Raw genomic sequence first — 144,179 nt, forward strand, 5'->3', positions numbered from 1 at the left:
TGACCTACTATATTCTCCAATCCCCATGCAGACAATTCATTTCCTGGTCAACCCCTCCAGTTCCAAGTGTTGCGAACACTGACCAGGACTTTATTGAATTAAGACCACACATTTCATTCCAGTCAAATAGCATTAGAAGGGTTGCTTCTGGCCACAGGCCTCTGTTGAATGGCTCTAAATCCAATTACTTCTACAGCACTATAGGAAGATAAGAGATCTTACTGACACACTAGATACTAAAAAAAAAGATTTAATAAAAAGTCATGACAATTTACAGAAAATTAGAAATATTTTAATACATATAAATGCATTATCAACAATACTTTGATATACATAGTTAACATTTATGGATGTTCTTTTCTGAAACTTGTTTGAATGCAAGCTGTACAGTTTCACTACATTATCCTTTAAGCCTTTATCTGACATTTTAATTATAGGTTTAATTTCTGTTTTCAAATCTTGTGACATTATCCTCTATGGAAGGGTCACTTTTCTTCTATGATGGATAGACTTGCACCACTGAGTTCAGGAAAAAGTTATCTTAGCGGTACAGGAGTCAACCTGCAGCATCCACAGTAGAAAAAGAATCATTCAGATACATTAGAAAGTTAGCATACCCCAGACTGTCTTGGTATCACTATGTTCAAGCATATTTTTAAAATACAAGCTTTGATAAATGGGATCAGATTGATATTTAAAGGAATACTCCAGTGAAGTAACTAAATGTTATTTTATTCGCTGTACAAAGTGTCTTAAACACATAGCAAAAGACAGTAAGACAAGGCATTATGACATTCTGATGCAGGGAAGGACTACAACTTTTCCCTCCACCCATTAAAATACTGGAAACCAGACTGATTTCCAAAGTTTCTAGTGGCAAACCAAATTTCAGTCTCACTCTGCATCAAACTGGGCCCGCTGGGAAACAGGACAGTCCACACACAGAATGGAGGTGGCATTTTGTCCTGTTTCCCAACGGGCCCAGTTTGATGCAGTCTCTCTCTCTGTGTGTGTAAGTTGCAATGTAGAAACAAATGCCTGGTAACTATTTATCCTTGATAGCAAGGACCGCAAATTAAGATGGATCCTCTATTATAATCTGATTTTATCTAGCACATTTCATACTCTTGGTATCCTAAAGTACTTTACAAAGCAACCAATTAGAAACTTGTTCACAAGCATGGCAGCTACTGCTAGTTCAGCAACTGCACCAAATAAATTTGGGATCCACTTCAGATACTGGAACCAGTTTGGAGAAAGGAAAGTGTTGTCCATGAAAACAGGACAATCCTCACTCTTAAAAGTGCCTGTGTAAATATTACCTGGAAATTCACATATTCTGCTATACCATCTGTCCAACTGTTCTTTAAAGTAAATAGTTCATCTCCTTGTCTGATGAAACTAAAACATAAGCAATTGGAAGACAGTAAGCAGAAGTAAATTAATTCAATATTTTACATAAGCATACTGGGAAGCTAATTTCAGAAGCTTGGATATCCAAGCTTTACACTTAAAATGTTAAGAAAATCTCCAAAGCACATAAATCTACAGAAAAGACTGATGTTTTGTAGCTATTTTCTGGAGTCATCGTAAGTATCACCAATATATCAATCTATATATCTTACAACTGAACTAAATACTTTCCAGGAACTGTATACCTAGATACCCCGTATGTTCTTAGCACTTGAAGATGCTATGGGCAGGCTGCAGCAAAAAAATCAATGATCTAATCTAGAAAGTGACCCATTGTTGATGATGTGCATTCAGAAGAGGTTCCTCTTAGCCAGGGTTGGGAAGGTTACAGCAGGCAGGCACAAGCAATTTTCAATCTCTGGCTAAGAAAGCATGCTAGTCACCAAATGCAACAAGGGTATCTAGTACTCTATGAATGGTATAGAGAACCTTCTGCCTCAGTGCAAAACTACCTTTTCAACCTTGGCTCAACCTAGAGTGGGGGGAAATAACTAACTGTCATTCATTTAATTTGTAAAAATGCACTAAGTGAGATTTTCATGGTGTTTATAAACATGCCATCTAAAATAACTCTGTAGAAAAATCTCTAATCAGACTTATCACATGAGACATTGAAAACTAAATAAAATTAAGAATGACTCACACCAGTTTTCAAAGGCTGGATCTTTAGGTGTTCACAGGGAGATGTTGACAGGATTCAACTGGTGGGATTCTAGCATTAATCAAAATCCATATATTAACACTTAACAGCTGAAACTGTTTAAGTGAAATGTATTCATTTGAATTTTTCATTTTAGTGTAATTTAAGCAGACAGTACTGGCTGAGTTGTACTTGAAGACTACTTTCAGTGAACAGTAATAGTTCCAAGTAAAAATATCTACTAGTTCTTATTTTATCTGACTGAGGTTTTATTTAAAATAGGTACTAGACTCCAGTGTAAAAAAGGGCTACAATGGAAATATTCCCCACCATGACAACTTCAGGCCTAGAGAGATGAACACAGAAAAACAGCAAATATCCTAGACAGTCAAGGACTTGTGCAAAATAGAACAAGTTATTTTATTGTCTCCACATAAATAAAAGCGTTGTTTTGAGCTAAAATCCACTTTGAGTGATCCCTATTTGTTATAGGACATCCTAAGGAAAAAACTGCCTGGACAAGAAAAATTAGACTGGACCTACATATCCTGATGTGTCATTTCCTTTGCTAATTACTAATGCCATTAGAGAGCCTAAACTTTTGCAAAGGAATAGATCATTGTTCTCGTTAATAGGAGGAATGCTTTCATCTGCAATACTCTAGTGTCACCATGTTAAAAACAATTTTGAATGGTGGTCAAAAGGTTTTGTAGAAGCTCTCTTAACAGTGGGAAGACTATAGTCCACTGCTCAAATCACTGATCCACATATTATTGCAAGATACAAACAGTTGAGAAATGAATTATATAGAACTGCTTTCACACCCACAAAAAATATCTAATTCTGAGCAGCGAATGCTGTGATTTGCTAATGCACTTTTCTCCTAGCTAAGAAAAAGCTCAATACAAGTTAATAAAAAGGAGGGGGCAGGGAAATCTAGAAGGGAGTGAGTTGAAGGGTCATGATCAGATGCTTGTTGTACAGGACAAGTCTTACCTAGTCAGAAACCTCTGAACTGAAGAGAGATGCAAGACATCTCATTTTGTCAAGTTGCAGCTTCTCATTCAACCTGCAATGTAAATAAATTACTCTTACCTTGTTTAAAAAAAACACTACTATTCTAATTCATGAAAAATTTTTAAAGGCAAACCTTACCTATCTCATTGCCCTTCCTTTCAGGTCTAAATGCTAGACCTATTGATTTTGTGTCAACTCAAGTGGCTATCACTCAAGGAGGTTCCAAAAGGTGAAGAACTCTTGCTAGACTTTCTTCGATATTTCAGCAGATTTAACTAGCCTTTGGAAAGCTGCTCACTATCAGCATAGTATCTTATGCCTTCACTTCTCTGGAAGTTGAAGCTGCTGTTGCTGCTGCTGCCTTGTCATTCTTTAATTATGCTGACTTGTCCATACTCAATAGGCTGCTGAAGTCCTGTCTTATGAGTCCTTTGATCCATACTTTGCTAAGAAGTACATCCTAGGTTCTTAAAGCTGGTTAAACACTGTCTCACAGCTTACACTTTTCCATATTGCATACCACAACTAAGCTACCCCACCCACTTAGGAACAAGTCACTTGCAGACTTCAACCTGTTTCAAGTTGCAAACAAGTCTTGAAACTAATGTAAGTGTTACAGGGCAGCTACAGAGGCCTTGTTAAAAAGAACACTGTCAAGACTTTACCTCAGCCCATCCTAATTCTTTCCCTACAATCAGATGCAGATCCAGATCCAGGTTTACCCAACTCCTTGTTAACAAGCATTTGCACATGCAGGTCAAAGAGTGATCTAAATGTTGTGTGACTGCAGAACTCATCCACAATTTTGCAAGTATCCAGATCAGATGCCAGATTTGATGTACCTTTTAAAGTTTGGCCATTCTCTACACCTCCAAGGAACTCTATTTAAGTATCTCATTTAAGTGCTACTTTTTCAAACTCCCATCTCAATGCATGCCATTCTACTATAGTCTGGATTCATGCAGATACTGGACAATTGGGTTTTTTTAAAACTAGAGATAAAAAAATCATTTTAGAATATTCCCACAAGAAAAACCTGAGCAGATGAGAAAAAAAATCCAGTTTGGTGCCTACCAACCTTGACAGTGTTCCTTGTTTCTTTAGTATTCTGAAATTTGAAAACACTCCCATAACAATGTTTGGCAACATTGCTTAATGATTTTATTGATTTTTATTTCTTCTACAGCCTCTTAAATAGTAACTTATTGTAGTTTGACTGTTCGTAACTTAAGCCATTTCATAACATCTTTGAAGATGGATTCCTGTGCTGGAATTGCATTTACCTTATACTGCACATTGACTGAGAGGTGAAACAGGTGAGAGCAATTTGAGCATCACATACTGTCAAAAGTCTGGGGTTTTTCCTTCTACTGACTGTATCCCTACTCTTCTGAGCCTGTATGACAGAAAGCACTGCTCTGGCAAGAGTTGAGAGAAAAGTCAAATCAAGTTGAGGAAAGGGGTCATCAACTTCATCCCCCCATGCTGAGGTAGGACCAAGTAAACCTTGATAGGTTTTTGACCATCCTCTTTCTTAAAAGGATTTTCCAGAGCCTATTTTGGAAACCTATTCCAGAACTCAACTATTGTTATTGTTAAACAGGATTTCCTAAATATCCAGCCTAGATCTCCCTTGCTGCAGATTAAGCCCATTACTGCTTGTCCTACCTTCAGTACATACTGAAAACAAATTGATTACCATCCTTTTTGTAAAAACCCTTAACATTGCTGAAGACTTATTAGGTCCTCCCCTCCATGTTCTTTTCCCAAGACTAAACATGCCCAGTTTTTTTAGCCTTTCCTCATGTCAGGTTTTCTAAGCCTTTTATTTATTGCTCTCCTCTTAACTCTCCAATTTATTCACATCTTTCTTGAAGTGTGGCACCCAGAACTAGACAAAATGCTCTAGCTGAAGCTTATCAGTGCCAAGCAAAGAAGGACAATTAACACCATCTCTCCCCCCACCCCAAAATGTCCTACATGGAGACACTCCTGTTAATACACCCCAGAATATTAGCCCTTTTTGCAAATGCATCATTGTTGACTCATTTGTGATCCACTATAACCCCCAGATCCTTTTCAGTATTACTGTCACCTACCCAGTTACTCTGCTTGTATTCCACTTTGATACACCACCATCATCCAGTGTATCATATCTGAATTGATTATGGGCGTCTCTTAAGCAAACTGACACTGGTATCAAATCTAACCCAAACAATGGAACTAAAAAGACTTCCTGCCACTAAAATATGACCAAGTTTATTTTTAAATAACTCTAGATCCCTTACTTGAACGCATATCTTCAGAAGTAAAATACTTTAACTATGACAGTTTGCCCATCATCATGAGGCTTTTTAATGCATTACCTGAGACTGTCAGGGATTATACCTGTGCTACTCTTTGTTCCAAGTCAGAAGGATGTGTCCAGAAAAAATGCCTAGGGTGTGTACAAGGAAGCATATAGCCATTAAATTGTTTTACAACATATACCTATTCTCTCACTACAACAGCACATTCAAATGAAAGTTAATTCAAGAGAAAGACATCATGGCTGCTCTCTTCAAAGCACAATTTCATCCAAAAAATATCTAACTTCATACCCTAAGGTAACAGGCACTTGAGTTTCACCCTTTTGAGCTTTACAAGAATTTGAAAAAAGGTAAACGCAAGTCCATCTCCTCTTCACCCAGAACTGGAACAAGAGACTGCAGGTATCCCCTACATATCTCAAAATGAGACTGTAGGCAGTTTTAATGTAGCTAAAGAGAGTCTTGTTAAAATATTTATCATGCCTTATTTTCTTGCAGAGCCAGCACTAAGTAATACAGAACTACAAATTAAAAAATATGCACAAACCAAGAAGTAATTTGAAATTTTCATTTGAAAGTAAGCTTAATTCTAATCATTCACAAACACTAGTTTAAATAACTCAATCCTAATAATACAAAACTATAATGCAACATATGTTTCTCTATTTGCATATATATAAAGCTCATGTCAATGGGAGTTACATATATGCATTGAGACTATACCTCTTAGACTACAAATTAGCAGATGTTTCTACAGTTAAAGTTAACACAAAATGGTAATTGAGAAATTCATCAATCTTCTCCATTAACAAGAAACACCCTAAACTACATTTCTTTATTTTTGTTAAAGTCTGAACTAAATGTGGAAAAACTGAACTACACAAATATTGAAAAGTTAAAAATTCCTTAATTGGTTTTTATTCCTGGTACCACTACCACAATTTACAGGGCAATATACCTGATGTAATGAGGAAAAAAAAAAAAAAAAAAAAAGAGACAAAGCTACAACAGATAGAAGACCTCAGGAATGTACATCTAATTGACACTACATTGCATTAATCAATAGCTGCACTTTTTGCAAACTGTGGCTATGGCAGTCCTGAACAAGAAGGGTTCTCTGTTTAAGCTGCAGTAACTTTTCTGACTATGGATCATCGTTCCTTCTGTGGCAGATTTTACAGTTCCTCTAATGCATTTGGGACGACTGTCTCAAAGTAACCTGCAGCTTTCCTGACAACTCCTCGCTCTCTCTCTCCTGCTAAGAACTGTAGCCTGTTGAATACAGGATAAGAAAATTATTACTCAGTGAACAGCTGTATATTCTTCATCATCATCGTCATCTGTGTGTATGTGTAATATACCCACCCTTTTTCTGGTTCTGTTTAGAATCTTCGGCCACCATAGCCACCACTGCCACCTCCAGATCCGTAACCACCTACGAGTAACATATATATTTACGTAAAATTTCTTTGCAAGTGTTTAAAATTTTTTGCTCAAAAAAGAGAGTTATATTTACCACCATAGGGACTTCCTGAGCTTCTGCCACCAAAACTGCCACCTCCTTTCATGGGTCCATAGTTTGACTGCTGTTGCCCACTATAATTGCCAAAATCGTTATAGTTTCCACTGCCACCATAGTTACCTGAAACAAATTATTTATTTTTAATCATCCCAAATTTACCAAAGACAGCTTCAAACATAAAAACCTGAAGAACCCCACTGACTGGCCTCAGGTTGTATAGTTAAGCCACAAAAGTGAAAGGCAAACTCTAAACTGATAGTTAATGTAGCCCTCAACATAGAAGTTCTCTCTTCACCCCAAAAAGAAAAACATGAAACATCACTTCTGATTCAGGGGGAAGAAAGAAATGGGTCTTAAACTTTCTCATGAGGGAGAGGAATGTGGACAAGTTAGTGTTTATAATCAAGTCTTACAAAATTCTGGTCATATGGCTTGCCACAGCCTCATGCTAACCCATGCTAGTCCAACTTTCAATACCATCTTGGGAAAGAGAACATGTACTACCTTGTCTTTGACCAAGCATCCACACCATTATGTCACTCCTATTTCTACCTCCATTAACACAGAAAGTCAGTTTTTCTACTGAGGTACCTTAACCATAATTACCCAAAATTAACAGTTTTCCACCTGTAATTCAGTATCTCTTTAAGGCAAAACTAATAGTACGAACACAAAAATACTGCTTTATTAGTTGCTGAAAAGCATAGCTAGATGAAGGTTCTACAGTTAGAGATAACAGTTAAACAAGATGAACCCCTTTCAAGTCCTTGATAGCCGCTAACTAGCTACCAACCAGTCTCAGAAGAGAAGTTATCCAAGAAAACTGAAGAGAGCATCTCTCCTCCCCCTCCCCCACTATAGGAAAAACAAACTCTACCAACTCAGGCCCCACTCCTCATTCTATATCCAAAAAGGCCAGTTAAGTACAGGGCTAATCAAGCCATTAATGGTTAAGAATGTGCTTAACTGGGGCCTTTGGCCAGGTCTATATATAGAAAGTGCACTGATTTAACTAATGTTTCTTTAACCTAGCTGGTTTAAGTACTGCAATGCCGTTGTGGGGCTCTTAAGTCAGTGGAGGAGTGGCTTAACTAATATCACCAAGTTTAGCTAAATTTGTATTGAACTTAGTGGAAAGACATTTTGGTTATGTTGACAGGGCCTTCCTTATCTTTTGAAGCACTCATCCTTTGGCCATGTCTACACAGACCCCAGGGCTACAGGAGTGAGTTGTGGCATACATTGCCAGAAGTATATTAATGTGAACTAGGTAGCTTTATGCTCATGCTAGCAGAGTCTACACAAGGTATTTTACAGTACAATGGTTTAGTGCATACTGCAACTCAACCCCCATAGACAAGCCCTAGCTGGGCTTTGTGGGTATAGCTATAGGGGTATAGTACAATGGCAGAGTGCTCCTAGAATGAGTTCAGCTTCACAACTGCTTTTGCTGGCATATCTTATTCCAGACACCAAGGAATGTATGTTACATTTGGCAAAAAGCGCAGTTTTGTCAGTGTACCTGCATCCTACAGTAAGGATTTTTACCAGCACAGCTATATTGATCAGGGATCACTCTCCTGACCAATACAGCTATACTAGCAAGAACCTGTAGTGTACATCTGCTCTTCATTTCAATACACTATTATACAACCAAGAACACTGAGTGTCCTCATTGAAAGCTGCATGTATAGACACTGAAAAGTTGAAATATCGCCGAAGACACCCCTCTCTTCTTTACCCATTTATAACACACAGGGTCTTATTAGGAAAGCAACCTTTTGCTAATAGTTAACCTACATGTAATCCCTTTATTAATACTTAGCCTCAAACCATCAATATAATAAGCTTAATTCTCAAATATAGCTTACATATCAAGACAGTGGTAGCAACTAATTTCCTGACTTTTGCAATGTAATTAGTAATTTTGCATCCATTTTCTAATTAAAGAAAATGCAACAAACTGAAATACTTAGTGTTAATATTTAAATGTCTTATACAGACTCTGATGTTCAAACCTTGCTGAGGTCACAGAATGGAGGAAGGGAAGTTTCGTATCTTAAACTTTCTGGCTAAAATAGCAGTAGTGGAGGTTATGAAAGATTAAACTAAATACCTTCATGCCATGTTATACAGGATTTTGATATATTAAGTTGAGCATAGTCCTGGGAATTCTCTACTCCTCCTTGCTCAAGACCTCAGAAGAAAGTCTCTCCTCTATTTGCTACTCCCCCCTGCACCCCAAAAATTATGGTCATTGCTCTTATATAAAATTCCTGAGCAATGGAAGATTGTACAATTAAGTATAAACAAAAGAGTTTGCTTACCCCCATTGCAATACCCTTATGTTGATTAAAACCCTAACGTCTGTCATTTCTAGAATCATTACTATATCCCATAATTTTAGGTTCTATATAGTTTAGATTTGTGAGCTATAGGCTATATTTTAAAGATCTGCTTACCGCCACCAAAATTTCCTCCTTCGTTGTAACCATCGTATCCACCTCCTCCTCCACCACCACCACCACCATATCCACCACCTGGGTTTCCGTATCCTGGTCCTCCTCCACCACCACCATAACCCCCTCTACTACTGTAACCAGGGCCACCTCCATAGTTCCCACCTAAAAAAGAAAAATTAGTCAGTGTACCAAAAAAAACTGGGTACAGATTTAAGTAGAAAGATTACGTATGCTGCAACTGAAATGCTAAAGCTGCTTCAGCTACAAGAATATTCTTTGATAAATTAATAGCTAGGTAAGTCACAACACATTAGTCTATATGTCTGTACTAAAAGCAATAAAGTAGCTTTAATTATATTTGCATCGCTGCCAGGTTTTCTTGCTTTTATATGAGGCATACTGAAAAAGGTACAAATCAACATACCGTGCAAGGGACAAATCCTGCAAACATTTCTTTGGGAAGTAACTTTACACACAAGAGTAGACCAGTGAACTCAATGTGACTACTTTACATGTGTTTGGAAGATCAGGTCTAAAATGGTCTACTGTTCTATTTCCTCTATTGTTTTCAGAGGCAGAAGTCCCACTTACACATCTTGCTGATGGACAACTTCCAGAAGTTCTGTCCCGCCATGGGTTTGGATGCCTATCTAAACCCAAGTCTGCTAAGATTACAAGTTTATGAAATCTTTTACATATGAACCTCAGATATTGAGTCAACTTTCATGTAATATTGTCGTATCAGACCCTTGAGGTTTCAGCCAATAGCAGGCATAGGGACTAGAAAAAGTTAACTTTCATTTAACTGTTTTCACTCAATGAATATTTGACTATCATTTACTTAAATGTTGACAGTTTAAGGCTCAGTTTACACTCGGATCAGTTTCATTTTAACTAGCTTGCTCATCTTTAGGGAAGATGTAATTGCACTGGAAAAAAAATATCAAAGGATGTCATTCAACTCATATTGCACAATATCCAAGTAAACAATCCCTGCCAAAATAACCTCACTTTCCAAAGTCCAAAGCCAGTTCTGATCAAACGGTATTAGGATATGCTTACCATCGCCAAATCCATTATATCCATCACCACTCCCAAAGCTTCCACTTCTCCCACCACCACCACCGCTGCCGCCACCATAGCCTCCTGGACCAAAAAAAGAGGTTTTCATGAACAAATACAAGTCTGGTTGAGCCAACGTCTTATTTTGATGAAATATGAAAGTCTCAATCATATACCTCTGCCACCAAAGTTTCCTCCTCGGCTGAAGTTTCCACCACCACCACCTCCTCCTCCTCCTCCAAAACTTCCACGACCCATGAAGTTGCCTGAGCCACCCCCACGACCTACAAGATATTTTACATATATTAAATGAAATGCAAACTAATCTATGTAAAAATATCCCATTATGCACCACCCCAAACTCACCTCTCTGTGAGCTAGCAGTCTGCATCTCTTGCTTGGAAAGTGCTTTTTTCACTTCACAATTATGTCCATTTATAGTATGATATTTTTGAACTAGAAAACAAACAATTTTGAAATAGTTTCTCGTTTTCACTGTTCACCAGAACATGAGCTACACAAAGCTTTAGTAAAAACATAAGCATAGGTTAAAAGCAAAGATTACACTTTATCTTAGCTCATACAATATATTTCTTGCAGCTTGCTTTCAGTCAAGTATTTGCTTACTAATACATTCCATGCATGGTTCAGATCTGTGTAAAATCAGTTACACTATTTCAAGTAATTTCACATTCTATAATAGTCACATACCAACAATTTTATCAACTGTATCATGATCATCAAAAGTTACAAAAGCAAATCCTCTTTTCTTTCCACTCTGCCTGTCTTCCATGACTTCTATGGTTTCAATCTTGCCATATTTTTCAAAGTAGTCTCTCAAATTATACTCTTCTGTATCTTCTTTAATTCCACCAACAAATATTTTCTTTACTGTTAAGTGTGCTCCAGGCTTTACAGAATCCTAGAAGGTCAGAAACTATATTTAGTACTTAAGAAGTCATCAGAAATATAAATATATACTCAGTACAAATTAAGTTATGACTTACTTCTCTAGAAACTGCTCTCTTGGGCTCGACCACACGCCCATCAACCTTATGTGGTCGAGCACTCATTGCAGCATCTACCTCTTCCACACAAGAGTAAGTCACAAAGCCAAAGCCTCTGGAACGTTTTGTTTGTGGGTCTCTCATCACCTACAAGAGCATAAGAGACACAGTATCACCTTACTACATGTAGATATTTACATTGTTTCACAAACATTTTTTGATTTATGACAACTTACCACACAGTCTGTGAGCGTGCCCCATTTTTCAAAATGTTCTCTTAAGCTATCATCTGTTGTTTCAAAGCTCAGGCCTCCAATGAACAGTTTTCTCAACTGTTCTGGCTCCTTTGGGTCATGGCCCTGCAAAAACAAGACATCTTCTCAGCAAGCTACAACAAACACTTGTGTCCTGTAAAGTTAACAAGTTTGGTAGCATTATTAACAATTCTGAGTTTTTTTCATAACATATTTAAATAAAAAGCTTTCTGTTCACGTTTAACATTTGGTGAAGAATAGGTGTACGTAATTCCACTGGTTAGCTTCTTTAGTGATGTGTGGTTTTGTGTAGCAGGCTAGAACTTTGTTTTGAATTTTAGTATTACAAGTTTGGTCCTACCGATAGCTAGATACAAGAGTATCAAAAGTTTATTTTTAAAGTGTATCCAAATATCTATGGCATATTAATACTATTTGACCTGCAAGTCTCAGGAACTATATCCTATGGATTTCATTATAAGTGAGTCACCACTATACACTGGCAAATAACTTCTACAGGGTTAAAAATAAAGCAAGACATCAAGCCAAAAGGCACTGTCAAGGAACTGAAGATCAGAGTCTCAGTGGTCTGAGAACATGCTGTTTTGCTAGATTTAAGTGACCAGTGACTTGGGAGCCCACACTATAAAGGGGCCCAATTTTCAGACAATGGGGTCTTTCAAGATAAACAACCAAAAACTAAGATTTTTTTTAAAAAAAGAAGTCCAACACACACACACAAAAACAGTCACTTTTTGAGCATCTCTGCCCCTGTACAGAGGCAAACAAAGTTGTAAAGGCTTTCTTATAGGAAGCTTCAATTGTCTCTTTTGCCAGCCTGACTAGACAGCAACAATTCCATCCATCAACAGCCATTAGCTATGTTAGGCTGAAAGTACACCTCTACCCTGATATAATGCAACCCAATATAACATGAATTTGGATAGAACATGGTAAAGCAGAGCTCGGGGCGTGGGGGTGGGGCTGTGCACTTGGCAGATCAAAGCAAGTTCGATATAACGTGGTTTCACCTATAACGCAGTAAGATATTTTTGGCTCCCGAGAACAGTGTTGTATCAGGGTAGAGGTGTATAACAAAAAGCACTGTAGCCCCACACCTTATCCAAGAGTAAAACAAGGTCTTGTCTATATGGCAGAGTTGATCTGCTTTACCTGAAGGTGTAAGTTTAAGAACAGATTTTGTTCAATTGCTTCAAAAAGCTGCATGGACATGTGAAGACAGCTCTTAAAATGTGAATCTTATACAAATTAGTGAAGCAATTACAAGTATTTTTAAAGAACATTTAGGTAATGTTAGAACATGTTTCTAGGACTTATTTTTATAGATCAAATTTAAGACATTTTTGGAAATTTGAATTAAGTGTAAGCTTACTTTAGGTCTTCGTTCAAACATATTTCTAAAAGGCCACATTGTCAAGTATCTTGAAACACAGTCTAACAGTGCTGTGAAAAATTGGCCCCAAAATGCTTTCTTGAGCTGGGCCCATGAAACAAGGTTAAAGCTGGAGGAACAACTACTGTATTAGAAAGCAAAAGTAAGGAAAAGCTTGTTTCTACTTTAGTTGAGCTGAATTTTAAATGTGAGCTATTAAAATTAAATGCAGAGTTTAGTTTTCCACAGTGCAGCTTCTCAGGGCATTCTTTAACCCAGAGGTTCTCAAACTAGGGATTGGGACCCCTCAGGGAGTCACCAGGTTATTACACGGGGGAGGTTCGTGAGCTATCCGCCTCCACCGCTTTGCCTCCAGCATTTAAAAAAAAGTGTTAAATATAAAAAAAAAAAAAAAAGTGTTTTTAATTTATAAGGGAGGGTCACACTCAGGTTTGCTGTGTGAAAGGGGTCACCAGTACAAAAGTTTGAGAACCACTGCTTTAACAATACATTTTGAATTTTGATTAAGTTTAAAGACATAAGGGGTTTTCTCCTTCCTATCAGTTTCAAGCGATTTAAGCAATGAAGGAGATAACTGACTAAGTGCTGACAATGTACAACTTTTTTTTTTTTTTGCAAACTTACCAAATATTGTAACCACAGGTTTTACTAAAATTACACAGCAGGTTAAAAATTAAAGAGTGTTTTTCAAGTTGATTACATCTCTAAGCCTACTGGGCAACTCATACAACAGCTCATGTAGGAAAAGCAGAAGATGAATATTTTAATGTTTATGAAAGCACAGTCACAAAATAGGAAACACTCCAGAGTGGAGTGCTGGACAAGGCCCTGTGCACAATTAAAGCCCTACAGTGGGGATGTGCATGAGGGATCACTGCATCTGCAGGCTAATGTGGAACAGACACAGGGCAAGCTGAAGGATGGCTGATTGTACGTACAACTATATGGATCTATAGCTCACGAAAGCTCATGCTGAAATAAATTTGTTAGTCTCTAAGGTGCCACAAGTACTCCTGTTCTTTATATGGATCAAGTAACCCTGGCCTCAGATAGATGTGATCTGCCACTCCAATCTGCAAGTGGAGCATTCCAGTCCTGCTCTCAGGTTAGGGAAGGTCATTTGGCTTTTCAGAAAAAAAAACGTATTTCCCTTTGAATGAATGCAATATGGCTGCCTTGAAGGACAACATATTTATAAGTTATTTATTCAAGACTGCTTAGCAAACAAAGGCTTAAGACTGAATTTTGTACCACTTCTGGGAAATACTCAGTTAAGTGAGTTCCAAACTATAGTGCAAAGACAAATGGCTGGTGGTTCATGAAGAGCTGGCTCATTTTCAGATGAGAAAACTCTATAGATAGCCAAAAGCATCCCCTCCGTCCCCCCAGAATTAGTTTTATATTTTAAACAACTAAGTTACCATAAAAATACTATGTAATGGTTAAGTAGAAGGTGGAGGGAGGGTTTCAGAGGTCCTGTGACTACAAGAGGGAGACATGGTTCATGAAATACTTTAAATGGTCCAGACTGAAAATATTTTAGTACCTTTACGCCAAATACTTTAATTACATTTGTATTTAAAAATTGTAAAGGTTCAAGTTTAATCATGGTGTAATTACTGCTTCATAGTAACTGCAATATAATGTAATCAGCAGCATTCATAATTTTACATGACATATGCTGAAGAGTCAGTATTTAACCTACAACATGTTTTTTACATTTACATTAGCCAGCTTTGTTTGTGATTGTATATGTACACACACTCCTTTCCCTGCTGTGCCTGTCTGTTTTCAGTCTTAGCAGGCACTGAATTTACAGAAATAATAAGTAAAGGTCTTGAGTATTTCAAAAGTGCCTGCTCACAGTATTGGAGCAAAAGAAGTGTGAAGAAAAGCTCTCTCAACATGTATTTTGTTTGGCAGTTCAGCCTGCCAACAGAGAAACTGAGCTGGGTTCCTTTGTTAAAAGGGACCTACAAAAAGAAAAAGTAGACCTGATCCCTTTTGTTGTTCAACATGTATCAGACTTGCCATTTTAATACAAATAAGAGAAAATCAGGTCTTATCTATGCTCCAGGAATTTGACTGGAGAACAACCGAAAAGAGTCATTCCTGGTGGAAGGGAAATATTGCTATGTCATTTTCTCTTCCCTCCCTTCGCCCCCCCCCCCCCCCCCGTTCCTGCAGGAACTGCAGTCTTTCCTTGGGATTTCTTATGTATTGGCAAGAAGGAATAGATCTTGGTGTATTAGTTTCTCCTTGAGGCAGGAAATATTTTGCTGGGTACTGCACTCTCCTTCTGGTCATTCTCTCTCTTTTTTTAATGCAAGAGAGTTCTGAAAGGGGGCTGTTTCTATTTTAGAGAAAGCTCTCCAGGAAGATTTTTTTTCCTGGGAGTTCGTCGCTTGGGAAACAGTGCTACCTTGTTAAAGAATTTCATTCTCTGGGGACAGATGGCTGGGGTTTTCTAGAGGTTAGTTTCCTGGAGATGGGATCAGGATTGTCCCTCACGCGTGTGTGGGATGGACTGTGGTGTTAGTCTCCAAGATTGAGGATTATGCTGAATATTATACTCCTGTCAGCTACGTTCAGCCTGTTCTCCCCTGCCCCCCACGAGCAGATGGTTGCAATGGAGAGGAAACACAGCACCGGCGCTCGCAGCTCCTTGCATAGAGGAAGGGTAGCCTCCCCCGAGACCACACTGCGGGCCTGCGCGCCATTTCGCCGCGCCGAGACGCCTATTCAGGGGGCGCATTCCGGAACGGGAGCGGCCAGTCTCCGCTGCGACCCGCCCCAGGGGGCACGCTCCGCCGCCAGTCGCCTCCCCCACCCTTCCTGCAGTCTAGGCCAGCTGCCACGCTCTCTCGGCGCAGCGCTAACACGGCGGCGGTTACCTCCATTTTGTGACCGGACACGAGCCGCCGCGTTCACCCTCGCCTCAATATGGAGCAGAGAGGAAAGCGGGATCACGTGATAGGAGGAAGGCGGGCTAGAAACCAGCGCGCGCACCAAGCTGCCGCTTACTGGCAAGGGGAGGAGGAAGAGAGCCTGTTGCTCTTTCTCCTGTGGGAGCAGCATCTCTGGCCCCGTATGCGAGACCAACATTTTCTGTCTGGAGCCCCCTGGCTAGTTGTATTAAGCAGCCACAACAGGAGCGCTTGAGGGAGGGGCGAAATACAAGACATGGCCGAGTGCGAACAAGCCGCTTCCTTAAGTCTCTGTCTTTGCTTTGTACAGGCACCCCCAGATCCTAGCATTTCCACCTACATGTGGAAACCACCGCCCCGCAAGCCCGCACAGCACTCCATGACAATCCTACGCTTTGTCTGGAGACACCGAAAGTTAGCCACTGGAGATTAAAAAGCACTTAAATGCTTCCCAAAACGTAATTTGCTATTGCAGCTCCAACACCAGTTCACTTGTTTCATATTTAGAGCACAACAGCTTCCAAGAAACACTTAGATTTTAGAGTTTTCCCAGATTACTTACAGGTGCTGTTTTCACAGCCCCAGATATCAATATTCTTTATCAACAGGGGAAAAAACAAACAAAAAAAGAGACATGCAGATCAGAACGGTGGAGAAGCTTGTGTTGCCACCGACAGCATATACCAACTGATCTGCAGGGACCAACCCTAGCTAAGAATAAAATACTGCAGCTCAATCTCCAAGCCAATTCAATCCCTAAGTATTTCCAGAGACCAAAAATAAGACTGACAGTGACAGACTGGTGGAGAGACTTGTCCTCTGTAAAACTGGCTGCAGATGTTATGGCATTTTTAATCAAGAAAATCAGCCCATTCATGATAAATTTAGTAAAAGCCACAGGTTGTGATTTTTATACAATACTTTAACACAGTATCTTTTAAATTATAGGCAAGCATCTCCGGCCTTTCCTCTGTCATGTTCTTCTCCTCGCCCTGCTGAGGGGCCACCGACATCCACAACAGAATCATTATCTTCTGCACAGCAACTCTAATCTTGGCCCAATGAGGAAGGGGATGGAGGCTGAAGAGCAAGCCTGCCTTACATTCATCCCAATAGCAGCTCCTACATCCTGTAGGACTTAGCCCGGCTCCCTGCTCTGGATAGTGCAATCTATTACATGGAATCACATCAGCACTCAGGTTTGGCCTGGTCACTCCTCAGTCATGATGGCACTGTGACCCTGTGCCCATGTTGCAAAGCCCTGAATGGAGAACCAGGCCATAGGAGCCACCAATAAAGGACGAACGTGGGACAGACTTGCTCTGACATGCCCCATCCTCAGGGCCTCCCCTCTTCACCAGGCTGGCAGACCAACTCACCTAAAGCCTTCCTGCATGGAAGTCAGAGAAACCACATCCATAACATTTTCACCACCATGAAATCTGCAGCCCTAAAATGACCATTAAACTCGTTTTTCGCTTGTGGGTTCAGAGACTGAGCAATTGATGTTACTTTTTTGCATCTTTGGATAGAATGTAATAGTTATGGTATTGTTTTAAAAAGGTTTAAGGACCATTTTTGGTACAAAATAGCCTTATGCACAACTACAAAATGGGGAAGAAATGGCAAGAGGGTAGTACTGCTGAAAAGGATCGGGGGGAGGGGGATAATAGATCAACTTGAATGAGACAAGATGAAGAAGTTTAAAAAGGCTAATATTCTTGGGTGTATTAACAGGAGTGTTGTACATAAGACACAGAAAGTAATATTTCAACTCTACTTGGCATTGATGAGGCTTCAGCTGGAGTACTGGATCCAGTTCTGGGTGCCACATTTTAGGAAAGATGCAGGTAAATTGGAGCAAGTCCAAAAGAGAGGAACAGAAGTGATAAAAGGTTTAGAAAACCTGACCTATAAGGAAAGGTTACAAAAACTAAGTCTTTTCTCAGGACTAAAAATGCCAAGGGACCTGGATAGGGAAGTTGTCACTTTTACAAGGTATAGTCTCACTTCCATTCTCAGAGGTTGTAAGGAATTGTTCATTTTAGTTACAGATAGCTTGTCTTCCCTCTGACTGAGAGCAATGGAAGGAATTCTGAATAAGATCAAGAATTCATTAATTTACTGCTGATGCTCCTGAAACCATAAGCAGTAAAGCAGAAAACATCTCAATCAATAGTGAAAATTAGCATCTTTGAGGACATTTGTAAGATAAATTTTGTTATAGTAACAGAATAGAAGTACAGATTTTATCTCATTCTACAGGATAGACTCTGAGAAGTAATAAACTATAAATAACATTTTAGCAAACAAGTTTGTTGCTTGGACCCTGTTTTGTTTCGGTATTTGTAATGCAAGGGATGGGAGTGTCTAAACAAGTTAACAGAGCAGAGCAGGCATGAATGCTGAAGAAGTGTTGTTAAATAACTCGCATTGAAACATTCAGACAGACAAGACTCTTTCATCTACCTGTATAGGAGAACCAGAATGAACTTAAGAAATAAAGGAAACACTCTACCTGTGAAGATCTTCTTCCTTTCCTCTTGTAGTCTTCAATATCTCTCTCCTCTTTGATCCCAGACATTTTCGAAGGATGCACTAACTCAGTTGCTCCTTTTAACCTAGGAAAGGAGCAGTATGAGTCAGTATTTACCTCTGTGGGTCTTTTTCTTCCCCATACGTAAAGAAAAAGCCTTTCCATGGGCTGGAACAAACAAGTGGCTTTACTAAGAGGGGCAGGGTATGGCAGTGGAGTAAAGCTCTATTAAAAAATAATAGAAGAACATGTTATGAGACAGAAGATGGAAGTGTAGAGGAAGAGTGATGCAACAGGATTTATTTTTTGTCTTTAACCTTTAGATTATTTTTAAGATAGTTACTCTAACTGCTAGTTGGGGAAGTGAGGTCTGAAAAAAGTTTCAGTTGATTTTTAAAGCACCATGAAATCTGACTGCTGTTGCATAGCTATCACAGTCAACATATGATATTCATCTTACTACATAAAATTTCATTTCTGGTCTTAGATTCTGTTTCTGATATCCTTTAAAGGAGTGGTGGGCAACCTGCAGCCCATCAGGGTAAATTGTTGTCCAGCCGCAGGTTGCCTGCCACTGCTTTAAAGCCTCCAATATTTAACAAATATTGTTTATTAACAGGATTATTGAGTAGGTTTCCCTTGTGTTCTACTCACTGAGTAAGTAGCCTACAAGACTGGAGCACTATAATGCGGGAAAAACCATTGCCATAACAGCAAATATTGCTCTAATGCTTTACTTTAGACATTAATGCAAGTATCCTCAATGCCACTGTGGGTTTCTGCTAGTTCAGAAAAGTCCAAAACTGTGGACAGCTGACCACTAGTGATCTGTATGTGGAATACAACTGGTCACATGGTTTTGCCTCATCTTTGTTTCCCGTTGCAAGTTTAATTAAAGCTAAAAACCTGTAACATTTTTAATATCCGTCTTGTAAGCAATTGCTTACAGTTACCAAGGGCACATACAGTCACAAATAAGGGAAGTAGTCAACAAGACAATCTTCAAGATTGAAAAGTGACTGAACTCATGTGCTAGATCAGCGGTTCTCAGACTGTGGGTCGGGACCCCAAAGGGGGTCAGGACCCTTAATGGAGTCCCCTGGGTTGCCATTAGATTTGATGGGGCCCAGGGCTGAAGCTGAAGCCAAAGCCCAAGGGCTTCAGCCTTGGGTAGTGGGGCTCAGGTTATAGCCCTCCCCCACCCCCCTGTGGGGCTAAAACCCTTGGACTTTGCTTCCCCCATTTTCCCCCAGCCCAGGCAGTGGGGCTTGGGCAGGCTCAGGCTTCTGTCCCTCCTTGTGAGGTTATGTAGTAATTTTTGTTGTTAGAAAGGGGTCATGGTGCAATGAAGTTTGAGAACCCCTGTACTAGATTATTGTCCTTTAACAAGTGAAAGGCAGCATGTCTCCTCTGCTCCTTGGCTATTTCAGTTAACACTGAAGTTTAGGCCCCCAATTTCCTCTACACTTTTAAATGAATAGCTGGAAACAACTGCACACAGATTTAGTCAACATCTTTCTAGTCACCAGACGAAATTTACAGTATAATCTATTCAACAGTGAAATATTCTAGTAAATGTATTCCAAAGTGAGAGTAAAGTATAAGCTGAAAACACAAGGCCAGTTTCTCTCTGCCCTGGTGATAATTCAGTCAGTTTACTAAACCTAGCTTTTATATATTGTCTTTTACAGGATATATATAGATCAGTGATTTCCATGTACTTTTTTTTTTTTATTTCAGCCACTGAAGAATATCCTGGGAAAGGCAGAGATGCCAGTTAGTAAGAGTCAGATGTACAGTTCTTCATGGGGCAAGAAGTAACAATAATCTAAAATTAGCCCATATCCCATTTTGTTACTAATATAGGAATCCCCAATAAAGGGAAAAATAGTTTTAATATTGTATGTTGGTTTAAGATTTAATTCTAACATTCGGCAAAATATAGCAATGTAGAATCTAGTAAATCAGGAGCAATTCTACGTTTATTCCAACAATGGTATTTGAAAAATGTGATTAGTAAACCAAGTAACTGCTTGACCATCACATATGCAAGTTACCAAACTGAACTATTAGCTTTTTAGATAGACAGTCAAAACGTTTAATGTATGCATTATAAAAGCTGATTCTACATTGAGAATGAACTTTTATTCTGTAAACTAAGAAGAGACAAGATTTAAACCAAACTTTAATTTGATCAGATTTTAATCAATATTTAAACATTGTGATTTAAAACAACCTATCCTGTTTAGAAACAAAAGCTTTTATAGGAGCATTTAGAAAGTACCATCAGAGCTTCTCTATTGTCCTCAAATGCTGTCTACCTCAATGCTAAGTTTTGTGCAGCTCCATGTATGCCATTTCAGAGGTGAAAGTCAATTTCTCTCTCAAGATTCCTCAGAGCAGGTGTTAGAAAAAATATGAGTCTATTCCTTGCTTCTGAAGAACATAGGAAATTATGGGTAACTGGAGGAGGTGGGTGGTGAGACCAGGAATTGGAGGCAGTCAGGGACTGCCAAAGGGGAGGATGGGTAGGTTTTGATGCACTCAAGCACATGCCTGGAGGAGTTGTTAGAGGTGTGGGAGATTCCCCAATCTATTCCCACTTTTAGACCTCTACTGTGCCTTTTTAAGGTTCTAAATCCCCTCACTTTCCTATCAGCAGCTGTTGTCACCACTAGCTAGGCTCTATGCAGGCCAGCACTAGCAGGAGGGGTGGAGAAGGCTGCCTGAAATCTGGTACCACAATGAACACAGGAGACCAGGAGGAACTACTACTGTCTGCTTAGAGCAGAGGTGGGCAAACTACAGCATGCGCGCTGGACTGTCCTGCCTGGCCCTTGAGCTCCCGGCCAGTGAGACCAGCCCCTGGCCCCTCCCCCGCTGTCCTCCCTTCCTAGCAGTTATGCCACCCCACGGACAGCGCTCTGGGCGCAGGGTTGTGCGCACCTGCCAGCAGTGCGTCTAGTTCTGGCCAGGCAGTGCAGCTGCCAGACATGCTATTCTGAGTGGCATAGTAAGGGGGTCGGGGGGGTTGGATAAAGGGTGGAGGGTCCCAGGGGGCAGTCAGGGGACAGGGGGGAGGGGGGCTGTTAGAGTGCAGGGGTGTGGATAGAGGTATGGGGATAGGGGGGTTGGATAGGTGTGGGGTCCCAGGGGACCTGTCAAGGGGCGGGGGTGTGGACAGGGGTCAGAGCAGTCAGGGGACTGGGAGCAGGGGGGGTTGGATAGGGGATGGGGTCCTGGGGGCAGTTAGGGTCAGGGGTTCTGAGGGGGGAAGTTGGGGGCAGGGACCAGGCCGTTTGGGGAGGCACAGCCTTCCCTACTCGGCCCTCCATACAGTTTTGCAACCTCCAACGTGGCAAAAAGTTTGCCCACTCCTGGCTTAGAGGCCAGTTGAATGCATGAGGTATCAACTGGGATGCAGGCAGGCCTGATAGGCTTGCAATAAGCAGAAGTGCCAACATGCATGACACTGGGCAGTACTATGTCTACAGTGCGTTTCACAGAAACTTATGGCACTGCATTTAAACACAGCTGTAGTTAAGACAGTTCTGACAAGGATAATATATTGCAAATGTATCTGAAGAAGATTCCTTTAAAACATTGTTTCTAGCTCGGTTTTAGTTCTGTTCATGACACTATGTAAACGGTTTACACTGTTGCAGACAACCCATTCCCAATGTAAGCAGCATTATCACTTGTGAAGAGCAGGAAAATATTTGATACGGTACACCATGGATTTTCAAGCTATATTAATCATGATCCACACTGTTCAACGTCAGCAGGACAGCTCCCCTACCATTTGCAAACTGTTCAACATCCTTAAGGCAATTAAAACAATCGCTTACACAGAAAGTTATTCTGACCTGTTATGCTACTGTCTGGATTTTCTTCTCTGCCTCTTATGCAGTAGCAGTTACTAATGGAGGCAGCCAGGTTCTCCCTTTCTTCTAGTTGCTTTTACATGCTTCAGGCCTGGATACCTGAGAAACGGAGTGGTGGAATCTTGCTGTGAGTTTTTACTGAGCAGGGATACCCACATCCCTCCCCAATGGATTGAGAAAGGAACGGTTGTGCAATAGTTCTCTCCAACAGCTGGGGCATTACAGGATCTTCCATGGGTAGCAGTAGGATCTGCTTTGTATCTTATTCTCAGAGTAGGCCGGATCCAAAAATCTACTGAAGTCAATGGGAGTCTGACTGACTTCAACGGGCTTTGGATCAGATTCCGTAGGAGAGACTCTTCCTTTGTGTCTATTCCCAGACTCGTGGCAGCTGCATGTTGTTTGTTTCTGGTGGCTGGGCCAGACTTCGGCTTTAGACGTTTGTCTCTCCCTGGGGACAGTGGGGATTGTGTTGCTGTAGGTGCAACTGCCAGCCTATTCTGGAGGCGTCACGTATACCAGTCTCTCCCCCAGTGAGAAGGATGGCATTTTGCGGTTGTCTCTACCGGGGGGAGGATGGGAGACCGCAGGGTGGCATTTTGCAGCTGTGGGTTGGGGGTTGTTTATCGCTCCCCATCCCCGGGCTTAGGCTGGAACAGCCGCTTTCCCGGGTGCCGACTGGAGAGTGTTTGTCGATGCCGGGAGAGGGAGCACTGCTGGAAATTACGCCCCTCCCTTGGCTGCGAGCGGGGGGGATTTTACTGGGGGGCCCGGGTCTCACTCTCCACCCCCACCCTCCCTGCGGGGGAGATATTACGAGCATTGCTCTTTCCTGGCCGGGCCCATAGTGTGAAGCTCCCTCCCTCCCCCCCCCATCCCCGGAGAGTAGAGTGCTCACGAGGCGGCAAAATGGCGGCCGCAGCCCTGTTGCTTGAGGGGCTGGAGTATGAAGCGCAGCCCTCCCCCCACCCTCGGTCAGTGCGCTATTTCGCAGAACCGAGGCGGCTGGCTCGGGGGAGGGGGGAACCGTTCGGAGGAACTGGGGGGAAGTAGGGCCGTTTTGCCGCCAGCCTGCCCGACACACCCAGCTGCCTACGCTCCCGTCCCAAATCCACCCGCCTGGAGCCCGGCCGGGCACGAAAACAGCGCGCGGGGAGGCGACTTCACTACCCCTCCTTCGTGTCTGGCCAGACAGCAGCCCCGCTCCCTCCACGCGGCACCGATTACCTCCATTTTGTGACCAGGCTCGTTTCCTTCAGTTTCAAATTCAATATGGAGCCGAGAGGGAGAGGAGAGGAGGGGTCACGTGAAAAGAGAAGGCGGGCCCGAGACAGCGCGTGCGCTCAGTAACAGAAATCGGCAGTTTTCGCGCGCGCGGGGGGGGGAACACACCTCGTTCTGTCAACCCCTTCCCGGTCGGAAGCTGGGGAGGGCGGCTCAGGGGGATCCCGACCCGTGAGGGGGGAAGGGAAGCTGCTGTATGAAGTGACCACAGCTGGGGGAGGGGGAGGCTATACATACAAGACAGAGCGTGGGAAGGGGCTGGGAGACGAATGTTCCCTGTCCAGAAGGCGCAGAACGCGGGGCCCGCCATGCCCCAGCTCCTGACTCTGATATCTACGTAGGGCTGCAACACACAAATCCAAGCCCCCTGCCTCAGGGACTATCCCTGCAAGAGCCTGGGAAGCAGCCTAGGGCGCTTGAGTTGCGGATGCAGTGCGGTATCAACAGTCACCCTTAAGTACATATACGTAAAAATGAGAGCCTCCCCAAACCTGATGGAAGGGCTCTACCACCTCTGCCTGGGAGCTCTGGGCCACGTCAGTTCTACGCCCAGCGAGCCCCCTCCTTCCCGCCCTCTCCACGTTTCCTAGTCTCTCTTCCCTGCCTTTCCAGCTTCCAAGGACCTCCCTTCCAATAGTGCTCACCCCAGCCTTTCTTCCTGCTATATCAGGCAGCCCAAAGCAGCAGCCATCTTCCCTGACAGTCAATTGCCTTCATTCGCCGTTGGAACGAATGGAGGTGAGCCATCTTCTCTAAGTATCAGAGGGGTAGCCGTGTTAGTCTGGATCTGCATCTTCTCTAAGGGCAGCCCTACTGTCACCTGCAAACATCCTACGCAATTCACAGGAGGGTAACGTGGGTTCACTTCCATCAAGCAAAATGGAAAATAGCAGTATTTTTGAGGAAGGGCAAAAATACACAACACTGTAGACAGTAAACAACATTAGTTAAAGAGAACAATCGACCCTTCAAACGCTGAATATTATGAAAGTTAGTAACTGAGATAAGTGTTCTAGAGTTTAACAAACACACAGGATTGCCACCCTCAAGAGATCACAAGTCACGAGACAAACCTCTAATCAGAAAAATCCGGTTTTTAATCAGTTTTTTAAAAGATTCTATTTCTTAACTCCCCCTTTATTCCTCTGCCAGTGTGTGATACTGTCAGGTTGAAAAGTCAACCAGTAATGCACACAAGATGCAACCCTCTCCCTGGATGCTCAGATGGAGACTTCACTTACTCTTTACAGCCCGAGATAAGGGTCTTCACCCACAGAAACACCTCCCTGTCTCCTGCTGCCCTGGGACTTTTCCACCTGTGCCCCACCAACACCAGATCTCTGAATCCCCCTGCTTTCCCAGGACTTCTCTGCCCAGTCTGAGGGCTTGTCTACATCAGAAAGTTGCAGCGCTGGTGAGGGAGTTACAGCGCTGCAACTTTGAAGGTGTACACATCTGCAGGGCATCACCAGCTCTGCAACTCCCTGTTTGCAGCGCTGGCCGTACTCCCGTTTTGTCTCGGGTGTAGAGGATCCAGCGCTGGTGATCCAGCGCTGGTAATCCAATGTAGACAGTTACCAGCGCTTTTCTTGACCTCCGTGGAAGGAGGAAGCCTCTGGTAATCAAGCTGGTTTCCTTTCCCGGTTTGCTCTCTCGGTCCCGGAGCCAGCCAGCAAACCGCAGGGAAGGAGACCTGCTTGCTCGGGGTTCCGGGACCGAGAGAGCAAACCGGGAACGCCGCGGTTTGCTCTCTCGGTCCCGGAGCCAGCCAGCAAACCGCAGGGAAGGAGACCTGCTTGCTCGGGGTTCCGGGACCGAGAGAGCAAACCGGGAAAGGAAACCAGCTTCGCCGCGGTTTGCTCTCTCGGTCCCGGAACCCCGAGCAAGCAGGTCTCCTTCCCTGCGGTTTGCTGGCTGGCTCCGGGACCGAGAGAGCAAACCGCGGCGTTCCCGGTTTGCTCTCTCGGTCCCGGAACCCCGAGCAAGCAGGTCTCCTTCCCTGCGGTTTGCTGGCTGGCTCCGGGACCGAGAGAGCAAACCGCGGCGAAGCTGGTTTCGTTTCCCGGTTTGCTCTCTCGTCCCGGAACCCCCCTTGAAGCCGCCCAACAGCGCTGCAGTGTGGCCACATCTAACACCACTTGCAGCGCTGGTTGCTGTAAGTGTGGCCAGTCTGCAGCGCTGGCCCTATACAGCTGTACTAATACAGCTGTAACAACCAGCGCTGCAAAATTTTAGATGTAGACATGGCCTGAGTAACATCACATCACTGCTTCCCCACACCCCAGGTCCCTCTCCCTGGGATAGGACCATACATTTAGGCAGGGCAAGTCTGTAGTATCCTCAGTCCCAAGGCACTCACACAGAACTTTGCCAATATGCCATTGCCCAGCCCTGAAAAAAGTCACAGGCTCACAGGAACTTCTCACATCACAGCCGAGCTTGTCCTGCAGGTGCCAAAAAAAAAAAAAAAAAGCCCTAACTCATAATCAGTTTGCAAAAGTTGGCATGACTCCAGGTTGCTCAGAAGGGCCCTCTATTCCCAACCTCTACCCAGGCTAGGAGTATTGCTGCCATTCTTTCCCACATCACTTTACTCCACACCCCTTCAGCCCCACATCCCCATGCAACCTGCAGATCCACTTGCTGCTCAACCTTATTCTCCCCATTCACCTTCCACAGTGTTTTTGCTGCTCCTCATAGTCCCCATGTCCTGTGTAGTCCCCTAAACCATAGAATAGTAGCCATTTTGCCTGCAGGGATGGCTTCAATCTCACTGAAAACAGTAGGAGATGGCAACCAACTTTATAAAGTGCAGCTTTGCTACCACATGCGGAGGAATTGTAGAGAAACAGTAGCCATCTTCGTGGCTTCAGCTCCATTGAGAGTAGAAGTAGTTGGTGGCTATGTTGAATAAGGAAATTGATGCATGGGCATATTCAGTATGTTTTCATAGGACACATTAAAATAAAAATACCACAAAATCACTGCAACCATGATAAAAATCATGTGACATTACAATATTGGAAAAGCCTTGTCTCCTGTCTCAATATAGTAATTTTTCAGAAGTCCACACTGCAAAAGAAATCTTAGATGAAAACTAAATTGTGCACAAATGTGGTCAAGATTTTTCAGGAGTGATTTTGCATACCTTAGTTTTCGAATATTCTACTGGATATATTGTAAACAGCTTTACTTGCAGGAATTATTGAGCACCTACATTTTCAAAATCAGGTATCTCAGATTTAGCACTAAAAATAAAGGCAATAGTCTCAATCTGCAGCTACCTCTGAAAGTTTTAGTTTCAGTATTGTAACAAGCAAGCTCATCACCAATTAGGCCTGGTTTCTCTTGATTTTGTTATCACAATCTTGTGTAGGGGACTGGAAGAAGGGGACTAACAAACTGTCAAGTAACCCAGGAATTGGGACTGGGAAGTATTCAATTTGTTTGTTACATAGCATAGAAGAAGGACACAAACTGAATAATTATAAGTATAGGTAAACAATTCTTTGTGTCTCTTTGGAGAAGGACACCAGAATAAGTATAAAACCCCCCAAAACTATTCAACCTGTAAAAGTCTTCATCCTTTCTTCGTACATAGTCTTGAATATCTTTGTCTTCTTTGATTGTAGCAATAGCCATTTCAGGATAATATACACCTTTTAGCCAAAATAATAAGTAGAACAAGTCAGTATTTATCCCTTTTGTGGGCTTCCCCCCTCCCCTCCCACTATATATGGTCACAAGACCAGTTTATTGGGTGGAGTAAATCAACAGGAGTGGTTTTACTGAAGGGGTGCAGGTGGGGGGAAGGCTTTATAAAATTTGAGCAGAAACAGTATACAGAAAGTTATGAGTAAATAAGCAGAAACCTAGAGGAAAACAGCTACAAGTATGTTAGCTATTATTATAGTAAGGCTTGTATTTAACTATTATTTTGTATTTAAACTTTCTTTTTGATAAACAGAGCATGATTGTTATAGTTATACAAACAAAGTTGGGGGGGGGAGAGAGGAAGGTCTCTGTAATGTCCAGCATAGTATCTAATGACTCTTCTTTCTATAGATCAAGTATCTTAAATCTATAGTACTCACAAGATTGCTGCTCTTTTAGATTCAGGCCAGATGCTCAAGTTCACTCCAGCTGATGCAAAGGGGTTAGAAAATTACTGGATTTCATCAACCAAGCATTCCACCAAGTTCGGGCAGAGATGGTATATTCTCTGGACCTGGTGTATAGAGTGTATTGGAGGTGGGCAGGGATGTGATCAGATTGCTATTGTGCTCTAGCTATTCTCAGTTGGTGGGGAGATGGCTTCTTAGGGGCCATTACCAAAAATCTCAAACTGGCCCTTAATATCTGATATTTAAACAAACTTCTCTGAATTTAGCTTTGTTTTCAAATAAAATAGTTTCCCTAAATTTGGCTTTTGTTTTATTCATGCCCTGTTTCCTAGAATTAGGTATTATGGGCAACAAAGATATCTAATGATCACTGTAGAAAGTGTTGACCAATTTTTTTTTTAAATAACAAATATAGCAAGAAGTCTGCTGTTGGTTTTTGCTAGGATTGCCTTACAGCAGTCAAAGAGTGTTATGGTTTAACCTTTTAGTATTCCTTCAGCTGCAAAGGCCAAGAAGTTATTGAGATCTCAGATGTACTCTTTTTATTTATATTTAAACTTAAGCACTGGAAATAGTAGTGCTCTGACTTAGGCTATATCTGTGGAATTTAACTTTGTAGTCATGCAGTAAATAAAATACAATTGATAACAGTGTAATATACAGTAAATATTGGAAAGAAGTAATAATACTGTAAGGAGAGAACGTAAAGGCAAAATAATAAACTATGATCCATCTGTAACAATGTGTGAGAAAGCTGATGGTTTCTCAGGGACTAATGTGGTTCAAGTAATATCAATATGGTTTAACAAAATTATTAAACAGGAGTAATCACAGTTACATAGAAATTCTGTTAATTAACACAAAACATAGTAGACAGGGTAATCTTCCTATTAGTTCCTTTAAAGATTTTTTTCTATAACCATCCTTTTGTGTAACGATGTTTTTCAGATATATTGTAAAAATCTCAACCCTAAGAAAGTAGGTTGAATTTGCATGTATCGCCTGCAGTTATCACAATCATGTTAGAAGCGTAAATGGTTTCAAATAGTGTTCAGCAGTGTTGGAACTCTCTTTTCCTCTGATTTGGTATTGTTAGCAAGCCACAGGCAGATCAAGTTTGAGTTCAACAGTCCTGATTCACAGTCAACAAGCACTTCATGAAGTCCTTTGCACAAATGTAAAGTGGTAGTAAAATGCCACTAACTGAGAATGGTAGCATTTTACACACATTTTACACTCACTTTGCATTGTTCAAGGACTACATAAAATGCAGGGCAATGGTGAATTGTGGCTGATGATTTCACGTTACACAGGTTCACATTAGTCTATCAGAACTGGATGCAGGACAAGGCATCAGCTTAGATGAAATAACAGAGATTCAAGACAATCTTCCTCTTGTAAAACTGGGATAGAATGATATAAACAAAAAATGATAATGGGACCATTCTGAATAACTAAGGAACTACAGAATATAATTTACTAATTTTTCCAGTGAGTTACAGGTGTTTTATAGAATTTTTGTTAGCTAGATAGCATGCCCCAGGGATCCTCAAACTGATAAATCAGACCTCCTGGACACATCCCTTTCCATTTGTGATTCACAACATTTGTTTACATGGAAATGTTAATATAGTTATTTTTTCCATTCTACTGGTGGCTCTAGTTTCCTCTTTCCTTATTATGTGTCATATTAAGTAGCAGCTGCTACCAGTGGAGGCAACTAAGATGTCACCTCCTTTTTTCCCAGCTGCTTTTGCAAATATTCAGGCTTCCTTTCACAATGACAAATCTGATGGACAGTAGTTTGTACTTTTTATAATCTCTCTTTAGCTGTCCTGAGTGCTGTATAGTTCAAGAAAGTCCAGATGAGTTTGCAAGGCAGTAGGCTGCTCAGTATGCAGTACTTTCCCTGGATTTATAGGAATATTGTATATTTAAATATGGATGCTACTACAGAAGCTTGAACTATTTATTATATAATCTGCAATTTCTTCTTTATTTAGGACCCATCATTTTGACCTCTATATTTGATTTTATTACCCAACTTTTTCTGAGCAAACACAGGAACATACACAGTATGTAAATGTGTTTAAATTTTTGCAGTCATAGTTATATTAATTTTTATCCAATGTAGACTGCAAACATTCACTTCACTCAATTAACGTTACAATGCCCAGAGCCAAAAAGACTATAGGTGTCAGGATGAAAAATCTGAACAAGCTATAAATTTATTTTGTTTTAAACATTGTTTGGTTCAAATAACTTTTTATCTATTCTGTTACAAAGTCTCGCTCTGTGTGTATATAATATATATACATGCACACAATAACCAAAGGAACACAACAAATAAATCCAAACACCTTCTCCCCCTGAAATTATGACTGCTCTATTCTGTCTGCTGTTTTAGACTTACATTGTATGACTTTTGTCCCCCAAAGAGGCACATCTGGTTGCTGTGATTCTCATGTGGCTATAACAGTGAACAAAGAATATTAAATAGTCAGCAGCTAGCTCAACTAAAAGCACTTTTAAACGGCTTTTTCCCCTTGGAGATGCTATATATTTTGTTTTCATTCAGGGTCAGGAGAGAGATTTTTTTTTTTCTACAAGCAGCATACTGTACACAAGTGTTTATATTTTGTAAAGAATTTGCATGCACATGCTCTACAAATAGCCTCTACCATATGGGAAAATAATCTACATCTTCAATTACTGAGTTGGACACAATTTTGTAGACAATTCAAATCTCTTTAACGTGCTAAACACTAATCAAATCTGAACATATTTATGGTTTAGGTTTTGTGGTTTTAGCTCAATCTTATTCCCTTTTTTTCTTTTCAGACTGTTTTGGTGGCATTTTTCTCTTTTTAAATTGTATCATTGAACAAACAGTTTTCTTGAATAAAAGAGATCTCATCTGACAAAAAATAAGGTAGAAATTGCTTACCAGTTAACCCATTTCCTAGGCTAGGATTTAAAGAGATAATGTTAGAATGTGTTAGCAAACACATTTTAAATATCTAATGTAGACAAGGCAGTGTATATGTTTAAAAATGCTAAACTGGTTGAGTTACCCTAGGCTTTAATTTGATCAGCTTAGTGATGCAGTGTGCTTTTCAAATGTGTTAATAATGTTAGCTAACACATCACCTTTAAATCTGAGGGCAAGGCTACAGTACAAAATTAAGTATGTCAATGTACAGTCACCACATTAATTACATTGCTTTTACATGTCCACACTATGCTCCTGTTGTTGCTGGTATGTGAGCTCACCAGGAGTGCTTGCACCAATTTAACTGTCAGTGTGGGGCACTGTGGGATGGCTTCTGGAATGCAGCAACAGTCAATGTAAGCAATGTAGTGTCAACCTACATCGACCTAAGCGCTATGCCTCTCGCAGAGATGGAGTTAAGTCAGTGTAGTGGTCGATTTACATTGGTGGGAGCTACATTAGTGTAGACACTTACAGAGTTAGGTCGACATAAGCTGCCTTACGTCAACCTAACTGTCGTATAGACCAGACCTTAGCCTGAAGAAGGACAAAGAGGTTGGGTGTGCTTGTCAAGAGAAAATGATATGTTTTTTAATCAAGGTAGCTCAATTGAGCTAGTTTACCACTATTGAAAACCCAGTTAAGATGCAGGCTAACGTGTTGAAGGTAATGCTAATTAATGCACTTAAATCCAGCCCTGCTAAAATATATATATAAAGAAATCATCACAATATGGAAAGAGGCAAAAAATAAATATAAGATTTTTTGAAACTGATCTAACTAATGTTGATGTCCTCTTCACAGGAAATAAAAGATCCTAAGATACCAAACAAAAGATCTATGAATGGGAAAGAGAAATTCACAGAAGTAATATTACCAAAGGAGAAAACAAACCCAGGACACGAGCTTTATGGCAATTCAGGTAAGATATTTTCTGCTCCTTAAATCAAAGTGTTAAGAGTAATATTTTATTTTAAGAATTCCCCGTGAATGATTAGCAGCTTGGAAGACATTAATAAGAAATAATTGTATTATTAGGTAAATACTAAACATTACAGGCTATAGTGTATTACTGGGGGCGATCTGCAAGTGAATTTCTTGATTGTCTACATATCTATGCATGTGAAGAGGGTAGAGGAAATAAATCTTGTTTCTTCACTGACTGCAATGCAGATCTGGCTTGGGAGGGGTTTTCAGATCTGTATAGCTCAAACACATGGTCAGCATTCAACCAATAGTTAGCCTTCCATCTGGGAATGGATTACATGTGTGAGATTGATTCAAGATGCTTTTTTCCTTGCTGCTAAACATGGAAAATTCTCACTTTTATTTTCTAATCTGAATTTACACACTCTCCTGACTCTGACTACAATATATAAAGCACAGTTGTGACTACTCTTTCAGCATAAACAATAGCTACCCTCAAAAATTGTTTCATGAAGGATTATCCCAGAGTTTTTTTTTAAATATCATATTACGTTCAGATAAGCAATTCCTACTCTTCAGTTACTCTCCCAGTTATGTTTACTGTTCCCAGTGACTGGGATCCTGCTTTTTGATTGTAGCATGCCTTGTCTTTTTGTTTTCCATGTTCTGTTCATAAATTGTGCTTCATTTAAAAATATTTCCTTGTCTGTTCTTGCTGAGAGAAACTTCTTGTCTTTTGAGACTTTCAGAGTATGTATCTGAGGAACATGGGTACAGTTTCTTTTATATATAGCATAAAGCATAGGTAAATAGAGCTGTGTCTATCACAAGGTGCCAGAATGAATTTGTTGATTCCTCCAGGGGAGTGTCTCTCATCCACACTTTATACTAATGTTTGCAATGGGACTTTCACCTTAAAACATATCTTAGAAAAACACATGTATCTAGACATCTGTCTAATGATTCCCACTTTTGAATAAGGAACTGTAAATCATTCATTTCTCTCTATAAACAGGAAGAACATTTTTATTTAGGAATAAATGGTCGTAAATAAAAACACATTTTCCCCTTTTGTATGAACTGGTCTTAATTTATTATTGTGTCAGGACCATAGGTGACTTCTACGTGTTTTCTGCTAAGTACCCTTCTCCTTAATTTTTTTTCTGGACTACACCTGCAGCTCCAAAGTGAAAGCTGTGCATCTAGCATAAAGCCACAGAGAATGATAGAGCCCATTAATGCATTGTGTCTATTTTAATCGCTTATTTGAGCTGTATGCATAGAATCAACTAGGAGAATTTAACATAAAACAAGATGTCTGTGTAGGTGTTAGTGAACAACAGCAGCAGCTAATTTCTAGAGCCAAATTTATTTTTAAATGCGTGAAATACATGGACATATTTTCTGAGACAGCAAATCATGTTAAAAGATAAAACCATTTGTGTGGCACTAATATGTTCAGATTTCACCACAATAATGACAGTGTACACCTGTTTACCAAATACTGTAGGTCACATTGCAACAGGCACAGTCAGAAACTGCTGAATATACTAGAAATATTTATGGCAATATATAATCCAATGACATTTCCTGCCTTCAGGACACACACGATTTGAGTTCTCATGGTTTCTTTGACCATATAATTAATCATTTTCCATATATTAATAAGCAGGATAGTAATGTAAGCAGTTTATACAAACAAAAATCTAAGATAAGGTTAACTGTATAATACATAAAAATGAAATAATATTTTGAGACAGTAATTTTTAAACAAGTGATTTCACATAACTGAAACAGCATTCACATTGGAAATGTCTTTTGTGATAAAACTATTCAAATAAACAGTACTTAGCAGGATTAGATAGAAGAAGCAGACAAATGTGGGTTTTTGTGAAATATCCATTTGATCTCCTCTGGGTCCTGTTGAGAACTATCCAGAAGTTTTCATAATGTAAGGCTCTGCCCACACCAGAGCTTGTATCAATGTTTGCAATAACACTGTTATGCTCAAATGCAGCTGAAATGTGGTTTGCAACCTGTGACCACGGTCCCAGTGGGGGCCAGCTGTGGTCACTCAATTAGAGTGAACTGCAAAGAATGGAGCAGACAATCCCCAAAAAGCTGGTGGATATTCCAATATTTAGATTTACCAAGCCAGCATAAAACAGCTTCTTTTATACCTTACTCAGGTATAAAAGTTATTCAGAAGTTCAAACAACACAGTTTCCTTAAAGTGATCCAGACTAAGTCCTCCATCCAGGTACCCACGTCAAATATGATGAAGATTTCTGAAAATCTTATTTCATCATATAAAAGAAAAGGTTCTACCAATCCCAAAAGATCGGACACATTACCTCCCAGGTTATTGAATATTCCAGATCTTACCCAAATACATGCATACAGCCAATTCTTATTAACTAAACTAAAATTTATTACAAAACGAGAGAGAGAGTATGGTTAAAAGATCAATATACATACCAACATGAGTTCAGTTCTTAAGATTCAGATTCATAGCAGAGATGGTGAGCTCTATAGTTGCAAAGAGTTCTTTCAGAAATAGTTCATAGATTATAGTTCAATGTCATTGCAGGATGTTCCATTTTAGGACTGGGATCTCAGTCCTTATGGCCTAAGCTTCCCCTGTATAAAGCCTTATGCAGACCTGAGAGGAACAGGATCAGGACCCAAGGATATTTTATACAATTTCATGTCCTTTTTGACAAGTTGGAGTTCTTCCGGGAACAAAAGGTAATTAGCATGACTTTGAAGGAGGTCCATCCCCAGTACTTAGCTACACAAATTAACATAAGGCAATTTACTTGTTCCTCCACCATTCACAGATTGAAACACTTTGATTATTTTGTAGTGTTGATGGACTCTAACTCTTTTTTAACAATGTCGTCAACACAGAGAAAATTCCTGGATAAAATCTTTAAAAGTCATAGGATCAGATCCTCCGCTGATGTAAGCTCCTGAGACCTTGATGGAGCTGTGTCAACTTACACCAACTGAGGTCTTGTCTACACGGGGGAGGAGGGGTTTAGTTCAGAATGAGTTGACGCACACTAGTTGGCGTGTAAAGCCCATCTGTCTCTCGGTACTTCAGTCTGAGTTCCAGCCCGAACTGCAATGATTGTACTGCTGTTTTTAATGCTGCAGAGTGAGCCTCAAATGCCTGAATATGTAGACCAATTGGGAATAGGGAGATGAATTGTTAGGGGCATTGTCATACAGGTGTGTGATGCTCTGCATTAAGGTAGTGCACCAAGTTGTAATGCTCAGGAGATTATTGATGATTTTGCATACATAGAGTTCCCAAACTGAATTGGGACAACTGATGGAACCCAGGTGCCTATTGTTTGCCCCTCTCACCAGGGCTCAGAGTTTATAAATAGAACGGCGTATTTCTTCCTGGTGCTCCAATGCCTGATCGAGCACCGTCAAAGGTGCATAAACATAAATGGTGCGTAAACATAAATGGTGGTATGCAAAGGTCCATCATGCTAGGATCTTTTGGAACTCTGCTGTGTTTGCCTTTATGAATAAAGGAAGCTGCCTCCAGTTGACTGTGGCCATTAATGATATAGATGTTGCTCCGGTTATGCTAGGAGGATTCTCCCTGGCTAAAGATTATCCTCTGCTTCCCTGGCAAATGAAACCATTCTCAGGCCACTTGGACAGAAGAAAGGAACTGTTTAACTATTGCCCTGATGTAATATTCCAAGCTGACCAGTGGGAAGCACAAGTTCAGATAGTCCTGACCATGATTGTAGTGGCGGGGGAGAGCTATTACTGTTAAACAATAGTGGAACATTGTTACACTTGGCAATAGCACTACCTACTCATGTGCTGCCAGCTCTCTTTTTACCCTTTTCTTTGGTTCCGTGACCCTTTGTCAACAATTTCTACTTTAATCTAGGGATTGCATCATGGTTTTAACAAATATATTTGTGCTTACATTTGTGTGTGTGTGTGGTTTTTTTTTTTTTTTATCCCTTTCTGCATTGGGGCATTAATGTTTGCTAGTTACAAACATTCAGTTATCAATAACTGGAACATTGCTTGATGTGAATTTTCAAATACTGCTGTGGCAAGAGATGGTAGAAATGTTTTGATTTAAAAAGTGTTGTGTAAAAGTCTTTTTAAAAACAGAAATTTGTGTGATGTTTTATTTTTTTGACATTTTAATATTTTTATGAACTCCAAAACCAGAGGAAGTGCGTTCTCATATTTTTACATTTCAATTTTTCCTTTTTTCCCATTTCCTTCCACTCTTTCTTTCAGTGTCAAAAGGGGAAAGTAGTAAAAAAGAAAAAAGGGAAAGACAGGAGGGAAAAAACTCTAAACTGACAATTTTCCAATCAAAACATTTTGAATACATTTATGAACCTCTGGATTTTGAATTTTTTGCAAATACTCTTTATAATTTTTGACTACCTATTGCTGCAGCTGTTGGGTGTGGTAGTGTGAACAGAGCCTAAGGGCATGTCTTCATTACCGTGCTACATGTGTGCAGCTGCGCTGATGCACTGCATCTAGAGAAGACGCACCGTGTCAACAGGAGAAGCGGAAGCTATGTCGGTGAGAGACACTGCTTTATATCAATGTAACTTACGTCGCTTGGGGTGTGTTTTTTTGACACCACTGAGTGACATAAGTTACATCATCTTAAGCAGTAGTGTAGACAAGCCCTTAGTGTTAATATAATGTTCGGTAAACATATAGTACAAAGAATGATCTACTACTATTATTGAACATATTTATGCAGTAGTTCGCAAAGCCAGGCAGTTAAGACTTACCCCTCAGTGCTCGGCTGCAGCAAATCTGCTGGGTGTAGCTGGGGTGGGAGCACTTGTTTGTGCCTTCCCAGTCCTGGGGCTGGCTTGGGGTCAGTTCAGGTCCAGCATAGGCCCAGGGCTGCGCTAAAGTGTGTTTGGCTGTCTCTGCCCCCAGGAGGCTATTAATTAGCTGAGGGTTGCTGGAGGGTAGTGTGAGCACTCCAGCCATGCCTCCTTCTCACAGGAAGGCCTCTAGCATGCCTCCTGTGCTGGGGGCTGTCTGGAGGGTGACATAAGACATGGCTATTCTGGAGTAGTACAAAGACACTAGAGTGGGATTCAGGGCTGAGGACAGAGTATATGGATACCATTACTTGACAACTAAACTCCCATCTACACTAGAACATTGTTAAAACACAGTTTTGTTGTATGGCACTGAGGAGACTGGACCATGTTTTAAGCTAAATAATGTCTACACTGTCTAGAAGAGCCAAATTCACTCCCTTCTTGGGGTTCTGCTTTGTTGGTATTTAAATAATTGACCATAAATCTCAAGCCTAAGTTTTCTCCCTAAATCTAGCTATTCCTGCACGACTTCTCTGTCCCTACATCCCTCTGACCAGAACGTAGTGCTTGCACCCTGGGTTAGCTTAGAAGCCCTGAATACCTGTGTAGGATTGTAGATCCTGCTACCTTGTTACAATTTCTAAATTGTGCTACAACCCTTCAAAGTCACAGACTGTAGCATGGTTTGGGAACATATCATAGTTTGTCCTCATCTATGCTGCAAGACAGGGATGTGTTTTTAACTGGGGATGGAGGTAGGGTGGGGGAACTGTTTTGTAAATGGTTATTCTCCAGAATAAACATGGTGTGAGAAACAAGGTGGGTTAGGTAATATCTTTTATTGAACCAACTTCAGTTGGTGAAAGGGACAAGCTTTCAAGCCACAAAGAGCTCTTCTTCAGGTCTGGGAAGATACTCAAGTGTCTCAGCTAAACATTTTGTGAAGACAGATTTGATATGTTTCCTCACTTGGGAGAATATATTGGTGTGCTTTTTATAGTGCTGAGTGTGTGTGTGTGGGGAGGGAATCATTTTTTTGCCTCAGAGTGTCACATACAGCTACAGACAGATGACCAAGTTTACCATAAATGAAAAACAGTATTGCCTAGCTTATATTTTGAGGTGCTTGTGTAATGAGTGTGCTACTGAGAGGTAGAGCTGAAAGTTTTCCCCTTGTGTAATGAGTGTGCTACTGAGAGGTAGAGCTGAAAGTTAAAGCCAAAGTGCAACTTGTTATGACATGTGGTCTCAGAGTATTGCCCTGCCAGTTATATTTCAACAGGGAGACTTTGGTCTGAAAAGGAAGGTCAATGTGAGTGATTGGAAGAAGAAAAAACAGCTATTAATAAGTAAGAATGCCCTTATTTCTGATTCTCAAGTTCTCCTACTTTTGCTATTGAGCCAAGCAATACAGATTAGTAGGAGAAAATATTTTTGTTTTTGTTGATGTAGTAAAAAAGTGGTTGGAGAATTGTGTTGTGGAAGATATAGAAAAGAAAAAAGAACACTTTTCTGTACAAGCAGTGGGTGGATACTGACTGTGGAGGCCATGTCTACACTACTATTTTTGTTGGCAAAACATATGTTGCTCAGGGATGTGAAAAAAGCACCCCCGAGAGACAAATTATGTTGGCAGAATTGACAGTGTCCACAGTGCTATGTCGACAAGAGAGCTTCTCCCACCGACATAGTTACTGCCGCTTGTTGGGGATGACTTAATTATGTTGACAGGAGAGCTCTCTCATAGAGTGACTACACGAGAGATCTTAAAGTGGCGCAGCTGGATTGGTACAGCTGTGCCGTTGTAAGCTCTCTAGTGTGGACATAGCCTCAGACTCCCTCGAGCAGTCTTAAATCATACTTACACATGGAGGACACTGGGAATAACTCCACCTAAGTCAATTGAATGTAAAACTGAGCTACATGACATAGAATCTCAGTCATTTCTGCATTTTGTCAAATTGTGTTTACATAATACTCTAACATTCTCCTGTTATATTTAACCCTGTTCTACTATATGTTAGCCCAAGTCACAATATTCAGATTCAGATCAAATTAAGAATTTTCCTGAAGTTTGGATTCAAGGTTTGCATTCTGGTCCTTCACTAATTACTGTCTATTGCTTTGTTTGTATTGATAAGTGAAACCAATATAGTCCTTTTATATAATGTCCTTTTTATAATTTTCCCTCATTGGTAAATGGTTGTCATGTCTCCTATCACTCCTTCATCTCTTTTTTTACCCAGTTCTCAAAACTTTTCTTCATACATTTTATTTTCATATCTTTTTAATTTTAATTTTTCATCTCTGAACCCTCTCCATCTTTTTTAAATGTGATGACTTGCACTGCACAAAACAAACTTATTTACATGTTAAAAATAAACAATACTAACAAGAAAAATCTGTTTTATTTCTAAGGAATACAGTGTCAGTATTATGCTTTCTGAGGCCCTAACCCTGCAATTGCATCTGTATGGGCAGACAATTACACTTGCATGGAGCCCCACTGAAGACAATGAGGCTATATGTGGATGCAGCAGTCTCCCAGAGCAGAACAAACTGAAGAAGGGCCCAGGTTAGTCCTGTTCTTCTCTATCATTAAAAGAAATGTATTCCTTCTTCTGAACTCCTGAAAAGTAATGCTACTTTAAATTTTGCAAGCCTCATGATTGTGAGATTATTAGTAGAATGAATTAGTTCTAGTATAAAGTCAAATATATGAGCCAGAGGCCCAGGTCTGCATTTTGAAATATACTATAAATACAAAGTATGCAATGAAAATCAGAATGTATATAGCATCCTTTTTAGTACCCATACCTTATACTTTGATTGGCCTTTGTTTCCCTAATCATCTAATGGCCGAAGAATCTGATGGTCCTAAATACTGGCTGCAATGCTATGGTCCCTCTAACTTCTACCTAGCCCTATTAAAAGAAGTGGCACTCCTATGCAGGCTTATGGATTGTTCTGATAAGTTTGTTTACAGCGCATAATATTTGAATGCATTCCTGGAAACTGGAAATCGAATCTAGATTAACTGATTAGGTGAAATAGTTTTGTAGTCTCAGTTTTAATCCCTTGTATATTTTAGCAAACATCACAAATACACTAAGTAGTTAGCATGTTTATTGATGCCTGGAATTGGAAACCTCAGGAGGTCAAATCAGAGTTAGGTAATAATAGGAGATATACCAATCTCCTAGAACTGGAAGGGACCTCAAAAGGTCATCGAATCCAGCCCCCTCCTGCCTTCACTAGCAGGACCAGTTTTTTTGCCCCAGATCCCTAAGTGGCCCCCTCCAGGATTGAACTCACAACCCTGGGTTTAACAGGCCAATGCTCAAACCACTGAGCTATCCCTCCCTTGTTTTGGCAGAGCGAAAGGGAGGAGTTTATACAGCAGCACTAATATCAATATCTTGGGACTGAACTACAAAATTCAGATTTGGGTTCGTATTATCAATCCCATCCCCACAAACTTCAGAAGTGGTTAGATGCAAAGATGTGGTTTGGGTCCATCTCTAATCTTAATATGCATCAGCACTAAGAAAAGAACTCCTAAATCTATGAGGAAAAAAATCTATATTAAGTTCATTAAATAAAAAAGTGTACATTTGACAAGAAAGTCTATGCTTGTGACACAGAAACTCTGTTTTACTGCAGAAAATTGCTTTTTGGACAATAAGGAGGTGAAAATTGTCAGCTTTGTTAAACCTGGTTTTGCTTTGTAAGTGCCTTCCCCCGACCCCCGCTCCTCATATAACTATTGAGAAGCTTGGCATAAAGAACGCAGCCTGGGGCATACCCCATAAAACTTACAGTGGAATTAAATGAGCAATTTCTATTGGAAATAAAATGGGTATGTTGAGAAGAATATGAATTAAACCAAGCAAGAATGGAGTCAGACAACCCTACATAGTAGTCAAGGCTCTTCAAAAGATCCCCCCGGGTCAGCAGTACCAAATGCAGCTGACAGGTCAAGGCCAATCAGTAAAGAAAGATAACTGCAGTTTGCAATGAAAAGCAGGTCATTCCAAATTTTGATTAATGTAGTCTCAGTGCTGTGGCATCCACTTGAATGGGTTAGCAAAATAAAGACAGATAGCCGTGGATTAATTCTAACACTTCTTTATCGTACTGCAGCCATTACAAGCTTCTCTATTGCAATCACTGTAGCCAGTGTTTCTCCAATTTATGACCCTTTGTCTCACATTGCCATCTGTCCTGAATTTTGTGGAATTGCTTTGGTTACATGGGACTGTTCTGTTGAGCGTGTACGGGACCATCAAAGTAACCCAAAATAAGTTCAGGACAGTGCAACACCAGCATGCTCTGTTGTGACATTATGATGTGTTGATGCCATGACAGAACATATAGCAAAGAATAGCAACTGTGATACTCTAGAAAGGAGCTGTAACATTGTTTATTGACAGGATTTTGTTAGACAAAGCTCAGTCTCAAAATCTGTTGTTTTAACTTTAGTTGCAGAAGCAACATAGTGCTAGGATAACCTGTAACAAACAACATTTAGGCATTTGAAAACTCTGGATGTATTTAAGAAATGTTGATATTAAACATCTTGTGAAAAGATATGTGCTCTCACCCCCACACAATCTTTTTTTTCCTAACAGGGAGGTGGCCTTTGCTTTTTCTTTGTGCTCTTCTGTTTTTAAAATAAATTAGACAACGAAGTGTTCACATTCACAATCCTGGCTAATGCAGGCTTGAAACCTGCTTAAAAAAACAGCCACATTGGCCAAGAATGCAAGTGGAGTGACCTTAGAGAGATATAAAACATCGAAAGAGAATATGTTTTGGCAGTGTTCATCTTTATTACTCTTCAGGATTTTTTCTGAAAAGCAACAGTTTTTAATTAGAGGAAGGAAAAAATATGGCACCAATTTTAATAGTTGCTGCATTTTTATTCAATAACCCCCAGTTCTGCCATATATATCCTTCCAAATCCATAATCTAGTAGAAATGGTGGTCTCAATCTGAACTGCAGACCTTATTAAGCCAGTATAGTACTCACTCTGGTAGCACAGGTAAATTCTGTGCCTGTGTGTAACCTCTTCAGTAATAGAAGTGCTGGATGCATCTGCTGTTTTTGCTCCTCTGTTTGCTCTGGTAGAGAAGCAAGATGCTGTGGTGTTGTCTTATGGCTAGATTCTGATACCCTTACCAACATGGAGTAGTGCCCTACTCTGTAGTGACCCCATTGATTTCAAGGGAATTGGGAACAGAGTACCTTGTAGTTCTCTATACAGACTATTTTAAGAGTTAGACTCCTCGCTTCCAGAAAATGGTTTAGGACAAAAAAATCATTGAGGTGTACTTTCTCAGACTGGGTATTAAAACTGCCAACTTCTATCTCATTGAATATCAACTCCTCCCCCCACCCAATACATTGTGCGTTTGGGATTTCCTGTTGTCTCAGTGATGTGAGTTTTTCTGTGGGGAGAGAGAGGAGACCTGTCAACAATAGTGGGTAAAAGGGGGTATTGGCTAGTTATTGCACAGAATCTGTAATGTGGATGACATTGATAATCAAGGTGCAAAACATCCTCCCTCTGGCTCTGTGGAAGATAGCTGAAAAAATGAGTACAGCAGCACAGCCACGTGTTGCACAAACTTCCCTGATCATCCCCTCCCATGAAGCCGTCATGGCCAGAGGGGCATGGCTCCAATGTAGCTGTGCTGCCAGGGCTCAAAGGTAAAGCATTGGGGGACAGAAGAACCATTGTAACTGCACAAGTCCTCCGTGCATGTCCCACATTTCAGAGTGGCTTTTATTTTGGGTGGATGTGGGGAAACTGGATTATTCTTAGTAACAATTTCCTGACAGTGTTAAAATGTCCCTGGGGCTTTTCACACAGGAGGGGATGTTCAGGCTCCAGATTTGCTTTACTTCTACGCCAATCCCAGAGCAGAAACCTAGCCTCTTGGGGGATCATGTACAGGCAGTTATTAGGAAAGGGAAACCAGTGAAAGACCTACTGTGTGAGTTTTATTAGCAGGTCCAATAAAGAAGTTTTTTGGGGAGTGAACCTGATGTGCCCTGTGAGGTTAGTCGGGACTGGAAAGTCAGGTAAAGTGGCAATTGATTTGGGTTTATACCCCTCATAACCCAACATGGTGACCTCTACATTTTCTCATCTAGGGATGGGGGAAATCAGACACTTATATCTATGCACAGAACCATTTATTTCTGTTTAATAAAAATGAGCTCAGAGTCCATTAACTTTATACATTTATTTTTTCAGCAAATGACTTAACAGTCATCATTGAGAATACTACCTTAAGACCCATTTTAGTTTATCACCCCAAATATTTCTCATTTGCTCTGAATAATTGTTTTCTGTTGAAAATTATGTGGCTGTCTGGTTAATTAGTAAAAATATAAAATGGGCTACATCACCACATTTTTAAAGCTATGGTGCCAGCTAGTGGTGAAAGATGATATACAGCTAGTGTCTCAGACTCGTCATTTATGTAAGTGTACAGTATATTTTTATGTGCATCACGATAATGTGACATTAAATTTTATTTGTGAGTTATCACTGCATTGTGACTGAAAAAATAAATGAGACAGCTGCCATCATTTTCCAATAGGATTTAATTGGGGATTGTTTATTTGAAACCTTCTTGCCATTATTGATGGAGAGATTGCATCATGCATTAGACCATGTGCCAATCTTTAGTCTCTGGTTTCTTATTTGTGGACATCACTAGCTATCTATTCTGGACATGTAACTACTGTAGCATTTGATTAGAAATACTGCATTTCTTAAAAATGCAGTATATTTTAATATTGGGGTTTTTTTTCCCCCAAAAAAATTCAGTTCAGAGTAATTCTTCCGTGAGTGTCCCTATGCTATCTCTGCTATTGATTCACTTATGGACACTAAGAAGGAGAGCTATAATGTGGCTCATAAAATGTAAAACTCTTCAATGGCTATTTTTTTTGATTCATCAAGTGAAAATAAAAGTCCAGTTTTTATAAGCATATAAGATATGATTCAGCTAATTTCTTATGTACATCAAACATATGTGTTCAAATAATCATGTAATTGATTAGAAAGAAGTAAAATTTGCAGGGAAATTGAAAAGATACTTAGTATTTTTTTGAATAAAGAATCACTGGCTATTTTTTCTAGTTTAATTAAGCGATAACTGATCTTAGTGGGGTTGTGGAAGGTTCTTGAATACTAATAAATAAAATTAGAGGCTGAGGCATTTATTTAATTAAATAGTGGGACTTGTTTATAACTCTATTACTTACTGCTAAAATCAATTATTATTACTAATACTCTACGAGTAATTTATAACTAAAATCACACTGAATGTTATAAAGAAGAACTTTTCTTTTTAAATGTCATATGTACCCATGAAGGTATCTGTTATGAATAAGGATAAGCCAGATGAACACACTTGCAATCATGTTTTGTGAAGATAGATCTAATGTTAGTGACATCTGCAAGCAGTAAGCAGAACTGTCACAATCTTACTGGCAGTCTAATGTGTGTGTGACTGCACTAGCGTGAAAATACATTGCTAAGTAATGCCATTAAATTAAAAAAAAACAGATTTTTGTTGTGGGATTACATCAACTGGTGCAAACTCACAGGCATATTATTTAAAATGATAGTTAAGCTAAAAGTTATATAGAAGAAAAATCTTCATCTATTACTAAAAGCAAATAAGATTATATTAATTCTGAAGGCATTTCAGACACCTGGTGTACTTTTCACTATGTGTGCTGTCTGTTCATTTTTTGTATTTCATTCTGCTTGAACTAGACTGAAAAGAACAGATCCTCCGATTCTTCAGTCGTTCCATGCATAGCACTCATTGTGAAATCAATGGGAATTTTGTGTATAGAAGGCCTTCTGGCAAAAAAAAAAAGCTGATTAATTATTTACAACGAAGAATTGCTACATTTGAGTTCCTGATGGCTAAATATCCTATCCTTTATTTGGAATGTTGTCGATGGAGCCCTCCACAGATCTCTCCATTAGAAGATGTTGTGACTCAGTATGGGAATTTTCCACATCTGTTAGGAAACTGCTACAGATGGTTCAACTCATTAGTTGACAGAACTCCTAGTGAACATCACCGAAGAGTACTGGGACCTCACTTGGACTAAATGTTAAGCTTGCCTCCTGTTAGTGCCATTACATTTTCTCTAAAATAAGATCCTTAACCAATTCTATGGGACCCAGGATACACTTTTAAATGCAGCCAGACTGCAATCCTGTTTTATACAATTGGCAATTGTGACAAAGTTAAACAGCACCGGTTGTCATTGTACAGGCCTCTATCTAAGGATTGTGCCTCAAACATACCTTGTAGTATCTTTTTAAATCTTTATTGCATCTGCTATTATTGCATCTCTCAAATGATGATATAATGAACTTTATTTTTGTTAATGTTTTAAAATTTTCTATTTTATATTATTTTAGCTTGAAAGTAAACATTTTTTTCTTTACCATTTTTGTGCTTCTCCCTTTGGCAAACACTGATGCAGTATTTCCCACCTCCTCTCCACCCAATCTAATGTTTATCATGAAGTTGCTCCATGTTTGTATGTCAGCATCATCCATATCAGAACATTTATGGCAACAGTTTGTTACTTAATTTCTGCAGTGGAGCCTGCAGGAGGAGTTCACACTTTGCTATTTGTTGCTTTTCACAGGTTTAGGGCCAAAATTTCAGCCTGTAATTTTGAATACAAACATTCTGAGTATACAGTTAATGAATCTGCAGGCACAAACAGGTGGTATTGCATTTGTATGGACAAATGCAGTAATGGTAGAAATTGATTCGTGAATCATTTTATACTTGCAAAATGAGCTTTGATCCTGCAAAGCCTTACAATGAGTTTAACTTTAGGCACTGTGAGTAGTCTCATTGACTTCCACTGAACTCTGGAGATAAAAAAGGATTTACTCAATAGAGATGTTCCATTATACCATGTAATACATGTTTTTAAAATATGCATTTTAATGACAGGTTAGAATGGCTTCACACTTTACAAGGTCAACCCCTTAATAAATCACTATACACATTATACATATATGACCTGTCAGGTGAAATGGCTTTAAAAAGACGGTTCTGGTCTATCAGGTAAATATTGGATACTTGAAGATGTGTATATATGTTAAATATACCATGCAAAAGATTCTATATGGTTGCATATTTAACCATAGAGACTGAGAGAGCAGAATTACTCTGATATCATAAGTAAATAGCCCATATTTTGTGCCTGATACTGAAGTCAATTGGAGTTTTGCCTACATCAGGGTTGGACCTTGAAAAATTTTGTGTGTGTTTAAACAATGCAGTGAATTAAGTATTATCCTGAAGTCTGGCTATTATGTTTGTCTGTTTGTCACAATTTAAACTTTATTTTTTTTGTATTTAGCAGTATGACACTATGTGGTTGGTTAAGCCAGGCTGGGTTGATTATCACTAAAGTGTTATTTATTTCTATTTTATTAAGCCCCTTTTTACATTCATGTTACTGGTTAATTTATACTTTTATTTCATGCACTAGTTGGCTTTACTGATTAATATGCCCCATGGCATTCAATAAAGCCAGGCAATGGAGGAAATAAGAGTGGTATTAATTTCTAACATTGCTATAAATTTGCCTTAATAAAACTAGCTCAATAACATTGCAGTAGTAATACAATGGATGCCTCCAAACTGTTAGCAAAGACACACAATTGAAAGAGGAACACATTTTTTCCTGAATTTAACATTGCTCTGGTACCTTTGTACTGATGAAATTAGATTTTTATCTATTATAATGTTAATTCCTCCTTTTACGTGGTCCTCTAAGAACTGGTAAATATTAAAGTCACAAACGATTATTTTAACTCACTTCATTGGTTCTAAAGGTGCATATATATTCTTTGAATTATGTGATCTTTTAAAAGTGGATAGGTATTCATGACTTCTACTTATCCAGTCCTGCAAGTTCACATATGCAGAAGATATTTGCTTTGGCATCTGAGCACAGTCATTCCCAGAACTGAAGATGCCCTAAACACTGACTTGATTAAAATGGCCAAACACTGTAGTTGGTGGCATATACAACCAAGTGTGACCGAAACAGTTTCAAGTGTGTTCCATATTTACAATATTAGAGCAGCCTAAGAACTGAATATGTTTCTCAGTGGATAGCGCTTGAAACACGAATCCTACCCACTCTACTTCAGAGAAACTCTAGAAAGACCTCTCATATATTCTAACCAACTGAGAAACACTTTAATAGCTTAGTCACATATCAACCTTCTAAGCAGGGTCGGTTCCAGCTCTTTTGCTGCCCCAAGCAGTGAAGCAAAAAAAATATTAAAAATAAAATAAAGTCAATCGGCAGCACTGTGGCTGCAGCTCAGTCGTGCCGCTTCATTCTTCGGCGGCGGGTCCTTCACTCCCTCTCTTCCTCTTCGGTGACAGCTCTAAGAGGAAGAGAGGAACCTACGGACCCGCTGCCAAATTGCTGCCGAGGACCCTTTTGCCCCAAACACCTGCTTCCTTCACTGGTGCTTGGAGCCGGCCCTGCTTCTAAGCAAATTGGCCAGCATTTCATGGGGATCAAATGCTCAAAAATCTCTGATCAACCAGTTTAGCCCTCTGTTACTCTGCATCATGATACTGTGCTCTGGTCTGGTTTCAATAATCTCATGTTAAGTTGGTTGACACACAACTATATTCAACTGTGCAAATCGTAACTTGGATGATTAGACCCACCTCAGTACCATGGGGTACCTGTGTTAGGCAACATCACTCCTCCACACATCTATCGTGAGAATGCTACAACCAGAATGATTGAGAATATTAGGCAAAGCAGAGCCTACCACAACAGACCTCTTTGACCACTCAAGAGTGCACCTGTCGCTAAGGTGCCTATTATGGGCCCATTTGCACTGCCCAGATTTCTCTGTGGCATTGATATGGTATGAAGCTGATGTCAGAAACCAATCTCTTATAACTGACCTGACTGCGTCTGTACCCAACTTTGATTTGCCATGGCAGGCCCTTCTAAATGGATTTCAAATGGGACAGGATCAATGTGCAGCCACCCTTCACACTTGGGGCCAATAATAGGATCTCACATGTGGCTGTGGCCAAAGACAGACAACGTCACCCATCATTGATGACTTCCCTTTGACCAGATTTAATGGTGGTCTGAGGGCTCTGCACTGATTGGCAAATTGGCTTGCAAGCTCCACATCCAATAAGAAGATTCATGACTGCTGTTATCTCATCTGGCCATCAAAATGAGTTTTTAAAGTATCCAAAAGAATAAAAGAATGAGAAGCAAACGAGAAAAGTGGATTAATTGATTTTCTTTTGAGTAGTAAAAAATTACTGTTGATTTACATTTTGCAATTGATTTACATATTCCATTGCAGGAGAGTGGAATTCTTGAGAAAGTAAGACAACTAAGGACTCCCAAGTAGTAGAACAGATTGGTTTGGTCTAATAACTGACCATTATTATGTAATTCCCCCCCTATATTTCATGTTGGTCCTATTATTATGCTACCTAGGGTGTAATAATCAGCTTACAAAAATATGTAGTTATGTCAAACTTTTTGCCCACTCTATGCCCTACTTTGGCAAATTCCTACTGATATCATTGGAAGTTTTGACTGAGTAAATGCTTCAGGATCCAGCCCTTATTTGTCCTACAGGACATAGTTTGAGCATTGTAGTGTGGCAACAGAAGTTAACATAAAATGTGAACAAAAATGTTTCATATATATAAATGAAAGTGTGTGTGTGTGTGCATATGTTTATATTTACACCTTGCAAGATCCAGCCCTTAACAAATCACTGTTACACATTCTACAGAGCAACTGTGATGGGGGGGGGGGGGGCGCGGAGGGAAAGAGGAATGTGGCCTAACTTTAAAGATTTAAAATAAATGTATGTGAAATGTAACTTATTTTTACACTCAGAGTGCTACCAAACAATACTGTCATTTTGGTATACCTATTTGTTTGGTAGAATGTAGCCTATTATCCATTATTCAGTCCTGATCCTACAGTCAGATCTGCATAGGTCAAGGATCTGTCTATATGGCTCCAATTACAGGGTAAGGGGTTTATAATCTGTGTATAAAACAATTACTTTTTCTAAATGGTGTCAGAAATTACAAAATAAATAACATTGCCTTATTTATTTAACATATAAATTATATGTCCAGAAATAAAGGTATATAATTGAAGTTGCTTATATAGCTCTGATATACTTTAATTATATCAAATAACTTAATTCACGTGTTTTATATCTTTTTAATAATAGTCACCGAAGTTAGAAATGGAAATGATCTCTTTGATAATCTAGTCCATCTCTGTGCCGATTCAGGTGTATCCCCTACACTACATTATGTAATATTTTGTCCAGTCTACTATTTTCTTGAAGGCTTCCAATTTATCAACTATATTTTCAACTGACATCAAACTTCCAATCCAAAATTAAATCTTTTTGTTTTGATCCAAGATGTTAGCCAGTAATATGAATAACAACATTCATTGTTACATTAGATATAATCATTCATGCTTCAGGGTGTATGCCAACTACCAAATGCCTGAGTTTGGGGAAAAATTAACTATGGGTGGCTTATTCCAGAATTGCACTTCATGGGTTGTCTTGCACCTTCCTGAGAAGCACCTTGTGTGTACCACTATAGGAGAACAGGATGTTTGATTAGCTAGACCATTGACCTGATGCAGTCTGGCAATTACTTTGTTTTTGAGAAGTGCTCAGCACCTGCATCACTTATTAATATGATGATTGATGCAGACTATTAGCACTCCTCATCTATCATGGATGTAAGCAGGAATTTTAGGTGCTTATCAACCCTCAGGATCAGGCCCATAATTTGTATTTGAGGTGTGTATATATAAAATAATCTAACATTTACAGGACACTTCAGCTTCTAGGCATGAACACAGGCAACAAAAATGTTAATAGTGAAAAAAGAGTGCACAGTTGTAATTACACCATTAACCCAAATGCAAGAGTATTGCAAATATCAATTTTCTTGTGTTAGAGCACACCCATGCAGCGTAAGCAGCAGTGTCTGCAAGATGGGTGGGAGATGAGGATGTGGGGAAATATGTTTGGGTAGTTAAGCATAACATTGACTGTTAAATATGGAAAGATCTCCTTAGTTAATAGCATCTAGGGAAAAAAGACATATAGGGATGTAAGTAAAACAACAAGGGTTAAGGCAACATCTTTTGATTTTCTGGGTTGGAAAGGGTTTTCCCCCAAAGCCAGCTATTTTAAAAGGACATTTATAAAGAAAAACAAAGGACGGGGGAGGCTAAGCTACCTGGTATTTCACTTATCTTAATATTGATGTTGAAACAAGAACATTTATGTTGTTTCAACTTTTCTCTTACTTGGTCTATTACCAGTAAAGACTGTTAATTTTTCTTCGTACATCCATATAAGGCAACTGTGCTTGTTTAGAAGGAACAGTGGTTTTCTTTCTTTCTTTTTCCCTCAAAGGAAATATTTACCATTCTTTCCATTCTTGCCCTTCACAATGTTTTCCTCCCCATCCTATATATTTATATGAAATTAAAGGTGTTGTCTTTATTTATAGCTTGGCAATTTTTTCTTTATGGCTCAGTCCTGAAAAAGGAATTGTGGTCAAAACATTGTTGCTAAGTTTTATATTTTCAGTCATGCATTTAAGTAACTTTTGTTTCAGAAGGAATAGATCACTTTAGAGATGACATTTTCTGGGAACCAAAACTTAAAATGTAAAAACAACGTAGCCAAAACCCTGTCCATAACAGCTAAAAGAACACATATTGAATACAATAAAGCCAAACAGTCATTAAAATATGATGGGCTCATTAAAATATTTTCTGGAGGAAAACTAAATCCCCCCTATGATTGATGCAGTTGAAAGACTGCATATTATATAAGCTGGGATTTTGCACTGATAATGTTCTTTACACGTCTGAATCAATCTTTATTGGGCTTTCCTTGAGAGGAAAAAAAATACAAATGAAAACTTCAGTTAGTACAAATAATGAAAATTGTCTTGAATGTCAGTGAATTGTAGAGCTACCTGTGGAAAGAACACTTGATGATTACCATTGCCCTATTCTGCTGAGTGGCTGACTTTATACCAAGACGTCCTGACAATGTATTTTAAGGACATGAAAACAAACTTAATTCCGTGTACAATGTAATAACTCTACAGGGCAAGTTTTTTTTATTTTTTTCCATATAGGCTAGAAGAAGGTTTATATTTCCAAGCCACAGGGTGGCGCCATTATCCACTGCTCCGTATTCCGAATCCTTGCACCACCCCCCACCCCGATTTCCTCTGCACGTCGAGAAGCTACTGATTTTCCATGCATGCGGCGGGGCAGCTCAATGGATCAATTTGATTGATGTGTAATAAACCCTAAGATCTGCTAAAGTATGCAATAAGTTTGACGTTATGCGATACAATTATGATAATATGATCACTGGGCAGGGATCATTATGGGATCATTGCATTGAAAAGGGGATAGCTCTCTGCCTGCAATGCTCCACAGCTTCCCCCAGCCCAACAATTTACATTCAACTGCGACATGCTGAATCCTTGCAGCGTATTATTGCGCTGAAATTCTAGTGCAAAAAAAGTGCATGCAAATAGCCACATTCTTGTTTGGGAGTGAGGGGAGAGGATATTGATTTGCATAGAGCCATAATTCCTTTCCTCATGTGCTTTTACATATTTGTTTTAAATCCTGCTTGAAAGGCAGGTATAGGGAAATAGCCTGCCCCATAAATTGTTGAAAATTACCCTTAGCTGATGGCTCCTGGAGGACGCAGGGATGGTAGGCAGTTTAAATGAAATCTTGTGCGGGCTGAAGCAGAGGATAAGTTTGGGCACATTTTTCTGTCTGTCTAGAGTTTATGGACGCTTGAACTGGAGGCACAACTCAGAAAGACGAGTTTTATTCCGGTGCCTGTCACATCAACATTGCCCCTAACACGTGATAATAATAATGTCCCCCGCCCCGATTTCAACGTGTGGGGAAGATAGCGGACAAAAGGATCGCACTGCCAATGCAGGTTAAGTAACAAACGAAAATTCATTGGCTCAGATTAATTCCAATCACCTCCCTAGTCCCCTCTACCTACCCCAGTTAAATAAACGTTGTGTTTCAGATCCGAGCTAAAAACAAAGGCTAGTTTTGTGTTGTGTGCCGTTTTTTTTAATCAGACGCTTGCAGAAATCCTTCCCCTCTTTTGGCCCCATTAGCAGAAGGTTTATTGGGGGCTCTTGGGAGTGCGTGGATGTGGTTTGCCGCAATTCCGCGCAGGTACTAATGCCCACTCTTAACCGCGCAATGTAGGCACCCATTGTTAATTGCAAAGGTGGATAGTCTTTTTAATTAAAAGTCAGTGGGCCTGATTTTATTGGGCCTTGCTTAGATTGATGCAAGAGAACCACCCATTTTTTCCTTTGCATTTAATTTAAGTTTTGGTGAAATAAATAACTGACACTTAGGTGTATGTTCAGTAGGGTGCTGAGCGATTAGTGCAGATTAATTTTGACACTCACTGCTGGAATTTCTGTGCTCTATAATACAACAGCCCTTAGAAAGTTATTGAAAGCAATCTCATCTTGCAGAATATGGACCACTTGTGTCAGCAACCCTGCTGCACCTACCACCTTCCCCAGCCCCGCACCCCAAAAATCCACCAACCTTTGAGAGTAGGACCTTAAGGGTTGCTCTAATACCTTGTCCCTACTCATTACATTTTGTTGGTTTAGGGAGGGTACAGGGCTTTGTGTTTTCAACACTACATCTGAGGTGATGCTGCTCCTTTTCATTATTCTTTTTATCATTTTTTTTGGTTAGAAAAAATAAATAGGAAAAAAAAAGTTTCTCTATCCAACTGCACTAGGCAGTTGCTACAAAAAGCAGGTTTTCTTGAAAACTGGAATATGCTCTTCCAAACTGCAGCAAAAAGGACTATTTCTGGCATTGGTTACTTGGATGGGGGGGAGGGATAAGGGAGTAAAATGGGAGTGACAGAAGGGGTAGCTGAGAAATACATTACTGTAAATAATATAAATCTCTTGGAGCAATACACTTTTCACCTCTGGGTGCCACTGTTCAACTGTTTCTTGTTCAGTGACCATCTGTTTGGAAGTCCAGCATTTACCAGAGAAATATTCCTGGAATAAGCTGTTAAAGAAACATTTCCTATATCTCTGATTATCTGAGATACAGTTTTTCAACATGTGAATGTTAATTATGCACTGTTCTGATACATACTAAACGATGAACATGTAAACTGAGGAAGATTCATGGTTACCCTATTTAATGAACAGAGTAGTCTGTTTCTTTGAATCTTCTCTTCACTTTTTGGCTAGAGGTTGAAATTTAGGTGTTATGTACTCTTATATAAATGTGTGTGCATATTTATTAAATTGTTAAATTTCTTCTCATATTCCAGTTCATCTAAATGCTGTTACAATGCCAGCATTAATTTGCTTTATTGCTCACAAACTAGTTAATCTAAAAATCTATTGACTGATATCCCTTTCCCACTACTGTGGAACTGTTAATATTCAGAGCAAAATTAATTGCATTCTGTGTATCCAGCTGTTCCACCAAATTAATTATACTGTTTCTTCTATAAACTGTGCCAGGCCAGAACACATTGTTGAATTGCACTGGACCACATCTCAGAATTGTGCTGTGACTTATTCTAGCCAAGCAGACACCTCCTCTAAACAGTAGAAGGCAAGCAGTTTAACTCTTCACTGCTGCAGGGCTGCATGTTTTGGGACTAGTTTTTAAAGAACATCCATTGAGATCAATAGCATGCAAGGTCACACTTGGTATGTCCTACTGCACTGGAGAGGACCACTATGAACTACCTTGGCCTGCGGCTTTTTCAATCTCATAGGAAATAGTTTGTCATTTTATGCCAACAATCCTGTCAAGATTTGCCTATATACACAAACACACGATAGTTATGTGATAGCCTTTATAAATAAGCACAGACTCAGTATAATAATATCTGTGTAATATATGTTCTGTGCTGGAGAACTCTATTCTTCCCTTTTATGGGATGAAACTGGTGATCTAATATGTCTTTCATTCTTAAGTGCTAAATTCTATACATGTATTTTTTTCCCTCCGTGTCTGAGGAAAAATTCAGAATGAAACATCTGTTAAAAATTAACTTAGTCCCAGATCTGTACATTTTTCAATCTAGTTACATTTGGAAAATCCTAAATAAAGAATATTTTGAAAGAAAAGAATTTAACTTTATCCTGGGAACATGCAGTTCAGGTTTTGAAAGGGGAAACGTAATAAAGTCTGTTTTAAATGAAACTGGTAAGGCAGTAAAATACGTAAGTGGAAACTTTGAGGAAACTGGCAATGAGAAACTGGAAATCAAGCAGTAATTTAAGTTTCACTCCACCACCCTTTGCATGTGTGAGTACAAAGGAGAGACTGGGCATGAGTGTGAGTCAGAGCCCTCCTCTCAGGAACCAGAGGGACAGAGATTCCCAGCATCTGTTTCCTTAACTATCACCCAGAGGATACTGGTGGTAAATCACAGTGAGTAAAAATAGAATCAGAAGACTAGCTCAAAACAAATGAAATACTGTATTATGCAGTATATTTAATAGTGTATCTGTATGTAGCACTCTTGCTCAACCTTTATCCATTTACAAACTCTATGTGTCAAATCCATTTTATGTTCAAGCAGATTTTTGTTATTAAAACTGCAAATGTGGACACTTAGGATTTCCCAAAGAGAACAGTCTGCCAAATCAGTTTAGTAGCTAGCAGAGTTAAAGAACTCATATCTTTTAAACAAGTATGCTGAAAGAGTTGATTTAGCCATGGAAGGCCAGATCCTTTGGTGGTATAAATCACTATGCTGATTCGCACCAACTGTGATTCTGGCCCAGAGATTCCAATGAAAGAGTGAATTTGGAGTCATGATGTTTTACATGGCCCACTGATCTGAACAGAAAACTCCCATGTCATCAGTGCAGGTTAAATCGGAATACAGATACTCACTTGCCTTGCAGTGCTGTAGTGTGATTTAATTAAATTGCTGTGGGTTCCTCTGATGGAAGGCACTACAGAGGTGCAAAGAATTATCATAATCCATTAGAGTTTTGAGTGTGTACATAGGTACCAAATGTTTTAAATAATAACTTACTCACTTGTTAGACTCCTGACATTTTACAAAAATGTTAAAGGCCAGCTTGCTGAACAGGATTATTCTGTTCTTTAGCACACAGAACTGGATGAGTTACTGTAAGCAGTATTGTAATTAGAAATGGTTCATTCCTGAATATAAAGGAACAATGTTTCCAGGGCCTTTAGATGAAAAGCTCAAGTGTTTATATTAGAAACAGGTAGGTATGTTTAAATAAACTGAATTAGATATTTCTTGGACCTGGTTGCATTTATAATATTTTATTAAATTATAGTTGCAGATTTTCAACAAATACGGCAGCTTTAATAAATGAGATTAGGTGGGGAAAATTAACAGTATGTAATGGAATTGATCCACTAAATTAGTATTGACACCTTAGTGGCTACCTTTAAATAGACATTATTATCAAGAGAGAATGTAACCTATCTGCTTGTCTTTAGTAAGTTGCTTCTGCATATTTCAAGGATACACTTTTTGTCTTGTTTATTCATCTTGAAAAGTTTTGGCATTACTACATTAATTTAGTTTTGTTTCCAATTCAAGATGTTTTAGGAAAAGCCAGTTCTAAAGAAATCATTTATAATTCATTTAGATTGGTCTAAAAAGACTCTTGGTGTTGATTAATGTGTTTTGTTAGAACAGCTACACTTTCCTGACAAAAACATAATATTCAGAGATTAGAACAATGATATATTCAATAAATACAATGAAAGAATGAACTAGAAATGGACAAAAAAAAAGCTCACAAGCAAAAAAAAGAAGACATCTTGCACTGAGGATCGGAGGCAGCCAATCTCCCAGTATTATTTTGTACAGTGAATGTTTTTTAAATCAGTTTGTACTAATAGTGAAGTGGTAGAACAGAAATATGCTGCCATATTGAAATTCAGATTTAGATTTATTCAGATTTACTTTAATCCCAGAGAAATTTTGGGTATAAGAGTCTCGCACAGTCTTCACAATTTGAAATTAATACAGGCTTTGTTAAGATTTTGAAAAATAGTTGCTTTAATGAGAACTTCCAAATCTTGTACATTGAATAAAGTAATTCTTAACTAATAATCAACTTATTATTTTGCTTTCATAATTATTTGTATCTTAACTATGCAGTTGTGCACAATCCAGTCTTGATTGATCAGAATAATCTTGTTGAAGTACTTTGACATTTATATAATTTAGAATCTTAGTCTCATGAGACAAAGTCCAAGTTTTAATGGAATATTTCATTTACATTTGTCTATGTAAATACCTTTGGATTATTATTATTTAATATTCATATTTTTTAGGATCAGGGAGCAATTCTATATAGATTCTTATCTTTCTCTCATCACAGTAGTATTTCTACTGTACAGTACTTACTATTATACCACATATATACACACAAAGATATATACATATATATAAATATACACATATATAACACAAATGATGATGTAGGGTCCCTGCCTTGAAGAAGTGAATCCCACTTTCATTTTGTTATGATGTAAACCAGGCAAGGTCAGCACTTTACTCCTGCCTATGGTTGACCCCACCTAGTTTACCTAGCAAGAAAGCTAAAGTACTTTGTTTTCATGGTATTTTTTCCTCGAGATAACTCACATGTTAGTTATGCTGAGGTCAAAAAACAAATCCTCATATAGCAGCGAAGACAAGATCTTAGTTGTTTAAGGGCAGTTATAACTTGTGCTGGTATTTTTCTGTGTTTTCCACAGTTGTGTGGAACCCCATTTTGGTATTTTTGCTGACTGTTTGTATTGTACCACTTTTAGCTGTTTATCCATCTAAAATGATTTTGCTGCCTCTTTTGATACTGTCTTGTGACATTCTTCTGCACAACCTCCCCTGACATCTGTCATTTCTGTGGCAAGAGGGAGACCCTGGTGTACATCTATAGAAGATGCATCAGAGTGCAGCCCCTCTTCCGGCTCCGTTCTGGCTGCACTTCCCCCCACATCTCCTGATCTATGCACACCCCAACCCTGGCCCCACAAAGTAATGGGATCTCCTCATCAGGCTCTTCCTAGCACTGGCCAAGATGGATGCTGAAAGGGGTGGGGATGCCCTGCAATTGGGGGGGCCTATTTCTTGTCACTTGTCTGCTCACATCTCTGGGCAGAGTTCCTCTGGGAAGTGTTCACTGACTTCTTAGATGCCTATGAGGAGCAGTGGGCGCTGTCTCAGATTCTTTGCTCGGTGTCCCCTTCTGGTTCCTTGATTTTCAACCTTTGACCTCACTCCTGTTCCTGCTTTTACTTTGTTGTCCCGCCGCAATCAGTTGGAGCTTGAATTTAATTGTTCCTCTCCCTTAGTTGTGGGGGAGGGCACTTAGTTATGGGGGAGGGCACTTAGTTATGGGCGAGCCTAGACTTGTGGGCGCCAGTACTTCAAATAGTACACAGCTTCCAACTTCACAGACAATAGCCTCCTTCACCACACAAACTCCTTAAGTCTGGCTCTTGTCCCCTCTGCATTCAAATCAGGCAGCTTCTTCCTCCTCGTTGCCTGGGTCCAGTGGGAGGTGGAGGGAGAGGGATGGAGTAGGGGAACGTTAAGAGCACAGGAGAGACAGGTTCCCTGTCCTCGTTTCCAGTTCCTGCCACCTGGCTGCCAGCAGCCCAGAGTTGAAATTTTAGGGAAAGTCATGCTCAGCCCCAGGCAGGAGCCAGCTTAGTATGGACTGATTCCTCAGAGGATTTAGCTTTGAATGCCACCCAACCACCTCCAGGTGTGGAGAAACTTGATGGGACCAGTAATGATTAGCACAGTCTCATTAGAAGGGGGAAGAAGAGCACACTCTGGGGGAATGCGGGGCAGCCCCTCGTCCTCCAGAGGCTCTATCCACCCATTGGCCTGTTGGAGGACAAGGAGAGCTATTGGGCCCCCGCTTTCCTATTTCATTAATTTAAACCCTATTATCTTTCCCCTTCTAACTTTAGTTTCCGAGCTGTGCTTTGCAGACGCTGCAGATCTTGCCTGATTGAGGTCAGGAAGGAATTTTTTCTTCCCATTGGGGCCAAATTGCCAGAGGTCTAGTGGGATTTTTGCCTGCCTTGCAGCATCCTGGAGGCACAGCTAGGTCACATAGGAGTAGGAGTTAGTGATTAGTGGGAGTACTTGGTAGGTATGTTAGTTCATTGCAACCTGAGGCCAGTTTTCAGTGCAGTTAAAAGGCTAAAAGGACTGGTTCCCACAGGTAAAAGATCATTCTAGAACTTTTCTGTTGGGCCCTTTACAAATAGGATAGGAGGACACTTTGTGGCCTTCGTGCACCAAGGTCCCTTCCATTTAGTATTTCTGTCTTCCTTGCAGGGGCTGGGGCAAAAAGAGTCAGAAGAGTGAGCTGAATCTTATGGTAGGTTGTGGAGAGCCTACCCCAAGCTATGGGTTATAATTAGAGCCCAATGTGTGATCCACAAATAGTGGTCCGTAGATAGCTGCAGATTTGCAGGGATCTACTTATAATATGTCATAGGGAGCTCTGTAACCCCCATACTGGAACCACTTAAAATGTCTGGTATGTCACCAGGCATTTTAAAATCCATCACTATAGCTGTCCTTATTTGCTGATGTGTCCAGATCAAGGGCTAGCAAGTCTCTGGGCATGTGTGAATTGCTATTATTTTTTTTTAAAGGCTTATAACTAGGTTTGTTTATAACTTGGCCAAATGTGGACAGATTTTCATGGGGAAGGCAAAAAGCATTCTCTTGATACAAAGGCTACTCCCCTTTCTCTAAAGTATGAGGCCCTTAGAGCAGGGGTTGGCAACCTTTCAGAAGTGGTGTGCTGAGTCTTCATTTATTCACTCTAATTTAAGGTTTCGCGTGCCAGTAATACATTTTAATGTTTTTAGAAGGTCTCTTTCTATAAGTCTATAATATATAACTAAACTATTGTTGTATGTAAAGTAAATAAGGTTTTTAAAATGTTTAAGGAGCTTCATTTAAAATTAAATTAAAATGCAGAGGCCCCTGGACCAGGGCCAGGACCTGGGCAGTGTGAATGCCACTGAAAATCAGCTTGTGTGCCACCTTTGGCACGCGTGCCATGGGTTACCTACCCCTGCCTTAGAGCATCTCAAAGATTTCTAACATGGACAAATCATATTTCTGTCCAGCCTTTTTCATGGAAATGTCTGAACTGGGTAGGCAGATACTGGCATGGAAAATTTCAGTCTGAACAGTTAAAGTTTGGTAACGTTATCAGCAACTGAAAACATGGTCTTATAATGGGGAGCGTTGAGCAACTTTAATAATAGGAGGTGCTACTACCTTTGCCTGTAACAATTTAAATGTATGTAATGTGTATCCCATATGCATGTACAGGTGTAAGGATTTTGGGTCTGGTCAGTCAGTCAAGCTGTGTGTGGAATGTATACTGACTTTAATTCAAGTTCTGCTTCTGGAGAACTTGAAAAACCTTACTTTGCTGTTGAAGGTCAATAGCTGCGGTAAATAAAATTCACTCAGATGTGTGGCTTGTGTGCCACATTGTGTCATTTTGGCTGCCTATGAATCTACATATGAGACTTGTTCAGTGCTAATGATATGAATGATGGTTGTAGTTTGGCACAGTCTGTAGTTTTTATTCCTAGTTGGCTTCTCATTAGCTGGTCTTCTGTATGCATACACAAACTATAAAAATCTATTTATTTCAGGCAAGCACAGACAGAATGGGAGAAAATGTTTCTACCCAAGACTTAATTTGAAAAAGGCACTGGGGTAAAATTGAGTTATTTTTATCAGGCTATTTACAGGAACTAGAAGAAGTTACATAAATGTATCTAGCAGGAGCATTTTATAGACTTATGGCCAAATCCAGTCCTGATGGAAGTGGGTGCAACTATGTTGGCTTCTCCCATTTACATTGTGGTTGGATTTGGAACATTCAGTTCATTGGGTTTGCACAGGGTGTAAATCAGGATTGAATTTGGGACATTTTGTTCATTAGATGTTTCAGTATGACAAAAATACTGTTGTAGAATACATATTAACAGTTAAAATTATACAGTGTATCCACTGAGTTTTTCTCTGGTATCCTGGTCCATGAAATGTTAGTATTATGCAATTAATGTACCACATGCATTCTTTTCTTATCAGGGCTTAAAGAGCTCACAGGGTATGTCTACAAACTCCTGTAACTGGCCTGTTTCAGCTGACATGGTCTCCTGGGGCTTGGGTTACAAGTCTGTAGAATTACAGTGTAGACATTTAGGCTTGGGCTGGAGCCTGAGCCCTGGGACCTTCCCCCACTGCAGAGTCCCAGAGTTTAGGATCCAAGCCTGAACATCCACCATACAATTTTACAGCCCCTTAAGCCTGAATCAGTCATACGTATCTAATTGCACGGCAGACATACCCCTAGATTCCTTGATAACATGAAAACTAGGCTGTACCTGCTCCCCAGAGGACACTGAAAACTACACCTGCTTTAAGCTCTGCTTCCACAGAATTGCTGTGAATTTGAAGGAAGGATGACCCCTGAGACTGTTGAGTTCACAGGTAGCTGGGCTCAGTCCTGTTTCTCATTCACACCCCTGAATTCAAATTATAGATGCCAAACACTTTTTGCTATCTTACACTATTTATATAGTATATTTTTTACAGAAAAAAAAGTATAACATTTCCAGCAAATGCACTTACGGCTTTTCTTCACGTACAGTCCTGCAGTGGTGCAGCTCTGGTGCTTTAGTGAAGATGCTACTTTGCTGATGGGAGAGCTTCTCCTGTCAGTGTAGTTAATCCACCTCCCAAAGAAGCAGTAATGATGTCAACAGGATAGCACTGGTTAGGTTGCTATAAATACATCACTCGGGGGTGTGGATTTTTCACACCCCTGAGTGACATAGTTATACCGATATAAATCTGTAGGGTAGACATGTCCTTCCTTAATGTACATTTGCCAAGAAGTGAAACCTCCTTCCTTGATTATGGTTAACAGAAATCAGTTGTTTAAGTGACACAACAAATTAGATTATGCAGTCCTTCCTTTCTGTATGCAAGCTCATATGCCTCTGATCAAATGGGTTTATTGTTGGCTAAGAGGGAACTTTTTTGGGGAACCACTTGTTAAAATATTGGTAACTTATCATTGCATATATCTGAGGTTATTACTGAACCTTTAAAGTCAAACAGGATTCTGGAATAGAATACACACTTTTTTGTACCAGGTTCTCGAATTAGAGAAATACTAGTGTTCTTATATGCATGCATGTACTGTCCATCAGTATAACTGAGAGCAGAATCTAGCCAGTGGTATCCAGGAATTGTTATTTCAAAAAAATCATTTCACCAATATCAATGTTTTTAATTAAAAACTACAGAAAATCTTTATGAATAAGTAGCATTTTTTCTCTTGTTGGTTTATTTTTTAAATGTAAATTGTCAACTACTGTGATAGAAAATTGGTTGTGTCCTGGAAGTTAACACTCAATTATCCAACAGCAAGATTTTTTTCTAGTAAATTAAAGCCTTGTTACTCAAGGATTAAAATTCAAAATTATCTCAATGAAATATCTATATTTTAATTTTTAATAGTTGGTGTCAAATAAGGGGTAAAAACTACATGATTGAAAATGGGTTTGGATTAGAATTTAAAGAGAAAGCTGTCATATTACATAACTCCAGCAACTCCGGGGAGCCAATATCATTTTCAAAACATCATAATTTTTGGGGGAAAAAAGTGTGTGTGAAAAAAATAAGTCAAGAGATGCATATTTATAAACAGGAAAATCATTTTCAATTAAAGACTAGTCTTTTGAGATTACTACACTTACTACATTTCCACAGCAAAACAATTTGCTTCTTAAATCCTATAACATTTCATAGCTTACTATTCTAGTGTTCATACTGTCCTAGCATTGTACTGTTATCAGTTAAGATGCTAAATATTTCTCCTTTGACTGTGTGATCTGATTCTGATTATATTAAAGCAAACTTAAGTGATTAAACATATAATTATTAGACAATTGACATCATCAAGTGGCAAGGTTCACTTTTTCCTGGTGTCTGTTCATTTACAGTGCTCTTGTTAAAGTACAGGAAAAACCCTTTTGTGTTGTGACTTTAAATGATATCTTTATTAGAAATGCTGCACACACTTATTCCTTTCAGGAAGCAAAGGGGAAGAAAAGCAACACTATATGTTATGAATATGGCATTTTACACACTGGCTTAACCTTTAGCAGATGAAAAATACAAAGTCAAAAGGTGGTTATGTTGGAAAATATTCACTTGGATTGTTTTTTTTTCCTTTAAAGAAAAGCCAATAGCATATACTTATGAAATACATTAATTAGCCCTAATGATGTGTTTCAACACTGGTGTTATATTGGTTTATTCTCTTTTTTCAAAAGGACAGAAGAGTTCTACAAATGTTACATTTGTAGATGATGATATTCTGTTTTTCTCTAACATAAATTATATGTGATATCAGATGAAGATGTAATATTTACCATATGCTAATGATATACCGTACATTTCTGTTGCACCTCTCAACCCAAAGAGCTAGATATGGAATTGTTCTGTTTGCTGTCCTTGAACTGTGTGCAGAACACCCACCAATGTCACTATATTAACGCATCCCTGAAACAGACACACCTTTGAGGACTGCATAGTGGGTCTCATTCACATTTACACTAAGGCCCCTTTACACAGCTCTGGCAGTGCAAAGAGGCCTCAAAGGGAGTACAAATTATATTTACATCCAATTTGGGGCCAACGGAGCCTTTGTATAAAGAGAGCCAGGCCCAGTATCCATCTGACATTGGAAACACTACATATGATTTTGTAAGAGGGATAAAACCAAACGTATACAAATAAAATTACAAAGAAGCACATGAAATACTCTGTTGCAATCTGACCAGTTAGCATCCCTACTCTTGTGAAAATTGTCAGAAGTAATTTAGGGCCTGATTCAGCACCCATAGATGTCAATGGGAGTTTTCCCCTTGACTTCAACAGGCTTTGGACCAGGCTCTTACTGAATAAAAGTATTCAGGACTTTAGTTTTATGACTGAACCAAGAGATGGCATTTCCACTAACACAGTGCTCCCCTAATGCCATGCTGAGGCATTGTTTCAGTATCGGCTCTGGGAGAAAGGTGCCACATACTGAATCACCAAGACTGCTTCCTGCACATTTTTAATTTTACAGGAATTAAGAAGGTAGTCATAGGATACTGAAGACAATGGGCTCACAAACTCAGTTGGTAGAGGGATGGCAATGGTAGATGTGGCTTTAAATATGGTTACAGCAAAACCATGTATTCCTTCCTCAGGAAAACAGACTATAGAAGTTGGGAATAAACAAAGTGTTATTGTGTCATGAGGACACACTTGATTTTTTTGCCACTGTGACCTATAAATGTGACCATGCTACTAGAATACATTAAGAATTGGCTAAATAATTTACAACTAAGACCCTGATTCTGCAAACTCTTATGCACATATTTAACTTCATACATGTAAGTAATTCGAGTTAAATCAGTTGTGTGTACATAAGTGTTTTATTTACTATTTATACAAATTACTAACCAAATTCTGCTTGTTTGAAGCAGTTGTGGGAAATCAGTTAAATTTGTAATTCAAGCTGTTTGACTGGATACGCAAGCTATGCTTCTGTTCCTTGACTGGATGACTGTAGATCTTAGAATCAGATTTGTGGTGCAAATGCTCATGATTATTTATCTGTAATGTATTTTCCATGAATATTATCTAAATATATGTGAATATTTGTTAAAAAATGCACAAAAGCAAGTTAATTTTTAGAAACATTTTATTTCTTTTTTGAGGTCCATCTCATCTTGGGCTGGATTCTTTACCAGAGTAGGAATTGTGTGCTAATTGTTGTCCCATCGGAGAAGCTGAATAAGGCTGGCACAAGAATTTAGCACTAGGAACAGATTAGTGGGCTATTCTGCTTCAATGTTTGTTAAAGACACACAGTCAAGGAGTTCAGGCACCAAACTGAAGTTTTATTGACAATAAAAAATGTTCACAAAAGCTGATCTGAATATAAAATTGGTTAAAACCTGAATCCAAATCTCTCCTGAATTTCAGGAGAAAGTTCATTGGATATGAATCCCTGGATGTGACTCCTCCTTTCTGGTTTTAAATATGGCAGGGATCCAAAAGTGGAAGGGGCCTATTCTGAGGTTCAGATGTGGTCAAGAGCTTCTGAGAACAGTCAATAAGATTCCAGCATTGAGGAATTCAAATCTTGATAGTCTACATCTAATCTAGATTTGAATGCTGCCCTTGACCCACCAGCCATCCTAGATGCTATACAGACGTATAATTAAATACACCCCTTTCCCAAGATCTTATAATCTAAATAGATGGCACATGGAAATATTATTTTTGTCCCTGTAGCCCTTATCAAACTCCTGCCCAGTAGTACTTGGACTTTGCCTAAACTACTATACAGTGTTTTTCTGTCTTTGTAATTAATCCTAATTTCCCTAGCCCTTGATCATCCCTTTGCTTGTATCCTAATATTTATTTAATGCAATTTATCTTCAAACCCGCTCCAACATTTTCTTAACAAAAGCACCTTCTACCCATAATCTCTGTCATCCTTTGACCACCTGACTTCCCCTCTGCACACAACATCTAGACATTCTGCAGTGTCATCTTCCACTGGGCAAGTGAGCAATTCACATAGTTTCAGTTGGAAGGAGACTCTCGCTATGAAAGCAGGCTACAGCTCCTAGGAGCCTGGCTTTGCCTTCAGTGATGGAGGCTGGAGCTCATGCCCCATGTGCTGCAGAAATATAGTTATGATTGTCTTTTTTTAAAGTTGAAAATAATGTTTTTTTAAAATTATTAAACATTTCCAGTTAGTGTTTGTCATTGAAACACTGAATGATTGTGAATCTCTACAATGGGAATAATAATATTAAACTCATAGAGATATTATGACTCTTAATTAATGCTTGCCAAGTGTTTTCATATTCTATAATTAAGGATACAGTATATGTACAACACTATTGCTGTTCTCCCTTGATGCATCAAACTCTTAAGAGTATTAAAGTTAAGTATGTGAGTTGTCCCTTTGACTTCAAATAGTATTACTGCATGTGTTTAAGTGCTTTGTTGGATCAGAGTTTAAATGTGTGCATAGCTCACATGAGTATCCATAGGAATCATGGAGTTCATGGAGGGAAAAACTAATTCTATAGTGATACAACTTCTTCCATCCATATTCATAATCCTTTTGTTTAAAGTAGAAAATATCCCAGTTGATTACAGTACGTATATTTTTCTAACAAACATTTCTAACATTTCGTTCATGTGTTATCTGAACAGTTCTGAATAGTCATCCTATTTTTCGGTCTGATCCTGCAAACACTTACTCACTTGAGTTGCCCCATTGAGATAGCTGGGGCTACTCCTGTCAGGAAAAGTTTGGAGTGTGAGGCTCTTAATGTCCTTGTGTCACACTTGTCTAACTATTTCTTCAGAGGAAGTCAAATTGTTCTTGTTCAACACAATCTGTTCATGCTGTTGCTTGGAGATAATACAGGCAAGGACTGTTAGTAATATAGGCCCTGATCCTGCAAAGAGATACATGCATGTAGATACCTCTGCTTGTGACTGTGGTGTAGCTACAATGGTTCAAGGGTGCAGTTCCCCCAGGGCTCATGAGGTTATGGGGGCCCAACCAGCAGGTTATTCTTAGGCAGACTAGGCAGCTGCCTAGGGTGGCAGATTTTGGGACCTTCCCTGGCTCTCTGCCTGGGTGGCTGCCTTGGGAAAGATGTGGCTGCCAGGGGGGCCTCTCAGGAACAGTAAGCACCTTTCCTCAGGGGTTCCAAGGAGCAGCCAGTCTTCCGGAAAAGTTCTTCCGCTCCCTCGCCAGCTGCTCTCCAACTCTGGTGCAGGTGACAGCAAGGTTGTGGCTTATGGCTACTTCTAGTGGGGCTATAAGTGCTGCTGGGGCTTTGGTCCCCATGGGCCTGCTGCTCACACAGCCTCCTGCCCCGGTCACTTCTCTGGATTTCCACAGCAGGAGCTCATCCGGAAAGGTGCTGAGGGCAGACCTGCGGGGACCTTGGAGGTTGCTGAGGACCACATGGGGGATGCAGGCTGGGATGGGCTGGAAGTGCAGAGTGCTGGGGGCCAGGTGGGGTGTGTGGGCTAGAAGAGCCCCACTGAAGACAATGGGGTGCTATGCCAGGGCAGGGTCGATTTGTTGATCCAGAGGCTCAGGACTTTGAAATTCAAATTAATTAAATGTTTACTTGAAGACAGAGTGAATAGCATAGAAGCAGAAAGAGAAATCAGGTTAAGCAAATACCTTTTGTCATGGACATTGTTGTTCCTAGGACTAATGTAAACAATATATTACATGTTTTTGTTACAAAAATGCAAATGTAATAAATGAGTTCTATTTTCAAACATTCTGTCTTCCCAACAATTGCTCAACAATAGAACATTTAGTACTAAAAATGTCCTGTTACAGATATATTTCAAAAAATGTTTTCCGTACAAATAATTTTAACATCTAATGTTTTAAAAGAGATATTTCCTATATTTAATTTTGAAAAATTAAATGTATTGGCTTAAAAACATCTAGTGGAAATAATGAATTTTGATTTCTTTAGTTAATCACTAAGTATAGGGATCTCATGTCTTGGTATGTTTCTTATATAGCAAATGACTGTACAATTGTTGCTTTTTTACATTTTTCTTTCATTGTTTATCATTGTCCATGAATTAAAAAAATCAACAACAACAGATGAGAAAGGGATATTATAGTGTGTAGATATGTGTGTGTACATGTGTGAAATATAAATACATAACTACGTCTATCCGTGCATAGATACTATGGTGACTGATGCATTAAAATGCCTAATAAAATAAGTTGATGATCCTGCAAACCCTTACTTGCGTGAGTAGACCATACACATTCAAGTAGTTCTGTAAAGAAGGGCTTAATAAATGTATAGATTATAAGGCCAGAAGGGACTATATGATCATCTAATCTGAATTTCTGCATAACACAGGCTATAGGAAGCTCCCCCAGTACTTTCTGTACCAAGCCATAACTTCTGTTTGTACAATAGGGCCCCATAATATAATGAATGTGAATAAACCTTTTTAGGAATGGGGGAAACAGATGTTGCCTACATCCAAGATTGGAATCCCTGGGGGAAAATAGTCTCTTTTGGGATAAGTCTGCACCTGCCTGCTGCTACTCCTGCCATGATGGAAAGATAAAGAAAAAACTGACTCAGCAATGATACTTAAAATCTGTCTCCCTTCCCCCCTTCTTTTCCCTCCTAGTTAGACTTAGTAGACAGATACTTAGATTAAAGCCCACTGTCTAGTTATAAACAATAATGCTGATTAAATGGATCATTTTGCCAAGGGAGGTGTAGGTGGATTGCCCATTCTTCATTCAAATGTTCAAACTTAGAGAAATAGCGTCCAGCTCTAAATATATTGAATCACCATTAACCCACTGGAAAAGGTAGGAACACAGATACACACTTCCAATTAGATGAACACAGTTGTTTGTCTGATAATACGAACAATTAAATGCACTGTTTATTTAGATTTTTCAAAAGTGATATTAACAAAATTCTACATGACAAGCTCTTGATTAAACTAACAACTACAGGAACTCAAGATACCTTTATTAGAATATCTATCCAGATCTAGTATGGTCCCATTACAGAAAGGAAAGAGGCAAACAGAACTCACAGGAAAAGTGTTAGTACTTCCCCACAGACTGATAGAAGTCATATCCCACAAGAATCAGTAATTGAATCCTGTTCTTTCTACTGTAGAAAAATGATCGTGACACAAGAATAAAGCAAAAACTTTCAAGAGCAGAATAAAATGCAAATATAATTTAAGTGTATTCCGATTTGCTATGTGAAGTACTGAGAAATAAGCACTTTAAAAACCAGATAAGACATCTAAATCTTGATCATCTCATATACTTTCGCTCTCTGATTATAGTGTATCTGAATTAGTGTTTGTTTCTGATCTCTACGATATATAACTATTATAGTATTTTTAGAAAGAGAAATGAAACTGAAGCGCTTTTGTTTTTTTATTTTTTCAAAAGACTGAAAGTCATGAGGCTTTGTTGTAAAACTCTCCAGATTTATAGTAGCCTTAACGGGGATTAATAGATTTTAAGGCCAGAAAGAACCATTATGATCATCTAGTCGGACCTCCTGCACACAAATTTCAGCACGTGATTCCTGCATTGAGTCCAATAATTGGTTCTTGAACTAGAGCATATCATTCAGAAACATTTGTCTCTGGACACAGCCTACCCATGACGTCAGTATGGTGGTGGCTGCGTGCCTCTCGGCCGCTGCCTCCTCACTGTGCTGCGTGTGTAGTGGAGTGAGAGGCTCTCCGACTCATTGGCACATTTATCCTTTAACGACACAGCAGAGCAAGATGGCAACAGCCAGCAGAAATGGGGCAGACAACTGTTGCCAGTCTCACCCTGTGGCTGGAAGAGGTGATCAGAGATGACCTAACCCGGACCCAAGAGGGCTGGGTTGTTTTCAGACCCAGTCCAAACTTGACAGTTGCAGTCAGGTCCCATTGTGTTCAGGTCAGGTTGCAAGGCTCTAATTCTGCCAGCCTCAGTTTAGGACAAGCTCTTTCGATAGCATGTAATAAAGTTTGTGTGTATGAGTGAATGATGTTGCCTTCTAGTGTCTGGGAAAGAACCTACTGCTACAAGCCATTGAAAAAATTTCATAGCTCATGCGGCAGAGGCCTGTGCAGGTTCTAGTGCCAACTCTGAATGCGTGTAATTTCCACAGCAATGTGTCTGTTTGTATTTGCTGAACATAAATTTGTTAAAAGAACTTATTAAAGAGGCAGCAGTCCCTAAAACAAACACTACTACTAAGACAATGAGCCACAACACTGTGGGAAGAAAGTAGCATGTAAATCTGCCCCTTGATCTGAAATGAATTCACATCAAGGTTTTAAATAGACAAGTGAATGAGCAAATTCTGCCTGAGTGAAAGTCGTGAAATATTGTGTGGGAAAAGAAGAGAAATTTCACTAGCTTTTCATAGATTTATAGATGCCAAGGCCAAAAGGGATCATTGTGATCATCTAGGCTTACCTTCTGTATAATATGGGCCGTACAATCCTCTCCCCCTCTCCACCACAAATTCCTAGAGCATATATTTTAGAAAAACATGATTTAAAAATTGCCAGTGATCCATCCCAATCCTTGATAAATTGTTCCAATGGTTAATTACCCTCACTAATAAAAATTTACACCTTGTTTCCACCTTCATTAGGTGATATTTTTGCAGAGCCTTCTGATCCCAGCTCTATAGACCTGCCTTGGAGACGTTCAGGTATTTCATGTTAATGATGAGCTTTTAATATTTCTTTAGATATTTAGTATTTACTATTAAAACCGTAGCCCAGGACTGAGTTGTATTTCCTTTCATAGCTCTTTTTTGTTTAGGTGAACAGATATCAGGATGCTGGCATATTTTTAATTGGTACCAAGAGGAAGCATTTACATGACCTTTACTTGTTCACCATACCAAAACAAAGCACTTACACTTGATAGGTTGGTGATACTGATTGCCATTTGCTTTCTTTAAACCATGCTGTTAATTACTTAACTTTACACAAATATTTATTAGCATGTGAAAAAATACCTAGAATTAAACTAACTCCCAAGCTAACTATTCAAAGTGAATGCCTCAGATCTTAATTGTAAACTCAGCATTAGGGTTTAGCACACAGTGTGTGATAATCTTACTCTGACTGGAAGCTGTAAATTTTCATTTCAGCACCATTTGGTCTGGTTGAGTTCAGTTACATTGCAGAAGAAAATAGTTTACTTATTGGTTCCACTGTATATTAACTAACTCAACAGATGGAAAACTGGATAGCAGATGGCCTTTGTGGAATGCTGGAGCTTCATGGATTTGATGCAGGAGTTGCAATGAGCTGTACTGACATGACGGACATCTTATTAGCCTTAGTCTACACTGGGGTGGGATCAATCTAAGTTACGCAACTTCAGCTACATGAATAACTGAAGTCAACGTACTTAGACCTGCTCACCATGGTGTATTCACTGCAGTGAGTCAACTGTTGCTGTTCTCCCATCGACTCTACCTGCGCCTCTTGCGGCGGTGGAGTACAGAAGTCGATGGGAGAGCACTCAGGGGCGATAAATCGACCCCCGGTGGATCGATTGCTGCTCACCGATCCGGCGGGTAGTGTAGACATACAGTTTGGGACCAATCTATTAATTCGAAATGGTCTGAAAGTGTGTGCATTGTCATCTACTAACTAGACAGCATCAGACCTGCTCATTCATGTCTTTGCAACTGTTTGTCTAATGGCTGGCCCACAGCAAATATAAGCCCTGGTGTTATTACAGCTAATGGAAATTTCCCTTTCATTCAAGCAATGGAAATCTGTACTTTTGGAGCAGAAAAGCCTTGGTTCAATTCCTTTTGCAGCTGTGATGTTCTGCAGCCTCTGATTGCAGGTAGCTGACAACTGTAAATTTGCAGCTACAGTATGTTGTATAGCTTCAGATAGTGCGGTCTGTGGCTGCCATGGATGTGTTACAGACTCTAATTTCCTTTTGGTAGTGAAGACTAAAGGCCAGGTTCTGATCTCAGTTATTGCAGTGTAATTCCAGAGTGACTCTGCAGAAATCAACGGAGTTGGATACCAGTGTATTTGAGATCACTATGTATTAATAGGGCTAGATTCTGAAGATCAGTCAAGACTCTAGTTGTCTCTTTCTAGTTGATCTTTGAAGAGTCTTTGTAGGAAGTTCTTGATGCCAGGATTAGGAGAATGAGTAGCAATAAAAAAACTATGCAAAGAAGGGAAGAAGATATTTTGTGAAGAGAGATAAGAAACAAGAGATTAGCTCAATATAATGTGTTCACTTTCTACCTTATCTATAATGGGGAGAACCCCCTTAATCCTTTTCTTCTATTTAAAAGCCTCTAGCCCACAGTTGTCATTGGTTGTGTGTGTGCAACTTCACTGAAGTCATTGAGTCTGTCTGTGTGCATGTGAATAGGTTCCATTCTGGACTTGTATTTTTTCCCTTGTAGAACTTCTGCACAGCAGGATGGATGTACAAATGCCTACAATTTGTATACCACTGCTGGTATTTGGCTATGAGATGAAGATGGCCCCATCTTTTTTGTTGTTGTTCTTTTTTGATGAGGTTTTTTGTTTTGTTTTTTAGATAATGCACACTTTACATGAGTACTTGGCCACAAATAAAGCCAGCTTCTGCCACTGAGTAGCGCACAAGAATAGTTTGTACTTGTAGGAAAGAATATTTGGCTGTAATGAAAACATGTTAATTTCAAGTCCCAGTTCTACCATTCCTTTAGTAAGCAGTTAACATTTAGAAAGGAAAGGCAAGTGCCATGGTACCCAGGCAGGAATGGCTGGAGCTTGTACTGGTTACTTTTAGTGCTGTGTAAATGATAGAGGGATTCAGAATAGGCTTTGGGTACACCAGAAAATGTGTAATCGGTCTTTCAGGAGTTTATCAATCTTCATAATCAGTATGTACACTCTACGGTGACAAAGTTGCTTAGTGTAAACCTTGTTGCTCTCTCCCCCTCTGCACATGAATTGCTTGGAAATACTCCTGAAAGTTCTTAGATCTTTTCTGGGAAGTGAGTATTTTGAGGTGTGTACATGTAATAACAAACAGTTCCACAGTGAACCAGTGTTCCATTTACATGAGTGTTAAATGATCAGTATTTCATGGGACTGTGAATGTTTCCCAAAAGTTTCTTAACTCTTTGCAAAGCTGGCTGTTTTTAAGGGTTTTGAATGCAGTGAACACCAGTTCCAGGATCCAAGTTGGTTTTCCAGTAGTGGCAAAGCATGGACTCTTGCTTGGAGTGACTACACTTTACCTCTCTGTTGCTAGGATGGATCCCTTACAGTTCCTTGACATATGCTCCTTTTTTCTTTGATGCCACCTCATAAAATATATCCCAAGAAATCCCAATTTCTCAGTGAGTTTTCCAAGTCAAATGTTGCTCTTTTGTTCTGATTCCAAGTGCTTTTGAGCAGCCGCAGACTATAGCACTAGGTCATTGTGTCTTTTTATTTACATTTGGTTGAAACAGTAATTGCAAAGGAAAAAGGTGAGTCAGACATTAGTTGGATAAACTGTAAGCCCAACTTTACTCTGAAAGCTTTTGGGGGTTTGTGTACATGAATTCAAATCTTGGGTGAGCAACTAACTCTTTGTAGGCCCATTTCTAGGGACATTTAATAAGCCAAATATAACAGAATTGTGCAAAAAGATCAATAATGATTATTGGGTGTCCTAAATATACAGCTAAGGGTAGCATAAAATCCCTCCTGTAAAGGGTCAAGAAGCTCAGATAACCTGATTGGCACCTGACCAGAAGGACCAATGGGGAAAGAAGTTACTTTCAAATCTGGGGAGGAGGGGGAAAAGGCTTTGTTTTATGCTGTGTGGGTGTTCTCTCCGGAGACAAAGGGAGAGACCAAGCAAGTTATCCCACTCCCACTGAAATGATATATCTAATATTACAGTAAGTAATAGCAAGGAAATGCATTAGAGTATCTTTTGTTTTAACTTGTGAATTTTCCCTGTGCTAAGAGAAAGATTTATTCCTCTGTGTGTGTGTGTGTGTGTGTGTGTGTGTGTGTGTGTGTGTGTGTGTGTGTGTGTGTGTGTGTGTGTGTGTGTAACTTTAAAGTTTTGCCCAGAGGGGAAAAATCCTCTGTGTTTTGAATCTTTTGTTACCCTGTAAAGTTATCTTCCATCCTGATGTAACAGAGGTGATTCTTTTATCTTTAAATAAATTCTTCTTTTAAGAACCTGATTGATTTTTCATTGTTCTTAAGATCCAAGGGTTTGGGTCTGTGTTCACCTGTACCAGTTGGTGAGGATATTATTCTCAAGCCTTCCCAAGGAAACGGGGTGTAGGGCTTGGGGGAATATTTTGGGGGGATAGGACTCCAAGTGGTCCTTTCCCTGATTCTTTGTCTAAATCACTTGGTGGTGGCAGCATACTGTTCAAGGACAAGGTGGAATTTGTGCCTTGGAAAAGGTTTTAACCTAAACTGGTAAAAATAAGCTTAGAAGATCTTTCATGTGGGTCCCCACATCTGTACCCCAGAGTTCAGAATGGGGAAGGAACCCTGACATTGGACTTTAAATTGCTTGTTACAGATATATAAGACAAAGTCCATGCTGCATGGAGCTTACAATGTTAAGACCTGATTTTGCAAACACTTACTATCAAGCTTAGTGTCATGGTACTAAGCACTATACTCCATAGTAAGTGTCTGCAGAACTGGGCTCTAAGATTTGCTAATGTTTGTCCCAAAACTTCCTCTTTTCCTTTTTTTTTTAAAATAATACTTGCTCTTGCATGATAGCTGAAAAAAGGAACTTGGTGATATTAGCTAAAGAGGGCCCAATCTTGTAAATTCTTATTCACATTGAAGAATTGAAATCATTGTGTCCACACATGTGAGAAAGGTCTGTTTGCATAAGTACGAGTTTGTAGGATGGAGGATGCACTGACTTGCCCGGAGAGGATGGTAGAAGAATGAAGCTGTTTGGTCCATTGATGATTTTGCCAGAGAGGATGTAAGGAAACCAGTCTGTGAAGATGGTTAGATAGATTTTTTTGTCAAATTGTTTGTGTACGTTGTGTATTTTTGTCTTTTCTTGTTTGACAATCTCTACTGATCCTACATAAGGGCCTGAACTTGTAAAGGGCTGATGTTTGCATGAAGATCTTAAAAACAGGAAATGCACAACAGAACAAAATTATTAAATGATGGGAAAGCAGAATTAGTTACACCGTCAAGGGAGTGAAACTCTGAATGCTCTCAGAATCGTGGGCTGTATGACATAAAAAATGACTGTTGGCAGCTTTGGTGAATAGTCTGATCTTAGTTATGTTCCTCAGGGTTGCAATGACCTAAACAAGGGTGGAGTAAAATGGAAAAGAGCCATTCTTATTCCCAAACAATTCTGTTTGCAATAGCTTGTTTGTGTGGGTGTGAACTACAGGCACAGGCACATTTATTTCACATGAGGTAAGACGGGAAGCTGGTCTGCTCCCATACTAAGACTGCTCTAGTTTTTCTATTCCATGTAGAACTCCTTGACCTCTCTCCATGCACCTGACACTGCACCTTTCCTTATCTATCTAGTGAATAAAGAAATACATGGCTTGTGCTGCTGAGGTCTGTTGGACTTACACACTGGATGCGTACCAGCCTTTGAAACTAGCCATTGCGGCTTGTTTATGGAGGCAGAAATAAAAGTTGTGTTTTTGTCAAATTGAGCTGCAATGTGATGTAACTAAGGATATAAATCATTCATTCTCGGGACAAAACAAACTCATCAACAGCATGTGTAGGATTGGGGCCCAGTTGCTTCTTCAACTGTGGGCTGACAACAAGTATGAGACATTTCAGCGCACAGGGTCATTTGTTTTAAAAAGCTGTATGTGGCTGAAAACAGGAGGTGTTGGATGAGAATCAGGGGGAAGAAGACAGGGACTAAAGAGGATCAGCAGGAAAGGAAAATAGAGTTGTTATTTAGACATGTTTAGAAACGGACTTTTGTAGTACCCCAAAGTGAATGGAATTAATAAAGAAATCGCATTAAAACTCAGCTGGAGAAGTATGAAAAACAAAAAGGCCAATGTCATCAGCACTCTGCTTTGGCAAGTAAAACTACACACAATTTTTGTTACAAAACTTGAAACTGATCAAAACTTTAGTAATTTGGCTGAGTTTAAGTGGAAAAATGGGAGGTTGCCCATAAAAGGTGGGTAGCCTGTATGGCATGTCTTAGGTGAAAGGAAAATGCTTGGGGTCAATTGTAGGGAAAAGGAGGGTAAGTGTGATGTGGTGTCCACCCCCCACAGGACTGCAAGAGGTTAAGATGGCCGGGTGGGGCTTTTAACTTCACAGGCTGCACCTCGAGAAAGAGCCAGGGAGCAGGGATTGATTGCAAGCAGGCTCGGCTGGGAAGGAAGAAGTGGGGCCTATAAAGCCAGGAAGCTGGCCACAGACTGGGGCAGCCATCACTTCCTGGGAAGAGAGCTTGGAGCTGGTACACCCAGAGAAAGTGGGGAAAGGACCAAGAATTGTAGGAAGCAGTCCAGGAAAGGAGCAGTGAGGGCTGGGAATGTAAAGCCCAGAACCACTGGATTGAGGGTCTCTGGACTGGAACCCGAAGTAATGGGGAGGCCTAGGTTTCCCTACTGGCCACTGGGGAAGTGGCACCATTATGGCAGTACTGAAGAAAACTGGCTAGGACTACTGAAGAAAGACTCTGGAACCCTGGAAGGGGGAAACACACATAGTGACCTCACCTGAGGGCCAAGTCACAAAGACGACGCTGCATATCTTGGAGCAAGAGAGGGGCTGCAGACCAGATACAGAGATGGAGTGAAGGTGTGCAACTGTCAGAGGGAAGTTGACCTCTTGATTTAATCCCTTGAGTGACCAGGAGAAGGCACCAGACGAGCAGTGAGTGGAGCATCCCATCACAGTGAGGTGATATCTTTTATTGGCTGTAGTGCTTCAGTGTAGGTAGTCCACCGCCCCAGGAGGCGGTAGCTATTCTTCCATTGACCCATTGACCTAGTGCTGTCTATACTGAGAGGTAGGTCAGCTTAACTATACTGCCCAGAAGTTTGGATTTTTCACTCCTGTGAGCGATGTAGTTAAGCTGACTTACTTTTCTAGTGTAGACCAGGCCTGAGAGAGACAAGCTTTCAAACTTACATGGAGCTCTTCTTCAGGTCTGGGAAATGTACTCAATGGGCAGGTCTACACTACAAATTTACAGCAGCGCAGCTGCACCAATGCAACTACACTGCTGTAGTGCTTCTGGTGAAAACATTTTGAGCTGACAAGAGAGAGTTCTCTCATTGGCTTAATAACTCCACCTCCATGAGAGGCACTAGCTACATCAGTGGGAGAAGCTCTCCTGCTGACATAGGACTGTCTATGCATTAGTCACACCCCTAAACCCTGTTCTACTCTACAGAGTTAGGTTGATATAAGGCAACTTACATCAACCTAACTCTGTAAGTGTCTACACTAAAATGTAGCTCCCACCAATGTAACTTGCTCACTACACTGACTTACTCCACCCCTGTGAGAGGCATAATACTTAAGTTGATGTGTGTAATTACTCCAGGCTCAGAGTGGCGATAGCTATCTTGGCCGGAGAAGCTCTCCTGCTGACATAGCACCACCCACATCGGCACTTAAGTTGGCATAAGTTATATTGCTGATGGGGGTGGCTAGTTCACATCCCAGAGTGACATAATTTATGTTGATTTAAGCTGCAGGGTACCCATAAACTTAGGTCAACTTAATTCTGTAGTGTAGAAGTACCCTGAGCAACTTAGATATACCTAAGTAATTTTGTAGTGTAGACCAGGGCAGATTGTCACAGCTAAATACAAGGAAGAGGTGGGTGGAGCAGATTGTTTAACATAAGTAGCTATCACTTATTTCAAGGGACTGTTCAATGTGAAATGACCTGCTAACACCTCTCCAGCCGTAGTGGAGAAAAGAAAAAAACAAAACCAACAAACAAAAAAGGCGCGTGTGTTGGGGGGCTTAAGTGGGTTATAGCTTGTTGGAATAAGCCATAAACCCTGTGTCTCTACCGGGGTTCAGCTGTGGCATTTAGCCTCAGTCCTAGGTTAGTGCTGGTACAGAGCTACTTTGCTTCCCTGATTCATGGAGCTCCTTGGATGCACTGAGGAGCCAGTAATTTCCAATATTCCTTCAACAGTGCATCATAGTTTTTCCTACCTCCATATCGTGCCAGTCATGGGGGGTGGTACTGCAGCCACGATACCAGAGCTTTCAGCAGTGTGGTCCCATGATGTGGGGGGAAGGAGAGAAGAAACTTGGTAGCTGCCTCTATGGTCCACTGAAGCTCCTCACTCCTTGATTGCCCTACTGTTCAGCCATCTAAAGAGGGAGCACAATCTATTTCCTAATAAATTATAGATCCTAATCAGTAACAAAATATAACTATAAACTACTGGCTGAATTTTGGTCTCTGTTACACTGGTGTAAATACTGCATTGTATATTTCTGTTGTGTTTGTTTCACTATGGCGGGCTTAAATTTCAGAGTCCAGCAAGTAGCATGGGTGTAGCTAAGGACAGGATTTAACCCAGTATTTGTTGTTTCAGAGAAAGGGTGATTTACATTTGTTTCAAAAATGATATTTGCATGTTAACGAAATGATCTGTAACCAATATAGAAACCACACAACAAAGACAAATTACTTTTTCAGGCTAACAATGCATCACTGGTGATGCATCATGGTCATTTATACCTGTACAGTAGTATCATTCCAAACATAACAGCACAAACTCGTGCGCTACATATAGAATTTGTAAAAGTTTATTTTTCAGTGGTTTCTGATTGTCCCCTTTTTGCATTCTTCTGCAGTATAAATATTCAGTTCACATCCAATGTTATTAATTAGAATGTACTTTCTATACTAGGAACTAGCTAATAGTTAATTAGACACCTTTAAGGTTAAAACGATTGTGGATGGAATTTATATTTCAGATCTAAAAAAAATGCTTGCTAAAATTCAGGTATGATTTTTAGCAAATAATGCTTGTGTTGTCAAGCCACATTTTCTGGCAAGATTGAAGGGAGCATTTTGAATACTTCCGGATCTGTACCTTCCCTCTTGTTACTGCTTAATTTCCCAGAGTGAACCTGCCAAATAATAGTACAAAGTTCAGAAGAGGGATGCAGAGACCAACACTAAATCCTCAGCTGGTGTAACTTCAGTGGCATTGCACCAATTTACACCAGTGAGGATCTGGCTCCACAAAGCATTTTTTATTGTAAATTTAAATATTTACAGGGAAGTCCCTGTTATAATGCACTACCAAAAAGAAATCAGTTTAAAGACTTGTGTGTGTGTGTGCCCTCTTGCCAAGTATGTTTGAGAAGTCGACAGTGAGACTTCCAAAAATCTGTCACATGTACAAAGGAAATTATGTTTTCATGGAGACAACTTCATAAATATTACAGGCTCCTTATATTAATTCTGCCTGGCTGTCTCTTGGTTTAAAGAACCTGGAGGCCAGATGCTGGCAGGAGGATAGGCTTCCTGGCAATAATCCACCTCTCTGAAAAAGAAAAATACTCCACAAAGAATGAAGAGCTGTTTTTTACAAAGGTTGGAATAATTTTATCAATTTACAATCAAAGCATGACCAGTGATAACTATCACATACATCTATGATTGTACATGAAATAGGTTAGAGTAGGCAGCTGCAATATTCTTATTCTGAACACTAACTGAAAAAAATAACGTCGCAGATTGAAGGAGAAACACGTGAGGAAGGTGGGCTTGGCTAGAGATTACCTGGCTGACTGATGTGAAGGCTCATAAAGGATCCCATTTAGCAACTTGTCTGCACTTTTGAGTTATTTAGAATGAAGATCTATCATTTTATCAGCGTGTGTCATTATTATAAGGACAAGTGGCCATTGCAGGGCTGGTACTATATTGCTATGAGGTGATGGATTAGTGCTGTAATTGCCAGATGTGAATAGGCCTCTCCTTTTTGTTTCTGGTCATTACATTTTTTGTGATTACTACCATAGGCCATCAGAAAATAGTGTGCTTAACTATGAAACATGAAGTTGACTATAAATAGCTTAAGATCAAATTCAGATTTTGACAAATTGCTTCTCAACTTGTATACACTCTTCTCTACAAAATGAATGGATTCTGGGCATCAGCTATGGACAAATGGTCTCACTGTTTTGAGATAACATCTCTTATTTGCCTAGGAGTGTTCAGTTTTGCTGCTCATTATCCCAGTGATGACTAGTCAAACTCAAGCATCTTCTTTTGTGTTTGAATGTTGACAGATCTGAGATATTATATGGGGATGGTGTTTTGTAATGGGCTATTCAAAAATGAGGACAGGATTCAAAGGGGTATTGGCTTTCCCATGAGCCAGTTCAAGATGAAAATCTAGCATATCTATTGACTAATCACGTTATTCTGTGCCTTCAACACTTGTATGGGAAAATAATTGAGCATCTCTAAAATTTTGTAGTTATCATACATTGATTTGAAATATTAGGCTGTGAGCTTTATTTTTATTGCTACTGCCCAGCCGTGATAGGTGGACAGTATCACAGCACTTGGAATAAACCTAACAATTTTAAATACCAAAGTACGTCTTAACAATCCTCTTGGAAATTTATCATCATGTGTTATATTTCTGTGAACTGGCATGTGTTCTTTTCTCCTCTCTGCATACTCGTATTTGTAGAATGAAGAATAGTCAGTGGAGAAACTTAATTCAATGTTTGATGCATCATTTCTTTCCAATGTGAATAAATGGTGAGACCATAATTCATTGTTATAGTTCCCCCCTCCCATTCCTATGCTGTACCTACAAAGTTTAGTAACTATTCTCTTTTTACGAACCAATGTTGGGAGGCAAAGATCCCAAGGAAGCTTTTGAAATGAATGGAAGATCACATTTTTTAAAGTCTTCCAGTCTATCCAAGCCACCTGACACTTGATCAGCCAATCTGATGATGAATAAATTGCCTTTGAGGTCTATTGCTTCCACATTAATAGTTCCAACACTTGGGAAGAAAATAGGTGGAAATATAGTTTACCACAGTCTAACCACTTGCCAGTTCAAAATATTTAATTTCCTTCTGAAATGAAAATGGAAAGTTTCTTTACAAGACAAAGTGGAAATTTAACTACACTGTTGGCTTATCCATATCCTCTCAAGCACTGCCATGCATTTATGGTAGTCTGCTTACTGTCATTTCAACCCTCCTCTTCTGATTCATTTAACTTTTAATTAAATCTTCTCAAAGAATCCAAATGTAGATGCCATCATGTGTATCTTTGGATTAAAAAAGTAAAGATGAGTATAATAAATAGGTACTTATTGGTGCCTTTTGATATCTATTTTAAATTTGTGAAGATATCAGTTTATTATTTATTTATTTATTTGAATTATGGTATCATCATGGGGAGAAGTTTGCAAATGTCTGGAACTGGTTGTCAAGTTGGGCAGTTCCTGTACTTCTCTTTCAAGCCTTGAGAGTTGTTTGAACTCTAAATTCTTCATGAGAGATGAGACTCTTAAGAATGTGGTTTGACCTGATTACCGTGTATATATGTATTGTACCTGAATACTAGGGAAGACTGTAGGTAAGCTGTATCCAAGCTGTTAGTGGTGAATCTGTAAACTAGCTATGTATTTGCTATTTATCTTATTTGCTCCCCATTCATCCCAAGTTTCACATTATTTTGCTTACCTTTGGGTATAATATCCCCAGAAAATTAACCTTTTTCCTACCAACTGCTATTCTTGTGGGAAAACACCCGACCACCTACCCTGAGTTTCAAATTGTGGTGAAATTAACACAGCAACTTTTGCTTACTAGCTTGTTTGTGAATCAACATAATCAATAATGTCTGTACAGCTCTGGGAATAAGAGCTGTAAGATGTATTTGTTCTTCAGAGGGAGCAGAAGAAAAGGCTAATGGATTTAAAAAATTTAAACTATGGATATTAAGGGTCAGATATTCAGCGTAGCTTTAACCAGGTCTCCATATTTTTCGGTGTAAATAACTTGCACCCCAAAATTAGGCTGCTCAGATGTCTAGATCACTGAATGCATTCTGTTCCTTTTAAAGGTCCTAGGGTATTTCAACATTTTTGCTGTATAATGTAGAATCACGTAACTTATGAATCCATAGTTCTAAAACAAAGTAGTTCTATTTTTAAAGTCAGAATTGGCTAGAAGCAGTTCAGTCTCTATGTAGCTATTTATGTAAAATGTTTCTAGCAATAACAACAATTAAATTTAGCTTCTTTAGGAAAGGTAGAGGTAGTCTCTGAAGCACTGAAAGTTTAGTCTCTATCCTTTTCCTGCTGCTTTGAGCTCTTTATTCTGTTACATCATCTCTCCCTTTATGCAACTTGTGTGTTATAGGGACTGGAACTGGGTCCTGGATCACTTACTGCCCTCAGTCTCCATGTTCTGTTTTCTCTGAGTTATATATGTATATATTGCTCACACAAACCTTCTAAAAACCACACTACACTAAAATCACCCGGATATTGTTGCAGAAATATTTACAAAGGACACAGTGTGAAAATATGGCTCCACCAAAGTCAATAGCAAAACTCCCCTTGACTACAGAGGGGCCAGGACTTCACCGATGGTCTATGGAATACTCTGTATTTCAGTGGAGGACCATTTAAAAAGTGAGAGGAAAGTTGGAATAGGTAAGACTTTGGGCCAATTTCTGCCCTGTTATGATCATGCACAGTGCTCTTGAAGCCAGTGCAGTTTGCTTGCTTATGCCAGGTCTGGAGTTGACCCTCCAGCAACCTTTGGTTTGGGTTGCTACTGCCCTTTGGAAACACAGGTTAGTTGTGATATTAGTTATATTAGACATTTTTGCTTTTTGCTTAATTTTTTTCCCAACTATTAGATCTTGTTTTACATATTTACTTGCAATTATATTAAATGTAGAGGGCTAAATCCAGCACTGACTCACACCCCATGCAAACTTGGGTTAATTAGTGGAGTGGCACCTCTTAACCCAAGTCTGCATGGGGTGTAAGTCAGTGCTGGATTTGGCCTTGCGTGTACTATTGCCAACTATTGGAAGGAAAACTGGAGAGACCATGGCAGGTAGCAAATAGTTCTCCTCCACAGCATCTCTGTTCTATTAAAAACAATTGCTAGGGTGGGAAAATATAGGTACTCATAGTTAGTCCCATAAACACATTCCCTTTTCAATCTATATTCATTGCAAAAGCTGCTGTGAGCAGCAAACATTAAGCAATTTTAAATTTTCCTACCATCCACCATAGTGTGTAGGGCCCCAGATGCAGGAAAATTGGTGTCAATGCTGTGCAAGATTAAGCAAAGAATGTGACGAGTCTGTGTGGGTGGAATTTGGGAGCAACTTGGAAGTAGGATGTGTCTGTTTACAGTTGATTGTATCATGCATTGTAAATATGTTATCGAATGATATTAGCCCTCTTTTTGCCTGGGAACCATCTGTGAATGGAGTTTGATTTTTGTGTGTTTATTTGCTATTTGAAATCATTTGGTGAAAAGCTTATAAGATCAAATTTTAGTGGATGAGTTCTTCATGAACTCTGCACTTCAGCTATTCATTGTTTGTGGTATGTTATCTAAGGGTATGTCCTTAGAAGGGTCTGTTCCACGCGCAGGGCCAGGTAGGCAGGCAGAGCTTCAGAGTCTCAATGCGTGGATGAGACGATGGTGTAGAGAGGAGGGGTTTACGTTCATTAGGAACTGGGGAAACTTTTGGGATGGGGGGAGCCTATACAGGAGAGATGGGCTCCACCTAAACCAAAGTGGAACCAGACTGCTGGCACTAAACATTAAAAAGGTTGTAGAGCAGTTTTTAAACTAGGAGATGGGGGAAAGACGACTGCTGCAGAGGAGCATGTGGATCAGACACAGACTTCTCTTAGGGGAGAGTCTAATGATAGAGAATCTCCAGGTTATAGTCAGGAGCAGAGGATGGAAGAGGATAATGTAAGGGCCAGATCAGATGATAAACAGTCACATAAAAAAGAATCTGACACATCGGAAAAGGGCAGACAAACAGGGACAAGTTTTTAAAGTGCTTGTACACAAATGCTAGAAGTTTAAATAATAAGATGGGTGAACTAGAGTGCCTTGTGATAAAGGAGGATATTGATATAATAGGCATCACAGAAACCTGGTGGACTGAGAGCAATCAATGGGACACTATCATTCCAGGGTACAAAATATATCAGAAGGACAGAACAGGTCGTGCAGGGGGGAATGGCACTATATGTAAAAGAAAATGTAGATTCAAATGAAGTAAAAATCTTAAGTGAATCCACATGTTCCATAGAGTCTCTATGGATAGAAATTTCATGCTCTAATAAAAATATAACATTAGGGATCTATTATCGACCACCTGACCAGGACAGTAATAGTGATGATGAAATGCTAAGAGAAATTAGAGAGGCTATCAAAATTAAGAACCCAATAATAGTGGAGGATTTCAATTATCCCCATATTGGCTGGGAACATTTCACTTCAGGACGAAATGCAGAGATAAAATTTTTTGATACTTTAAATGACTGCTTCGTGGAGCAGCTGGTACGGGAACCCACAAGGGGAGAGGCAACTCTAGATTTAATCCTGAGTGGAGCGCGGGAGCTGGTCCGAGAGGTAACTATAGCAGGACCACTTGGAAATAGTGACCATAATACAATAGCATTCAACATCCCTGTGGTGGGAAGAACATCTCAACAGCCCAACACTGTGGCATTTAATTTCAAAAGGGGGAACTATGTAAAAATGAAGGGGTTAGTTAAACAGAAGTTAAAAGGTACAGTGACTAAACTGAAATCCCTGCAAGCTGTATGAGTGCTTTTTAAAGACACCATAATAGAGGTCTAACTTCAATGTATACCCCAAATTAAGAAACACAGTAAAAGAACTAAAAAAGAGCCACCGTGGCTTAACAAGCATGTAAAAGAAGCAATGAGAGATAAAAAGACTTCCTTTAAAAAGTGGAAGTCAAATCCTAGTGAGGCAAATAGAAAGGAGCATAAACACTGCCAAATTAAGTGCAAGAGTATAATAAGAAAAGCCAAAGAGGAGTTTCAAGAAAGGCGAGCCAAAAACTCCAAAGGTAATAACAAAATGTTTAAGTACATCAGAAGCAGGAAGCCTGCTAGACAACCAGTGGGACCCCTTGATCGAGATACAAAAGGAGTGCTTAAAGATGATAAAGTCATTGCGGAGAAACTAAATGGATTCTTTGCTTCAGTCTTCACGGCTGATGATGTTAGGGAGATTCCCAAACCTGAGCTGGCTTTTGTAGGTGACAAATCTGAGGAACTGTCACAGATTAAAGTGTCACTAGAGGAGGTTTTGGAATTAATTGATAAACTCAACATTAACAAGTCACCTGGACCAGATGGCATTCACCCAAGAGTTCTGAAAGAATTCAAATGTGAAGTTGCGGAACTATTAACTAACATTTGTAACCTGTCCTTTAAATCGGCTTTGGTACCCAATGACTGGAAGTTAGCTAATGTAACGCCAATATTTAAAAAGGACTCTAGAGGTGATCCCGGCAATTACAGACCGGCAAGTCTAACATCAGTATCGGGCAAATTAGTCGAAACAATAGTTAAGAATAAAATTGTCAAACACATAGAAAAACATAAACTGTTGAGCAATAGTCAACATGGTTTCTGTAAAGGGAAATCATGTCTTACTAATCTATTAGAGTTCTTTGAAGGGGTCAACAAACATGTGGACAAGGGGGATCCAGTGGACATAGCATACTTAGATTTCCAGAAAGCCTTTGACAAGGTCCCTCACCAAAGGCTGTTACATAAATTAAGCGGTCATGGGATAAAAGGGAAGGTCCTTTCATGGATTGAGAACTGGTTAAAAGACAGGGAACAAAGGGTAGGAATTAATGGTAAATTCTCAGAATGGAGAGGGGTAACTAGTGGTGTTCACCAAGGATCAGTCCTAGGACCAATCCTATTCAATTTATTCATAAATGATCTGGAGAAAGGGGTAAACAGTGAGGTGGCAAAGTTTGCAGATGATACTAAACTGCTCAAGATGGTTAAGACCAAAGCAGACCGTGAAGAACTTCAAAAAGATCTCACAAAACTAAGTGATTGGGCAACAAAATGGCAAATGAAATTTTATGTGGATAAATGTAAAGTAATGCACATTGGAAAAAATAACCCCAATTATACATACAATATGATGGGGGCTAATTTAGCTACAACAAGTCAGGAAAAAGACCTTGGAGTCATCGTGGACAGTTCTCTGAAGATGTCCACGCAGTGTGCAGAGGCAGTCAAAAAAGCAAACAGGAAGTTAGGAATCGTTAAAAAGGGGATAGAGAATAACTGAGAATATATTATTGTCCTTATATAAATCCATGGTACGCCTACATCTCAAATACTGTGTACAGATGTGGTCTCCTCACCTCAAAAAAGATATATTGGCACTAGAAAAGGTTCAGAAAAGGGCAACTAAAATGATTAGGGGTTTGGAGAGTGTCCCATATGAGGAAAGATTAAAGAGGCTAGGACTCTTCAGCTTGGAAAAGAGGAGACTAAGAGGGGATATGATAGAGGTATATAAAGTCATGAGTGATGTGGAGAAAGTGGATAAGGAAAAGTTATTTACTTATTCCCATAATACAAGAACTAGGGGTAACCAAATGAAATTAATGGGCAGCAAGTTTAAAACAAATAAAAGGAAGTTCTTCTTCACGCAGCGCACAGTCAACTTGTGGAAACCCTTACCTGAGGAGGTTGTGAAGGCTAGGACTATAATAGAATTTAAAAAAGAATTGGATAAATTCATGGTGGTTAAGTCCATAAATGGCTATTAGCCAGGATGGGTAAGGAATGGTGTCCCTAGCCTCTGTTTGTCAGAGGATGGAGATGGATGGCAGGAGAGAGATCACTTGATCATTGCCTGTTAGGTTCACTCCCTCTGGGGCACCTGGCATTGGCCACTGTAGACAGATACTGGGCTATATGGACCTTTGGTCTGACCTGATATGGCCGTTCATATGTTCTTATGTCTTTGCTGAACTGGGGGTGTAACTTCCATTTTGAGGAGGCATACCTGCACTAGCTCTGATCAAACTAGTGTGTTTAAAAACTTAAGTGTAGCCACAATGGCGGAAGTAACAGGAAGGGTTAGCCACACTGACTACATACCTGTCTGAGACACTAAACACATACTCAGGGCAGCTAGTCTCTCCCAATGCTCATCCTGCTGCAGCTACACTTTAAGTTTAGCATGCTAGCTCAATCCTAGCTAGCTCCGGGGTGTCTCCTTGGGCTGTGAATTACACCCCATCTTGTAGTGTAGACACACCCTAAGCCACATGGGATTTTTCTTACTTCCTTCTTGAATGACTGATACTTTTAAAGCAAAAAAAAAAAAAAAGCAAATAATGAAGAGTGAAATCAAGTATAAGGAATGCTCTTGTTCACATACACCTGAATAAGTGAATTCACTGCAAGTGAATACGGATATTTGGGCAAAGACATACATGAACCTACTTGCACAAGTGTTCATGTATAGTTCATGCTCTGATTCAGCAAGGTACATAAAGCCAGTGGGACTACTCACATGGTTTAAGCTGTGTACCTGGCTGAATCAGGACCTTAGAGGTACAAACAGAGTTGAATTGGCCAGCAATCTGGAATTCAAATAAAATATTGTGACAAAAAGTTTTCACTATTCAGCTCTAGATCTGTAGCTATATAGATTCACCAGCCATTTCCCCCCCTGCACTGAAGGAAGCAGGAGATGCAAGTGCCACTGCAGACTCAGGTCTGTACTAGTAGCCACGAGTGCCATTGCTGGACAAATAGGGGAAGATTCCTTCCCTCTTACCACCATGGCACCTGCCATCGCACAGCCCAGTTGTTTGGACTGCCTGTTTGAGGAAGGATTTGCACCTTATTGAATAATATGCATTGCACAAATGCCTGAGCAATTCAATGGTCCAATGAGGCTACACGAGGAAAGGCTGCTGAGTTAGACTGTAGTCTATGCTATACGTTAACATTTTACAAAACAGTCTGTTACAATAGGTAGGTTTTATTGACGCAGCAAAGAGCAACATGACTTTCCTTCCTTCCTACTTGCTTGACTTTTTGCCTTCCAGACAAAACTGAAGTGGGCAGGCTGAGATGGCAGATAACTTTTTGTAGTATTTTTCTTTGAGTTCTGCTTCAATTATTTTTACAATGTCATGTCCTGTTTTTACTGAGCTTTTAAAAATATTGATGATTAGTAGTTACCAGGAATATAGGACGGCCTTAAAAATAAACCTGTATCTGTTAACAAGTTTGCATTTTTTATTTAATAATTCACCATCTGTGAGGAAGATCTAGTATCGTTCTTCCATTCCATCCCATTGAGAGGTCTCTCAAACCATATGAGACATACTGAAATAGACACTAGCAGGATATTTCTCAGAACTGCTTTTTCTCTTTCTGGCATGGTGGTTACAGTTCAGGACTAGGAGTCCTGCAATCTCACTTTTCTAATCTAATCTGTTACTGGTTTGTCTTGTGACCAAGAGTTATTACCATTACTGTGACACAAGTTCCTACCTGTAAATTGGGGATAACACATACCTGCCTCACAGGTGTTCTATGAGATTTAATGCAGAAAGTTTTGTAAAAAGCTTTGAAATTGTTGGATGGAAGGTGCTAAAGGAGTGAAAAATAATATTACTACTCCTTGGAATCTTGAAAATGAAGTCTTTCCATATATAACTTGTTTTCCTTTGTGCACACAAATATTTTATAGAAAGGGTTTGAATGAACTTTGAAATACTTGTTTTAAAATAACATGTACTATTATGTGGACTGTGCAAACAGAAGAAAATATTAGGTCAAAGTCTGGACCTAAGACTCTTGACTGTATCACTTTAATATTGTTGTATCTAACATAAGCATTCATAAATGATAAGATGCAGTTCTTTTGTCAAGAGGCAGTGTGTGACAGTGTGTAGGGGAAGATAAGATGTGGAAAGTCTAGTTGGACTGAGTGCAGCAGAGAAATCTGGAATGGCTGCAGTGTAATAAAGCAGTGTTAGAGTTAATCCATCTTTATTTTCTGTTCCACTCAATTGAACGCCACAAACATGAATTTGACAGATTTTAGTAAAGGGCTGGATGAAATCCAGGCTACAATGGTTGCAATGGATACAAAGTTTAAAAGTTCTGGCTCAAGACTGCAGGAAGCGGGGGGTGAGGGAAGGATCTTGGACTTAATGATTGACAGACACAACACAAATTAAATTGATGAGCTGGAAAACAAGTCCAGATTAAGAAATATAATGTTGGCAGAGGATCATGAAAATATGGTAACTGGATATCTTGAGATGTATTATGGATTATGAAGGTGCTGAGAGATGGATAATTTATCATTCTCTTAACAATGCGTCACGGTCTTTGTATCCTGAGATTGGTCAAACAACACCAAGTAAGGTATAGTGGGCAACACTTAGTATTTGGGGCCATGATTTCATAATTGTCATGTAAATATGAATCTAGAGTTCAGGTTTCAAATTTTTTTTAAAAATTTGTGCTACAGCCCAGTATTGTAGCCCAAGTAAGTGTTTAGGATTGTCAAAATGGGAATAAAAATACGGGCCTGGAGCACAATTTGCTTTATTCTGCCAAACTGAGGCTAAGAGTATTTATTTTTTTTCCACCTCTCCAATGCCACTGGTTTTTTTTTTCTGGCTAAGGATGTGGAATATATATCTGCCTAAAGAGTGGAGGAATTTCTTCATAATTGTTGGCATGTGGGGGAATTTTCATAATGGCATCTTTGCTTACCTATGTCCCTCACTGCTTATCACGGTTTCTGATGCTGAGTGTAATGAGGTCTCTGTAGTGTTATAAGTATTAGTCACTAATAGAACTATTATCTGTAATTTACAAAGTTCTTTATAGCAAAATAATAATTTCCCCACCCTGTGAAACTTGCTAACATTGTACCCTTGTTGGGCGCAGGAAAGTGTGAAAACACTGGCCTTTGGCCAGAAAAATGTTCCTATTGTTTTATGAAACAAAAGCTGGCAAAAAGCAGCTTTTTCATTTTAACCCCATCTTCACTGCTGTGAAGCAAACTGTAATATAGGTTTCTTCTGCAGATAAAATATTATAGAAATAAAAAAAGGCAATCAATAGGGGCTTCTGTGCTGGGTTGGTGTTCTCCTAATTCCTGTTTTTTCCCCAACTTGTTCCAGGCTAGCCCTTTTGTGATAGGTTTCTCTTTATTTGCTCATACACATCTGTCACTTTACCTGAGAGGTCCTCATTACGTTTGTGCCAGTACAGATGAAGCAATGTCACAGTGTTGGTAGAGCTGTTCTTACATTATTGGGGCTGAAGCAGTTCTGTGCATCAGTTGGTAAGAAGGATAAAGCCCAGCATGATCAATGAGTACCTGTAGAGGGAAAGCAGAATATGCTCCAGTAGAGCAGGCTGAAAATTTTATGACAGAAGTTTCCTGTTGGAAAATGCCAATTCAATGGAATGAAAATGTTCTGCATGAACACGTTAATTCCTTTTAAACGTTCCACAACTCCCTGGGCTGCCCAGCTCCCTGGCTGGGTGTCCAGCTCCCTGGCTGAGTGTCTAGCTCCATGGCTGGCTTGCTTCCTAGGATCCCTGAACAGCTGACTTCTGGGCTACCTGACATCCTGGGTTGTGAACATCTGGGACTGTCTGTATCGTTTATGAATTCTGGTTGATATTATGGAGTCATTATGAAATGTTACTATGAAAAACTGCTATATCATGAATGTCTGTGTGTATCCACTATTGTGGATGTGACAGGACATGTACCAGGCGCATTCCATGCTGAGGGTAAAGGGATGGTACTTAAGGTCAATGATGGTGCTTTGACTACACAAAAGTTACGTGAGAGAGTAGCTGCAGCCTTGAAAAACTAGTCTGAGCTTACCTTTCTGATGGGAGGGTGGTGGGTTTTTTGTTTTTGGGAACAGTGGAAAGTTACAGATACAGAACAAAGCAGCCAGGGGACCAGAAGGGGCTAAAATAAGGAAACACACAGGAACAGAGGGAACCAGGCAGGAAAAGAAAGCAGTCCTGGGCAGGAGACAGCAAGGTCACAGAAGCTGGGGAGGAGATTTCATGAGGGAAAAGCAGCCCAGCACAGGAACCTCCATGAAGCAGGGGGCCTGATCTGCTTTCCTAAACCCAGATGGCACTAAGGCAGGGGTGGGCAAAATAGGATGTGCGGGTTGCATCTGGCTCACCTAACAATTAGATCTGGCCTGCGGGCTGCTGATAGAATTGCCGAGAGGTAGGGGGGACCCAGCTTCGGGCCCTGGAAGGGTCAGAGCTGGGGGCCTAGCCTCCCTCAGCCAGCTCTTCAGCGGTACCCAGCCCACGCAGCCCAGGCAATGCTGAAGGGCTGGCTGGGGGAGGCTAGCCCCCAGCCCCGACCCTTCAGCTTGAGGCCTTGTTCCTTCTAAGGCCCAGAGCTGGCCACCCCTCACCTTGCCCAGGGGCCCGGCAGTTCTGGTCTGGGCTGGTTACCTGGTAGGTTCATAACCAGCATTTTATGTGGGATTTAGAACTATTCATTACGATCATACAGGATTCTTGAAATATGACGAGCAGTTCACATGTTGCTAGGCATCAAACACGTAACTAAACTAGCCCCACAAGAGAGCATTTCTCCTAAAAAATAACATGCATGGTAAAATTTTTTTTAATTTCATTTATTTTAAACTTAATCTCTTTAAAAATACAGAGGACCACAGTAATAATCACTGATGAGTTTTCCGATTTGTCTTAAGTTGTTGGTAATTATCTTCCTTGTCTGGTATATGAACAAAAAACGCTGATGTTTTATGAAGTCAGAAATCAATAATAACTAAGGCCCTGACCCTGCAACAAACTCCTTGGGGAATCAAAATAAAAGCCAATAGAGCTTTGTTTAGGTGCAAACCTTCATTCTCACAGAGCTCATTGCAGGATCAAAGGCAAAAAGAGAAGAAGGTAAATACATTTTGTCTCATTCCCCCACCCCCCATTCCACAAAATCAACAACACTTAATAGATAGCATGACATTGGCTTGTAAATAAAGTGCTAATGGCAATCTATTTCATTGCCACGTGTTGACAAGTAATTGAGTTTTCACCTTTGTTTGCAGCTACATCCACCTCCGACCCCCTAATTTTAAAATTAGTTTATCAGAAAAGAGGAAAGTAGATGCCAAATACTGAGTATTTAACAAAGAGTGGCCTTCAAAATACTTTTTTACTGATGTGGCAAGGAAAACTGTGTGCTTACATTGCAAAGGAAGTGTGGGAGTATTCAAAGAATACAACTTACACCGTCATTTTGAGAGGGAACATGCATTCACATATAAGAACATGTCTGCCGAAGAGAAAGTTAGAAAAGCACATGAGATGGTTGCTCAAATGCAAAAAGAGTAAAGAAACTATCCACAGCACAAGAGAGAATTACAAGAATGAGCTACATGATTGCACACAAAATTGCCAAAAACAGCAAACCATTCTCTGAGGGAGAATTTATCAAGGAATGTTTGGTTGATTCTGCTGTGATATTGTCCCCAGACAGAAAAAGCAGCTCAGAAATGGTTCATTATCAAAGTGAACTGTTGTGAGACATGTAGGAGAAATCTCGGAGAACCTGGACCAACAGTTGAAAAGGAAGGCAAATGATTTTTCATATTTCACACTGGCACTCGACGAAAGTTGTGACATTAAAGACACAGCCCAGTTGTTGATTTTCATTTGAGACAATACCACAAATTTTGAGCTCATGGAAGAACTGGCATCAGTGCAGTCAATGAAAAATACGACTACTGGAAAAGATCTACTGGAGGCAGTAAATAAGTGTTTCAAAACTGAGATTGGAGTGGAAGAAATTGGTGAGTGTGACCACTGATGGAAGCCCTAATCTGACAGGCAAAAATGTTGGATTGTTGAAAAGAAAACAAGACCAAGTGACAGAAACAAATGCAGAGCAGAAAATAATTTTTCTACATTGCATTATTCACTAAGAGGTCCTCTGCAAAAGTGTTCTGAAATTAAGCAATGTTGTGGATACAATTACAAAACTGGTCAACTTTATTATAGCAAGAGCACTGAACCACAGCCAATTTGCCCCTCTGCTGGAGGACTCTGAGTCAGAGCTCAGGGATGTTCAGTACCATACAAATGTTAGATGGTTTAGTTCGGGGAAAGTTCTAAAAAGAGTGGGATCTGAGAGCAGAGATGGATTTGTTATTGAAAGAAAAGATGTGGATTTCCCTCAACTGAACAACGTGAACTGGCTCTCTGATTTCGCATTTGCCATTGATGTTACGGGTCACGTGAATGAACTGAATTTGAAACTAAAAGGTAGGGGGCTTTTTGCTCATGACATGTATTCCCTTGTCAAGTCTTTCATGACAAAGTTGCTCCTTTTCTCCCGTCAGATTGGAAACAAGCAGTTTACACACTTCCCCACTTTGCAACAGATTACAGTATCTGACCAGTGTGACAGTGCCACCCATAAGGCTTTATGGAAATATGCTTATATCTATCTATCTATCTATCTATCTATCTATCTATCTATCTATCTATCTATCTATCTATCTATCTATCTATAGATATATGACATAATTATAATGTGGTTTATGCTACATATGCCATGTAACATATCTCTGTAAAGGTCATGATCTACTGAATCTATTCATCCTATTTGTATGCATGTATCATTTTTGTATTTGAATTTATGAATATTGTCTGCATACTTGTTTGGTTCTAAGCAGGCTATAGTGAAGCAGTTGGTCAGCTTTCTGAGAAAAAACTATTCTCAGTAAGTGCCCCATCAAGAAACACTTAAGCCAACAATGAACTTGGAGACACCAATCCACATCTGGACTTTCCCAGGAATGTAGCTTGGCTGGTAAAGAACTCAGGGTACGTCTACACTACAGGATTATTCCGATTTTACATAAACCGGTTTTGTAAAACAGATTGTATAAAGTCGAGTGCACGTGGCCACACAAAGCACAATAATTCGGTGGTGTGCGTCCATGTACCGAGGCTAGTGTGGATTTCTGGAGTGTTGCACTGTGGGTAGCTATCCCGTAGCTATCCCATAGTTCCCGCAGTCGCCCCTACCCATTGGAATTCTGGGTTGAGATCCCAATGCATGATGGTGCAAAAACAGTGTCGTGGGTGATTCTGGGTAAATGTCGTCACTCATTCCTTCCTCCGTGAAAGCAATGGCAGACAATCATTTCGCACCCTTTTTCCCTGGATTGCACTGGCAGATGCCATAGCATGGCAACCATGGACCTGTTTTGCCTTTTGTCACCGTCACCGTATGTGTACTGGATGCTGCTGACAGAGGCAGTACAGCAGTGCTACACAGTGGCATTCATTTACCTTTGCAAGGTAGCAGAGACGGTTACCAGTCGTTCTGTACCATCTGCTGTGCCATTGTAAATTGGTGATGAGATGACGTTTATCAGTCGTTCTGTACCGTCTGCTGCTGTCATGGGTGCTCCTGGCTGACCTTTGCTGAGGTCGGCCGTGGGCGCAAAGACAAAAATGGGAATGACCCCCCAGGTCATTCCCTCCTTTATGTTGTATCTAAAAATAGAGTCAGTCCTGCCTAGAATATGGGGCACCGGTACTAGAGAACCAGTGTATCAGAGAACCAGAGAGCACAGCTGCTCTGTGTCAGATCCCACAGAAATGATGAGCTGCATGCCATTCTAGGGGGTGTCCCTGAAGCAACCCCACTCGTTGCTTCCCTCCTCCCTCAACCCTTCTGGGCTACTGTTGCAGGGTCCCCCATTTGTGTGATGAAGTAATAAAGAATGCAGGAATAAGAAACACTGACTTTTTAGCGAGATAAAATGAGGGGGAGGCAGCCTCCAGCTGCTATGATAGTCCAGGCAGGACATTAAACGGTGGAGGGGAGAGGAGCGCAGCATCCCGCTGCTATGATAGTCCAGGCAGTACAGAATCTTTTCTTTAGACATGAAAGGGGGGGGATGGAGTTCAGCCCCCAGTTGCTATGATGAGGACAGTTACCAGCTGTTCTGTACCATCTGCCGGGAATAACCAGGAATCATTCCTATTTTTACCCAGGCACCCCCAGCCGACCTCATCTGAGGCCAGCCAGGAGCACTCACGGGCTGATGATGAGGACTCATAGACTCATAGACTCTAGGACTGGAAGGGACCTCGAGAGGTCATCGAGTCCAGTCCCCTGCCCTCATGGCAGGACGGCTACCAGTCCTACTGCACTGTACCATCTGCCACCGGGGAAGGAAGGGGAGAGGATGCTGCTGTTCATTGCCCCAGCACCGTGTCTACCAGCAGCATGCAGTAGACATACGGTGACATTGAAAGAAGTCAAGAAATGATTTTTTTCCCTTTTCTTTCACGGGGGGGAGGGGGAATAAATTGACGAGATATACCCTGAACCACCCCGGACGATGTGTTTGACCCTACAAGCATTGGGAGCTCAGCCAAGAATGCAAATGCTTTTCGGAGACTGCGGGGACTCTGGGATAGCTGGAGTCCTCAGTACCCCCTCCCTTCCTCCATGAGCGTCCATTTGATTCTTTGGCTTTCCGTTACACTTGTCACACAGCACTGTGCTGTGGACTCTGTATCATAGCCTGGAGACTTTTTTCAAATGCTTTGGCATTTCGTCTTCTGTAACGGAGCTCTGATAGAACAGATTTGTCTCCCCATACAGCGATCAGATCCAGTATCTCCCTTACTATCGATGGTGGAGCTCCTTTTGGATTTGGGACTGCATCACCACCTGTGCTGATCAGAGCTCCACGCTGGGCAAACAGGAAATGCAATTCAAAAGTTCGTGGGGCTTTTCCTGTCTATGTGGCCAGTGCATCCGAGTTCAGATCGCTTTCCAGAGTGGTCACAGTGGTGCACTGTGGGATACCGCCCGGAGGCCAATACCGTCGATTTGCGGCCACACTAACCCTAATCCGATATGGTAATACCGATTTCAGCGCTACTCCTCTCATTGGGGAGGAGTACAGAAACCGGTTTAAAGAGCCTTTTATATTGATATAAAGGGCCTCGTTGTGTGGACGGGTGCAGCGTTAAATTGGTTTAACGCTGCTAAAATTGGTATAAATGCTTAGTGTAGACCAGGCCTCAGTCATGCATGGACATGTGACTTGCTCAGGTGACGCCAGTACTCCATTTTGTAGCTGGATTTTGCATAGGAAAGAGGAGAGGGTCTCCACCCACAAGAGAAAGTCTATTTAAGCCTGTGGGAGACCCCTCCATTTTGTCTTCACCCCCAAAGATATCTGAAAGAAACTGGAACAAAGGGCAGTGACTGCAAGAGTGTGATTGATTGCTGGACCCAGACTAAAAGGAGATTAGTTTTGTAAAAGGAAGCATTCTGGAACTGGTGAGGATCTTATCTGTATTCAGTTTCTTACTGTATTAGACATAGATTTGTGTATTTTATTTTACTTGGTAATTTACTTTGTTCTGTCTGTCACTACTTGGAACCACTTAAATACTACATTCTGTATTTAATAAAATCACTTTTTACTTATTAATTAACCCAGAGTATGTGTTAATACCTGGGTGGGCAAACAGCTGTGCATATCTCTCTATCAGTGTTATAGAGGGCAAACAATGTATGAGTTTACCCTGCATAAGCGTTATACAGGGTAAAATGGATTTATTTGAGTTTAGACCCCATTGGGAGTTGGGCATTTGAGAAAAGACAAGAACACTTCTGTTAGCTGCTTTCAGGTAAGCCTACAGTTGGTAGGGGACGTGGTTCAGACTTTGGTCTGGGTTTGCAGCAGGCTATCGAGTCTGGCTCAAACCAGGCAGGCACTGAAGTCCTAAGATGACGGGGCAGGAAAGCAGGGGCAGAAGTAGTCTTGGCACATCAGTTGGCAGTTCCCAAGGAGGATTCTATAATCCAGCCCGTCACAACCAGAACCTGGAAAGATACACGTCGTTACTGCTTGCTTTGCTTGCTGAATTTTCACGCTGCTTCAAGGATTGTAGAATGATAGAAAATGGCATGACTTTCATCTCCTCCCCTTTCACATATGATGTGGACAGCTATCCAAAGTGATCTTATTGACTTGCAGTGTGATGCATTGCTTGTAGAGCAATTAAAATTAGCACCGTCCGAGGTTTCACACATCCCTCAATGAACAGAACTTTCAGAAGATCAAGGCTCATGCCCAACAGAGGTTGTACTGTTCGGATCAACTTACGTCTGCGAGCAGGCATTTTCTGTGGTGAAATTCAATAAACTGAAGAACAGATCTTCCATCAGTGATGACCACCTTGCAGCACTGCTCCACACTGAAACAACAGAAATGACACCTGACTTCACCTCCCTTGTAAATGCCAATCAGAGACGTTCTTCTTCACACTGACGGAGTTTCATTTTTATTTTCACACTAAATTTTAATAATGAATGTAAGTTGAATGTAAGTTAAAGTTTAGCGTTAGTGTTATTATTACAAATTTTACAAGTGTTCACAAAACTGCTTGCAATATAAATTGCCTTCTAAGATAAGCTTTGGATAATTGTGTATTCAGTTAATTATTAATCTATTGTGTAAAGAATTTAATGGGGGTCTTTTTACAATAGATGTGGAGGTAATTTCATTAATAAGAAATATGCACCCCCGATGACTTACCAAAATTAATGGAGTCCCCCCCCCCCCCCCCCCCGCAAAAATTATTGCTCATCCTGGCACTAAGGAGTCTGGACAACCCAGGGACTCGGACTCCAGCCCAAAGAATATTGCAGTGCAGTGAGGAAACTGAGGCAGGGAAATGCATGTAGGGCATATTGTTTTCTTTATGATCTGTACTAACTTGTGCTTTATATGATTAAGTAAAGGAGCAATTACGTTAGACTCTTGGAAAAGTGTCTCTCTGTACTGAGTGCTCTATAACATTACTATGTTGCCCCTGGAGAGAGTTAAGTTGTAAACTAGAAGCTTCAAAAGTAATGAGTCAGGCCAATCAATAATCATGGAATTAGGTAAAATAGTATGAATTAAAAATGTTTGGTTCTTTTTATTTGCCATCCTAGTTTTGAGCCTTTAGGGTTCATTTGCTTCACATTTTCAAGTTTTTTTCTCCATAACTATGAGGGCTACAAACTTAAAAAAAATGAAGAAGAAGGAAATCTGAGATTCGTATGCAAGCTGAGTTCTAAAGAAAAACACCAAATATTGCAAGAATTGGCAACAGACTCCCAGATGCAGCTCCTTCTGCTAGGAAGTGGCTTGCTGGCAGCACTTTATTCTAGCCACAGCTAAGCTATAGAGGCAGTGCTCATTGTGAGAGCCCTCTCCTTGATCTGTTTGTTGTGCCTCACCATACTGATGCCTAACACAGCAGAAAACCACAGTGGACACATGGATAACAACGTTATAAAAGTTGCTACTCTCTGGAATTGATGAGAAGCCTAAAGAGCAGGTTCCAATCCTAGTTTCTCCAAGATTCTCCAGCAGTGTGAAACATGAGATAATACTTCTCATAGGAATAAGACAGAGAAGATAAAACAAGCAGCAACAGAAGTGATGTTCAGTGCTGCTGTAATAGTAACGTTAACTAATAATTATAGTAAAACCCACCAGTCTTGATAAGACCCTCTCTGGTAGGAATAATGATGTCACATATGAATGTCATCGTATGGTCAAAAGTGCAGAGTTTCATCTTGTCCCGCTGGTTTCACTGGTTCAGTCTGGAAGCCACTACAGAATTCCCTGCAGATTCTTTCCCTCATGGAGGATCAAGGGAAGCTTCCATTTCGTATCTGAACTTGAGAAGTCCTAACTGCTGATATTTGCCTTTCTGTGTTGGCAGGGGCGGCTCTAGACATTTCGCTGCCCCAAGCAGGGTGGCATGCCGCAGAAGGCACTCTGCCTGTCGCCGGTCTTGCGGCTCCGGTGGACCTCCTGCAGGCGTGCTGGGGTCTGGAGCCGCCCCTTTGTGTGTTGGATAGGTTAACTTTGACCAGTGCCTTTGCTCTAAAAGTTTCTAGTCTAAGGAGGAGAGTGGTAGGGAATATTGTTTCAAATTGCCAGAAACTTCATAGTATGAGATTGGCACTATTACATTTGAAAAAATATTTGATTGTCTTTATGTTATGGTAATATCAGACATTTCTAAGGTTACTTACCTTGATAAGCATAGGTTTACTAACTATGGTGAAAATAGATCCTAGTTTATGAGGACAGTCTTGGATTTTCATATGATGTCCCATATGAAATGTCTGGGTTTTTCATTTCATAAAAAAAAGTTTACATTTTTTTCTAATAATTACAAAATATTTTTTCAGATCTGTTACTATAGCTAGAAGAATATTCTGTGTTGACCATAACACCGTCCAATGGAATGAGTGTTCATTGATGAACAGTGTTTGGAGTGAAGAGAAAAGTTGAATCAAAGCAATTCTTCCGCTCAAAGTGAATGTTAACAATACTTGTTCAGTGTTCCATATTAAACTCATTCAGCACACTAAAGTGACTGGAAAAAATTCTCCACTCTGAGAGCTATGCACATGTTGCTGCTGAATTAGAAGTGGGCAGTAGCAACAATAGTACACAATTTAAAAAATTGTACCTTTTACTTTTATATGACACTACCATGACCCTGAGGAACATTGACAGAAAAAGTCACAGTTATTTATTTTGAAAATATGGTCAGCTTATTACAAGCAGTGAAATATTACACAAGTTGTCTGTGCCACTTTTGCTGGACAAAGTCCCTTATGATCCCTCAAGGCAATGCACATAGATGCATAAAGGGCAGACTGATTCAGCCAAAAGTCTCTTTTCCTGGAAGATGAAGCCTCAGCCATAAATCCTTCATTTTTCTGGTGGGAGGTTGCTGGAGATAATAGACCTCTTCACACCAGTAGGAATCACCAGAGGGTCAACATTTTTCCCCAAAGACAGTGACAATAGAGCAGCAGCACATTCTGTTCCAGCCTTAAAAGGACAGGCTTTGTTTGCTTCTCCTTCCATCATATTCTGCTTTGGGTCCTATTAAAAAGAAGAAAAATACTGGTGATTTTGGTAGCTCCAAAATAACCAAGAGACCATGGTTCTTGATAACAGCAAAGCCTTTAGTCACTGGACCTTCTGATCTAAAGGACTCTTTTACAGATCACGCTTCAGTTTGGCTCCACTGCTGCTGGAAAGCAAGAGCTGGTTTGCAAGGGCTTCTGGGAAGTGCTGATCAATACTATTCTGGCATCACAAAAACCTCCTACTAAAAGACTTGCGTTGCCATTTGGGGAAAAAATTGGTCAGTGGTACAAAGACAATGTCAGGAACTTCCTTAAAGCTACGTTAGCCAATGTCCTTGACTTCCTTAAGGATGGTGGTAGATTTAGATTTCAGCCACAGTTCCCCCATAGTACACATCTTTCTGGTAAGCGTCCTGGATAACAGAGAGATATTCAGGTGGGCCTGTCTCTTGCACATTAAACATCTCCTGAAATCAGTGAAATTATAGAGCATCTTCTTCAGCCCTCAAGGCTTTCACCAAGCACCCATTACTATATTTCATGTATTATGTTGGCTGACAGATTCATTACAGAGAAAATGAATGAAGAGATTAATCTAAAAGTTTTATTAGTTAACATCAGGCTTCAAATTTCAGTGATCAGAAACAATAGTATGGAGGGTACTGGCAGATACTGTGGCCGTACCTAGGCCTGGAATGAGAGCACACAGTGAGTCAAATTCTTTTAATTTTTCTTTCTTTTTATGCCACCATTCTGTTCATGAGGACTTGTGACTGTGAGAGGCTGAACTCTCACTGCAGCTGGACTTGGACTATGGAACTCACCCTTGCAAGAAAAAAATGACTTTGGACCTCATCAATTTCAGAATTAAGGACCTGATCCAAGGCTCACTGCAGTTAATGGAAACCTTTCCATTGACTTCAATGAATTTTGGATCTTTCCCCACATGCATATCTCAGATCTTTCACATAGCTCTTTCTCTGTGATTTCTACATGCATGCATCTGCATGCATTCACACACACACCATTCCAAAAATTCTGGTACGTACTTTAAAATCCGAGTGGACTTGATTTCAAAATGAAGATTTTGTTTGTAGCCACTCTAAGGAGGGCAAGCATAGTTGCTTGGACATTGCAAATTATCTCATCATACTTAGCTTATAAATGAAAGCTGGCATAAACCTCACTGTATACATATTATCATGAGATGTATGAATTCAAAACTATAATTTGAAGTGTTTCAGAGGTGTAACAAAATGGGGAAGAAAAGAACTGCATCCCTAATACTCAATGAATGATGTAAACTGAGGCTTTTAAAAACTGTCTAAAATAGCCAGCTGTCATACATTCATCAATTAAAGGCCTAAACCAAGTATTAATTTAATTCTGTCAAAACAAGTTTACTGCTGATAGATGAATGGACAGGAACAGGTGTACATATTTTTAAAAGGATTAAGACAAGCACTTAGGGGAGAAAACATGAAGTGTTGTTATGTTTCTAAACTGGAACGGGATGGCAGTGTTTCAGAATGTTATTTTAATTACAGAGTAGGCAGCTGGCTCTGCTGTTCGACTGCTTATTGTGATGAGTGGTGGTATTGGTAAGGGCTAAAGAAAAGCAGTGATGTGTTGCTTTAATCAAAAAATGTTATGCTTTAGTCCAAAAACTAGGGGTACCAAAGAGACTGGAAACTGTATTGTTGTATCAGATTGTTCATTGTCATTTGTGACTGCTAACTACAAAATACAATACAATTATAATTCAACAGACGATACAGACAAAGATGGCTTCTTTTAACAGATCTAAAATTTTATTTAATCTCAATTTTCTATCCGATTGTAATCTCGAGTCTTATCTCCAGCTCTGCCCTTGCAAAGCAGCTAAAGTCTCTTACCTTTGTAAACATGGGGCCAGCAGGTCTAATGCTTTTTCTGCTAAGGCTTAGTGCCTTGATTGCTGCAGATTAATTAGCACTTTGGGGATTCCTGCACTGTGTGGAATACCCCAAGTTTACAACATTTTCCTCCCTAGAGTTTCTCATAATTAGCGCCCTGTGCATTCCGAGATGCAAATAATGTCCCAAATGTGCTTGCAACTTTGTAGTGAGCAGAGAACTAAAGTCCAATGGAGCCCACTAAACCTGCAGGGTCCATATCTGAGAAAGCACTAGGGACAAATGGTGTTGGGGGCACCCCAGTTTCATTGAATGGATCCTACATCCCAAGCCACATGCCTGAGAGACCCATGCTTGCTTCCCAATACACCCAATCTTCCTTGTTCTCTTCCACAACTGTTGAAGAGGCAGGAATTTACCCCAGAAACAAATGCTGCACTCAGCTGTAAACCAACACTTTTGTCTGAGCATAAACAATAATTCAGTTAGTACTGGCAGCCCTACAAAGAGTCACACATACCTCCCAAAGCAATAGTAATGTACTGAGTCCCCAAATACCTACACATACAGATTAGTACTCTCTAACCTGCTGAAGATCCAAACTGCCCTTGTGCCCAGTCTCTAAATCCCAAACAGGGCACCTTTTCCATCTTGAAGTGGTCACTGGGTGCTTCAGCTGTGCCCCTTGGCAGAGTGTTTGGGTCTGCTTTTCCAGCAGCAGCAACATGTGCTCAGGCCTCAGCATGTGTGTCCTCTCTCCAGTCCCACCCCACGACAGCCAACTGGCAAAAAGCCAATCAAGTAGTCTGCAATCAATCCCCAGTCAGGGCTGAGTTCACACTCTGCCGTGGCATTCCCTTCCTTTGATGGGAGATGGGCTGGCACTGGAAGTCAGGGGTGGGATTTCCTTCCAGTCCTCCAGCTAACCAGGGATCTTGGGCGAGGTCCCCTCTCTGCCCATCCCCTTGTCAATCAGGTGTAGCAGTGGTCCTTTCACTCTCCTGCCACATGCATGTGGAGTAGGGCTCCCCACAAAGATGAAGGGCAGAGTGTGGCACAGAGGGGATCCACATAGGAGGGTTGATGTATGGGTGAGTGTGCATGTAGCTGAGCGACCTGATGAGAGGGAGGAAGGGATGTAAGGAAGACTTTCAAATGTACAGGGATTTGTTTATTCAAACTTTGGATGTTTATCCAAACAAACCTGAAAATCTTTAGTGAGTCAGCCTTCCCTCGAGCCAATACACACTCAGAACTCTATGATCCAACACGTTCTTGCTCTTTGTCTATTTCCAGAGCTTCAAAATATCCAACCTGCTCTTCTTTGGCACTTGTTAGTACATAATAAAGCCTGTTACAAGGCTTGTAGAAATACTTAAAACTACAGTACACATTTGGTGTTTGCAAACTCTTTTCTGGAGACTGGCAGGCCAAAGGAAGGCAGTACCAACACGTATCAAAATCATATTGCATGGGTTTAAAAATGTTTCCCTGACTAAGAGAGCACCTCAATCAAATCAAGGCACAATTTGTGCACAAGGATTTTGTTATGAATCTGAACATATAGTACTGTAAAAGGCAGATAGGTTTCTAGGAACCTGAAACTTGACATCTGTTTTTTCTCAGTTGGTGAGTAAGAAGTTAGAAACTGGATGAAAGTAGAGCTGTGCCCACTCTTTGATACAGAATGTAAAAATGAAAGCATGAAGTCAGCTTTGCTTAGCATTTAGGCTCTACCTTTGAATGTGCAGTTCTTTGCCTGAATCTTGTGTCCATAAACTGTGACGCTTGTGACAAACTTTATGTATATAATCTAGAGCATTGGTTCTCAATCAATTTACGTGGCCCACAAAAGTGTTCTGTAGGCTGCATCCAATACTACCTGTATGGCCCTGAGGATGTCACATGGACTGCAGCTCTGTGCTGACTGGGTTGCAAGTGGCCCACGGGCTGCAGGTTGAGAACCACTGATCTAGAGAAAGGAATCCTAGATAAGGATGATATTTGTGGCATATGCAATGTTGTTGCAGCTGTGTTGGTCCTAGGATATTAGAGAGACATGGTGAGTGAAGTAATATATTTTATTGGACCAACTTCTGTTGGTGAGGGAGACAAGCTTTTGAGCTTACACAGAGCTCTTCTTCAGATGGTATGGCAGGAAATAAAGGTGATTGGATTGGTACTTGGAAATACAGATTCATGCTGTCGCAGTTTGGACGGGTAACTGCACCTCTGATCCCTTCATGGCCTCATTGAAGGGATCCCCACTTTGGTCTGTGGCCGCTAGCCATCATCTTTTTTCTAGTGAGAACTCATGTTCCTTTTCCTCCTGAAGCGGATTTAGGCTACAATTTCTCCTCCCTTCACTTTGATCACCTTCGCAAGTCTGAGGTTATTTCAGACTTTGTGGCCCTGTTATCTCCCAGGGGCTATGACAGGTGTTTGCCAGTGACCAGCTGGGTTTCACAAAGCACTATACATTTATTTGATACCAAAGAATTACAGAGAAACCAGATCTTGTAAACAATAAACAGCTTATATGAATGCCTAGCTCACCAGATGTAGCCCATCTTTCACACACAGACCTTGGTAGGTTTCAAAGTCCTTCAAGCCCCTCTAGGATGGATTTGCCCTCTTCATTAAAGTCTCATGTCAGTGCTTGGAATGAGTGCAGGTGACCCTGAGCAATTTTTCCCCCAGGAATTGAAATTAGGGGGGTGTGTTCAAATATACAGGGGTGGGGTGACAGCTGATGAGGGGTGAGACAATTAGGGCAAACATGGGTGTATGGCACGATAGGAAAAACTGAAAAAAGTTTCACATCCATTTTATTAGATTTAACCCATGTTTTAAAATCATCATACAAATTAAAGATGGCTACTCAAGCCTACTATGAAGCATGGTATCTACATCCTTCTTAGTTTCTTGTTGTAGTTTTGCATAACTCTATTAATGAACTTCTCAAATGCAGTGCCTTCATCTTTGGTGGCTTCTTGTGCGTCCAGTACTTCCAATCCTTCATACAGGGCCGCCCAGAGGATTCAGGGGGCCTGGGATCTTTGGCGGCGGGGGGGGGGGGTCCCCCGCTTCAGCGGTAATTCAGCGACAGGGGATCCTTCCGCTCCAGGACCCGCCACTGAAGTGCCCCGAAGACCCGCGGTGGGGACGCCCCTCCGCCAAATTACCGCCGCCGAAGTGCCGGGTCTTCAGCAGTAATTCAGTGGTGGGGGGTCCTTCCACCCTGGAATGGAAGGACCCCCTGCCGCCGAATTGCCGATGATGACCTGGAGCGGAAGAAGCTCCAGAGGCCCAGGCCCTGCGAGAGTTTTCCGAGGCCCCTGGAGAGAGTGAAGGATCCTGCTCCAGGGCTCCCGGAAAAACTCTCGTGGCGGCCCCAGCAGGGCCCGGGGCCTGCAGCAAATTGCCCCACTTGTCCCACCCTCTGGGCGGCCCTGCCTTCATGATATGTTCATGATCAGGCAGAAGGCGACTCCTTTCAGAACACAAAATTCTATTCAATGAGGAAAAAGAATGCTCAACTGTAGCTGTTGTGACTGGGAATAGCAAGAGATAAATTCCTACTTCTTTCATCCCAGGAAACATAGCACAAAGTTTGGGTTGAACCACTAGTGATGATAAAGAAAAAGTTGAAGTCAAATATTCATTCATTCATTGTATGATATTCCACTCTGTGTTCAAATTCTTTATTCTATCCTGATCACATAGCAACCCCATTGCTGGTAGTGCCTCACTCCACTCAACTGTCAGTGTTTTATAAGACAGGCATCTGTAAAAGCTATGTAAAGGTTGAGTAAAATCCAAAAGTTGCTGTTGTAGATTTGTAAGAATGAAGTCTGTGTACTTTTTCAGCTGGCTTAACAAACGCTTCTTGACCTCTTCACTTAAGGAATCAATATAAGTGCCTTAATTAGTCAACTTCTGAACTGAAGTCTTTGCTTCTTCCAGTATGTTTTCAATGGCTATCTCTCTGATAGAGCCAACTGTAGCTTCTATTGCTGGACAAAGATCTACTACTGTTATAGCAGATGCATAGATGGCATTGTTTATTGACCCAAGTGGTTTCAACAGTAAAATTACAAGAGAGAGAATGGCAAAAGTCTTATTTGAACTTAGTAGCAAAAGTAGTCCACCAGCCTCACTTTTTAGATCTGTCCCATCTCAGTAGATACTTTCCAAAACCGATAATAATGGTTTCAGTAATTTTAAGACAACAGCCAAGGATCACTTCTGAGAAAGCCAGCATGTTTTGAACTTCATTTGAACTTCAGTCTCAATGTATCCTCTATTTTTTCCAAGATGTTCAGTCCTTTTGGACTCTTGCTGAAAAGAAAGAGTATAATGAAGAAATTAAATGTATAGCTTTTAAAATGTCTTTTGAAGATTCTGCAGCTTGTACTGGTGCGAGTTGGAGTATATGGTCTCTGTAGTGTATATAGGAGAGATTAGGGTTACACTTTTCTCTGAGCAAAGCTTGTACTCCACTGTGTTTTGCAGAGAAGTTTGCAACTCCATCAAATGTATAAGGAGCCATCTCTTTGAGGTTCAATGTACAAGCATTTAACTCTTCTAAGATGTGGGTTGTCACAGATGCAGCTGATGTATCTTCTATAACCAGCACATCTACTGCATCCAGAGCCGTCCCTAGGGTATAGCACATTGGGTTGACTGCCCCGGGCCCCGCGCTTTGAGGCCCCCAGGCTTCAGGAAGAGGTGGGCAGGGAGGTGAGGCTGGGGGCAGGCGTGCGGGAGAGGCAGCAAGGAGGAGCTGCCCTACCAACCTCCCCTTTCCCCCAGTGCCTCCTGCCCATCAGTGGGCACTGCCAATTAGCGCCTCCCCCTCCCTCCCAGTGCCTGCCACTGATCTGCTGTTTCATGGTGTCTAGAGGCCCTGGGAAGAGGGGAGAGGAGCTAGGGCACAGTGTGCTTGGGAGAGGGGGCAAAACTGGGTGGGGAAGAGGCGAGGCAAAGCAGGGGTGGGAAGAGGCAGATTGGGGCCTTGGGGGATGGGGTCAAGTGGGGGCAGGGTCTGTGCTGAGCTTGGGGGGAGCACCCCCGGTAGATAGAAACTCAACACCCTATGTCCAGGACTCCGCACCGCACCCAGGGACGGCCCTGAATGCATCTACCATGGACATCAAGATCAAGTACACAGTGATTTTAATACTTGAGACCCATTTGCATCGGTGCATTTGTCAGCCATGCATGTACATTTTCTGAATGTGGTGAGAGAGTTCTTCACTTTTTCAATTGCTGAGTCTTCCACTGTTGCACTGCATGCTTCTAACCAGTCAGTTGAGTTTCTTGCAGAAAGATAGTGAGCATTTGCCAGTCTTGGTTGGAACCAGTGTCCAATTTCACAATTATCAATTGACAATGCACTTAACATTGGCCTCCAGTTTATAGTGTGTGGTATCTCTTGCTTAAATAGAAAGTATCATGTGACAGCCATGTTTGTTTGCATAAACTGTTCTCTTTCCAGCCTTCTTAACAGCCTCATTAAGTACTTCTGAAATTGGCTTTAACAATGAAATCATCTGCAAACACTTGGAAGGTGGTAAGGTGATAGGGAATAGCCAGCATGGATTTGTAAAGAACAAATCATGTCAAACTAATCTGATAGCATTCTTTGATAGGATAACGAGCCTTGTGGATAACGGAGAAGCGGTGGATGTGATATACCTAGACTTTAGTAAGGCATTTGATACGGTCTCGCATGATATTCTTATAGATAAACTAGGAAAGTACAATTTAGATGGGGCTACTATAAGGTGGGTGCATAACTGGCTGGATAACTGTACTCAGAGAGTAGTTATTAATGGCTCCCAATCCTGCTGGAAAGGTATAACAAGTGGGGTTCCGCAGGGGTCTGTTTTGGGACCGGCTCTGTTCTATATCTTCATCAACGATTTAGATATTGGCATAGAAAGTATGCTTATTAAGTTTGCAGACGATACCAAACTGGGAGGGATTGCAACTGCTTTGGAGGACAGGGTCAAAATTCAAAATGATCTGGACAAATTGGAGAAATGGTCTGAGGTAAACAGGATGAAGTTCAATAAAGACAAATGCAAAGTGCTCCACTTAGGAAGGAACAATCAGTTTCACACATACAGAATGGGAAGAGACTGTCTAGGAAGAAGTATGGCAGAAAGAGATCTAGGGGTCATAGTAGACCACAAGCTTACTATGAGTCAATAGTGTGATACTGTTGCAAAAAAAGCAAATGTGATTCTGGGATGCATTAACAGGTGTGTTGTAAACAAGACACGAGAAGTCATTCTTCCGCTTTACTCTGTGCTGGTTAGGCCTCAACTGGGGTATTGTGTCCAGTTCTGGGCACCGCATTTCAAGAAAGATGTGGAGAAATTGGAGAGGGTCCAGAGAAGAGCAACAAGAATGATTAAAGGTCTTGAGAACTTGACCTATGAAGGAAGGCTGAAACAATTGGGTTTGTTTAGTTTGGAAAAGAGAAGACTGAGAGGGGACATGATAGCAGTTTTCAGGTATCTAAAAGAGTGTCATCAGGAAGAGGGAGCAAACTTGTTCACCTTAGCCTCCAATGATAGAACAAGAAGCAATGGGCTTAAACTGCAGCAAGGGAGATTTAGGTTGGACATTAGGAAAAAGTTCCTAACTGTCAGGGTAGTTAAACACTGGAATAGATTGCCTAGGGAAGTTGTGGAATCTCCATCTCTGGAGATATTTAAGAGTAGGTTAGATAAATGTCTATTAGGGATGGTCTAGACAGTATTTGGTCCTGCCCTGAGGGCAGGGGACTGGACTCGATGACCTTTCGAGGTCCTTTCCAGTCCTAGAGTCTATGAGTCTATGACTGGCTTATAAAGTTTTCTGCATGTCAATGCAGTCCAGAGGCTTGGTGTTTTGCAGCCTTTTCACTTACATTGTCAGCACTGGTTTGCTGATCAGTCTGGCAAACCAAGCTCCTCCACTTTTACTATAAATTCATGATACTGAGACTTTTCAGCTTGGAAAAGAGACAACTAAGAGGGGATATGTTAGAGGTCTGTAAAATCTTGACTAATGTGGAGAAAGTGAATAAAGAAGTGTTATTTACTCCTTCACATAACACAAGAACTAGGGGTCATCCAATGAAATTAATAGGCAGCAAGTTTAAAACAAACAAAAGGAAACAGTTCTTCACACAACACACAGTCAACCTGTGAAACTCTTTGCCGGGAACGTTGTGAAAGTCAAAACTATAACAGGGTTCAAAAAAGAACTAGTTAAGTTCATGGTGGATAGGTCCATCAATGGCTATTAGCAGGATGGGCAGGGATGCAACACCATATTCTGAGTGTCCAGAGCCTCTGTTCACCAGAAGGTGGGAGTGGACAATAGGATGGATCCTTCAATAATTGCCTGTTCTTTTCATTCCCTTTGAAGCACCTGACATTGGCCACTGTCAGAAGACAGGATACTGGGCTAGATGGACCATTGGTCTGACCAAATATGACCATTCTTATGTTCTTATGTAAAAAGGAATTATAATATAATAAAAATGTTTAGTAGAGAAACTCCCCAAGATAATAATCTCTCGAGATAGCACTGATCTGAGATAATGACCTTGGCAAATAATGCATTTTAAAAATCTTGGTCTGCTAGGAAATGCATATTTATATAAGTTTCTCAGTCACAAATCTGGAGCAGTCACTAAAACATATTCCAACAAACAAATGTTCCTTTAACGTGACCCTCCCTTCTCTCTCCACCACACCCCACTCATAGTTGTTGTCCTTTGTCAATGGAGACCAAAGTTCAGAGGTGCTTTTGTGTGAGTTCACCTCGTGGGAGGTTGAAGGCACCTTGTCCATTCCTCTAGCTGCTCGCCGCTCTCTCCAGTCGCTCTCCGCTGTTCATCATGCCACAGTTCACTCCACTGCTCCGTCGCTGCTGGCCCTGCGCCATCACCTTCTGCTCCCACCTGCCACTGTGACCTTGGTGAGTCGGTCTCTTGATGTTCCACTCAATTCTCTGTGATTTCAGCTCTCAGTGGGGGAACCTCACTGCTAGTGAAGGCTGCGCAGGATCTTCCACAGAAATACTGTCCTTCAGCATCTCTAAGTACTTAGATCGGATTATAAGTGATGTCAGCTCTCGTGGTCACTTAACAAAACAAAAAGCTCAGGGGAGCCTAATCAGCTCTATCTTTAAACAGAGGAGGGAGGCAGGTCAAATAGTGTCTGTGACTCTTAGGCTGAGCGCAAACCACGAAGCAAAACACCTTTCCCCATCCTCTCTCTCTCTCCACTGGGATCTGCCATCCAAACCCCTTGCCTAGTGAGTGCAGTTCAGTTGAGGATGACCAGTGCTTAATTTATAATGAAAGAGGTGTCAGGGCTCAAACAAGTTTTTTACTTTCATAATTGATGTGGTAAGCCCAGCGGTCCCAGGGCTATGAACTACCAAGCCTAGATGTGCCAGGGCTCAGACTTGGCAAAAATTAAGCACTGAGGGTGATCCCCTCAATCAGGACAGGATAAGCATAGTTCTGCCTCTCTTTACTCATACAATAAGGATAACAACATTTCATTACCCCCACATTCAATACTAAAGTGATTTGTAACCCAACACCAGTCAAAATTGATCACTTGGGCAACACAGCTCTGTCCGCTGGATACCTAGGCAGAGAAGGTGCGTTTATATAAATACAGTCTGGTCCTGAATCCTGTCCCCACTCCCTGGCTCATCACTAGCTGTCAGGGGAGAGCTCATTCAGACCTTGCTCACAAACCATAATTTGAAATTATTAGGTTGGCCAGCATCACCAAAACGAATGTGCCAACATTGTTAGAAAAAACAACAGCTGTGTGAAGAAGCTAGTCTTTGTTCACACTTTTCAAACCTATTATGCTTTTTTGGGTTACAAGTATTTTATCATATACTGCAGTGTTTCCCAAACTTGGGATGCCGTTTGTGTAGGGAAAGCCCCTCGCGGGCCGGGCCAGTTTGTTTACCTGCCCCATCCTAGTAACTAGTTGACCACAGGGGAGGTGTTGGGGAAAATCGGGGGGGCATACCCCTGACCCTGAGTCAGATCAGGCTGACTCTTCATAGATTTGGGAGTCTTTGTTCCTGAAACAGGTAACTATCTAGTTACTTCAATCCCCCTTTCCCTAGGGGGTGAAGTTTCAAAAGGTTGGATTTCCATAACCAGCATTAGGACTTTGTATTAATTATCCCTTCCCCCTATTGATTCCAGATTCCACAGGAAACCTACCTAGCAATTGGAAAAATTAAGATATATATATACTTCTTATTGATAAAATAATCTATGAATATCCTATACGTCTCTAGTGTCAGACATCTCAGTATAATAGTCTTAGAAGTCTCCATGCTTCAGAGGTCTCACGTCTGCCACACATGCATTTATCAAGAAGAGATGGGAGAGGCCAAGTCCTCCCAGCGGTTTCTCCTCCTTGAAGATGGGCATTCTTTTTGCTTGAATGAGCTTTGTTAATTTAGCGAGCAATACTAATCTGGTCACTAGTACAAAGACAGTGTCAAGAACTTCTATCTAAGTGTTAATTATTTTATTTACACAATCATCTGGCCTTCATGACTCCAGACTTAATTGTTGCAATGCATCGCATGTAGGAATGAAGCCACAGACCCCCACCCCAAAAGCTCCATCTGGTACAAAATGTAGCAGTCTGTTTAGTAATGTACCCAGGGTAGCATGGGCACAGGCTAGACTTGCCAAGTACAAACCTGCCTGAACCCCATGTGTATGTACTCGGTATAGCTAGCCCATGCCGCCACTCACTGCTGCCCATGCTACCCTGGTTCCATTACAATGTTTTTAGCATGCTAGCTCCAGGAGAGCTGGTACATGTATATCTGCCTGAGTTGGGACTCATACCACTAACTGCAAGTGTAGACGTAGTCTGAGAGGCAGAACTGCCACATCAGGTGGACCTAGACAAAGGAACTCACTCCTGCTAGACAGAGAACAATGATCATGGACTCCTTTATTTCAGAACTAAATGCAAAACTTAGTTCTGTCACTTTGCTTTTCCAGCACAACAGTTTCTTTCTCTCTCTCATGCACATGCTCACAAACATACATAACCAAAAATCCTGAAAACTAAGCTACATCTACAGGCTGGGAAGGAAGAGAGAGAGAGAGAGAGAGAGAGAGAGAGAGAGAGAGAGAGAGAGAGATTATTTCTATTTTAAAATATTTGGGAGCCTAATAGATACTATGGTGATGGGGTCATATACTTACAGAGGTAGATTTCTAGTATTGCCATGGTGTTGGTTACAGAAAGTTTAAACGTATACATTGGATGTCAGCCAACGTTAATGTTTTAGCTGCTGCTACTAATACAAAAGTGTTTCTTCCTCTCCACGCCCTTTAAATATCCTTAAAGTGTTTCCATGAAAAGAAATAAATGTAAAAATAATAAAATACCCTTGGCATTTCTGATAAAGAAGGGCCTGATTTATATACCATTTGTACACCAGTGATGCAGGGTTTTGAAATTCATAAATTTTATCTGACTTTTTCCTTGCACATGTGGTCTCCTCCTGTCTCACAAAGGAAGGGCTGGGTAGCAAAACCAGGTGAAACTGGCATGAAAACATATATTGTATTCCACAGTGACAAACATACAGTAAATTTATCCTCCTTAAACATTCCTGGCAACATATAAAATGGAAGATTAATAAATAACTAGCTTGTGCCTGGCCCATGCGCAAGCACACTGGGATAGAAGAGGGTGCAGTGAGCATCTTCAGCAACTGCTAGGCACAACTGCAGTCTATTGCTCATAGAAGCTCTGGGTCTGCTCCCTCTTGGCACCTTTTGGAAGTGGCAAGGAGATGGGTCTATTGCCCAACCCTGATTAGCAAAGTTGGGCAGGCACATTGCAGGGGCACATTTCATCTCCCAAGGATATCCTTTGTCCTGCTTTATCTGAGCAGGATTGTGCTTCTGTAGCCCCCTCAGACCAGTGTATTTCTGCATACCAATTTAATAGGGGCTATGCGTAAATTTCAAACTCAGACTGTCAGATTTTCCTAAGTATGATTTTGGGCAATTATGACATATGAAGCTGTTTTTTCAATGACAAGCTTGGCATTACATCATCACACCACTCACATACAAAACACAGCCTTGATTTTTCCTATGGAACAACTGATTAGCTCACACTTATTTCTCAATCCTTTGCATTTCTTTAAATTCAGACCACAGCACTGCAAAAATATACCCACATTTTTGTCTACAAATGCTCTGGATACACTCACACAGGACCTGAATCAGCTCCAGAGGGGGACTGTGATCCTTGCTGCTGTTAAGATTATCTAGTGAAATGAAGCAGCCCGCTTGATACCTGTGCTGCATGATGTACAATTTTCTCATTAACCTTAACCACAGCACAATTAAACTGGCCAACCCCTCCCCAGATGATGACCTAATGTTTGGATGCCCCCTCCCAATTTATTTACTAATCATAATTTAACTAGGAACAATATCTCACTGAAACAAAATCTTGAACAGAAGAGATTCTTCAGACAACAATACAGCATTTAGTTACATCTCTAAATCACATAACTGAGCAAATAAGATATATAGCTACATATTGTATGCACAATATACTTACATGATGCACACATACACAGAGTGGCTGCAGTTAAAAGAATCAATATTTATCTTCGGTGTCTGATATACTGCAGACATTTATTATTTTGTGTTCTCATAACCAAATCTTGTCAACCCTTCCTTCACAGCATACCATGAACCAAACCTTCTTTTCTGTCTGCTTGACTGTCAATGCTCTAACCAGCTTCCATCTTGACTACTGCATTTGACCATATCATCCACTTTCATTCTGACCAAAATAAGGTCCTATAAATTATCTTCCTTGCCAATTAATTTGACCTTGTCCATTTCCTTTGAATCCCTTCACTGTCTTCGCACCACATCCAGCTTAATCTTGTGCAGCACTTGCATTTTCTTCTGCCCAGAGAACTTGCAGGTTCGGGCTCCTGCGGTCTTTGACCCACTCTTATTCATTTGAACGCACAAATGTCATGCACCTACAACATTTGTGAGTGGAATTTCAAAGGCATATTTGATAATTCAGTCTTAAATTACTTAAACTGAAGAAAACTAGAAAACCCATTGTTTAGATTGATCCTATAGTACAGAAGTTACACTAATGTGATATGCAAATATGTCACTCAATATGAACTTTTTCTTGATGTCAGATCTGCTGTATAACAATTTAAATGTTTCCAATATTTAATTTTCTTGAGGGATTTTTTTTGTTTTAAAACAAAAAGGAAAAGGGATAAAATTCTGTTTTTTTGGGGTAATTTGACTTGTGTCTAATAGACAGGAATGGTCCCAAACATCTGTTAATACAGTTAGCATGTTTTAAAATTTGTATGATGTACTTGATAGATGCTATTGTTATAGATCCAAACAATATGCTTCTAGATCATTGTTTAATGCATATTTGGCAGGTAATATGGAGTATCACATTGGGATATGTGTTATATGAAGTCTGGACTACAGAGAAAAGATAATACAGTACAAAGGCTGATCTGAAACAGTATTTTGCCCATTCATTTTTAATGTTACAAAATATCTGCTGGCAGAAGACTGTTGCAATTCCAAAGGAATTGTAACAGACTTGGGTGTTAAGAATTTACATACTTAGTACCTAAGTAGACCTTGACACAATTGACCAGTGTGGTCTACCATGTCAGTAATCTGCATATTGAAGAGAAATCATTATTTTGCAGATTAGAGACCTCTGCGATGCTTTGTGACTCATAGACTCATAGACTCTAGGACTGGAAGGGACCTCGAGAGGTCATCGAGTCCAGTCCCCTGCCCTCACGGCAGGACCAAATACTGTCTAGACCATCCCTAATAGACATTTATCTAACCTACTCTTGAATATCTCCAGAGATGGAGATTCCACAACTTCCCTAGTCAATCTATTCCAGTGTTTAACTACCCTGACAGTTAGGAACTTTTTCCTAATGTCCAACCTAAATCTCCCTTGCCGCAGTTTAAGCCCATTGCTTCTTGTTCTATCATTGGAGGCTAAGGTGAACAAGTTTTCTCCCTCCTCCTGATGACACTCTTTTAGATACCTGAAAACTGCTATCACGTCCCCTCTCAGTCTTCTCTTTTCCAAACTAAACAAACCCAATTGTTTCAGCCTTCCTTCATAGGTCATGTTCTCAAGACCTTTAATCATTCTTGTTGCTCTTCTCTGGACCCTCTCCAATTTCTCTACATCTTTCTTGAAATGCGGTGCCCAGAACTGGACACAATACTCCAGTTGAGGCCTAACCAGCGCAGAGTAAAGCGGAAGAATGACTTCTCGTGTCTTGTTAACAACACACCTGTTAATGCATCCCAGAAACACGTTTGCTTTTTTTGCAACAGTATCACACTGTTGACTCATATTAAGCTTGTGGTCCACTATGACCCCTAGATCTCTTTCTGCCATACTCCTTCCTAGAGAGTCTCTTCCCATTCTGTATGTGTGAAACTGATTGTTCCTTCCTAAGTGGAGCACTTTGCATTTATCTTTATTGAACTTCATCCTGTTTACCTCAGACCATTTCTCCAATTTGTCCAGATCATTTTGAATTTTGACCCTGTCCTCCAAAGCAGTTGCAATCCCTTCCAGTTTGGTATCGTCTGAAACCTTAATAAGCGTACCTTCTATGCCAACATCTAAATCGTTGATGAAGATATTGAACAGAACCGGTCCCAAAACAGGCCCCTGCGGAACCCCACTTGTTATACCTTTCCAGCAGGATTGGGAGCCATTAATAACTACTCTCTGAGTACGGTTATCCAGCCAGTTATGCACCCACCTTATAGTAGCCCCATCTAAATTGTACTTTCCTAGAGTATCTATAAGAATATCATGCGAGACCATATCAAATGCCTTACTAAAGTCTAGTATATCACATCCACCACTTCTCCCTTATCCACAAGGCTCGTTATCCTATCAAAGAATGCTATCAGATTAGTTTGACACGATTTGTTCTTTACAAATCCATGCTGGCTATTCCCTATCACCTTAACACCTTCCAAGTGTTTGCAGATGATTTCTTTAATTACTTGTTCCATTATCTTCCCTGGCACAGAAGTTAAACTAAGTGGTCTGTAGTTTCCTGGGTTGTTTTTATTTCCCTTTTTATAGATGGGCACTATATTTGCCCTTTTCCAGTCTTCTGGAATCTCCCCCGTCTCCCATGATTTCCCAAAGATAATAGCTAGAGGCTCAGATACCTCCTCTATTAACTCCTTGAGTATTCTAGGATGCATTTAATCAGGCCCTGATGACTTGCAGGCATCTAACTTTTCTAAGTGATTTTTTACTTGCTCTTTTTTTATTTTATCTTCTAAACCTGCCCTCTTCCCATAAGCATTCACTATATTAGACATTCCTTCAGACTTCTCAGTGAAGACCGAAACAAAGAAGTCATTAAGCATCTCTGCCATTTCCAAGTCTCCCGTTACTGTTTCCCCCTCCTCACTGAGCAGTGGGCCTACCCTGTCCTTGGTCTTCCTCTTGCTTCTAATGTATTGATAAAAAGTCTTCTTGTTTCCCTTTATTCCCATAGCTAGTTTGAGCTCATTTTGTGCCATTGCCTTTCTAATCTTGCCTCTGCATTGCAGTGTTATTTGCCTATATTCGTCCTTTGTAATCTGACCTAGTTTCCATTTTTTATATGACGCCTTTTTATTTTGTAGGTCACGCAAGATCTCGTGGTTAAGCCAAGGTGGTCTTTTGCCACATTTTTTATCTTTCCTAACCATCGGAATAGCTTGCTTTTGGGCCCTTAATAGTGTCCCTTTGAAAAACTGCCAACTCTCCTCAGTTGTTTTTCCGCTCAGTCTTGATTCCCATGGGACCTTACCTATCAGCTCACTGAGCTTACCAAAATCCGCCTTCCTGAAATCCATTGTCTCTATTTTGCTGTACTCCTTTCTACCCTTCCTTAGAATTGCAAACTCTATGATTTCATGATCTCTTTCACCCAAGCTTCCTTCTACTTTCAAATTCTCAACGAGTTCCTCCCTATTTGTTAAAATCAAGTCTAGAACAGCTTCCCCCCTAGTAGCTTTTTCAACTTTCTGAAATAAAAAGTTGTCTGCAATGCAGTTCAGGAACTTATTGGATAGTCTGTGCCCCGCGATGTTATTTTCCCAACATATATCTGGATAGTTGAAGTCCCCCATCACCACCAAATCTTGGGCTTTGGATGATTTTGTTAGTTGTTTGAAAAAAGCCTCATCCACCTCTTCCACCTGATTAGGTGGCCTGTAGTAGACTCCCAGCACGACATCACCCATGTTTTTTACCCCTTTTAGCCTAACCCAGAGACTCTCAACACTTCCATCTCCTATGTCCATCTCCACCTCAGTCCAAGTGTGTACATTTTTAATATATAAGGCAACACCTCCTCCCTTTTTCCCCTGTCTATCCTTCCTGAGCAAACTATACCCATCAACACCAACATTCCAGTCATGTGTATTATCCCACCAAGTTTCAGTAATGCCAACAATGTCATAGTTGTATTTATTTATTAGGACTTCCAGTTCTTCCTGCTTATTACCCATACTTCTTGCATTTGTATATAGGCATCTAAGATACTGGTTTGATCTTGCCTCCCAGCTTTGCCCTGACCCTCCTTTCTCTCTGCCATTATAGCCCATGCTCCCTCCTGTTTCCGACCCATCTCCCAGGTCTTGTTCCCCACTTACCTCATCCAACAATAACTTTGCCTGGGTTACTGTATATCAATAATATATATAATACAAATTCCATGAGTACATACTTATGTAGTGAAGAGCCTTTATGTACCAATAAACTTTATATTAAAGAGTCTCAAAGGTACTTTCCTGGACACTTTCATTCATATTATCGTAAAGCTTTCGTTGGCACAGTCACAGTCTCATGATCTCAGATTAATCAACACAATATAAATTAAGTTTTTTATACTTCTACTGAGAGACTGCTTTTTAAAAACATGTTTTCTGTTAGGGTTGAATACTATTATTATATAAACAAATAAATTTTTAGATATAGTAGATTAAAGCCATGGCTTAATTTACATCCACAACAACAGGACATTCAGAGTTAAGGTTGAAAATCTAACATTAAAATGCACAAATATTCCTGGGTCTCTCGATATTGTACACTATATAATAATATGCAGTCTCTGAGCACAGCTTTTAAAGGATGACATTTAAGTATCAACTTTGAACTTCCTGCATCAGTGTGTTGTCAGCACCTGAATTTTATGGTTAATTTGTTAATTTAATTAAAGTATTGTGCAAATTGCCTTGATTTTGTCTGAATTAGCCCTTTTCTTTTAAAGGTAACTGTAACTGAAAAATTGTTATTAGTAAGGGCGAACTTCCAAAGACACAGAAATTCAGAAGAGCCCGGAGAAACACAGATGCATACTCAAAATTTACCAAAGAAACAAGGCTACAACTCTTTTTAGTTTAGTGGTTGTGCTGGAAATCTTGTGAGTTTTCTATGTGGACAACTTTTCTTGTGATATTCACCCTTTTTGTTTCTCATTTCAGATGAAAACAGCAAGCTGTGTGGACTTAAAAAATGATTCTTGGAATAAAACCAAAAAGGAAGTTTGGTCTCCTTTTTTTTTTATCCAGACTGGCTACCCTCTTCCACACCAAAATTCATTCAAAAGGCTCCATGTCAAGAAGTAACACCATCACAACAACTGTTAAAGTATTAGGGCCTAAACCCTTACTTATTTACACGAGTAATTCCTCTGATTTCAATAACACTATCTTTGTGAGTATGGCATACCTGCAGGGCCATCCCTAGATGGGCGTGGGGCCTGAGGCAAATCAGCCTGTATGGGACCCCCTTAACATTTTTTATACAGGTGAAATCTGGTTACAGTGAACTTCAAGGGCAGCTGCTGGCCGCAGGTTAAATATTGATAGCACCCAGCTGTCTAATTATAATTTTGTTATGTTATATTGTTGTTCTTTTTTATAATTATAATGCAGTTCATATAATTAAAAAAAAAAACCTCACCGATCATGATCAGTGTTGCGGCACTTACATTCTGAAATCCACCTTCCTGGACTTCCTTGCAGCAATTCCAGGTGTATATGGTGTCACTATCCTCAGTGGATTTTTTAAAAAATGTAATTATACATTCGCAACACTGAGAGCCCATGTCTTGGGAACTGGCTGGCTCTTGGAGGGCTTATATGTGCCCTGTTGCGGGGGAACCCCAGGACCTTCCAGCATGGACAAGAGGCTCTAAGATCTGTTTTCTCTGGGGGTTGGGAGGGGTAGGAGGAGGGGAGGTGGAAAAGCAGATGGATGGAGGACCCCAGTCCTGGTGGGTGGTGGAGAAAGCAGAGTTGTGGGACCCTGGGCCCTGGAACTGTGGGAAGAGGGACCCCAAAGCTGGAGAGCTGAAAGGCAAGGAGGATCCTGAGGCAGGGGGCTGATAAGGGCTGGCCCTAGCTTGGAGGTGGCATTGGAGGACCCCACCCAGTGCTGGGAGAGGGGAGAAAGGGCAGTGGAAGGGGGAGGTGTGGGACATTTGGGGTACACCAGTGCTGGGTGACTGGTGAGGGACAATATAGACTACTGGTTGGCACTCACCTGTGCTAGGGGCAAAGGGATGCCTGTGCTGGTGGAGGGTCCCACCGGAAAAGGGAATGGTCTGGGTCCCACCCTGGCATTAGAGATTGGGGAGCGCTAGGACCCTGTGGTGGCAGGCGATGCTGGGAGCTGGCAGACTGGAGTGGGCTGGGACTGGGTTGTGTGCTGCTGCTGCCACCACAGAGACCTTACCCCAAGTCCAGTGGGCTGTGGGCAAGAAAAAGAAACGCCTGGGCCAGTGAGTGTGGGAAGTGGGTCCGACCATTACTGCCAGTGCCAAGCCCCCTCCTAGCCCTCTGGGCAGCCTTGGCCTCCCTGTGTCTCCCTGAAGCGCAGGGCTCCCCAAAGCGCGGGGCCCAGGGCCGGTTTCCCCGGTCAATCCTATGGCTCTGCATACCTGAATGAATAAAAGCAGATATTTTACATGGTAATTTGCAGAAAGTATGTGACTGAAGGATCACTTTACTTAATTTTCTAAACTAAGTTTATTCTGAATTTCTGAGGATTGGATAAAAATTCTCAGATTAGAATCTATCCCCCTTGAACAGGTATGGGTCTGAAAGTCCATGCTGTTTGATTCTTAAAATACAGGTGAGGCAGAGTTTATACCCATCCTAGCTGAAGCTATCTCACATTCAGAGAGAGTAACATTTCTTGTTGAGCATTCTGGGACATTTCCAATACAAGCATAGCAGTCAGCAAATTATTACTTGCAAAGCTAGTTATTTGTTCTAGCTCCTGCCAGAATATTGAAAATTTGCCTGGTGAACATTCCCCAAAATCAAAATGACTTATTATCAGGTGTCCTTTGCTTTTGATCCTGTTGTAGGATGATGTGTTTTCCTAATGATGCAGAATCTCTCGTTAAGTTCAGGAAACAGGATATAAGGATAAGTCAATTGACTCAATTTATGGGCATAATAAAACAACCCTATTACCTTCAGTAGTCAAGGCAAGACAATGTGAAACACTGTGTTGTAAAGTTATTATGACACAAGAGTTTAGTATTTACCTGACAAAATAAAGTAAAAATACTGCATTTATTTTTGAAGCAGCATTTCAGACATTATGACCTCATATTAATAGTGGTAGCCTATCATTTATCTCATCGTACAAGGATATTTCATAGTTCACTCAAAGCCAGAAATATCTGCTATTCAATCACAACAAAGTACAAGAATTTTTTTGAAGTATTTCCTAGTGTCTGCTCTATGTCTACTCTCGGTCTTACTGAAGCAGTGTTAACAGCTGGGGCATTTTTCTCCACTTGTAATATAATTAAAAACAAATTTAGAAGCAGAATAGATGTTTTGTCTGTTGGATGCCGGTTAGTTTTTGGGAAGGTGATTGGCAATGTACACAGCTGTTCCCGACAGTTATAAACTTAGAACAGGAAAACTGAGAAATAAAACTGAAGTGACCAAATATGGATCCCTTAGCATGCCATTGGAAATCAGATCATTGGACTGGCTTGAGTTCTGCATGAAGCACACATAAATCAAATTATTCTAAACATGCTGCAATACAGGAACTACAGATGAAGCTAAAGATCCTCCATAAGAATCTAGAGCAATAAATGCTCCAAACTACAGGAAATACAGTTGGCAGGTAATGAAAATGTTGCAGACTGGGGCTCATGCTGGCTTTACCCTGCCCTACAGTCTGTTACCTTGCAGGGAGAGGAAATGCTTTTGCATTCAAATGGGAATATGGTTCAAAAGCTGGAAAACAATAGGAGGGAAAGATGGCTTTTATCCACATAACCAACTGTTGTCTTGAACCTTACCTGCATATATCAAAACTCAAAGTTATACAAATGAAGGGATGATGCACCTATGCTTTAACCTGGCCCTAGCGGCTTCCTCTCACAGGACAAAGCTTGGTAAAGAAGGAAAATGAAGCAGCAATGAAAGACATGTTAAAAGTAAGTTGTCAGCCTATGGTACTGTTCTCTCTTTCAGCACTAAACCATACTGTCGGGGCTAGGGCTGGTGCTGGGCACTATGGATGACATTTAAAGCAAGATTCTGACCACCCGTGAGCTTTGAAAATCCCATGACATTTTTAATATGAAAAATCAGTTAAGTTGGGGGGTAAGTCTATACTGCAATAAAAATCTCACTGCGCCAAGTTGCAGAGCCTGTGTCAGCTGACTCAGGTTCATGGGGCTTGAGTTTCAAGGCTATAAAATTGCAGAGTAAACATATGAGCTGGAACCTGGGCTCTGAGACCGTCCTACTTCGCAGAGTCTCAGAACCCAGGCTCTAGCCTGAGTCTGAACATTAATACTGAAATTTTATACCCCTGTAGCCTGATCCCCATAAGCCTGAGACAGCTGACCTGGGCTAGCCACAGCTATCTGGGGTCTTTTATTGCAGTATAGACATACTTTTGGTGTTCATGGTGAAATTTCAGTATGGACAATTATAATTCACTTATACCTAAACATCCCCTCAGAATTCCATTCGATACACTATTATTCTCTCTCACTGATCTAAGTAGATTCATAGGTGGCTACAGTTCAACAGTGGACAAAATGAGTGAATTTGTATATTAGTTTGTAAAGTACTTTAGGATCATAAGGAATGAAAAGTGCTATATCATTGTAAAGAAGAGGTCGGCAACCTTTCAGAAGTGGTGTGCCGAGTCTTCATTTATTCACTCTAATTTAAGGTTTGGCGTGTCAGTAATAAATTTTAACGTTTTTAGAAGGTCTCTTTCTATAAGTCTATAATATATAACTAAACTATTGTTGTCTATAAAGTAAGCAAGGTTTTTTAAATGTTTAAGAAGCTTCACTTAAAATTAAATTAAAATGCAGAGTCCCCCTGGACCGGTGGCCAGGACCTGGGCAATGTTAGTGCCACTGAAAATCAGCTCACATGACACCTTTGGCATGCATGCCATAGCTTGCCTATCCCAATGTAAAGCATCATTAATATTATATACATGTATAAATATTAGCATTAAAAATTCAGAATCAGGTTATTTATGGTATTGGTAACCTTACTATGTTCACTAAATTTTACACAATAGGCAGAGTGGAAGTAGGAGAAAACTAACTCTAGCATAACTCTGCCAGCAAAGACCTTGTGTTTCAGAACAAGCGTCAGAAGCAGAAACGCCAGCAGTGGAAACATCTTTGCTAATCACTTAAACCAATCATTAGGGACAAAATCATGCTCCAGGCCCATTTACCATGTCTCTCTGCTGGCTCTTGCCTCCTTGACGTCAACCTCTGCATCATTGACGGGTTACACTGCAGATTGGGTTAGCAAAGGGACAAAAACAAAGAGAGAACAGCAGGGACAGTGCAGCTGCTGTGGAAGGTAAATGTAATAATGATATTGATGACATTACTAATTTATTTAGTGGACCAGAATTTAGCAAGGGAATGAGGATTAGTTTGTTGTCTGTCATAATTATTTCATTCATCAGCTAGATGTTGCCCAAGGCAACTGCCATGCTCTTTGCCTCTTGCTATTTTTAGCTTGTTTTGCCATGGGAGGTTTGTTCCTTTTAGTTTCCTTCATGTAATTTTGGTCAGTAGTAATAAAAATGAGAGTGTTGCTCTGTGGGGGATTCAGAACTGGCAACTCACAACACCTGAAAAGCCAGCAGGCCATTTGGTTAATTGTTCTGTGGTTTGTAGTTGGTTGGGAGGGGCCAAACCTTGTGTTCAGCTATATACTTTAAATGTCCTAACTTTGCAGTTGAAAAAGCAACTGGAATTAGCCATAGCAGCAGCCATACCTGCTTTTTCAGGAGGCCCATATGCTGTCATTTTTATGGTTTCACTTCTAGGGGCCAGTTTCTTTTTCCTGCTATGGGAGAACTTTCAGTTCCTTATTAATTGTAAAATGCTGCTTGAAATGATCAGATAAAATCAGGAGAAGGAATAAGGATACACAGTTTGCCTTCTTATTCATGCTCATAACTGCTCTGCTGTTGATATGCATCTGTAACTCCCATTTCTCTGCCTCATTGACTCTCCATCTCATTTCAAATCTCATCTGAAAACATATATTTTCTCCCTCTCCTGTTATTTGTTGTTTAACTTTGTATCTGTGTTACTGAAAACTGTAAAATATCTTGGGATACCATTTGTATGAAAGATGGTGTGTGTGTGTGTGTGTGTGTGTATGTATGTATAGTTGTATTGTGTTTTCATTTAATTTGCACATATGTCCATGTATCCACACCAACAGAGACTCCAAAGCATGTTAAGTCTTTGACCTCACCTTTACTTTTTCAACTTCTTTTCCTTGTACACTATATATTGAACCAACAACATGGGACTGAATATTTCAGAACTGCTGAAAGGACCTGGAACTTTTCTTCCCTCTGTCACCTTTTCAGATCTAATTGCGGGGGATAGTAACTGAAAGTCAGTGCTCTCTGATGGTGATACATGCATTTGTGATTTTAGTAGTCCAGTTCCCACTGCTACTACAAGGGGCAATTTAAGCAGAGAAAGTAAGGATGGGATGGGTGTGAGAAATAAACCCTAACAGGTGGTTCCCTCCTGGCTGAGATTAGGGCATGTTTATAGAATGGAATAGGGACGCTTGCATACACACTGCGTATGCTTCACCTATTTGGATAAGTTGAAAAGTTTAACATGCAGGACTGACACCCTACCATCTTTCAGGAATATTAAATGTATTTTAAAGAAAATAAATCTAGCACAATGAATAATATTGCATGGTTTGTGAACTTCCACATTTCTTATGGCTCTGTCCCTTCATAGCCTACCACTGAAGGAGAGAGAGACAAACAAAAACAAAAAAACCCATGTTTGTTATGCTTTAATATGTTGCAAGTTGAATGTTGTGAAATTTCACAAACCTTCACAAAAAGTCACAATCTTGCAGAGCTAAACATTTGAGCAAGGGGCTTCATTTCTGCTGCCAAATTTTTGTAAAGCCAAAACTGAGCTTTGCTGGCTTCTCTCCATTATAGAAAGATAAGAATCAAGGCAAGTGGCTTACTCCAAAATCCATTGAAGTAAATTGGAAAGTTACCACTGGACTTTGGATCAGGGCCTAGATGAGGAGCTTGGAAAGACTTGTAAACCAGAGCAATCTATTCCTCTTTCCCCTGGGTGGGTGGTATATGTAGGCCTTGCTTAGGCTAACAGCAGTTAGGCATGCACACTGGAGATAAAATAACCTGCAAATAGCTTAAACTGGACCCAGCAGACCATTTCTAGGCAGATTTTTTATTTTGAAAATTGTGTGTAGGGAGAGAAAAATTCAAAGAGCCACTTCATGTAATAGCAAATAAAGTTCTAGGCAGTGGCAGCATTTGCTGAATAGTCAATGTTTTCTGAGATGTCAGTGCACATCTGAAAAAGCTCAGTGCATATTCATGCATCACTGCATGTTTTTATGGCCCTGCTGTGCATGCAGAATTGTTAGTTTTACTTCATTAAATGGAAAGTAGTCAGAACCTGTCCAGCACTAAAGAAAGGGATGAACTCTTCTGCCTACAACTGGTTCCTTGCATAATGTAATGGACAAACTTCTAAAAGTTACGGGGCTTGATTTAATTTGGGTAAGTGTCCAAACATTCATATGCTTTAACTGATCCTATCAAAGAGTCAATTCCTGCTGGTTTTACTTAGGCAAAATCACTATTGACTTTGAAGCCAACTGGAGTTTTGTCTATCTATTGAGAGTGGACTTCAGAATTTGGCCCTAAACCTTTCAAAATAAAATCATGTGGAAATCTCACATAAGCAAGCGGACTACTGGTACTTCCAGTTCTTCCTCATTTTGCTGCTGTTGGGAATATCACAGGAATGAATGCTTTTACACACAGTCTTTTAGTTTCCCATTGAAACCTGGAATTTAAAAATACAGGATTGAAAAAATCAAGATATTCTTGCACCAGTCAAAATAAACTCAATAAAATAAGATTATAAAATAATGAAGAGCCCTATCCAGCTTTCACTGAAATTAGTGGCAAAAGTCCCAGAGACTTCAAGGGGAGCAGGACTGTATCCTAGCAAAGAATTGTAGGAAACAGGACTAAATGGTTGAATCTGTGGGGACCTACAGCTGAAAAACATTATGTAACATGTGGCAGTTACCTAGGCGTTATAAAACTGCTGGTGTTGAGGGACTATTTGATTTGCTAATTACCTGTGTAAAGGGGCAACTTAATTTGTGTGTGAAACTCCCCCAGTTGAAAACTCATTGTGTCATTCTATTTCCACAAATTGTAGTTAAAATAATTGCATTTTAATTAAAAAGAAAGAACAAAAATTTAAAAAAGAAAGAAAATCTAATTTGTCAATTAAAAAAATCAACTTTTTCAAATTCCTCTCTGGTGGTCTGGTATTATTAAATATTCTCCTTGATTTTTTTCCTATCTTGGTTTATTGGAGGGAGAAAAACAATTATCTGCAAACGTAATTTTTAATGCATGGTAATAAAAATAAATGGTACAGCTCTGCTGCTGCTCACCTAAATCTTCATCCCTGGTGGTCTAGTGGTATTAAATAATCTGTACCACATGTATTCATCATTTGCTGACAGGAAAAGGAAAACTTTTTCACATTTTACTGTCTAAAAAACAAACACAATGTTAGCTAAGCATCTGGGGGAGACTTTTCTGAGGGTCAGGCAAGAAAACTGGAAAAACCTTTTATTTTCCCTACTGGTGTGATTTTTGTCTTTGTTAGTTTACATGGTAGTTAGTATAAAACCAGAGAGGTAGATGGTATTTACAGGGTGCTGTTTTTGTTCCCTGATATTTTGGCCAGATTGTATTGGTTATAGTTTTAATCTTTTCTTAGCTGGAGTAATGAGTGCTGATAAGTGGTTTCTCTCTGATACCATAGCTACTGCTATTCTACAAGAATATAGCACTTTTCTCATGTGTAAATCTCAAAGTGCTTTACTGAAGTAGAGAAGCAAGCACTATTATTCCCATTTCACAGATTGATAAATGAGGCATAATATGACTAAGCAAATTTTCTCTGGTCCCATAGCAAGTCAGTAACAGAAATGGGAATAGAATCCAGTTCTCCTCTCTGAGAGACCACAGATATTCCTGACTTCAAAAACATGGGAGATTTTGTGTGAATTATCAATGTGTGTACATGTTTTCATTCTCAAGTGTTCTGAAGAGAGTTGTCAGTAATGGAAATAAGAGCTTGCTTCCTTCCTCCTACTTGCTTTTGAAAAGAAAGTATGATGCATTTTGCTTTAATTTGTTTTAAAAACGGTGTAGCTTTGTGTATTTGCCTCTCAGAAAAGACACAACCAGAACATGTTGATTTGCTGAATTGGAAGCTAAATATACATTGTATTTAGAAAATATATCATTTCTGCAAAAATTGTTATAACTAAGACCATGACATAGAATTCAGTAACATCTATTTTAAAGATTTATCTATGATGACCGATTTCTTGTATTTTATAAAATTAGTATTTGCTTAACTTATTAAATATAAGCTGATATTATTAACATCTAAATCTTAAGATTTATACTGAATGTATACTTTTATATGGTGCACTGGGGATATTAACCGAAACAGCATTCATTTCCTTGAGGGGGTTGCTTTATTTTCACAGGATTTGGATGCTGAAACAGTAGCACATGGAAACTGAGCACTGGCTCATATTTACAAAGGCTGTCACAGAGGCTGTTGTCTTCTAAACAGCCTGTAAATAAAGAAAGCATAATAGACTGCCATGAGATGTAATTTTGATCTCATTATGCTAGGAAGCCTTGATAACTTTAGAGTGGTAAGCCACAGGCGAGAAATAGATTTCTAATCAAAATAACCACCACCAAAAAAATAAAATCATCATTCTGAAGGGGCCCATATTCTACTCTTTGGAAGCACAAAAATTTTAGCCTTAAAATAGGAAGATATTTACATGTTTTTAAAAATATGAAATTCTTTCATCTCAGTGATATAAAATAATTAACTTGAACTCTGATAAAATCTGTAATTTGTAATTGAAAACATGTGCATTGTGGGACTACTGGAATGTTTCCAGCTGAGCTGTGTGTGGCAGAAAGGAATCTCTATAGAGCTCAAAGCATTCCTGGTTTTATGGTAAATGTGTCTCTTCCCCTCACTGAATTCTTATTAATCAGTTTTATTTACATGGCATTTTAGTAATCTAGTGAAGAGTAAAATGCTTTAAAACATTTGGAAAGATACATAAGAGCCCTTGAGGGAGTAGACTTTAATTTAGCAGCAAGTCCCATTATAAATTACACTCAGAGATAAGACCTTTCAAACAACTTGTGTATTTATTTGTATTTCTACTGATGCTGTTGGAGTGGCTTTTTGAGAAATTCCCTCCTAGTATAGTGATGAGTGACATCTGTGCCAGTGATGAGGTGTGTTTTATTAGGAGTATAATATTTATTCACCTTAAGTACTTAAAAAGTATTAGAAAGTCTTCTCCATTAAACAAATTCTCTAAGAGGCATGTAGCTTCCCCAGACATCAGTACAAACAAGGGTAACATATGGTCCTCAGTGTGAATATGGTAGTATTTTATTTGTTAAAAGTCAAATCTGAAAAATAAAACCCTGACCCCAAACACCAATCTCCAACCAACGGCCCCTCCTTCCCCCAAAACCATGTCAGTTCTTTAATATAATATTTTAAAAAGTTAATTTTCGTGCTTTTAAAAGGTGCTTGATTCCCAGCCCTGGAGTCTGAAGTCCTCTCTATGACACAAGAAATGCAGGGCAAACATGTCCAAAATGCCCTACCAAATGTGCTTCACCTCTTTTCATGAGTCTGAGGATGGCTCAGTCTCAATGCCTAATAAATCTGTAGTGTTCTTGGCAAGATGATCAGCAAGTGTGCAAATTAGTATCAGTTATCGTGGTGATTGTTTTTGTTCTGGGCAACTGTCTGCTAGAGATCTGAGACCTAACCTCATTTCACATAGGCCACTGAATGATTTTTGAATACCATTGACCAGGGCCGGATTCAAACCTTGTCACCAGTCACCTGAACAATTCAAAAAGAACGAGGAATCCTTGTGGCACCTTAGAGACTAACAAATTTATTTGGGCATAAGCTTTCGTGGGCTAGAACCCATTAACAAATTTATTTGGGAAAAGTGGGTTCTAGCCCATGAAAGCTTATGCCCAAATAAATTTGTTAGTCTCTACGGTGCCACAAGGACTCCTCAGTGTTTTTGCTGATACATACTAACATGGCTACCACTCTGAAACCTGAACAATTCAGTCACTCAGTTAGCTAATTACTTGAATTTTTAAAAAATATTCGGTGCCTTCCTAATGATTTTCAGTTCCAAACCTACCCATGAGGGATTAGCCCTATAGTTCTAGATGACTGGCTTCTTATGTGGATTCTGGCTGAGAAAGTAGGATCCTGGAAAACCAATTGTACACTCACTGAACAAACTACTAAATCATTTTTTGAGATGAAAGAAATCACAAAGAAAATTCTTGAGTTAACAAGGTATGTGCTAATGTCACTGTTCTGCCACACCACTTCTCATGGCTCTCTTGCCCACTCTTCATTTACACATTGTTCAGGGGTGCTAGAACAATTTTTATAGTAGGGGTGTTGAGAAACATTGAACAAAACTATAAACCTTAAATATAATGGAAACCACTTCAAGCCAGCACCTCTAGTTCCAGAACCTATGACATTGTTGTCTGTTTAGGTCCAGTCCTGCATGAAGAATTGCATGGGCAGATCTCTGTGCACACAATGGAGCTCTGTATGGCTGAAAGGATCTGCCCACATGGAATCATTTGCAGGATCAGGGCATCAGACTTTAAGCTCTGCATGACCAGCACCTTGTCTTCATCCCAGTATGTAAAGGGCTTAGCTCATTGCTGGTGTTATGCAAATAATAATGTAAAAACAAAGGATTTTATTTTCACTGATGTTCTCAAGGATTTATCTGTAGTGCATGTATAAATACATATTATAGTTCTTGCTTTTCTTCAGTTTTTGTGTGTGGTTTGGAATTTTTATATATGTAAAAATATAAATTCTCTGTTGAAGGCTTGGGGCCTGGTTTTCAGAAGTGCTGAGAGCCTGCAGTTCCCATTAACATCATCTGGACTTGTGAGTTCTCAGCACTTCTGAAAATCAGACCTTCAGTTTATGGACTGCCACAGGTATGTTTTCTGTTTAATGAGAAGTCAGCATTTTGATAGGTTTTCATGTGATCAGGATGCATAGGTGAGACTTGATGGTCAGGAGATTACAAAGGAGTGGCTATCCTGACCTCTTTGAGAGGATTTCCCGGAAATCAGTTTTTCTGGTTAACTTATTTTTCAATCAATTATTTTAATCCCTTTTTAAATACGCATCTCTGGATATTTTATCTTTTTGAAATGACCTTCCATGTGCATATGCAAAACTATTGTGCACAATCAAAACCAAACCTAGTTATCCAACCCTCATCCATTCCCAGTCATGTTCAGTGTCACTCAATTTTTAGATTCAGTGACCCTCACAGGTAAACCCATTTTAGTACATTGTTACTTGGCATACTATATTAATTAATAGTATCGTATCTGTGATTCCTTACAGGTACAGTGTTTTGGTAGCTTGGAATGAGACTTCTAAAATACTGATAAATTACTCAGATGAACATATCCAGTAGTGAAAAACAGGAAGATCTCCTTGTGAGTTCTCTTGCACATTAGCAGATTATCATATGGATGTCCCCGTCAGGTGCTTGTATATTTGTGGCTACATGTAATCCTTCTCCTTGCACACCTAGGTAGGAATGGCAAGGATTTAGACAATCCTGAAGGAGTGAATTTTGGTCATTTTGAAGAAGAAAACATTGACAACATTAACAGCCTTCAACTACCTGAATGGGGGTTCCAAAGAGGATGGAGCTCAGCTGTTCTCAGTGGTGGCAGATGACAGAACAAGGAGCAATGGTCTCAAGTTGCAGTGGGGGAGGTCTTGGTTGGATATTGGGAAAAACTATTTCACTAGGAGGGTGGTGAAGCACTGGAATGGGTTACCTAGGGAGGTGATGGAATCTCCATCCTTAGAGGTTTTTAGTGCTGGCTTGACAAAACCCTGGCTGGGATGATTTAGTTGGGGTTGGTCCTGCTTTGAGCAAGGGGTTGGACTAGATGACCTCCTGAGGTCTCTTCTAACCGTAATAGTCTATGATTCTATAAAAAGTCTACAATGGAGATACACAGAGATTAATTTGGGCCTCTCTGTCTATCTACCCACACTGAGCTGTTAATAATTTACATATTGTTCATACTTGCCTTCAGTGCTGTCATCATGACCATAGAGGAAAATGAAGGTAAAAACAAAGGTCAGATATCTCTCCCTCCCGCCCCGCTCTCTCATACATAATATAAATAATTTCCAAATATCCAGTATTTTTTCAGTCAGATAGACTTGTGTATATTTACTATGAAAAAGAAAGTGTAATGCTTTGCTTTTTCAACAGAATGCATGAATTTGTTCCTGTTCACAGCGGCGTGTCTAGTGATTATTTTAGCACTCGTTGCACACTTCTCTGTGGAAGTTGGAGGGTTTCACAGATAATGTAAGAAAGAGTAATCTCAGCAGTTCCTATGGAAACGGCATCAAAGATGCCACAAAAGGCAACTCGCAAGGTGAAATCCACTCTAGTCCTAAAGATGCTGCAGGAGAACTATCCCTGCTATGAATGTAGGGTTAAATCCAATAATTATCTAAAGAATGGAAGGCGCCACTTATCCAGTTCCTGGAGAGATACGGAATGTTGATTAGGTTCCACTGATAGGCTGTTAGCATTGTTTATCAGTAGTTCAAAACAAAGCAAACAGAATGAATTGGGTTGCCACCACCATGTAGCTCTGGTATTGTGACAGCACTCTTCCTATTGTGGGGCTTTCTTCATCTTTCCAGTATGAGCACACTGCATTATTGCAGAATTGATAAGAGACTCTTAAGAAGCATCAAAATATTAAGTCTCTCAATTTGCAGAAGTGCCATTCTTCTGATAAAAGGCAATGTCATACACTCAGATAATTGGAAATAATGGACATTTAATAATGCAATTTCAGTGCTTTCATCACCTCAGTTCCATATAGCTGTAGAAGGTCTGTATAGAGGCTGGAGTGCATAGTTACAGTTTAGCTAGAGCTGTATAGCCATTTCCATTCTAAATATATTATTTATATTTATATAAAGTACTTCTAATATTTTTTCTCAAACTTCTACCTGTCCGGTAGAAATTTTCTAGAAAAATATACATTTCCTACCCCATGTTTTCTTGAATAGATTTTTGGTTCCTCATTTTTCCTTTACTACATTTATATTTTGGAAATGTGCAATTTTGAAAATGAAATGAAAAGTTTGTACTGCTAATTAAAATGAAGAAAAATATGTCACTTCTTTAAAGCAAAGAGTTTTATAAAAATATAATACTTTGCATTTCATAGCACCTTTCACCCCAGGATCTCAAAGCTGACCTAATGAAGTGTCGCAGCCATCATGTGAAGTAGCATTTAGCTTCATTTTACAGATGGCGAAACTGAGGTTAGTAACTTATCCAAAGTCGCACAGGGAGACAGTAACAGAACTGAGATCAATACCTATAAATATTGATACAAAATCCTGTGCTTTACCCATTAGACAAACTTCCTCCCTTTCTGTTCATTTTACAGTCACGCTTTGCCTATACGCAACAGCACAGATAACTCTGTAACAGGACTCTACCTGACACAGTTCTACTGTTGCCATAGTAATTATTCTGTAGCCGTCAACTTATGTTAGGTTCTTTTTAATATTAATTGATACATGATTTCCTGATACTTTAAAACATCTTAAAACTGAGCTGTGCAATAAGTACATTTGTTTGTTGTGATTAATCTATTTTGGCAATTACAAAAAATGTAAGGTAGAGAAATTTGGTGGATGGGGGTTGGGTGATGTAGATGGGATTAATTTACTAGCTTTCCACTGCAGGAGACGAGTTCACATCTGGTCACAGGGTACAAGTGAGAATGAAATTGGTAAGATTTACTCTGACTAGGACCTGGTCTACACTACATGTTTAAACCGATTTTAGCAGCGTTAAACCGATTTAACGCCGCACCCGTCCACACTACGAGGCCCTTTATATCAATATAAAGGGCTCTTTACATCGGTTTCTGTACTCCTCCCCGACGAGAGGAGTAGCGCTAAAATCGATATTACCATATCGGATTAGGGTTAGTATTGGCCTCTGGGCGGTATCCCACAGTGCACCACTGTGACCGCTCTGGACAGCAGTCTGAACTCGGATGCACTGGCCACATAGACAGGAAAAGCCCCGCAAACTTTTGAATTTCATTTCCTGTTTGCCCAGCGTGGAGCTGTGATCAGCACAGGTGACCACACAGAGCTCATCAGCACAGGTAACAATGCAGTCTCCTGAGAATCGAAAAAGAGCTCCAGCATGGACCGCACGGGAGGTACTGGATCTGATCGCTGTATGGGGAGAGGATTCAGTGCTAACAGAACTCCGTTCCAAAAGACGAAATGAAAAAATATTTGAAAAAATTTCCAAGGCTATGATGGCCAAAGGCCACACCAGGGACTCAGTGCAGTGCAGAGTGAAAGTTAAGGAGCTCAGACAAGCCTACCAGAAAACCAAAGCAGCAAACGGAAGGTCTGGGTCAGGGCCGAAAACATGCCGCTTCTACGCTGAGCTGCATGCAATTTTAGGGGGCTGCGCCACCACTACCACACTCCTGTTCGTGGATTCCGAGGTGGGGGTTGTAATCTCAACCATGGCTGAGGATTCTGCGGAGGGGGAAGATGAGGAGGAGGAGGAGGAGGAAGAGGAGGATGACCTTGCAACGAGCACATAGTACTCTGTTAGCCCCAACAGCCAGGAGCTTTTTGTGACTCAGACAGAATTACCCTCCCAGCCCTCCCAAGCCACTAGCCCAGACAGTGAAGCCATGGAAGCGACCTCTGGTGAGTGTACCTTTGTAAATATAAAACATGGTTTAAAAGCAAGCGTTTTTTAATGATTGATTTGCCATGAGGGCTTGGGGTGCATTCGCGGCCAGTAAAGTTACTGGAAAAGTTTGTTAACATGTCTGGGGATGGAGCGGAAATCCTCCAGGGACATCTCCATGAAGTGCTCCTGGAGGTACTCCAAAAGCCTTTGCAGAAGGTTTCTGGGCAAGGTAGCCTTGTTCCGTCCACCATGGTAGGACACTTGACCACGCCATGCATAGCAAGTAATCGAGTATCACTGCATGACAAAGCATAGCTGCGTATGGTCCCGGTGATTGCTGGCATTCAAGAAACATCCGTTCTTTATCTCGCTCTGTTATCCTCAGCAGAGTGATAAAGCAATCATCCTAGAGAATTGGATGTGGGGCTTGGCTTCTGCTGCTGCATGTTAAAGGAAAGAAGCATCAGAGGGCACTGTGTATATGAAGGCTGGAGAAGCTGAAAGAAAATGGCTTACCATGTCCGCATGCAAGCTGAATTCTGATGCCCGGACCTGCGTCTGTGAGATCTGTAACACCAGAGGCACAGGCACTCAATATTAAGATGCAGAATGTGACCTTGTAATGAAATCACATGTGCTATGTAAGGTGAATAGTGTTGTTCACTGTGAAAGAGTTTAACCATTGTTCTGTAAAATGTATCTTTTTAAATACTTCTCTCCCTTTTTTCCCTCCCTCATGCAGCTGCACATTTTTCAAGCCTCCCTACTCCATCCCGAAGGCTCTCTCAGATAAGGCGGAGGAAAAAGAAGATGCGAGACGAAATGTTCTCGGAAATCATGGAAGTAACCTGCAATGAAAGAGCTCATTTGAATGAGTGGAAGGACGTGGTAGCAAAGTCCAGGAAAGATGCCAGTGAACGTGAGGACAGGAGGGACGCTCGAGATGAGAGGTGGCGGCAGGAAGATCAGAGGTGTAGGCAGGAAGATCAGCTGTGGCGGGATGCAACGCTGGAGCTGCTGCGTGATTAAACTGTTATCCTCTGACGTCTGGTGGATCTTCAGGAAGAGTAGCGGGGTCACAGAGTGCCGCTGCAGCCCCTGTGTAACCACCCTTACCACTCACCATGTACCATATCTTCCTCACCCAGACGTGTAAGAATGCGTGGGGGAAGGCACCCGCCCACTCCACCCCAGTGGACAGTCCAACCAAAAGGCTGTCATTACATTGAAATGTATTTAATGGCCTTATCCTTCCCTCCTATGCTCCTCCCAAACCACACCCGGGATACCTTGTCAGTTCTCTGCCTCTTTTTATAATTACTTTTTAATAATGAATACATGATTTTTAAATGATAGAGACTTTATTTCCTTAAGCAAGCTGTAATCGAAGGGGGAGGGTGGGTTGCTTACAGGGAAGGAGTCAATAAAGGGGGGGCGTTCATGAAAGGGAAACAAGCACAGCAGTCACACTGTACCCTGGCCCGTGATGAAACTCGTTTTCAAAGCTTCTCTGATGCGCACCGCTTCCTGGTGTGCTCTTCTAATCGCCCTGGTGTCTGGCTGCGCGTAATCAGCGGCCAGGTGATTTGCCTCAGCCTCCCACCCCACCATAAAGGTCTCCCCCTTACTCTCACAGAGATTGTGGAGCACACAGCAAGCAGCAATAACAAAGGGGACATTGGTTTGGCTGAGATCTGAGCTAGTCAGTAATGTGCGCCAGCACGCCTTTAAACGGCCAAATGCACATTCTATCACCATTCTGCACTTGCTCAGCCTGTAGTTGAACAGCTCCTGACCGCTGTCCAGGCTGCCTGTGTATGGCTTCATGAGCCATGGCATCAAGGGGTAGGCTGGGTCCCCCAGGATAACTATAGGCATTTCAACATCCCCAACTGTTATTTTCTGGTCTGGGAAGTGATTCCCTTGCTGCAGCAGTTTAAACAGAGCAGTGCTTCTGAAGACGCGAGAGTCATGAACCCTTCCTGGCCATCCCATGTTAATGTTGGTGAAACGTCCCTTGTGATCCACCATTGCTTGCAGCGCCATTGAAAAGTACCCCTTGCAGTTTATGTACTCGGTGCCCTGGTGCTCCAGTGCCAAGATAGGGATATGGGTTCCATCTATCGCCCCCCCACAGTTAGGGAACCTGATTGCCACTAGGCACTGGCCCGTCCCCAGTATATAAAAGCTGGGTATTTGAAACAAAAGATACAATGGCTATTTATGGAAACTATATAAGACATTGTGGGTAATACATTTATTTTCTGAGATACTTTAGTAATATAAGTGGTGTATATTTATTCATGTTAAGGATGCTAGACATCCCAAATACATGATTCCCTACTTTATTTTGTGTATTGCTGACTTTCATGATCTCGCTTGCTCCGAGCCCATTAGGTAGATACAGTGTCCCAGAGTCACAACCTTTCGAAGCAGCAGCTTAATGATTGCTTTGGCTACTTGCATCACAGCAGCCCCCACAGTAGATTTTCCCACTCCAAATTGATTCCCGACTGACCGGTAGCTGTCTGGCGTTGCAAGCTTCCAGAGGGCTATTGCCACTCGCTTCTCCACTGTGAGGGCTGCTCTCATCTTGGTATTCTGGCTTTTCAGGGCAGGGGAAAGCAAGTCACAAGGTTCCATGAAAGTGCCCTTACGCATGCGAAAGTTTCGCGGCCACTGGGAGTCGTCCCACACTTGCAAAACTACCAGTCTGTGCTTGTTTCCCGGGCCCAAAATCGATGTTAAATGGCTAGAGCCTGCCCCATTACCAGCAGGATCTCCAAAGTGCAGGGGCCCGAGGTTTGAGATAATTCTGTGTCTGTGTCCTCATCACTCTCGTCGCCGCGCTGCCGTAGCCGCCGCCTCCTCCTCACCTGGCTTTGCAGGTCCCAGTTCAGCATAGACTGCACGAGAATGCGCGAGATGTTTATAACGTCCACTATTGCGGTATTGATCTGAGCAGGGTCCATGCTTGCTGTGCTATGGCGTTTGCACAGTTCACCCAGGAAAAAAGGCGCGAAATGGTTGTCTGCTGCTTTCAGGAAGGGAGGGGTGAGGCTGTACCCAGAACCACCCGTGACAATGATTTTTGCCCCATCAGGCACTGGGCTCTCAACCCAGAATTCCAAGGGGCGGGGGAGACTGCGGGAACTATGGGATAGCTATGGGATAGCTACCCACAGTGCAATGCTCCAGAAATAGATGCTAGCCTCGGACCATGGACGCACACCGCCGAATTAATGTGCTTAGTGTGGCTGCGTGCACTCGACTTTATACAATCTGTTTTACAAAACTGGTTTATGGAAAATCGGAATAATCCCGTAGTGTAGACGTACCCCAGGAATCCTTCTGTGTTATTGGTAGAGCTGGTGGTAATGCCTAGAGTTAAGGTTGCCTAACACTTTCCATTATTAGATTCTGTTTTCAGTTACTTGTAACTTTGGCAAACCTTAATCATTCAGGCTGAAATTTTCCATGCTTGGGTGTCTGAAGTTTTGGGAAAGTTTCAGCAAAAATAGTTCAGACATTTCTAAGTCTGAAGTTAGGAAAAAAACATTGTTCTTTCCAGTGTTCAATTCCTACAACCATTTTGTTGAGAAGCCTTAGCAGTTCCACTGTTGTAATGGCAGCAGAGTTACTTTGGGTAAACACTTGGGCCTTTTTGCTGTTCCTGTGAAAATCCACCCAAATTTGTCTGAACTATAAACCCTCAAAATTGCTATTTGCACATGCTTGGTAGAGATTTGTTAGAAGGTGGCAACAAAATTCTCTAAACATTCCCTCTGGAATGCGCATGCTCCACCCCACACAGCTTTGTGCCAATCTCACTAAGCATGTTGCTAACTCACAGAGGTCACTGAGTATGCTCCAGCCAGGGCTAATCAGAACTTTTCCTGCCAGGGCTGGCTCCAGGCACCGGCAGAGGAAGCACGTGCCTGGGGCGGCACAGTCTGGGTGGCTTTCTTTCTTTTTTTTTTTTTTTGCTTCGGCAGTTTGGGCGGTAGTCTGAGCGGCTCTTTTATTTATTTATTTTTGCTTGGGGCGGCAAAGACGTTAGAGCTGGCCCTGTTTCCTGCAGTTGCTCCTTCTGGTTACTCAGGGCTGTAGTGGTTAAAAGGCACACAGAACTGAGAGCAGTTCTTAGTGCCCCCCTACATCTTCTTCTTGGCTAATGTCTAGGTAGCATGGAAGAGAAAGAGGAAGCAGCCTGACTTGAATGCAGGGAAGTGGTCAGGTTGAGAGGGAAGGAAGGAGAATAGGAGAAAGGGAAATGGATGGGCTGTGAAGGACAGACAACAACTGAGGGGGGGATAGGAATAGATAGGGTATGAGACAGGCTTGGGGTCTAGGAGCAGACGTGGACAGAAGGGGACAGACTGAGGAGAACTGAGAAAGAAGGATCTGTAAACATTAGAGAACACTACTCTTCAAAACCTGGAATAGAATGCAGAATTTCTGAATGCCAGCATTCCTTATCAGTCTAGCAAATATATGTAAACCCACTGGCAAAATGTTTCTCTTTCCCCTCTAGTGGCTTTGGATATAGAAAATGACAGCCTGCTACTGTGAGTACAAGTTACTCCATTCATTGATGTGGTAGAAGTCTGTCCTATGGATCTAAAGGTTCTAATCCTACTTATCACCTATGTATAGATCAATATAGTTCCACATGATGGAATTTCTGTTTTTTCAATTTGCCTTTTTTAATATCTAGAAAATTTAAAAAATGCAAAGTTAAGAAATGCCAGAATTAAGGTTGCCTGTACAATCTTAATTCAGCTCCCTTCTGTGAATGTATTATGAAAACATATTTAACTACACAATCACATACTAATTCTTCCACAGGACATCTGCCTTATTCAATGTTCATGGTGGATGATGCTCTGGGAATGAATCAGAGATGTTGTTATGGGGTTTGAGTGCAAACCAGTGAGGGGTTGTGTCACCTCTTACCTTACCGGGTGCCTCACAATGCTTTGCTGCTGTAGCTCCCAGCCTGGAATGCTCACAGCTAGCCTACCAGCATGCAGGGCATGCCCAGAGTGTTTCTGTGCTAGACAGCCCTGGTTCAGCAGGTCTGACCCAACAGCCTCTCTACAGCCCCACTCTGGATTCCACCAGTCTTGCTTACAACCTACAAGGTTACCCCAACACACTCCCAATTCTGAATTTTCCCAAAACCATGTGCTCTTTAATGTCCAGCAGGCCAGAGAAATAATAAGGTTGGTTTGTTCCTCTAAAGATACAAAAAGCACATCACAGCTTATTAACTTAATTGGTGTGAATACACCAATCCATTTAAATTCAACACTGGCTTGTTTGTAGTAAAAATAAAACAAATTTATTAACAATAGGACCTAGGTTATGTAATGCCAAATAAAAAGAATTAAGTTAGGAAGGATTATAAGTAAATACAAGTGAAAACATGCAGCTAAAAGTCTAAAACTTAATCTAGCAAGGTACAGGCTTTGTTCAGGGTGTTTCTGTGGACTTCCTATTTCCTTGCTAATTTTTGTGTAAATTGTTTTGATCCCACCATGCTTAATTTACATAGGAGACATGTAACTAGCTTAATTTACACAGGAGACAGGTAAATAGTAGCCTTTCCTCCTGTCTGAGAGGGAACCTGTTTCTCCCTGTTTGGCCACAGACTTTAATGCATAATATTATTAAGTATCCATATTTCCTCATATAGTGTTAATACATATATTTAACTATGATATCAATCACTAATGTGTCATCAGCTCTCAGAAAACATCTCACTCTATGCACTTTTGTAATACAGTAATATTGTGTACAATCGATTCAATTGCTTATCTCTTGATGCTAAGCTCCCCATCTCTATAGACCAGTAAACCTTTGAAATGGATTCCTCTGAGGTTTACCCTTCAAAGTAAAGTTTGTTCTAGCTGTGAGGAAGGTGATATGGAGTCTGGCGGTGAAGGAAGCTCTAGGCTCTTTCTTCCCCCACGTTACCATAATAGCTTTGGTTATCTAATATGTAAAAATAGACCTTCATTATATTTGACTGAAGTCCAGACTGGTCAGCATGGAGACCCAGAAGACGAAGCATGGTAGATTTGGTGTGTCCGCCTGTGGTCACGAATTCAGGCTGCTGAGCAGTCAAGGAGCAGCCGCTTGTGTACGTGGCTGCTTCTTTTTATTTTGGAACTGGGCACTCCTGTCACGTACACTGAGTTTTTCTTCTATGTCCATCACCAAGAAGCATTCCCAGTCCCTGTTCCTTTCATGCATCTTTTCTTTACAGCACTCCGTGATTGCCTTCTCAGGGCAGATTACATCAGACACAGCTGTCTTCCTCTCTGGGATCTCTTCTCCTAGCAATTCCTCTCCTGCCAGTCCCACATACACTCCCTTGTTCACACTCCCATATCTTCACCACACACTTCCTGGATCACACTCTCTCTGAGTGAGTGATGGGATATTACAAAGCTTGGAAGTTCATACAAGTGGTAACTTGAAAAGGTTACAGAGCTTGCAAAGGTTACAAAACTTCAAAGGCTATGCTAACAATCACTGAAATTACAAGGTCTGCAAAAAAGTTGCAAAACGTAATGATACAAGTTACAGATCTTACAATCGCATTTGAGTGAAGGCTTTACATAACAGTAAGTACTTCTCACATAGAATACGAAGGTTGAAAATCTGTTCTGTGGTACTTCTTCCAGCACGAAAGCCAGTCTGTTCTTCAGCTTTGCTATTCTCTTCTTGTGGCTTCAATCTGTTCAATGTGACTTTCAACATCACTTTGCTGGGATGGCTAATTAAGCTTATGGTCCGGTAATTTTGAAACAATTGCAGGTTGTCTTTCTTTGGCAGAGTGATGATTAGTGACTGTGTCCATGTAGCGAGCCAATCAACCTGTACAATCAGGATATCTTTCTTGTGTACCTTATCGATGATATTTTGGAGCTGATTGTAAAAATCTTCTATTTGCTTATCATCATAGTCTGTTATAGGGATGCAGATTTGACCACTGTGATATTAAATGGTACTGCCTTTAGATGGATGGAAATAAGCCTGCTGTACATTGGGCGGAATTCTAATACTGAATTCTTGATATCTTTATGCACAAGAAATCCTATGCCGTTGATGTGTTTGTCCTCTCCATTGTAATAGAGTACATGGTCTTCTTCCATTAGTGCCGCTCCAAAGTTCTTCCATCTAACCTCAGAGATTCCTAGGAGGTGCCAGGTGTATTGTTCCATTTTGTACATAAGTTCTTTCAACTTCCCTATTTGGTTCAATGTCCTTACACTCCATGTGGCTATGGTGATGTTATCTCTTTCATGGATCCTCTTCGTTGGGGTTACACCAGTAGTATACTTGTTGCGTCTACCCTGGTGGGAGATGGATGGTGCATGTGATCATTGTTAACCTGGGCTGTGACCAATCCAGTATGGACATGGTTGACTTGCTCATAATATAGTGTGTCTTGGGCAAATTTCTAACCTGGCAGAACCCATTCCTCTCCAGGCAGCCCCCTTTTAGTCGCCTCTTACAACATGCAGGAGGAGCAGTGGGCCTATTCTGTCCCCAGTATGAAACACTCATATTGTACAGTATAAGACTGAATTATAATGCATATGCACAAGGGAGCTGAATTAAGATTGTATGGTCAACCTTAATTCTAGCACTTCCTCAGTTTTAGGTGGCTGACTTTGTAATTTGAACATTCTTTTAGTGCAGTAGTTTTGTATGTAATATTTGAACATCACAGAATCATCACACAGGTTAGTAAGATTGTCTTTCTAAGACGATTGCAATAACATAGGTATTCCATGTCTGAGGGGTCATGCAGGAGGTTGCTTGGAATAGCAACTTCTCACTCTTAACCTTTCATGCCGATATTACTTTTATACACAAGCACTGAAGTCATTCTCAATTAAAAAATCCCAACCAAACAAAAAACCTGAACATGACTTGGACTGATCTAGTTTTTTTAAAATTTATTTAGTTATAAAAATATGAGCTTATTGCTTAAGCCCCTGCATGTATTTACAAATAAAAGAAAATGGTAAAAATCACATTTTGTAAATTACACTGCCAACCACTGGCTGCATTAAGGACAAACTATGCATTTTTCAGGCATCAAAATAGAAACAATAAAATCACAGGCAACATTTAAAACAAAAAGATCCCAGCGCTAACCTATATACTTCAGGGCATAAACAAACAACTAACTAACAGTGATTGGGAAAAATTTTACCCTTTGGCAGGTCTGTTATGGGATTTCTTGTCTTATCCTCTGAAGCATCTGGTATGGCCCAATGTAGGAGACAGGGTACAGAACTAGATGGATCACTGGTCTGAATTGATTTGGCAAGTCCTGTGTTCCTTTATGGCTCGCATCACAATGGTGACTGTGATTCTCTGTATCTCGGTTTGTAGAATTATTTTTTCTAAGGTCAATTCTGTTTTTTTTTTTAAACTTGATTAATAAACAGAACTTGCCTCAATAACTCTGAGTTTTCTCATGCACTCAAATGGGAGCTGCATTCCTTTGATTCCTGTATTGCCTATGAATGTTATAGACAATAATAATCTCAAAGTCTCAATTAAATTTAAGTGTTATGTTGAAATTATATTAAAGACATTTTATAATTTCTGTGTTAATTTTGTCTTTGTAATGACATGTAATGATTAGAAGGTATCGTACATTATACTGGAGATTTTCTTTAAGAGAAATTAGGAAGAAAAGAAAGGCAAAAAGTTAAAAAGGCAGAAAAATAAACAGAAGAATGAATGGTAAAAGGAGAGGGAATATTGAATGGATAATAAAATATTTAGTGCCTTTCAATTAACTGTTCTGACAATTAGTACACTAGTATATTATATCATAAAAATCATGTCTATTAATTTTTTTGCAGCCATTATCTTGACTGTGATTTACTCCCCTCAAATCATTAACAATGCTATTAAAAGGCGGATGTAGATGAGTGTTCTGGATAGAGTGCAGGAAAATAATAGGATTATTGCTGAGGGTCAGGAAAGAGGCTGAAGACCAATAGATTGCGGGGGGGAAGAGGGGATTAAAGGCGAATAGTGATCAGAAAGGGAAGGAAATGAGGAAGAAGGAATACAGCAAAAAACATGATATATCTCTGGCTAACTGCCTAGGCTAGCTGAGTTGCTCCCTCTCTTTACCCCCCTCCCAATGCTGCAGTTTAGTCTTAATCCTGGACAAACCCTTCTACTCTGAAATGTGCAGCCTTTTGGATACACTCAGCTTTTGCGCACAGTGGAAATCTGTGTGTACATGATGAAGAAGATAAATATGTGTATGAATAAGAGCCCCTGGGGTCTTTTCTGAGGCAATGAAGCATCCTTGTTTCAGGTTACAATAGCAGCTTGAGGGCAGCATTTCCATCTAGAAGAAAATGGCTGTGACTCTTCATAAACAGAGGCCTTCTTGGAAAATGAGATAAGCTGCATAACCAGGAATGCATAGACCAAAGAGAGAAGAGAAACATCAGCAAAATGAAAATGAATGGCTGACACATACTTCAGAAAAGGTTACCCATGGGAAAACTCTTTGTCTGAATGGACATTGTGTTGCAAATATATTTAGATAGATATGTTTTATTATGATTATTAATTGTTAATACTAATAATAGTTGTAATTAAAATTATTACACCACTTTTTTCCACCTGAAAAGACAGTTTCTAATATGGCTAGGAGGGAATATCAAGCGACAATTTATAGTTAATGTTTAAAATTTACACCAATGTAATAACTAATCAGAATCTGAGTATAACATGGGATCATTGTTCCTAGATTTTTACCATTGTTGTTTTGACTAGAAAGGCTGCGTTAATGCAGCAGAAGCAGCAGCAATGCCTTTTGCATGCAGATGTGAGAACTAGAAAGTCCATAGGGCAATTAGCATGCCAAATATAAATAAAGACTATGAGTGTAAGATGAGCTAGTGAAGGGAAGAGGTGGTGGCCTCAGCTGTCATATCTGTAAAGGGCAGGATGACTCAGAGATGTGTTCTGAAGCATTCCTGTGCAACACACTTCGTAGTGTTTGTTTCTGCTCTCCTTACAGATTGGTGTCAGTGGCAGCAGGGGTTATCCCTGCCTACTTGGCTCAGGGATAACCACCAGGTGCTCCTGCACTGATTGTGTATTTTGCTCTGCTTCTTTGGCATGCACTGGGGAAAAAAATCAGACTTCCAGTGTTAACTCTTGTTTTACATCTTTGCAATGAAATGAAATAGAAACACACTTTTGTTTGTAATTAAAAGCCAAGGCTAGGGCCTGACAATCTGGGAGTGCAGCTGCTGGCTTCATGGGTGACTCAGGCTGGCTCTGCCTCTGGTTTGAACACTAGCAGCTCCTGGTTTGAACACTAGCAGCCCCTCGGCAGCTCTTGGTGGAGGGAAGAGGTAGAGAAGAGAGGCGACATAGATCAGCTGCTCTTTGCAACATGCTCACTTCAAGGTCAAGTCAACTTCTGTTTGGAAATTCAGCAGGAAGATAATGCTGGTGGAATAGGTAGTAATTTTTACTCCAGGCCTGCAGAAACCCATCAGAGATGGGATTGGGGGTAGGAAGCAGTGGAATCATGGTACCATAAAGGATGGGGAGCAGAGAGCCTAGCTCATAGGTACTAGGCCTGTGTGTACGTGCCTCTTCTCTGTAGTTGTTGCTGTAGGCCACAACTTTATCAAACTAAACACTACCCAACCTCTCACTCATACTCTCATTTGCCAGGGATTTTAAGTGGTTCCAGTGTGGGGGTTACAGGCCTCCTACCTCAGCCTACCCCTAGGACTCAGCTCGATCTTCTGAGTCCTACCACCTACCTTGCAAGAGGAACAGAGCATACTTAAAGGAGGGAGCTTTGGCCCATGAAGGCTACAAGGTCTTCTCATCTTCCACCAGTAAAAAAAAAACACACCTACGTCTTTTACTTCTGGGAACCTGTCCTTTTAGCCTTTTAACTGCACTGAAAATCACTGCAAGTTGCAACTAACATCCTTATTGAGTACTATTACCAATGATTAAATCCTACTCCTATTTAAGCTTCCAGAATGCTGCATGGAAGGTGAAAAACTTCAGTCAGACTTGCTGCATCTGCAAAACACAGCTCCAAGACTATCAGTTCAGGGTGGGGCTCCTGGAACAGATCAAAAAGAGGCCTGAGCTAGGGTTTAAATTAAGGAAAGGGGAGGGCGAGAGACCAATCAGCTCCCATCCTCCCTAATCTAGCCAATAAGTGACTAAAGAATCTGAAGGGGAGGGATACCTCTGCATCCTCTCAGTGTGTGTTCTCTTCCCTATTTCAGCTGGGGCTTTCCCAGTGGTGACCAGCCCCATCAAGTTCCCCACCTACATTCTGAGATCTGCACATACGGGGGGACTAATCTCATTGCCCATTTCACAAGTCATACTTTGTGCTTTCCTTACCCTGTCTGAAGGGATGAGTAAGAGAAAACTGTAAGCTGAAACCCAGTACAGTAGACTTTCCTAGCTCTTAGATAGGCTTGGAGGTTTCCTCATATAACAAGGTATGTGGGCAGGGCTGGCTGCAGGCACCAGCTGAGCAAGCAGGTGCTTGGGGCGGCCAAGGGAAAGGGGCGGCACATCGGGGTCTTCAGCAGCAATTTGGCGGCAGGGCCCTTGGTCCCTCTTGGAGGGAAGGACCTGCCGCTGAATTGCCCCGAAGAAGAAAGTGGCGCAGCGCAGTGCGGTGGAGCTGCTGCTGATCGCGATCGTGGTTGTTTTTTTTTTTCTTTTCCGCAGCTTGGGGCAGCAAAAATCCTGGACCCGGCCCTGCATGTGGGCCTATATCAGCATTTTGCAATTAAGAAAATACTTTCATTCAGGACTTTTAAAATTGTGCTTAAACTCACTGCGTATTGTGAGAACTGTTAGAATGAGTAATTGCCATTCATTCTGAGTAACAGTTTGTTTGGGCTCTTTGGAAGAAAAAAATTCAGTGAATCTCTCACTCTTTCTTAATGTATTTTGATAAATATCCAACAAAATTATATTATTTAAATATGTACTATTAAAACTATATTACAATCAACG

General features: G+C 40.5%; 1 protein-coding gene and 1 long non-coding RNA gene across 13 annotated transcripts; one reads left to right on the forward strand and one right to left on the reverse strand.

Moving 5' to 3' along the window:
- Positions 1-276: 276 nt before the first annotated feature.
- HNRNPA3 (heterogeneous nuclear ribonucleoprotein A3) lies at positions 277-23,841 on the reverse strand. Of its 10 annotated transcripts, XR_004002703.1 has the most exons (16): positions 23,735-23,841; positions 22,490-22,606; positions 18,606-18,708; positions 11,729-11,851; positions 11,493-11,639; positions 11,197-11,407; positions 10,852-10,941; positions 10,662-10,769; positions 10,486-10,569; positions 9,424-9,585; positions 6,956-7,081; positions 6,805-6,874; positions 3,269-6,711; positions 3,110-3,182; positions 2,117-2,185; positions 277-1,401 (listed from the first exon to the last, which is right to left on the reverse strand). XR_004002703.1 is itself a non-coding variant. In XM_030580933.1 (13 exons), the coding sequence occupies exons 3-12, from the start codon at positions 18,669-18,671 to the stop codon at positions 6,822-6,824; spliced, it is 1,170 nt and encodes a 389-aa protein (XP_030436793.1). In that variant the 5' UTR covers positions 18,672-18,708; positions 22,490-22,606; positions 23,735-23,841; the 3' UTR covers positions 277-3,182; positions 6,805-6,821. The 10 variants fall into 10 exon arrangements, 1 of the variants encoding a protein (XP_030436793.1); XR_004002705.1 differs by lacking the exon at positions 2,117-2,185; XR_004002702.1 differs by having other exon boundaries at positions 277-2,185.
- A 301-nt stretch (positions 23,842-24,142) lies between these two features.
- On the forward strand, positions 24,143-117,503 carry LOC115660018. 3 transcript variants are annotated; one of them, XR_004002711.1, is made up of 5 exons: positions 24,143-24,529; positions 31,712-31,829; positions 39,097-39,253; positions 108,269-108,481; positions 117,117-117,503. It is a non-coding gene; the product is annotated as an uncharacterized LOC115660018 (long non-coding RNA). The 3 variants fall into 3 exon arrangements; XR_004002712.1 differs by lacking the exon at positions 108,269-108,481 and having other exon boundaries at positions 24,146-24,529; XR_004002710.1 differs by lacking the exons at positions 108,269-108,481; positions 117,117-117,503 and adding an exon at positions 44,478-44,583 and having other exon boundaries at positions 24,147-24,529.
- Positions 117,504-144,179: the final 26,676 nt, after the last annotated feature.

The sequence above is a fragment of the Gopherus evgoodei genome, chromosome 11, assembly GCF_007399415.2.
Source record: "Gopherus evgoodei ecotype Sinaloan lineage chromosome 11, rGopEvg1_v1.p, whole genome shotgun sequence".
In the NCBI taxonomy this organism is placed as follows: domain Eukaryota; kingdom Metazoa; phylum Chordata; order Testudines; family Testudinidae; genus Gopherus; species Gopherus evgoodei.

Bases quoted from the DNA above. Each gene is read 5' to 3' on its own strand.
- HNRNPA3 (XM_030580933.1), bottom strand. From the start codon at position 18,671: ATGTCTGGGATCAAAGAGGAGAGAGATATTGAAGACTACAAGAGGAAA. The intron at 10,942-11,196 runs GTATGTGACTAT...TTTGTTTTCTAG, and splicing joins TACAGTTGATAAAATTGTTG to TTCAAAAATATCATACTATA. The intron at 10,570-10,661 runs GTATATGATTGA...TTTTTGGTCCAG, and splicing joins AGGAAACTTTGGTGGCAGAG to GAGGCTATGGTGGCGGCAGC.